The sequence below is a fragment of the Homarus americanus genome, unplaced genomic scaffold (genome assembly GCF_018991925.1).
Source record: "Homarus americanus isolate GMGI-L3 unplaced genomic scaffold, GMGI_Hamer_2.0 scaffold50165, whole genome shotgun sequence".
Lineage (NCBI taxonomy): Eukaryota > Metazoa > Arthropoda > Malacostraca > Decapoda > Nephropidae > Homarus > Homarus americanus.
The window spans coordinates 704,881-849,059 of NW_024748747.1; the positions used below are offsets into that span (position 1 = coordinate 704,881).

Below are 144,179 nucleotides of genomic sequence, written 5' to 3' on the forward strand. Positions count from 1 at the left end.
GTTCTTGTTCTCTAGTTGTGTTGTTCTCTAGTTCTTGTTCTCTGGTTCTTATTCTCTAGTTGTGTTGTTCTATAGTTGTGGTTTTCTCTAGTTCTTGTTCTCTAGTTATGGTGCTTTCTAGTTTTTATCTCTAGTTGTGTTGCTTTCTAGCTGTTGTGTTCTCTAGTTGTGGTGTTCTCTAGTTCTTGTTCTCTAGTTGTTGTCTCTAGTTCTTGTTCGCTAGTTGTGTTGTTCTCTAGTTGTTGTGTTCTCTAGTTCTTGTTCTCTAGTTCCTATTCTCTAGTTGTTGTGTTCTCTAGCTCTTGCTCTCTAGTTTCTGTGTTCTCTAGTTCTTGTTCTCTAGGTGTGGTGTTCTCTAGTTGTGGTGTTCTATAGTTGTGGTGTTCTATAGTTGTGGTGTTCTCTAGTTGTGGTGTTCTATGGTTGTGGTGTTCTATAGTTGTGGTGTTCTCTAGTTGTGGTGTTCTATAGTTGTGGTGTTCTCTAGGTGTGGTGTTCTCTAGTTGTGGTGTTCTCTAATTGTGGTGTTCTCTAGTTGTGGTGTTCTCTAGTTGTAGTGTTCTATAGTTGTGGTGTTCCATAGTTGTGGTGTTCTCTAGTTGTAGTGTTCTATAGTTGTGGTGTTCTCTAGTTCTTGTTCTCCAGTTCTTGTTCTTTGTTATATTTCCATTTTTCCCAAAGAGAGTGATGAGGTGTTCTTGTCTGTTGTTGTTGTGTTTGTGTTGTTGTCTTGTGTTTGTGTTGTTGTCTTGTGTTTGTGTTGTTGTCTTGTGTTTGTGTTGTTGTCTTGTGTTTGTGTTGTTGTCTTGTGTTTGTGTTGTCTGCCGTCACCCAGGTAAGTTTTTCAGTACAGCTCAGCAGACTGAAACAGACAGTGCTTGTATCCTCTCTCTTGGGATTTTCTTGTTCCATTCTGCTTTAATTGAATCTTCTATTTTCCTTGATTATCCATTTTTTGTCTGTTTCTCGTTCTCTTGTCCAGCCACAGGGAGGGTTTTTCCTTTTTCTTCTCCTCCTCTTCCTCCTCCTCCTCCTCCTCCTCCTCTTGCTCCTCTTCCTCTTCCCCCTCCTCCTTCTCCTCCTTTGCTTTCTCTTGTTACTCCTCCTCCTTACTTAATCTTTCCCAGTCACTGTTTCCCCCCTCTCTCTTTCTCTCTCTCTCTCTCTCTCTCTCTCTCTCTCTCTCTCTCTCTCTCTCTCTCTCTCTCTCTCCACCCTTCGCTCCTCCTCCTCTTCCTCTCAATTACTACATATTCCTCTGTAGCTCTTTTCCTACGTGCTCTCTTCCCTTCCCTTGCCCCTTCCCGTCCCCACCTCTCCTCCTCCTCCTCCCCCCTCCCCTCCCCTCCTTCTCCTCCTCCTACTGACACCCTAATTCCTTCCCCTCTTCATTCCTTGTTACCTCCACCACCCATACCCCTGTCTGCCTCCCCCACGCCTCACCTCCTCCTTCCCTCCTCCTTTCTCTTCCTCACCCTCCCTCCTTACCCTTCCTCACCCTCCCTCCCTCCTTCATTCCCTACCCTTCCTCATCTCCTCCCCTTCCCCTCCCTCCCAGACTTCCCTTCGGCTCCAAATACCAACCTGCCCCTTTTCCAGCACTAACGCTCCCCCTCCCCCACTCCAACCTCCCCCAACCTCCTCCCCCCCTCCCACTCCAGTCCCTTGCGGTCCTTCCGATGTTCCCTCCCTCTCCCACATTACCTCCCCCTGCTCTTCCTTCTCCTCCCTCTCACCCCCCACCCCCTCCCTCCCCCTTTAGGGTCGTCTGGCCACCTGTCAACCCTTTAACTCAGGTGTGTTGATTAGTTGAAGTTCTTAAGGTAATTTATGTTGGTGTTTTATGGTGTGTGGGGGGAGGAGGGGAAATGGAGAAAGGAGGAGAGCCACTGGTGGGGGGGTGGTGGGGGGAAGGGGGTGTGGGAAGAGGAGGGGGGGGATAAGTGAGGGAGATTGAGAGGGAAAGAGAGAAGAAGTGGGAACAAGAAGAGCGGGAAACAGGGGAGGGGAGAGTTGGAAGAGAGGGAAGGATAGAGAGGTAATAATAATAATGGGAAGAGAGGAGGAGGAAGAAGAGGAATGAGATGAAGAAAAGGAGATAGAGAGATTAGGAAAAGGAGGTATAAAAGGTTGATTATTTGCTCTTTGTAATTGATTATTTTTTGTTATTATTAATGACACACTCAATAAGCAACATGGTTGGTAATTAATGGTACAGATTGGTGATATAAAGTAGATAGTGAGTAATTGATAGTGAGTAGTTGATAGTGAGTAGTTGATAGTGAGTAGTTGATAGTGAGTACTATTACCACTGCCACTGTTATTACCTCCACCACCAACAACACTACGATTACACCACTAGCACTACCATAACCACCATTACCACAACCACACCGCCACCATCACACCGGAACCATCCCCGCCGGGCCTGGTCGCGCCTGGTGGACGAGGAACACCACGTTTAGTCTCCGTCTGGCCATCGTTCTGTCAGCACGCGCACACGAGTCCTCCACCCCGCTCACACACGCACGCACGTCCAGGCGCACACACACCCACGCACGCACGCACGCTAACCCCCCCGGCCCGCGTAGCGCACCACGGAGAGAGCAGGAGCTCACTCACACGCCCGCGGGACTTGCTCACGATAACCTGGAGTCCTTCGCTACCGGGGTCCTGCATCACCACCTTAAAGAGTCCTACGAAGGCTTTGGTCTTGGTGATCAAAAGTGTTAAGCAGCCACGTCCTAACCTTGAGTCCTTAGCTCGTGGTGTCTTTCGCGCGCTCGTGGTGTCCTTCGTACGTCAGCTGATAGTAAGCAGGGATACCAGGCTCCTTCAAGACTTGTAGTAGAAGGTCCACCTCAACACGTGGTCGTCCTTCAGAACTGTGTGTGGAGTCGTGAAGTGAATTCTTACGGTGTATGACAGTGTGTGATGAAACGGTAAACAGACGTTGAAATTATCCCCTCTTCAGAAAACAAAAGAGGATCCTTAACTATTGGACACGTGAGAGTTTTATATCACATTTCACTTGAACCTAAAGGAAAACATAGTTGACTATTTCCACTACTTGTTGCTTTATACCTGAAAGACACCATTTAATTTTCCTTTATCAAACAAGAGCAAGATTATATACAGTAAATATAAACAAAAGATCAACTGACTACTAACTTTCTGGTGATAAAAAAAAATCGAATAAGGAAAATCACGAGAAAAAAAAACCCGCCCCAAGTTTGTTGACAGTGAGACAACAACACGAAGATTAACCCTCAAGTGAACTTGTCCTGCCCCCCTCTCTCTTTTTCCCCTCACCACCACCCCTCTCCCCTCACCACCACCTCTCTCTCTCTCTCCCTCTCCTCAACACCAACACCACCCCTCTCTATCTCCCTCTTTCCCCTCACCACTACCATTCTCTCTCCCTTCGCTCTCCGTATCAAGAATGATTATTTCTACCCCTTAAGTAAAATATAATCGCGTGAGGGAAGATTATTATTGCCACTTAGAGGGAGATCTCCATCCCAAAGAAGACTATTCCTACAGCGAGGGAGATTATTTCTGTCCTGTCGTGAAATTGGAGGGAGGAAGATTAAAGGGAGGAGGATCCGACATGTCTCCAGCGAGAGGCTTGGTCTCCGCCTACCTGGCTCTCATTATTCTACTCACCTGCCCTAACTCAGGTAAGCGGATTTTAAACATTTTTGTGAGGCGAATTTTACTGTGCTGATGATAGGAAGAGTAGCGATGGTTGGTAGTTGTGGTAGTAGTAGTAGTTGTGGTAGTAGTAGTAGTAGTAGTTGTAGTAGTAATATTGGTAACAACATTAATAGTGGTTGTTATAAGAGTAGTATCAGTTGTAGGTGTTGTTATTGGAGGGTTATTGGCCAAGAAACTTATTGTTATTGTGTTAGTAGTTGTAGTTAGTGTACTAGTAGTTGTAGTTAATGAGGTAATAGTCTAATAGTCATGTCTGTGTTAGTAGTAGTAGTAGTAATAGAAGTGATAAAGGAACTCTTGTATCAGTAATCACAACAACAACAATAGTAATAACAACAATAACCACAACATCAACATCCACACAATAAACTCACATCGATTATATTAACAACAACAACAACAATAAACCTTCCAACATCATCAATAAAAAAAAATTAAATCAGTCCCCCCCAAAAAATAATAATATCTGTACAAAAAAAAATCGCGAAAAAAACTAAACTAGACAATAAGTGACAGAAAGATCAAGTATAAGTGATGAGGTCTGAGTCATGGCCGAGACGAAGGCGATCTGAAAAACATGGTATCATATATAAGCTATTAGATCCTGTGTGACAGCATCATTAGCCAGCGGATGTCACGATCCCTCTGACAATTTGACACACTAGAATTAAGCTCATGAGCGGTCAGGAAGAGATGGTGGAGGAAGAGGAACAGGAGTAGTCAGAGGAGGAGGAGGAGGAGGAGGAACGGGGGTAGGCAGAAGAGGAGGAGGAGGAATAGACAAAGTGGGCTAGAAGGGAGGAGGAGGAGGAGAAAGAACAGGGGAAGGAAGAGGAAGAAGAAAAAGAACAGGGGAAGAACGAAGAGGAGGAGGAGAAAGAACAGAGGAAGGAAGGGGAAGATAAGGAGAGGAACAGGGGGAAGTAGGGGAGTACCAAGGAGCAGAAGAAGGAGGAAAAGGGACAGGAAGAGGAGGATGATGAGGAGAAACAAGGGCAGGAAGAGGAGGGGGAGAAGCAGGGAGTGATAGACGAGGAGAAACAGAGGCAGGAAAAGGAGGAGAAGGAGGGATGAAGAGAGATAGAATAGTACTTATGGGGCGAAAGAAGAACAAGAGTAGGGGAAAATAAAGTAAAATATAGAACAGACAGAAAGAATAAGAAAGAAAGAGAAAGAAAGAAGAAAGAGAACGAAGGAAGACGAAAGAAGAAGGAAGGTCACCAGGCAGGGAGGGATAGGTAGCTGAAGGAGGAGCGGGGCAGAAGGGAAGAGGGAAGGGGTGGGGGAGGTGGAGAGAGGAAGGGATAGACAGGAGGAGGAGGAGGACTGGACGACAGGGGAGGGAGTGTTAGGCAAGGGGGAACTGGCAACCCGCTCCTCACCCCCCCCCTCCCCGACCGTCTAGTTAGATATAAACACGAGAAGAGTCACAGTAAACTGGTTCTTGTGGTCCTCCTCAGTAAAGGTGATAGTTCCCCCTCATGACGGGTGTCCTTCAGTCAGCAATTATGTCATGGCAGCTCCGCCAGACTTCATGACAAAGGTATGACGCTCCCAGGGGCTACGTGGCCAGGAAGGGGACGTGGTTGAGGGAGGAGACGTGGTTGAGGGAGGGGACGTGGTTAAGGGAGGGGGCATGGCCAGGAGGGAGGGGGGGGGACGTGGTTAAGGAAAGACAGTGTATTTCAGGGACGGAACGTGGTTAAGGGAGGAGATATAGTTAAGGGAGATGGCGTGGTTAAGGAGACAGACGAAGGAAAGGAGCTTAAGGCAGCGGACGTTGTTAAAGAAGTGAACTTGAAACCTTAAGACACCGACCAGGGCGCCGTGGTCATCCTTCTCAGGTGATTAACAGGTTCACGACAAAAGAGCTCAACTACCAGGGCCTACGGAGGAGCTTAGTGGGTAGGGGAGCTCAGTGAGTAGGGGAGCTTAGTGGGTAGGTGAGCTCAGTTGATAGAGGCTCTCAAAACAAAACAAAATCATTATCGAAGTATGTAAGAGAAAGCCTTCACCAAGCAGTGGTTAGATACAGGCTGATGATAATGATGACAATGACGATGATAATGACGACATTGGTGATGATGACGATAACGATGATAATGACGACATTGGTGATGATGACGATAACGATGATGATGACGATGACGATGATAATGACGACATTGGTGCTGATGACGATGATGATGACGATGATGATGACGATGGCAAAATAAATCACGAACTGAACAATGGAGAGACTATATCTGTAATTTGAAACCTTTGCACAACTTCATGTGAAAATAATATCCGACAGGAGGTAACACAATACAATTACTCTTGTTATCTTCACCTCACTTCTACTGAGAATGAGATTGGGGTCATTTTTAGTGAGTGAATTCCCGTTTTTTTTTTCTTCATCCATCTGCGTCGTGTTACTTTAGATGGGCCGTAATTTTATTTTTTATCCAGTTGTTTTGAAGTTTACATCTTAGTATGGATATTATTGTGCTCTGATTGGCTCGTTCTCTGATGAGCCATGGAGATGAAGAGTCCCATTGGTCAAAATAGTGATAGTGATAGTGATGATGATGATGATGATGATGATGTATGTGTGTGTGTATGTATGCATGTATGTATGTGGGTGTGTGGGTGTGTGTGTGCGTGTGTGTGTGTATGTGTGTGTGCGCGTGCGTGAGGACCGCCATCCAGTGTTCAATATATACACTCGGTTGTCCTGGGAGACAAGCAGGATGCCAGCAGCGGCCCTCCGTACTACGGTGACCAAGATACTCTCTCTCTCTCTCTCTCTCTCTCTCTCTCTCTCTCTCTCTCTCTCTCTCTCTCTCTCTCTCTCTCCGACACACACACACACACACACACACGCTAACAGATTACGTGATTCTATTTAGGGCGAGCAAAAAAAAAAATAATCACAATAAAGGCACGCCCGTAGTGGTGCAACACTGGCCTAGTGACGCACGCCATAGGAGCTTTGAACCTATAGTCGGGCGGAACTCCACAAGAAAACACCAATCCTATAAGAGCGTGCACGTGTACATGTGTGCGTTTATGTTATGTGTGTATGAGTGGTCTGTCTCGTGTACATAATTAAGGGGAGATGTGCATTTGTTTATATAGTAGGGAGTGTATACGGGGGGGAGGGCAGTTAGGCCTCTTATGGCACCTATGGATTTCTCCCCCATCCCCACCCCTTGTGTGTTGTGTTCTGATTATATACGAGGGGGAAAAGAGGGTGAGAGGGAGGGTAGGGAGCGGTGGTGAGAGGGTAAGAGAGGGTAGGAGTGGTGATGAGAGAGACGAAGAGCCTGAATTAGATAAAAGAAATGGAGAGAGACCAAGAGAGAGATAAGGAGACAAAGAGAGCAAAAGAGAGTTAGAGATACAGCCGATACCTTCCCTCAGGTGTCACGACTAATGACTGTATGTTATCAGCTCCTGAGTGGACAGTCTCTCTCCCCCCTCTCTCACCAGGACTGAAGACGTCTTTGGTTTAGTGACTCGTTTGACCAACCACCGTCATTAGGTCACTGACGTCATCGATTAGGTTGCGGTAACGTCATAAATTGTTGTGTCTGTCTGTCTGTCTGTGGATATGTGGAATAGGCTACCGAGTGCTATAGTAGGATCGGGACGCTAGGGAGCTCAAGAGAAGTTGATAGGACATGGAAGTGCTGGGATGGGTGAAAGGTCTGCCTCATGCAGCGGCCTCCTGCAGTATCACTTTCTTATGTTCTATGTTCTTATGTTCTTTATGTCTATGTATAATATGTCACCACCAACCACTCACCCGCCCAACTTTGAATGAAATAAGCCCTGGGGGAGGGGGTGGAGAGTGAGGTGGGGGGAGGGGGTGGAGAGTGAAGTGGGGAGGAGAAACACCTGACCTACGCTTAGGTTGTAGTGTGAGTCGTGTCGCCAGCGTTCAAGGTTTTGTTTCCCTAAAGCAATCTTCTGACTGGCTCTTCCCAAAAGCCAACCAATCACAGGAGTACTTACAAAGACTGAACCAATGAGATCGCTCGTATTTTTATGTTATATTTTATTTTTTGTGAATTGGGAAAAGTATTAATGAGTCAGATACATTTTTAGTTTTTAATTCGTTTTTAAGTTAAGTTTATGTATCAACATAAGTAAAACACATTGATTGTAAATCGGATTATCAGGTGCGATTTACAAGTGATTCGCTTGTCAGTTTCCCATGAGGAATTTTTAAGTCAGTTTTACCCAAAAGATTTCTGAGTCAGATTAACACGTGTGATTTCTAAGTCAGATTTTCACATGCAATTTAAAGGCCTGAGTCATAATCCGGCCACACAGAACAATGCAATGCTTGTTTTTCTATGTTTTTTTACGTCAATCATATCATAAAACCAGCATACTTTGACGAATCAAAAAACGCACGGAGAACTCATGAAGGCGTCAACCAATGAGGGCGCAAGTAACAAAGACGCTCGGGTAAATAACGTGGGAAACACAGTAACAAAGATTTCACTAATGGGCTCGTTGATTGGCCATTGACATTGTGGGAGAGCCAATCAGAGGGCTGTGATTAACCAAGCAGACAGCTGACGTCGGGATTGGGACGGTGGACTAATGTTGGTTTCGTTAGAGGAGGAGGGAAAGGAAGGGAAGGGAAGAGGGCGAGGGAGAGAAAATGTGAGAGGATAGATGAAATGATGAGACAGAAAGAGAAGCTACGAGAAAAGAAAAACAAAATGAAATTTAGATAAAACGAGAGAGAAAGAGCGAAAGACAGAAATAAATAGAGAAAGCGAGGGATAGAGACAATAACAGTGAGAGTAAAGTAGAAAGAGCGAAAGACATAGAAAAAGATAATGGGAGAGAAAGGGCGAAAGTGAGAAACACACAGACAATGAGAAAGTGAGATAGAGAAAAGATGCTCCATCGCTGCTGGTGTACCCCAAGTGATTTTCTAGGTCCTACGGTGATTTAATTACATGTTATTCACATTTCAATGCTTAACTACAAACAACAATGCCCGAATGTATGAACTTATGTAGGAATGAATAAATAAATGAGTAAAAGAATAAATAAAATGTATGAATGAATGACTGTATTAAGAAATGTTTAATGAATATGTGGGAATACAAAAATGATTGGGTGACGTTAATAAATGAATGAATGGTATAGCAAGTGAATAAACTGAGAGAGAGAAGTGGAAAAAGATGGGAAGGAAAAGGAAAGGGAAGGAAAGAGAACGAGGGTGTAGGAGGAGTGGAGGTGGTGGGGGGGCTAGAGGTAAGGAGGAGTGAGAGGGAGGTAGAGGTAAAGATGAGCGAGGGGAGACAGAGGTAAGGTGACATTAAGTAGTGATGACCAGAGTAACTCGCGTCACGCTCTATATGTTACGGTAACGTGACGCTCTGACCACCATCACTGTTGCCACTACTACTACCCACCACTACTACTAGCACCACTACTACTACTAGCACCACTACTACTAGCACCACCACCACCATCATTTTATTACCTTCATATTAAATATCCTAATACATAAGTAGCTGTCCTAGCTGTGTTGAGTTAGTTGAGCCGCAGATCTATGCGGCATTCAGTGACTGTAGCCTCATAGTCAATATCTGCAACTGTTGTCGGCTTTGGGGCCGATGCTCTCGTTCCCCTGAGGCAGAGCAAAGCCGACCAAGGAGAGAAGGACAGTCGACATCTCATCCAGGCTGTAACATAACTTCTGGGCTGCTGCTTCTGTTCGGATATCACCCCGCAAGTCTGGCGTAGAAGCATCTTTCACTTGGTCCCATCCCACCAGAGGTTGTGAACACTAGTGGAGTGAAGCTGCCTTGATCAACGTTCTGAATTCTCCACCACTACCATCACCACCAATACTACCAATACCACCACCAGTACGACTACCACTACTACGACTACCACTACTACGACTACCACTACTAAGACTACCACTACTACGACTACTACTACTATTTTTTATGGCCTCCATCCAACCCCTTATAACACACCTTCGCCACCATTTTATTACCTTAAAATTAAATATCCTAATACATACCACTACTACTACTACCATTTCTATCACTACCACCACCTCTACTACTATTACCAGTATCTACCATTACCACCACTACTGTCCTCCCGAATACCACAATTCCACAACTATACAGTACTACCATATACTACCCATATATACCCCCACCCACCCCCCACCACCACCACCCTCACCCCACCACCCCTCACCCCCACACCCCTCACCCCACCACCCCTCCACCCCACCACCCCTCCCACCCCACCACCCCTCACCCCCCCACCACCATCCCCCCCACTTGCTCCCCACCCCTTAACTCACTTCTCCTTATACCCCATCACACCTCCTCCCTCCCATCACACCTCCCTCCTCTCCTCCCATCCTACCTCTTCACTCCCCATCACCACCAGCCTCCCCCATCACCCCACTCCTTCACTCCTCCATCACCACCAGCCCCTCCCCCATCACCACCAGCCCCTCCCCCATCACACTACCTCTTCACTCCCCATCACCACCAGCCCCCTCCCCATCACCCCACTCCTTCACTCCCCCATCACCCCCACTCCTTCACTCCCCCATCACCACCAGCCCCTCCCCATCACCCCCCTCCTTCCTCCCCCATCACCACCAGCCCCCCCCCATCACCCCACTCCTTCACTCCCCCATCACCCCCACTCCTTCACTCCCCCATCACCACCAGCCCCCTCCCTCGCCTTCATTAAACCCCACACCTTCATGACCCGGAAAAGAAGGGTCGTTAGTGTCACTCGGTCAGTGAAGCGGTCACGAGAACCACAAAATACCATCTATCTATCTATCTATCTATCTATCTATCTATCTATCTATCTATCTAAATGAAACCAAACATCAAATTTCATTACGTTATAAAATACATCATTACCATAACATCGTATAAGAACACCTGCCACCAGTCGTGTACCTAACAATATATTCTCATTGTGTTTCTCTCTTAATTTGTGGACAAGTTTACTGTGTGTGTGGGTGAGTGAGAGACATGGCAGGGGAGGGCAGGGCAGGGCAGGGGAGGGCAGGGCAGGGCAGGGCAGGGCAGGGCACGGCAGGGCAGGGCAGGCAGCTATAAACCCCAGCAGAAGTCAGCGGCCACAGGCGATCGTGAGGCCAGAGACTAGGGCATTGGAACCGTTAAAGGCGATTCTTACAAGAGGGTTCGAACTCTATTGTGGTCCTGGGAGGGGGGTGATCCTCATTTTACTGGTTATGCCCCATGGGTTTTGTCACTTATTGTTTGGTGGTGATATATGTGGGCTGTAGTGATATGTGTGTATGTGTGTGTGTAAGGAGGCACACTCATACATGCATATATTAACTGCTTACACACACACACACACATACTGATCCACGACGGCTCCAGACTGTCACCCACAACCCCTCACACCAATACTCCCCTCCACACTACACTCCTCCTTGCTCCACCTTCCCACACTCCTAACCCACTCCTACGCCGACTGACTTCAAACTCCAAACACTCCATGGAGTTTCTTGGCTCTAGAGTTGGAGTTTGGTTCCTAAAAGCGGGGTTGGCGGAGTGAGTCGGAACTGGTGGGTTGAGTTCCGGTGTGTTGCGGGTAGCTTTAGGGAGGGTGTGTGCGGATACCGTGTGGATAGGGTGTGTGCGGATAGTGCGGATATTGAGACAATGAGAGTGTGTACGGATAGCGCGAGTGCTGTTATATGCGGATAACTACCCCTCTTCACACACACACACACACACAGGTTTAGGAGACGCATTTTTACCAAGAGTTTCAGTGCCGTAGATACATTGGTGAAACTTGATACGTGTAACTAGATCTTTAAAGCCAATAGGGTGATAACGGTGAAACTTAACATATGGATCAAAGTCAAGTTCAAGGTCACAGAAGGTCAAAAAACGGCATCGGAATAAACAAATCAAAATAGACTCAATTGTTGTAGATGGAGATGTAGTGTTGATGCTTCCAGCTGTCCATAAACACTTTACCAGAGAATAAAACGCCTTAACAATCCTGAAGAGTGTTGAGTGTTGTGTAGTTCCTGCCGCCACCGCTACCCCCCGCCGCCTTCAATGTCAACTTGCATTACATTACCCATAGCCGACATCCACCACCCACTGACATCCACCAACCACCGACATCCACCGACATCCACCACCCACCACCGCCGCCATCCACCACCTACCACCGCCGCCATCCACCACCTACCACCCACCACCAACCTCCATCATCCACCCCCCTCCGACCACCACCACCGCAGCTACTCAGCGGGCGGAACAGATAGTGAGCGAGCAGCGTACGGCAAGATATATACACATAACTGTCTGCCTGTGTGCCTGCAACACTACACTGAACACCCAGTCTGTGTATCCTGTCAATGTATCTTACAGTGGAAGCTGGCGAAATGATTCATGGCCACATAACTGCGTCACTGTTTACATACTTAGCTTAATGACTGTTTAAATACGTAATTGTATGACTGTCTATAGACATAATTGAAAGACTTTAAATTCATAACTTTGTGACTGTTGACTGGCTACGTTGCACTCAACACCTAGTATGTGTATCATGGCAGAGTGTTTCATAAAGGAAATCCGGATCTAGCAGTGTGGAACTGTCTAAAAATCCGGATCCAGCGTCGCGAACGAGTTAGCCCTGTAAACAAAAGCACGCGGGAAGGTAACAAGAAGAGCTGTGTTGGCCAGGGAAGAATAGAAACTTTCTTTGTCGGTCTGTGAAGGTTGGAAGACACCGGAAATGTAGCTCAGAGGAAGAGCAAACTTGAGGTTATTTGTAAGACCAGTTTTTGTGTTGGTGGGGGGCGGGAAAGGGGGGGAGAGGAGATAATTTTTGTAAACGTCATTTGTGATTTTTCGTAAATTTGGTTCTAATTTTCCAAGACTCTCTCTCTCTCTCTCTCTCTCTCTCTCTCTCTCTCTCTCTTTGTTACTGATTCGTCTCCTGGCTGACATTGTGAAGACTTACCCTCTATTCACTTTGGCTCGGAAAAAAATAATTATGTTTAGGGGTATTCAAAAAATATGCTTAGGAATACTTAATTACCCATAAACTGTGTTAGGGACATTCTTTGTTGCCCGTAAAGTGTGTTAGGGACATTCTTTGTGGCCCGTTAAGTGAGTTAGGGACATTCGTTGTGGCCCAAAAAGTGTGTTATGGACATTCTTTGTGGCCCGTTAAGTGAGTTAGGGACATTCTTTGTGGCCCGTAAAGCGTGTTAGTGACATTCTTTGTGGCCCGTAAAGTGTGTTAAGGGATACGTGGTGGTCCGAAACGTGTACTGGGTAGAGCTAATGGCGCGAAACGTGTGCCGGAGAGAGGTAGCTAGTGGGCCGAGACGAGGAGACCCGACACGCAACAAAAGCAACTGAACGGTTCGTGGGCGAGGGTGGTGAGGTGTGAGGTGTGGAGTGTCAGGTGTGGGGGTGAGTGGTGAGGTGTGGAGTGTCAGGTGTGAGGTGTGGAGTGTCAGGTGTGGGCGTGGGTGGTGTCAGGTGTGGGCGTGGGTGGTGTCAGGTGTGGGCGTGGGTGGTGAGTTTTAGGGTAAAGAACAAGCCTTACGTGCTCTGTAGATCCACTTTCCTCCTCCTCTTCCACCGTGACTCCCTTTCCCTCCCTACTTTCCTCTCATCATTCCCTTTAAATACCATCTCTCTCCCGTACCTCCTCCCCTTTTGCCTTCCCCTCAATACCAGTGCCTCCTCCTACCTTCCCTTTCCCTTTCCCCGAGCATATCCCCTTCATCCCCCCTTCCCCTTTCTCCTCCTGATTAACTGCCACCACAAGACACATACTCTCTCCATCTACCCCTTACTGCCCCCTACTGCCCCCCTACTTTAACTTTCCTCCTCCTCACGACACACACACACCGACATTACAGAGACAAGTGTTCAGTTTAGGTGGTGAAGACGAGCCAAGTCCCTGCCATTACGCCGCCCGCAGTGATGTACACAAACACCTCTTGCCTGTCTGTGTGTCAGTCTGTCTTGTTGTTTGTCTGTCTCTCCTTGAGTCTGTTTATCTGTCTGTCTGTCTGTGTTTCTCCAGTGTGTCTGTTTATTCGTCATGTTTTCAAGGTCTGTGTGGGTGTTGAGGTTGTTCTTGCGTGTTTCCTCGAGTTTTATTGTGTGTTTCTTTATTATTATTGTTATTATTATTATTATTTTGTCCTGAGTGTAAATGAATGTTCTCCCACACACACACACACACACACACACACACACACACACACACTGACGCAGAGGTGGGTGAGTCAGGTAACACATGACCGACACAGTGCCAGTGTCACACCTGACACACCCACCCGGTGGTTAGGAGGCGTGACACCCCGCACCTCACCCTGCAATTTTGACACGATTACCCCTCCAACCTCACTCCCTCATTCCTCCATCAAGTTTCTCTCACTCCCTCATCCTTCCATCATACCTCCCTCACTCTCCAACTTCACTCCCTTACCTCTCCAATCTCATTCCCTCACCCCTCCATCACCCCTCCGCCATGCCTTCCTCACTCCTCCATCATACCTCCCTCACCTCTACACATACCGCCCTCACGCTTCCAGCCTTCCACCCACTACACACACAACTCTACCCTCCCCATCCACCCACCACCAACCTACCTCCTCCTCCTCTATCCCATTCATCCACCCACTATCCCATTTTATCCACCCGCTACCTCCACCCTCACACCACCTCCACCCTGTTGACGGACGTTGGGCCATGTAGGCTGGATATCTGGGCCATCGACCGAAGATTTCCTCACTTTAAATTATAAGTCCCAAAGACAACCTACAGGTTAGGTTACGTTAGGTTAGGTTACGTTACGTTACGTTGGGCTACGTTAGGTTAGGTTACGTTACGTTGGGCTACGTTAGGTTAGGTTACGTTACGTTGGGCTACGTTAGGTTAGGTTAGGTTTGTATGTCTCATGATTTTTATATTACTTTGACCCATGGCCCAAACGTCCGGGTGTCGTGGCCCATGGCTCAAACGTCCTACATTCCCTTCACCCACCTCCACCCCTCACACCACACTGACTCGCACCATCTACTGTACAACTACCACCAACACATCCAACCATATCTCCACCACTCTCAACCAGCGCCATTTTGAATATGTTCCAAGAATATGCTCGTAGTCACCGTAACTTCGATTTACTGGAGCATATTCTTAAGCTGGAGCGTATATCAAGGTATATTTGTGTCGATTGTGTGTGTATAACCTCGACAGTGTAGTTTTTGTATGATACTGAGGTATATTAAGGCATATATGATAGTATGCTGGAAAGGTATGTTATGGGTGTGTCATTGTAGTGACTGACGCCTTTGTTGCTCGTTATACTGAGTGAATATATTTTATGTTAATTAGCAAAGACTGGTGAAAATCTCTCTCTCTCTCTCTTACACACACCTTCACATCTACACCATTACACCCTGCCCCCACACCACCACGCCCACACACTGTCCTCCACCACCATCACGCCCATACACCCTTCCCCACACACCCCTCTTCCCCACACCACCACCACGCCCACACACCCTCGTCCCCCACACCACCACCACGCCCACACAACCTCTTCCCCACACACCCTCTTCCCCCACCACCACCACGCCCACACACCCTCGTCCCCCACACCACCACCACGCCCACAACCTCGTCCCCCACACACCCCTTCCCCCACACCACCACCACGCCCACACACCGTCCCCCCACCACCACCACGCCCACACACCCTCGTCCCCACACCACCCACCACGCCCACACACCCCGTCCCCCACACCACCACCACGCCCACACACCCCGTCCCCCACACCACCACCACGCCCACACACCCCGTCCCCACACACCCTCTTCTCCCCACACCACCACCACGCCCACACACCCTCGTCCCCACACCACCACCACGCCCACACACCCCTCGTCCCCACACCACCACCACGCCCACACACCCTCGTCCCCCACACCACCACCACGCCCACACACCCTCGTCCCCCACACACCCTCCCTCCCCACACCACCACCACGCCCACACACCTCGTCCCCACACCACCACCATGCCCACACTACAGGAGTCGCCCACTTAGAAGTGGAAGCACAGTGTTTACCTGACCTTACACCGTGATCGAGAGAGAGAGAGAGAGAGACACACACACACACACACACACACACACACACACACACACACACACACAGCATAGACAGATCTGACCTGACAAAGAAATACCTCAGGTTATGCTCTTCTTCCTTAATGCTTTGGTGGAAAAACACGAAATGCAATGGAGTAGTTTGCCTGTGCTTTGTGGTACGGTAAAAACACAGACTGATATTCCCGTTTGGCAACACTCTGTCGATGTGTTGTCATGTATAATGATGTTGAGAGGATTTTTTTTTTTTTTTAAGATTGTGTCCATTGTGTGTAAATGTATGTCTGTGTGTATGGGTGTCTACATAGAGATATACATAGATTAATACATATTATACTACATAGAGATATACTGTACATAGATTAATACATATTATACTGTACATACAATCATATTTTTAAATGTTGTAGTTATACATTTATCTACCACATTAGGTTTTATCATAGTTTTCTGTCACCTCTCACACCTCTCACATGCCTCTCACATGCCTCTCACATCTCTCATGCTTCTCCCACATCTCTCACACACCTCCCATACACACCTCTCACACATCTGTTACCTGGGCGTACACTGAACACACCTCGGCGTCTCTTGCACCATACCTGTGACCTTTTTGTCTAATGACCCCGTGAGTTGTAAACATGTCCGTTTTTTGTCTGTCTGTCTGTCTGTGTTTGTCCTCTCTCTCTCTCTCTCTCTCTCTCTCTCTCCACCCTCATGTCCCCACAGGAAGAACAGCCGGATGTAAGGTGGGCAGGAACACAGTCCGGCCACTACCTCTACACACCCCACACACACACTACGGAGAGAGAGAGAGAGAGAGAGAGAGGAGAGATAAGAGCCACCTTCCTACATCTACACTTCTCCAATTCTCACACACCCTTTTCCTTTACTTCTCTCCCAACCTCTCCTCCCATCCCATTCTAACCCCGTCACTCCCCAACCATCATCCCCCGACTCCCTACCACCACCACCACCACCACCTGAGCTCCCTACCTCCCCATCTTCTCCCCATAACTCCCATAGTTCACAACCCTGGGGGAGTGAGGTTCCAGTGTGGTGTTCAGATACGCTGTGTGTGTGTGTGTGTGTGTGTGTGTGTGTGTGTGTGTGTGTGTGTGTGTGTGTGTGTGTGTGTACAAGGCCTCGTGGATGGCGGTGTTTTGTTCTGTTTTATACTGTTTTTTTTATTGCTTTAGCTCTTCTGTTGTTCGTGTGGTTTTTTTTGTCTGTGAGGGAGGAGGGGAGAGAGGACAGGAGGTGGAGGAAGGAAGGATAAAAGAGAAGATTAGACAGGAAAGAAATTATATGATTAGAATCGCGATCTTTAGTTCCCTCCCCCCCAGGGTAACTAAGGTCCTTACTCCCTCCATCCCTCCCTCCCTTCCCCACAGGGTAACTAGCGTCCTCACTACCCCCCACAGTAACTAAGGTCTTCACTCCTCCATCCCTCCTCCCTCCAACCAGGGTAACCAAGGTCCCACTCCCTCCATCCCTCCCCTCCCTCCCCCCAGGGTAACTAAGGTCCTTACTCCTCCCTCCTCCCTCCCTCCCTTCCCCACAGGGTAACTAGCGTCCTCACTACCCCCAACAGTAATCAGGTCCTTACTCCCTCCATCCTCCCTCCATCCCCCCAGGGCAACTAAGGTCCTTACTCCTCCATCCCTCCCTCCCTCCCCAGGGTAACTGTCCCACTCCTCCATCCTCCCCTCCCTCCCAACCAGGTCCCACCCTCCATCCCTCCCCTCCCCCTCCCCCAGGGTAACTAAGGTCCTACTCCTCCATCCTCCCTCCCTCCCCCTACAGCAACTAAGGTCCTTACTCCTCCATCTCTCCCTCCCTCCCCCCAGGAACCAAGGTCCCACTCCCTCCATCCCCTCCCTCCTCCACCCCAGGCACCAAGGTCCTACCTCCATCCCTCCCTCCCTCCCCCCCCAGGGCAACTAAGGTCCATTCTCCCTCCCTCCCCCTCCCTCCCTTCCCCACAGGGTAACTAGCGTCCTCACTACCCCCAACAGTAACTAAGGTCCTACTCCCTCCATCCCTCCCTCCCCCCCCAGGGTAACCAAGGTCCTACTCACTCCATCCCTCCCTCCCTCCCCAGGGCACCAGGTCCTCCCTCCATCCCTCCCTCCCTCCCCCCACAGTAACCAAGGTCCCATCTCCCTCCTCCCCCCTCCTCCCCCCAGGTAACTAAGGTCCCACTCCTCCATCCTCCTCCCTCCCCCCCCACAGTACAGTCCTACTCCCTCCATCTCCCTCCCTCCCCCCAGGGTAACTAAGGCACTCCCTCCATCCCTCCCCCTCCCTCCCCCAGGCAAACTAAGGTCTCACCCTCCCTCCCTCCCTCCCCTTCCCACAGGGTAACTACGTTCTCACTCACCCCCACAGTAATCCAGGTCCCACCTCCCTCCCTCCCTCCCTCCCCCCCCCCAGGGTAATCCAAGGTCCTCCATCCTCCCCTCCCTCCCCCACAGCAACTAAGGTTCACTCCCTCCATCCCTCCCTCCCTCCCCCAGGGTAATTAAGGTCCTCCCTCCCTTCCCCCAGGGTAACTAGCGTCCTCACTACCCCCCACAGTAACTAAGGTCTTCACTCCCCCTCCCTCTGTTAACAATGGAAAGCTTACTTCATAAAAATTATTAAACGCAAATTCTTTCACTGTTCCATAATGGTTTAATTTTCACTTACGATAAATATTTTTCTCGTTGTCTGTAACGTTTCACCTTTAGTGGAACCTAGAGAGAAATGGAGACGCCAGGTGAATAATTATAGCGTGTCCTTCTATAAAGTTTCGCTACAGGTCAGAAAATAATATTATTTAGGAAGTTTTGGATGTCCTTTATTAGCAGTCAGATTTAGGTTAGGTTAGGTAGGTTAGGTTAGGTTGGGTTAGTTAGGTAAGTTAGGTTTATACTGACTTCTCTTGTTAGTGCTTAATACACACACACACACACACACACACACACACACACACACACAGGATATACTAAGCAGTGGGAACACCATTTATGCTATTTCAATGTATTTTTTTTTTCTTCGGGATAAATTGTCAATGTATTGTTGTCATCTACCTGGGAGGGAAATTAACTCCAGGTGGGTCATTTTGGGTGCGGAAGATGGTGTCGTCCCCAGGTCCAGTTTTCTCACAGTACGGCAGATTGGTTCTTGATAGTCGTGGAGGGAGGGGAGATAAGGAGGGGGCAGTTCTGATGGGTTATGATGAGTTCTGTTGATAAATGGATGGGGGGCAGTTCTGATGGGATATGATGAGTTCTGTTGATAAATGGATGGGGAGGAGGCAGTTCTGATGGGATATGATGAGTTCTGTTGATAAAATGATGGAAAGTTTATGAGGATGGGGAGTTTATGAGGATGGGAAGTGTATGAGGATGGGAAGGGTATGAGGATGGGGAGTTTATGAGGATGGGGAAGGTAGTTGTCGTTGTATGAGATAGGTTTGTCGTTTTAAAGGATGAAGGTTAAGGTTGAGAGGGATTGTGGTTGTTAGGATGTTGAGGAAGCTGTGAGGATGGAGAAGTGTGTTGAGGACTGTGGTTGTAGGAAGCTGTGGTTGTAGGAAGTTCTTGATGAGGAAAGCTGTGGATGTAGGAAAGCTGTGGTTGTAGGAAGTGTGGTTGTAGGAAGCTGTGGTTGTAGGAAGATGTGGTTGAGGATGGAATTGTTGAGGATGTGAGTTGTAGGATGCTGTTGTAGGAAGCTTTGATGTAGGATGCTTTGTTGTAGGAAGCTTGTTGTAGGATGCTCCTGCGTGTGGAAGCTTATGGCATGGAAGTTTGTTGTAGGATGCTTTGTTGTAGGAAGCTGTGGTTGTAGGATGCTGTGGTTGTAGGAAGCTGTGGTTGTAGGATGCTCTTGTTGTAGGAAGCTCTTGATGTAGGATACTCTTGTTGTAGGAGCTCTTGTTGTAGGATCTCTGCTGAGGAAGCTGTGGCTGTAGGAAGCTCTTGTTGTAGGATGCCTTGTTGTAGGAAGCTGTGGTTGTAGGATGCTCTTGTTGTAGGATGCTCTTGTTGTAGGAAGCTCTTGTTGTAGGACGCCCTGCTGTAGGAAGCTGTGGTTGTAGGAAGCTCTTGTTGTAGGATGCTGTGGTTGTAGGAAGCTGTGGTTGTAGGACGCTGTGGTTGTAGGAAGCTGTGGTTGTGGGACGCTCTTGTTGTAGGGACGCTGTGGTTGTAGGATGCTGTGGTTGTTGGAAGCTGTTGTAGGAAGCTGTGGTTGTAGGAAGCTGTGGTTGTAGGAAGCTGTGGTTGTAGGAAGCTGTGGTTGTAGGACGCTGTGGTTGTAGGACGCTGTGGTTGTAGGGACGCTGGGTTGTGGAGAAGCTGTGGTGACGCTGTGTGGTTGTGGGACGCTGTGGTTGCAGGACGCTGTGGTTGTAGGACGCTGTGGTTGTAGGACGCTGTGGTTGTAGGACGCTGTGGTTGTAGGACGCTGTGGTTGGGGACGCTGTGGTTGTACGCTGTGGTTGTAGGAAGCTGTGGTTGTGGGAAGCTGTGGTTGCAGGAAGCTGTGGTTGTAGGACGCTGTGGTTGTAGGAAGCTGTGCTGTGTTGTAGGGACGCTGTGGTTGTAGGAAGCTGTGGTTGCTGTGGTTGTAGGAAGGTGGTTGTAGGACGCTGTGGTTGTAGGAAGCTGTGGTTGTAGGAAGCTGTGGTTGGTGGGAAGCTGTGGTTGTAGGAAGCTGTGATTGTAGGACGCTGTGGTTGTAGGAAGTGTGGTTGTAGGGAAGCTGTGGTTGTAGGAAGCTGTGGTTGTAGGGACGCTGCTGTGGTTGTAGGACGCTGTGGTTGTAGGAAGCTGTGGTTGTAGGAAGCTGTGGTTGTAGGAAGCATGTATACGTGATATAATAAACACACGTACTGTTTGTTTATTTACGCTTATGACTCAACACAGATCGCGATACCTTGTCTGTGTATTACTGTATATGATGGTGAAAATTGACTCTGCACACACACACATACACACACACACACACACACACACACACACACACGTAAACAATACAATCCAACGTTATGATGAAACTGCCACAGAGGAAATTGCGGATTGATAATTTTCTCAAAGATGAGAAATTCCTGATATATGAAAGTTTTTGGTGGTTGTGAGGTAAACTCTCTCAACTTCATGTAATATATATATATATATTCTTTTCATATAGCGCGTGAACAATGTTACCAGGTAAAACGGAGAGAGACCTGTGGTGATAATTACTACCAACAAGTGCTGCTGGTGTGGGTAATGCTTACTCCCCCCCTAGCTCCCCACCCAGTAACCGTGTGTGTATGTTTTTCTGTTAGTGGTTTGAATGTACTGTGTGTGTGTGTGTGTGTGTGTGTGTGTAATAATAATAATAATAATAATAAACGGTTTATTGAAAAAGCTCTGCAGTCCGAAGGCTGAAAATATACATTGGACATACAGTAAATGACTTATTACATACATTGGTGGTTTAACAAAAGCCTTCATTAGAGAAAGGTGAAGGAACATACAGTGAACATACAGATTAATGTTTACACACGTGTGTGGGTGTGTGTGTGTTTTGTGTGTGTGTGTGTGTGTGTGTGTGTGTGTATCAACGTTCTTAAAACATTAAAAAAAGAAACCACACGAAACTGAATGCCCTTAACACACACACACACACACACACACACACACACTTTAAAATTGCTTAACAGTCTTCAACGTGTCAACTATTTTTCTTTTTTAGGGGTGAAATTCTCGCCTTTAGTCCCCAGAAATTGTCGGGGTGAGAGCAAGGGCCAAGGGTGGGAGGGGGGGTGAGAAGGAAGGCCAAGTGAGGGAGGGAGGGGGGATAAATACCTCCGGACTCCCTTTCCCTCTCTGTTGTTATTCTAGGTGTTCGTCATGGCGGGTTTTATTTTTATTTCTTATCTATTCATTACTCTTTCCAACTACCTTTATATCTATCACCCACTTCTCTTTACCTGTCTGTCGGTCTGTCGGTCTGTGTGTCTGTCGGTCTGTCGGTCTGTCGGTCTGTGTGTCTGTCGGTCTGTCGGTCTTGCTCCTGTTTGTACCATATATTATTATTATTATTATTATTATTATTATTATCTCCAGCACAGAATTTCTCTCCTTCCCATCAGTCATATAGCCCAAGACCTCTCAACAAGGCAGTTAGAGGTCACGTGCGGGGGCAGCTGACCTCACACAAGCTCTCAGGTCAAATAGACACAGTTGCCATTTCGCGCTGATTAAGGAGATACTAAAATTCCCTATCGTAAAAGATGGCTTTCATATTACCATAAACAGGTATGATACTGGGGCTAATTACCTGTACTTGGAGCCATAATTATAAACATAGTATTGTGTTTGAATATATATTATGTTGTATAGTCAGAAACTTATTATATTTTGTAGTTTATGATTATTATTTATTTTATGGTAGTTGGCAACTGCCCTACAGCTGGTGGAGGAAAGTGGTTTTGGCGGCATTATTGAAATAAAGGATCCAGTCCGGCAGCTGTCGTGGTGGCCATTGAGGGTTGAAGCCTATTGTCTAAATGACTTATTGGAGAGATCCATCAGAATTTGCCTCTCTGGAACCCTTGTTGCTGGTGTATCTGTGTTAAGACTTAGTTTGAAAAGCATTAATATAACAAAAACTGAGGCACATAATTTAATGTATATTTGTGTGCACAGAAAGTAAAGGAGTGGAAATATTCGCTGTAATTCATAGTCATTCATTATTCCGCCTTTAAGTTTAGCTTTGACTCAAGAATGAAATGGCGCGATTTCTTATTTGTCCGACGAGCCCCGTGAGTGATTTGTTTACAAAGGGATAAAAGGCTAGGCGGGGGGCTTGGAAAAACGATCCACACCTCTTTGGTGGTCGCTGTGGGGCGTCGGGCACCCCTAAGACGGAGGGTTGAGTCGGCAGCGGGGGATCCAAGTTGTTCTTCCCGATGCGATTTTGTTTGGTCAGGCATATGTGATTTTTAGTTTATTACGTGTTTGTATTTGCATTTCATAATATTAAAGATCATTTTTTCTCATTGAATTTTGTTTTCTATTCTTGCTTTAAAGATTTATAGTAAGGAATTTAATGTAATAATATTTGTGGTAAAGGATGTGAGAAGACTGTAAAATATAAAGTTTTAGATTATAAAAGATATTATTAAGGAGAAAGTGGCGTCAAAGCAAAAGAAAACGAAATAACGATTCTCTCTCTCTCTCTCTCTCTCTCTCTCTCTCTCTCTCTCTCTCTCTCTCTCTCTCTCTCTCTCAGCATCGCAGAAATTTTTTTAAAATTTATTTAAGAGGAATGAAACAACATATAACCGCTTTAATTAATTCCCACAAGTAAATCTGCACGACCTGTTTGTCATCAGGCCTTGAGAAGAATTCCTGAGTCCCTAACTCCCAGACCGCCTTGTATAATAATCCCAGCGTGATGTCATGTAATCCCAGCGTGGCGTCACTCCCCGGGATGTTGGGAGGAGGGTAAACAGAGGGAAGGGTTAGAGGGGAAGAAGAAAAGATAACTGGAAAGAATGGTGATGTATATTGAGAAGAGGGACGAAGGAGAATTAGATGAATAAGACGTGGGGGAATATTCTAAGGATGATGAAAATTAGGAGGAATTTAATAAGGAAGAGGGAGACATGGATAAATTTAATATGGCATGCGAAACAAAGGGAACAGAGAGATGAAAATGAAACAGAAGGAATATGGAACAAAATGATAAATGGTTACGAACTTTTGAATAGGGCCTAAACAGAATGAATGAAAATGACAAGACGAAGAAAAACAAGAGAAATGCAGGACAAAATTAGCGTGTGTGTGTGTGTGTGTGTGTGTGTGTAGGGAAGGTTGGATGGTGTACATATGGTTACCTCTCATCTACGTGTGCTATACATATCCTTATACACATATACATACATGTGTAGTCATATACATACTGTACATACACAGACACGCCTACACTTACAAACCTTCATCCATCACCTCACAGCCAGCCAGCCAGCCAGCCCTCCCCACACACCACCACTCACCCCCTTTCAACACACACTCACTTCACACCGCCAACACCACCACCATACACCTCACCCATTTCACCACACATTTCACTCCTTCACCACATAACTACCCACCACATCCCCATCCAGACCACCACACACCCCCCTCCCCTCCACTACACACCCCCCTCCCCTCCACCCCACCTCACCATACCGCCTCCACCACAAACACACAATAGAAAGATACTTCATTTCCGCATTACTCCGGGAAAGTGTGCTTAAGAGCCCCACCACATGATCGACTGGTGCTCAATTGGCGAGGTCTGAGCCATTGTGTTATTGTGTGGGTCTGAAACACTGGCCGCTGGCGCTACTGAAGGAGGTGGTGACGAGGTGGTGAGAGAAAGCTAGTGTCGGAGGGAGGAACTATTTGTAGGAGGCCTTGTCGTTGAGATCATGATAAGTGTGATACTGGTGATGAGAGTCTCTCTCTCTCACCCTCCTCCTCCTCCTCCTCCTCCTCCTCCTCCTCCTCCTCCTCCTCCTCCTCCTCCTTCCTTCTCACACTCCCTCCTCCCTCCCTGCTCTTCCCACCTTTTCCAGCTGTACAAACTCTGTCTTTAAGAGCTTACGGGAAGACTGGTGGCTGGGTGGTGGCCCTTCTGTTGTCTGCCGTCCACCCGCCTCCCTGTCAATATTATTGTTACCTTGTTGACTCCTGCCCGTCTGTTTGTCTGCTGAGAGAGAGAGAGAGAGAGAGAGAGAGAGAGAGAGGCTGTAAATGGGGTAAAGCATATCCTAGTACAACTTTATGTGTGAATATACTGTATATATAAATGCTTACGTGTGTGTGTGTGTGTGTGTGTGTGTGTGTGTGTGTGTGTGTGTGTGTGTGTGTCCATCCATTCCCATTTTATATTTAAATCATTTCAACACCACACATCCCAAACACACTACCGCGACCTGGTTCACCTAGGAATCTTTTATCTAACCTGACCTGACTTGACCTAACCTTCATGCCTGACCTCCCCTGCTGCTGTTAGAGATCACGTGGTTAAAGGAAGAGTCACCTACTTTTAACTTCCAGGGACTACCAAACTGATCAACTCGAAACAGTGAAACATGATATACCTTGGCTCAGCTGGCTTCATCTGACCTGACCTGTTTTCCTAACCTCAGAGATCACCTGGCTTGAAGGGAAGGTCAACTGGCTTCACTGAAATCATTGAACCGATTATTTTGAAACTTTTGAAAATGTGCTCTCTCAACAACCAGGTGAGGCTCACAGAGGGTTCACCCCGGCCTCAGGTTCCATTATGGTCCCATTGTTAACAACCAGGTGAGGCTCACAGAGGGTTCACCCCGGCCTCAGGTTCCATTATGGTCCCATTGTTAGCTAGACCTCGGGAAGACTGTGGGAGCCTCACTCACTGTCGCCTCCACTAAACGGGAACTTTACTTTTAAGTTTTATTTATTTACGTTTTTATTGTTTTAATTTTATTTTTTATTTATTTATATTATTTTTTTTACGTATTTTATATTGATTTTATTTATACATTTAGTTATAGTTTTTTATTGTTTTTATTCTAGTGTTAATAATTCATTGTACCTTTTTACGATATCAGTTTGTATTTTATTTTAATTGTGAATTTAATTGACGTTTCATTTTTCATCTTTTTTATTTTAAATTTATGATATTTTATTTTTATTTTTTTTATTTCAATTATGATTTAATGTTTAATATCAGTTGTGATAATTTTTCAGATTTTTATGTGAATGTGATATTAGTTTTGACCTTCATGTGTGTGTGTGTGTGTGTGTGTGTGTGTGTGTAGGGGTAGGTTGAACAGCGTAGTAGCAGACGGTCAGCGAAGCCCCACTATCCTCATCCTGGGTTAGGGAGGGAGTGAAGGGAGAGAGTGAGGGATAGAGTGAGTAAATGATAGTGGGGATGGAATAGGTGAAATAATCTGGGGTGCCTAATCTTCAGGTGATCCTTTATTATTCTGCTAATCCTGTTTTAATCCTGACAATGGCCAGCTCGTAAACAAAGGTTGACCCAGGCAGGATATTACGAGTAATTTATTGACCTACAGAAGGTAGTTTCCCCAGGTACTGTACACTGAGGTCAACACAGGTGAGAAGTTGGTCATATTTCACCATTTCAAGATGTTTTTCGTTTTTATGTCATATAGAGATTAAAAGGCACTTATGTGTGTGTGTGTGTGTGTGTGTGTGTTGGAAGGTGGAGGAAGGGGAGGAGGAGGAGGAGAGGGTTGAGGGGAAGTACCTGGAGGAGCAGCGAGAGTGAATTGGCATTTAAGGTATTAGTAACACCTGGTTTGCAAGACATGCCGAGTTCTCGTGTTCAGCCTCTCTACTGAACACCTGATCCACCTTCAAACTTTTCCTTACACCTAATAGTTCTCAAGCAGATGTTCTTTGTACTGTTTTATAGGCGCTGATAGATAAGGATAAGACACGGGAGGTGATAAGATAACGTTTGGATTATTGTCTTGAGAGTTTGAGTTAAAGAGGTCGGGAAGGACAAACAGGTGAGAAGCGTCGCGAGCCTCCTTGATGAGATGAGGTGCCAGTTGGGGAATTGTCATCGTATTTTATTTTTCATCCTTAGCGGCAACTTTCAGGTGTTTACGAAAAATTCTCCACCAACTTTCTTTTGCGAGGTGATTTGAGGTTTAATTTCAAGGTGGGAATTGTGTTAAGAGTTAATAAAGGTTTTAATACAGCGACAGGTGGTGGTGGCAACCCTCACACCTGGCTACCCGTAATTACGACGGTGCACGTGCGCATACGCATAATTCCCGCCAATTCTATACTTACCGCTTTTTCTAAATACAGAGAAAGTACTAAAACTATATAAAGTAAATATATCTGATATATAATAAAGACGCATGGATGTTAATCGTCTATAAGGCTGCAACAGGACGATAATTGTCATAATGTAATATAGAGAGTAAAATAATTATACAACTTTATGGAATTATATATACGGACACTATGGTAAGGTTTGTGATTATAGTCTCAGTGTTGGGAGTTAAAACATTGCTATAATAAGTTTTGAGAGGTTGCTTGTATAGAAACTCAAAAACAGGAAGTACAACAACATTAATGCAGGTAATTGTAAACATTCAGCTAAAAAAACACACAGGCATTTACAAACATTAAACTGTAAAAAAAAATATGCAGACATTTACAAACATTCAACTCTGTAAAAATAAAACATACAAACAGACATTAAACTGTAAAAAACATACATAGACATTTACAAACATTCAACACTAAAAATTAAAAAAAAAACATTCTCACTACTCGCCTCATTACCGTCAATCTTTATACTGTACGTCACGTCATCACACCTTAATGAGTGTAATAATAGCTTCAGTGACAGAGATGATAACACGTCCTTATAATGAATGAAATTATCTACAGGGAAAGCGAAAAACCTTATATAATGAATGAAATTTTCACCACGTACAGCTGGAAACGTGATATAATGAATGTAATTGTCTCCAGGTATAATGAAAACGTTATATTATGAATGAAATTACCTCCAGGTATAGTGAAAACGTTATATTATGAATGAAATTATCACCAGGTAGAGAAACGTACATATATTTAGTCTCTTATGAATTACAAACTATTTCACGTAAAAAGTAAACATTGGATCTAAAATTATTATCCCCGGGGGCTAATGTTAACGCGTGTGCTGTCAGGGTTAATGTTATAGTGAATGTTTTTAATGACAGCCATAAGACATAGACGGGAAGGGAAGAATAATGGACATTTGGTAAGATTTGGGTGAGTTCCTACATGTCTTGTGTGGCTGACTGACGCAAGTTGATAGTCATTTATTTTTCTTGTCTCGTGAGTCATAACTTACGAATATCTTTTATATGTCTTAATTTAATGTTTTCTATATCTGATTGATTAGTATATTTCTTCTTCTATTTTTTTCTCGTAAGTTATATATCAAAATTATATATCTAAGGTGCGTCTGGCAGCTCCATAGACGTCGTAATTGAGTCATTAATCCACTGACTCACTGAGAGAGTATTTCCACCCTCCGCCACAATATGTTATACTGTTTTTAAGATATAAAGAGAAACTCGCTGTTCCTCTATAATCTTCCCCAAACCAGAGTTATAATGTAGTGGTATAATCCGGTAGTTTAGGTAATTATTGTACTCTGGTCCCGTTTGTGAGTGCTGCTTTTTGGGGGGAGTTTTTTTTGTAAGTTTGTTTGTATGTTTGTGTGTTTGTATGGGATTGAGAGGCTGGTGTTTGTTTTATTTTGTATTATATATATTAATAGACATATATGAACATGCAGTGCCCCCTAAACACACACACACACACACACACCAGCTGTTCCCAATCAAGAGGCACATTTAAGAGGATCTGGGCGAGGCAGGTGGTGGCGGCAACGGGTGGTCACTGGTTCCCTCCATCCCCCCTCCCTCCCCCCCACCATCCCCCCCCACCTCTCCCTTTCCCCGGATGTCCCACGTGTCCAGTTGAAGCCTTTGAGGACTTGGGGGATGGGAGAGGAGGAGGGGGGATGGGGGAGGGGGTTAAGGAAGAGAGAGGGAGGGAGTGAGTTAGAGAGAGGGGCAGTGAGGGAGGGAAGGTCAAGGGAGAGGTGGAAGGAGGAGGGATAAGGGGTCAAGGGAGATGGGATGGGAGGGAGGGTAAGTCAAAGGAGAGCTGGAGGGAGGATCAAGGGAGGGAGTAGGTTACGTGAGAGGAAAAGGGAGGAAAGTACGAGAGAGAGGTGGTTGAAGGGAGTATATAGAAGAGGTGGATGAAGGGAGTACATGGAAGAGGTGGATGAAGGGAGTACATGGGAAAGGTGGATGAAGGGAGTATATGGGAGAGGAAAAGGAAGAAGTAGAAGAGAGAGAAGAACAAGGGAGGAGACGGATACCGAGTGTTTAGAGAACTACTTGGGTAAATAGATGGATAAAAGAGAAACAGAGAAGAAGAAGAAGATAAAGGAGGCGGATAGGAAGGAAGGATGATAGCTAAGGACAAAATTAAAGTGAGAATAGAGAAATAATAAAAATGGATTACTATCAATGTTGGGTTGAAATCACCATCACCGCCTCTCTTATCTTTCCATGTATCTCTCATATTACTGTATATCAGTATACCAAACCACTTACTGACGGTAAAATTTCCAAATCACTTGTGTAAGCCTTTAATAAACATCTAAATATATTCCTTATTCACCTGGAACAGAATTTTGTACTTTAATGTCCAAGTTACTTATGTAATCATGTAATACGCAAGCATGTGACGTGAAAATTACTGACCCTTCCATCACGACGAAACTAATTCGATGAAGCCATTACCGTGAGAACCAAATCGAACACGTTGTTTACTTATGACCGCCGCCGACCTAACCTAACCTAACCTAACCACAAACTAGATTTTTTTTTTGTCACAACAGTTGTTTTTACCTGATGATATAAGATTTATTTACCAGTTTCTAAGAATTATTCTCCACCTGGAATATAATTTAAGGTGAGGAAGACATAACTGTTAGGGGTAATTATAGTGTAGGGGAAGTTAATGATGGCTCAGGAGACGTTAGGAAGTTGACGTATGGTGTGTGTGTGTGTGTGTGTGTGTGCGCGTGTGTGTGTGTGTGTAGGAATTAAAAACGTACTATACATTTCTAACTGTTTACCCATCTGTCTATCTATCTACTGAGGTAGGGAGGTGCGGTAGTATGGGTGCTGAAGTAGGGAAGTGCATTAATGTGAGGATGAGGTAGGGAGGTGCGGCAGGGTGAGGTTGAAATGGGGAGGTGTGGTAATGTGAACTTGACGTAGGGAGGTGCGGCAGGATGGGGTTGTGGTAGTGGGGTGCGGTAATGTGAGGTTGGGTTGCTGCGTTATGCTATATATATGAGGGATGTAACAGGTGTGGCCGCTGGTAATGTCACCTCCACCTGGCCTCTATCCACTTGATCGGTCCTTACAGCCAGTCCATATCCACCTGGCCTCTATCCACTTGGTCGGTCTTTATAGCCAGTCCACATCCACATGGTTGGTCCACTGCCATGTTCAACAGGCTGGTGGCGTGGTCTTATAGTTGGTGGTGGAGCGTGCCGTTATGTGACTCTCTCTCTCTCTCAAAACCACTAGTATTGCCCTATGTCCGTCATATGTAATTATAATCCCTAATTAACGTGACTGAGAGTTAATTATGCTCATTAATTTTAGTTCTGGATGTGTATATTTCATTCACCAAACTAATTTCCGGTTTGGAATGGCGTTGATGAATACGGTTTGTGTTGCAGTGTGTGTTAAATACGGGTTATGAAGCAGTGTGTTAAATATGATTTTTGATGCAATGTGTTGAATACGGGTTGTGATGCCGTGTCGGGTATGTCGTAAATACGGGTTGTGATGGAATCTGTTTTATTACGGTCTGTGATATAGTGTATGTGTTGGATGAATGCGGGTTGTTTTGCAGTGTGTCGTAAATACGGTTTATGGTGCAGTGTTTAGCCTACCAGAGCTCCCCACGCCAACAGTACAGCTAGACTGGAGGGGTCAGTACCTCGACGGTGTAACATGAGGACTGAAAGAGCTGTGGTGTTCATACTGAGTAAACACATTTACTAAGACGTCCCCCAAAGAGCTGCTATGTTGTAGAGGTCACAAAGGTTGAAGGTCAAAGGAGTAATTCGTAAAATAAAATCCGTCAACAAGAATATGGTGACACATTACTCAAGTGGAAATTTAGTTCAATTATCTGAGTATTTTTTTTTTTACACGTGTACATTTCTCTTATATGATATCCTTTGAGATACAGGACCTTACTGTAGAAGATCTAGAAATATAATGTAGGAGATTTGAGACACATAGAATGAAGGAACATCCTGTAGAAGATACTAGGAACTTCCTGTCGCAAGTCGGTGGACGCGGAAGTGACGGACGGAGGGGAACGTCCCAGCGGACATGGGGCCTCTTCTCCTCTGTCGTTCCCACACATTTCCACTGTTCCCACTGCCTTTATGCGCATTGGAATTGACGTTGAAACGGAGGTCTGGTCTGTGGTGGTTATGAGAGGGGTGAGGAGGGCTGGGGGTGGCTAGGGGATGGGAGAGGGAGGGTGGGAGAGGGGTGGTAAGAGGAGGTAGGACAGGTACTAGTAGGAGGAGATGGGACCTGGGGGTAGGGAGGCGTAATGAGATAGGGAGGTTATGGGGGGAGTATTAGGAGGGAAAGAGCAGAGGAGGAGGTAAGGCAGGCAGGGAGAATGGGTGTGAGTGTGTGTTTGTGTGTGGATGACAGAGGCATAGTATATATATTTTGCTGAAAACGTGTTATCTCTCTCTCTCTCTCTCTCTCTCTCTCTCTCTTGCTTCACACACCCTTCACCCTCACTCAGACCCACAACCGGTTCACTCAACAGACTGTCGACAGAGGTACTGTACTTTTGATCTTGTCGTCCACCCTAGATGTGTATATGTTGGCTTGTGTGTGTGTGTGTATGTGTGTGTGTGTGTGTGTGTGCGCTAACAAGTTAATTCAAGTGATATTCGTGGATGATATGACAACAAGACTCCCGTGTGACAGGCGTCGGAAAGAAGGTTCCTCTATAATATGACAGTCGAGCGCCCGTGATTGGCTGTTGCGGTCTCCTCATGACTGTGCAGTTCGCCAGTCGATCTATACAGTTCGTCCATTTACCTGTGATTGACTCAGAGACACAAGAGATGTCCTCAGCCATTGTCATTGTCTCGGCCATCTGAGCAGCCATAATCGTTGCCTCATCCATCCTAGCAGCTTTCGGTCATATCCTTAGCCATCCTAACAATATATACTCGATGTCTCAGCATATACCACCCACAGTAACAACCCTCACCTCAACACCCACAGCATTTTTTTTAACCCAACATTCCCAGCGGCCACAATATGAGACTAACTGCAACAAAACTCGTATTCACAGCGAGTTAATCTGCAATCTCACCAGTAGACTCAGGGTAATTTTCTGCTGGTAGAGTTCCTAAGGATGGGAAGTTGGGGCCCCCAATGATCCGCGTCTCCCATTGTTATGAATGTTTGTTGATGTTATGGTTGTAATTTTCTTGTTGTGGTTTGTTTTTGTTATTGATATTAAGGATGGTGAGGTATGTAGTGTTTTGTTTGTTTGTTTGTTTGTTTGTTTGTTAAGTTAGAGGTTTATTTAGTTTGGATTGATGGAATGATACTTGGAGATTTTTATAACCCTTCGTCAATGTCCTTTTCTTATTCATTGGCTAAACAGTTTTCAGTGAATTAAAGACAAAATCACTTCCAGAATCGTAAATTATTCTTAGCTGATAATTTACCGCAAAACACAACAATTATTTACAAAATCAACTCTTGGAATCTACACCCTTTCTTACTCGTCAACTTCCAGCAAAACACATTAATGATTTACAAAAAAAAAACACTTATAAAACATAAAACTCATTATATTAACATCTACAAGTAACATTTAAACACAATAGAGAACAACACACAGTATATCGTTGACGACAATAAAACACTGACCAAAAACAAGACAAAAACACGAGGTTAGTTTTATCCATCTCTTCGCTTCCCTCGTTACCCTCACCAGACTCTGAGGTTATAAGGACCTTTATCCACCTTCCTCCACAACCCACCAGTTAAAACCTCTAATAATGGGTGTCATAGAGTTCATTTTGGGTTTGTTGAGAGCCACCACATCCGGGTAACTCATGCTCGACTGGTGATGCTGAGAACGCTACTGAAACAAAGTGAATTCGGAGGTCTTGTTGTGGTTGACTGTGTGTGTGTGTGTGTGTGTGTGTGTGTGTGTGTGTGTGTGTGTGCGGGTGTGTGTGTGTGTTCGTTAAGTAAGACACGTCTACTGCAAACCTGTATAGTTCTGCTCGCTACATACGCTCCCCTTCCGTATCCTATCCTACCCCCAAGGCGACGTAAATGTGTGGTGTGTCATCGTTAAGTATAGTGTAAATTACGTATGTGCGTGTGGGTGTAGTTATGTAGCCAATAAGTAGACCTTAAGTACTTTAGTCTGTAGTTTGTTAAGGAGCTGTAGTACATTATTTATTTTGTTAAGTAGGAATAACATATAACACTCCCTCTCATTACTAGGATGGAGTGTTTGCTACTTCAACCTCGAGTACCAGGGAGTATACGCCACCCAGAGTATCATCAGTGGAGGCTCAGATATCCACTACTTGGAGGTGGCGATCGAGGCTGACTCCATCCCTATCTGGGGGAACTGCCACCGGCGCCTTGGTAACAACGTCATCCTCTACGACACGTGAGTACCAGTGTTCGAGGTTTATTCTTTTGGCTTTGAGGTTAAGAGTTTTGACTGATTTAGGGATTGGAGGAGGTTTTGAGATTTACTTTTTGAAGGTTCAAGTTTAAGTTTAAAGGATTCGGGGTTCATTTTGTGGGCTTCATATTAATTTTAGAGGTTCGAGGTTCATTTTAGAGGTTCAGGATTCATTTTAGATGTTCAAGATTTACTTTAGAGGCTCAAGGTTCATTTTAGGTGATCTAAATGTTCAATTTTAGCAGATCGAGGTTCCTTTTCTAGTGATCCTGGAACTGTAGGACAGGTTTGAGGCTCAGTTTAGGATCTTTGGGGGAGATTCATGGTTTATTTAAGGGTTCAGGGTTCTAAATTAAAGACTACGTATTGAAAATCTATACCAAATATTTAATCCTGTATTCAAAATCTCTATTTAAGTGTATCTACCTATTCCTAAAAACGACCTACCTCTACTTAAAAAAACCACCTATCTCTACCTAAAAGCCATACCTACCTAAAACTATCTGCTTCTACCTAAAAGATATATACTTATCTGTCTCTCCCTCTATCTAACCCCAGGACGGGAGGAACCGACTGTGTACGTTGCTTCCACCTGGAGTTCCGTTCGCGACACATCCTGGAGGTGCACAACGAAGGGCTGGGCAAGTGCTACACGAACGAGGAGGCTGCCTTACAGACCTGCCCTACTCTCGACGATATCCGCAACAGGCAAACTCGCGAAATCATGTTGTACAGTGAGTAACAGACTAGTGATTTGTGATAACTTGTCGAGGAGTATTTGATGTTTTGAGGTGTCGTGGTGGATGTTTGAGTTATTAAGTTGTCATTGGGGTAGAGTTAGCATGTTTGAGATTTCAGATACGAATGGACGATTGACCTGTTCGGGTTTCAGAGATCTTCACAGACATACGGTAAGAGTGTTGGGGATATACATAGGGATTGTAAAGCCTATTTTTAAGTTTCGTATAATTATAATTAAAGCTACTTAGGGTTCACGGGTGTATTTTAAAACATCTTTGAAGATTCATAGTAAGCTCACACAGATCTAATAGGGTTCACAGACTTCACAGAGTTCTAAAACGAATCACAGACACACCACAAAGTTCTAAGAGGTTCACAGATAAGCCATTAAAGGTCTTTGAACCTCGTAGACTTAGTAAAAAGGTATATTAACTCCACAAACTTACCACAGAGGTCATTAAGCCTTTAGGTCATACGGTGTTGTGACGGTGAGACTCGTGGTGGATGTGAAGGAATCCTCAGCTAAGTGACCCTTGGTGTAAACTATTTATATATAATTCCACACAAAGAGAAAAAAAAAAAAACAGTAAATATTTCAGATAATTGATTCTCTGTGTTTATTATTTGTATTTATTGTCTCTATTCCTCTCTCTTACACTTTGGTATGGGTTGAGTCAAAGGGTACAGAACCTTATGAAAGAGGGGGGGGGAGGGATGATAGGTAAGTAGTGTGTTGCAATATAAGTGTAGAAAGCGACAGGAATGGGCTGAATCATCCAGATAGATAAACACACACACACACACACACACACACACACACACACACACACACACACACTCACACACACACACACACACACACACACACACACACACACACACACACACACACACACACACACACACACCCTTCGGCAGTATACAAAATGGAGTGTTAAATACCAAGACTTATCTGTGTAGGAAGAAATACTTAACAATATCTTAATAAAGACTATTGGAGTAGAACCACAGGGAGAATATCCACACTAGAGAGACCAGCCCTGACTAGATATCGCCCAATGTCTCCTTTTTTTTCCCTCTTAGAGACTGTCTCAATCTTAAAGAGACTCCAGTTATATATCTCTGTCTCTCTTCTTTCTTACTCCCTCGCATAGATCTTTTTACCTAAGAAATTGCAATTATCTCACTCTCTCTCTCTCTCTCTCTCTCTCACTTAACTTTTTATCTCTATCTCTCACCTTGTAGAGACGGCGACGAACGAGGGCCAGCCACTTGACCCCGTGTACTGCCCTGTTGACGGCCGCTACCACATCACCTACAACATCAACGACGGGCTGGAGAGTGCGACCGAATGCCCTGAGCCCTCCTCCACCCTGGCTAACTGTCCTCGAGGCAACACCTTCACCATGAACTTCCACAGATGCAAATTCGGCGATTTTTGTGAGTGTTTGAAGATCTTAAGTGTATTCCTGTATTATTTTTCGTGTTGTTTGAGTTTCCCCTCTACTTTTAATCACGCTGTTTTCTGTTGAAGTTGGTTATTGGTAAACAAAATTAGTTTTTTTTCTAATTATCTCAGAATTTTTGCCTGTTTACGTGTTTATAATTCATTTGTCTGTTGCTTTACAGTTTTTTGTGATTTTCTGTCTGAATAATCGTAGTTTTTTATTATTTGTATGTGATTTTATTCTGTTTGTTGTTTATATATGAGTGAGTCGACTTTAAATCACTGGTAGACGAGTCGACTTGGAATCACTGCTACACGAGTCAATTCACGACCATAAACATCGCGGTTATCACACAAGATCACAAGATGTCAACCAAAGACTCGCACAGTATAAACAAAGACCTCGTAGTTATAACAAGACTCAAGACTCACACGTTATCTTAAAATGACAAAGATATTAAGAACTTGCTACAGGAGATATAAACAAAAGACTACAAGAGATATTAACAAAAGACTACAAGATATATAAACAAAAGACTACAAGAGATATTAACAAAAGACTATACAAAAAATATCAACAATAGACAACAAGATATAAACAAAAGACTACAAGATAATAAACAAAAGACTACAAGAGATATAAACAAAGACTACAAGATATATAAACAAAGACTACAAGATATATAAAACAAAAGACTACAAGAGATATAAACAAAAGACTACAAGAGATATAAACAAAGACTAAGAGATATAAACAAAAGACTACAAGATATAAACAAAAGACTACAGGAGATATTAACAAAAGACGACAAGATATAAAAAAAAAGACTACAGGAGATATAAACAAAAGACTACAAGATATATAAACAAAAGACTACAAGAGATATTAACAAAAGACTACAAGAGATATAAACAAAGACTACAAGATATATAAACAAAGACTACAAGATATATAAACAAAAGACTACAAGATATATAAACAAAAGACTACAAGAGATATAAACAAGAGAATACAAGATATATAAACAAGAGAATACAAGAGATATTAACAAAGACTACAAGAGATATAAACAAAAGACTACAAGAGATATAAACAAAAGACTACAAGAGATATAAACAAAAGACTACAAGATATATAAACAAAAGACTACAAGATATATAAACAAAAGACTACAAGATATATAAACAAAAGACTACAAGATATATAAACAAAAGACTACAAGAGATATAAAAAAAAGACTACAAGATATATAAACAAAAGACTACAAGAGATATAAACAAAAGACTACAAGAGATATAAACAAAAGACTACAAGATATATTAACAAAAGACTACAAGATATTAACAAAAGACTACAAGAGATATTAACAAAAGACTACAAGAGATATAAACAAAGACTACAAGATATATAAACAAAGACTACAAGATACATAAACAAAAGAATACAAGATATATAAACAAAGACTACAAGAGATATAAACAAGAGACTACAAGAGATATAAACAAGAGACTACAAGAGATATAAACAAAAGACTACAGGAGATATAAAAAAAAAAGGAGATATAAACAAAAGACTACAAGAGATATAAACAAGAGAATACAAGATATATAAACAAGAGAATACAAAGATATTAAGAACTTGCTACAGGAGATATAAACAAAAGACTACAAGAGATATAAGCAAAAGACTACAAGAGATATTAACAAAAGACTACAAGAGATATTAACAAAAGACTACAAGAGATATAAACAAAAGACTACAAGAGATATAAACAAAAGACTACAAGAGATATAAACAAAAGACTACAAGAGATATAAACAAAAGACTACAAGATATATAAACAAAAGACTACAAGAGATATAAACAAAAGACTACAAGATATATAAACAAAAGACTACAAGAGATATAAACAAAAGACTACAAGAGATATAAACAAAAGACTACAAGAGATATTAACAAAAGACTACAAGAGATATAAACAAAAGACTACAAGAGATATAAACAAAAGACTACAAGAGATATTAACAAAAGACTACAAGAGATATTAACAAAAGACTACAAGATATATAAACAAAAGACTACAAGAGATATAAACAAAAGACTAAACAAAAGAAGAGATATAAACAAAAGACTACAAGAGATATTAACAAAAGACTACAAGAGATATAAACAAAAGACTACAAGAGATATAAACAAAAGACTACAAGAGATATAAACAAAAGACTACAAGAGATATAAACAAAAGACTACAAGATATATAAACAAAAGACTACAAGAGATATAAACAAAAGACTACAAGATATATAAACAAAAGACTACAAGAGATATAAACAAAAGACTACAAGAGATATAAACAAAAGACTACAAGAGATATTAACAAAAGACTACAAGAGATATAAACAAAAGACTACAAGAGATATAAACAAAAGACTACAAGAGATATTAAGACTACAAGACTACAAGATATATAAACAAAGAGAATACAAAGATATTAACAAAAGACTATAAGATATAAACAAAAAGAACAGGAGATATTAAAAAGACTATACAAAAAATATCAACAATAGACAACAAAAGCCCTTCTAGTAACCCTCAATTGTCTTGTCCTTCACCGCCCCACGTAATGGCTGACCCAGAACAACGTGGGTTTCACCTCTTCCGCCAACTATTTCGTAAACTTTCGTTGTAATTATCCATCTCCGTCCTGATGTGTAAGTGTGACGTCATATTTAGAGTGATGTGTGTTAGATAGCTTGAGTATGACGTCATAACACTTTGGAATGGTATATGTTAAATGATTTGAGTGTGACGTCAGCCTTGAGTGTGACGTCAGCCTTGAGTGTGACGTCAGCCTTGAGTGTAAAGAAAAAAAAAGTTAGGTTTATAGCGAGGAAAAAGTATAAAGAAATTTACTTTTTTTCACAATTACTGGGAAAAATAATGTGCATGTTTTTTTTCAGAATGTGGTGACTAACACTGATTATTTCTTGTTCATTCTAACTTTTGTGAATAATAAAGATAATTTTTTATTTTTTTCACAATTCTGGGTAAAATTTTAGATTTTAGTAGAATTCTGTGTTAAATTATTCGATTTTTTTCTAAAGAATTTTGTACCATATACGTATTTAGATTTTATTTCACATTATTATTATTATTATTATTATTATTATTATTATTATTATTATTATTATTATTATTGTTACTATCATTATTATTATTACACTACCACTACTACTACTACTACTACTACTACTACTACTACTACTATATTATTGCTATTGTTGTTATTATAATTATTTTTATTCTAACACTCTGCCATACACCCGTACACACACACCGTTATACACATCAAGTCATCGAGTGAATGGTGGTCCTCGAGTGCCTGGCTCGACCTCGCAGTTACTGTTATTGCTCGAGAACATTGTTTTTACCTGGTGGCAAAATACCTGTCATCACTCTACCTTGACACAATCAGCTGACGCCATGACGCGAGTGTGACGGTGCCTTGACGGTGAACTGTGGATCGTAGTGTGACGGTGGTTGACGGCAGTGTGACGGTGGTTGACAGCAGTGTGGCGGTGGTTGATGGCAGTGTGACGGTGGTTGACAGCAGTGTGGCGGTGGTTGATGGCAAATGCACCATAATTAAGCTAACAGTTATCTCCACAGCTAACAGCCAGGCTTTTGACAGCTAAGAAGCTGTCCTGCCCTTGTGCCAACTCACAGCTAAACTCCATCCTAACATCTCAGCTAAACCCATAGTTAAAAAGAGACATACTAAAGCCCCTATTGTAATCTTCTCAACTAAGTTTCACAGCTAACTTCTCATTCTGTTCTCCGGCAGCTAAGAGCTATGAGTGCCTGGGTGACTGGGAGGGCACTGACGGGCAGAGATACCTGGCACTACATGACCCTTCGGCACTGTCCGCGGCTGGCACTGACCCTCCGCCTCCTCGCTTCCGCTGTGCTGTGAGTATTGCCTTATTGACCAGTTCACTCTGAGGGAATAAGGTTCAGAAATAATGAGAAAACTCGAACATTTATTTTTTTCCTGTGTATGTCTGATCTGTTGTCTCTATGTCTTTGCTAAGGTCTTTGTCTGGTCTACAATATACGCCCATAAGACAGCAGATAGTGCTCAAGGGCCGATCCGGAGGGGGTGTCCTTGGGGTCCGGTCCCTCCCTTTTCACCAGAAAATTCCAATACTTTTCCTTTAATGCAGTATTGTACTCAGGCGTTTTTGTATAGTAAAAAGTATTTACTATTGACCTCAGAATATCTCCTAATATACATGGCTTCAAAATGGCCTCAAAATGTCCTGGATCCGCCCCTGGCTGCTAACCCACACCCCCCGCCATAAACACGATCTTTAGCCAGCTATTTATGGGATTTTAATTCATGAATTTAAAGTCATCACTTCAAGAACGAAGAATAGACAAAGCTAACCCACTCTCTCTTCCTTGCTCTCGTAAGGGCGAAATTCACCTCTTACTTAAGGGGATTTTGATACATAAATCAATACTGGCTGTGGTGTGCTTCATGCTTGGGTGATCATTGCATATGTTCCCTCGTCGCTGCTGCCCACAGCTATTTAAACTAAAAAGCATTTCCTGTTTTCTTCCCCTTGGCGTGTTCGATTCCCTGCTGTGCATTCATCCATCTGCCAAAGTAGATAACGAATTGAACAAATATTTAAGTTATTGTTCCTTAGATTACATTTAGAACGGTAATTATAGTTTCTGTTGGGTGAAACGGTTGAGGCTTGAGGGTTATTAAGCGTTGAGAAATATTCGAATAAGTTTAAATCGGAGTGCAAGTCGGTGCCGGAAGGGTTGGGAGGCGGGGTTCACACGGGAGTCACAGCCTGAGGCCTCAGCGCGTGATGCTGTGTGGGCCGCCAGCAAGAAGCCACGCTCAAGGGCTATTTCCGGTCCTTTTTTCCGGTTCTGCTTATACACCTTTAGGTAGGAACTCCAACGACGGTGAAGGTGGTGGAGGAGACATGTGGAATTTTTGTGGTAGGGAGAGCTATTTACACGTCGAGGGGGTGCCAGGCTGTAATTGGGTGAATAATTGTTTTCTGGTTTTTTTCATCATATTTTTTTCAATGAACGTGATTTTATTTGGTGTTGGACGTTGGTTAAATCCTTTGAAGACGATGGTTTAGGTTTAGCTTTCAAGACGCTGGTTTAACCCTTCTAAGACGATAGTTTAACGAACCCTTTTAAGATGGGAACATAACCTTTTGTAGACCACGGTTTAATCCTAGTAGACTATGATTTAACCCTTTGACGAGTGTGGTTTAACCCTTTAGACGAGATGGTATAACCTTTGAAAAGACGAATTAACCCTTTGCAGACGATGGTTTAACCTCTGTAAAAGATAACATAACCCTTTAAGGATTACAGCTTAAACTGTCGTCTTCAAAGGGTTAAAAGACCTTAAGAGAACCGGTTTAATGTATTACCAACTTAAGGATATGAACAGGTATGTGTGGCCATATTTACCTGCTGTGTTAACCCTTTCTTGTCGCTTCCTACACCTGTCTCACTTCGTTATATCTACATGTTATTTCTTTCCTTCTTTGAGATTTCTATACTTCTCAGTGTACACCCAAACAAAAGTGTGAGAGGAGGAAAAATATGATAGATAGAGATGAACTGAAAGGTAGATAGATTGTGTATGAGATTGGTAAAAAATATATAAATGGATGATAGAAATTGCAGAGATTTTTCACTTAAAATTCTCTGTCTGAAAACGCATATGGAAAAATATAAGAAAAACTTATTTATGCTCTTCAATATTGAGTAATTTCCGACGATGCTTAAATAACAAGAATATAAATTCTTTCTTAAGAATGCTTACAAGAACTGAATCTTTCTTCAAACACGAATCCCACGTGTAAACATGCAGGCATTTAAACCTATCACAGGAATCTTAAAGCCAAAAGAACTACGGTTAAAATATCCCATGTTAAAAGTTAAAACTCATACGTGGATTATTTGAAGACATATTGCTAATTACACAAGTGGGTAATCCCCTTTTCTTAGTTTTTATTAAGGTTTGGCTGTCGTAACTCACTACTGGCCAGTCAAGAGTACTACCTGCATCCTCATTGGGTAGCTTAAGTTTAATTGATCCGTCCACCATGGAGACAACCTGGCCTGTGATTGGCCCAAGCCTGAAACGTGGGTCATGTAGGCCACGCCAACAAAAGGCTGCCCACCAATTATTTTTAAATTGCTAGCTTATCAGATATCCTTAATACAAAAGCAATATTAATAGCAATAATAACGACGATAATAACTAGGAAGATTTTTTTTAATGAGTGATAGATACCTACAGACTTCAGGAGGTCGTGTTCTTCGCCATGGCACGCGAGCTGTAGTAAGTTCCCGCCAAAACACGACATTTCTAGTGCTTTTCTTCACCCAAATTCCTCAATTTTACAGTTTTCTTAAAAATGCTGAGGTTATAACGTTACCTCTAAATATAAGTTTTTTTATGTTCTTCCCCCCAAGAGTACAGTACAAGACTTCACAACTCATTTCCGCTCAGATACAGGAGTTGGTGTTAACGCATCGCTTTTAGTTGTTACTTGCCGAAATTAAGTATAAGTTATAGTAAACTTGTTCTCATAAATTCTAGAATTCTTAAACATTTCCACAAAACTCAAGAATCTTGTTCTCTATCTGCTAAAATACACGCCTCTTTAATACTTTTCACCAGAATATGATTATAATACTCTTTCCTCCAACATACAATTTATCATATACTTAATTCAACAAAGTGAGAGTTTTAATACTTTTTCGCATAATTAGATGAGTTGCGAGAGTTTTTACCTCGTTGGCAGCCGTGTGAAGTAGCTCCGTCTCGCTGCAGATAATCTAACAAACACTTCAGTATAATTGTTTGGGTAATACAGAGGTAAACCACTGCTACAGCCCGGAGAACTCCAGACCTGTGACGTCACGGCCGACACACCACATCCGGTCACTCTCTGCACCTTGAAACGTGTCCGATCCGCTGCCCGACATAACCAAATAACTCACTTTTAATCTCAATCAATTTGATTTCTCATCACAACAACCAAGATCCGTTTTAGTAAGAATGATTATCGTATATATAAAAAAATGTATATACAGTATCTCGTAATAGTATATGAATTAATTAAAAGTCCAGATTATCAAGTCAAAATCTCAGGCATTCGGATGAAACTTGGAACAGGTCACACACCTCTTACGACTACGTGTTTTGTCAGCTCGATCGCCCTCAAGTGTCCGTCTTATTATTTTTACGATATTTTGTTCTTGTTTTCCCGGTTGAGATTTATCGAGCAACACCGTGTCTTAAACATTAGTGGAGGTATATATTCACTGTCAGAAATTTATGACAAAAAAATTTTGAAAGAAGAGCTTAAGGTTATCATTAGTGAAGATATATCCCTTCCTGCCCAAGAGCTACGTGTTGGCGGGCTAACTCTTAAAAAAAAAATCTTGTTTCTCTTCTCTTACTCTCTGGATCCTCCTCATTCTCCTTCGTTTTTCTATTTGTTTTTATCGTTGTTTTCCTCACTTCTTCCTGTTTTATCGTCGTCATCAATCTCTAATAAAGAATATATATATATATATATATATATATATATATATATATATATATATATATATATATATATATATATATATATATATACGCACAACTAATATTTTTAGGTCGATATATTAATAAAAAAAAAAAAATATATATATATAATTACCAACGAAATATTATCTTGTCTGTCAACTCCCATCCACGTACCATGATGCATCAACCCTAACGTGTTACCCCCAAGTTGATAATAAATAGTTGGCGTCACGTGAGGGAAGAAGACACACACACACACACACACACAAGAACCACCTGCCGTAGAACCAGCCCTTAGTAGAGTAATGGGCGTCACTTTTAATCGGCTGTGTCGTCATCAGCAGCAACTGTGGCGATGTTAACCGCGTCAGGCTAAAACTTAACAGCCTCCTCCCTCCCTACCTCACCTCCTACCCCTACCCTCCCTACCTCACCTCCTACCCCCTCCCCGTACTCCCCTACACCCCCTCCCCTCCTCTCACAGGGTCTGAGGAAATGATGAAGGAAAAACAAGGATTTTGTCTTCATTCATTACATTCGTTCATTCATTTATTAATTCAGTTATTTTTAACCATATGAACAATGACTATATTGTGTGTGTGTGTGTGTGTGTGTGTATCAAGGATGTTATATTAAAAATTTCGTTAACACCAATAAATAATTAATTGTAATGTCATTACAAAATCATTAACTTCAAATCCATTAACTTTAATTATAAATGACATCTTTTCGTGGAAGATAATTAATAAAGCTTGACGCAACAACAACAGAAAAACGTTTAATAATTTAATAAGAAATTAACGTTAGCCAAAGCACCAAAATTCACTCACAAATTTTAAAGACTGTTAACATTGACTTTCCATGACCCCAGTCCTCTCTCTTGTCTTATTCCACCTTCAACACAACACCAGGTAGCTGTAGCAGTCACTTGTGTTCTTGGGTATCTGTCTGACTGTCTGTCTAGTTGTCTCGTTGACTTCCCCAAATCCTACAAACTGGTAATAGCTGCGTCATGGCAACACTGTAAAACAAATGACGGTCGATATTTGTTTACATTTTGTCGGACCTCGGCAGTAATGGTGAGAACCTGAGTTGGTGGTGTACACGACTCTCGCTGTGTTTATAACTGAGCATAAAAATTCGTTTTGGTATTGGCAACAGTGACTTTTTTTTCTGCTTCGGTGAATTTTTAACTCCAAGACACTGCTGTAAATACCTCATGTTTCTATGTATGTAAAGGAGAGAGAGACATTCATCTTACGTCAGATTTGTTTAATGTTCTGAACACTTGACAAATACGTGACTGTATCTCTGTTCAACCACGAGATGAAGATTGTACCTTAGGAAAGTGAAAGTGCAGCAGTGGATACAGTTTACAGAAGACCAGGCGATTTGGCACAGAAGGAGGCACTGCTCTCGACCGCCTACACTCCCCAATTGTAAGGTCAGGTACCCCTTCAACAGCTGGGGTGTACTGTACTTCAGGTGCCCGGGAAACGGACCAGCGACCTTAGGACAAGAGACAATTCACCCAACTACCGCATCCTCCCTTAACCTTACCAAAATACAAACGATGGTAGAATACACCCCAACTTATCGACAACACTTGTTATGGTAGAATGCGCTTTAATTTAACTTAAACACTTTATCAATATAGCCATAACTTTAATTTAACTTATACATTTAATATGGATGACTACACCTTTAACACAAGTAAATATTATCCATAACCTATAAGTATCTAACATGGTAGAACGCACCCTTAACACAATCCCATAAATTTGCAGAACGCACCCTTAACACAAGCCCCTAATTTAGCAGAAGGCACCCTCAACATAAGCCCCTAATTCAGCAGAACGCACCCTTAACCAAACCAAAACATCCAGCAGGGCGGAAAAGAATTAACGCCCTTAACCTCACCGTACACATCGAGGCCGAGTGGCAAAAAGCCCTGTAAACATTATAATTACGTACCGTGGAGCGTCGCTAATGCCCTTCTGTAGACTTTTCTCGTCCGGGAATGTCTTCACGCCGGGGTTCCAAATTTCTACGCTGCCTCGGTGTTTCTCTCGTCTTCGCTACCTCCGAGTCGTTTCTTTTTCTTATCGTTTTTTTTATATTTATTTTTTAAGCTGTCGTTTCTCCGCAGCAGCCGCCATCTCTTAGCGTTCGTTGACCCACCTGTCGTCCATTTTTTTAGAAGGAGGGGGGGGTGGGATTTTAACTTTGTATTATTTGCAATTTTGCTTTCGCAGGAGCACGTTCCCGAGGTTTTTTTTTTTTGCGAATGATCTTGTCTTGAAGAGGAAACCTGGTGGGTGTTTGACCTCAGTGATGGCGGGATGTGTTTCTGGGTAAAAGATCATTGGTTTTATTGTATTATTGTTCCGTCATGGGTGAAGGAGATTCAGTGCCAGTCACTCCGAGTTCAAAGTTTTATGTAAAGGCGTTAAAGTCCCAGAATAGATTTGAAACTTTATTCATCGTGTTATACCCAACTCAACTAACCTCTCGTTCCTGCCAGCAAGATTTCCCACCAGAGGAAGATACAGTGTAAAGTGTAGGATAAAACCTTCCGTCTTTTCATATTAAAAACCGTCAATACAGAACCTAATTGAAGCTAAGGGAACCACAGTGTGTTCTCTGACAAACTACTTCCAAGGAAATAGTCAGACCAGTTGACACAGTTCAGGACGCCTCGGTAGACATTTGTTTTTACGATTAATCAGCCTAATTTCCTCCTCTCCTGATTTGACTGATGTGAGGTTTTCGCGCGCGAGGAATATTTTATTGAGTCAACCCAACGAATATTTTTTTTTTCGGCCACTCTTATCTGTTAGAAAAATTGTGATTGGTGGTCAGGTTTGTTCTCTACGGGGGTGCGGAGAGGACGGAGGTGGGGCCAGCAGTAGCCAGTTGTTATATACTATTATGTGTCTCTTGTAATACTTATTGTGTTATGTTTTCAGATGTACAAGGTGGAGGAAGACACGGGCCAAGTCTACCTGTCGCTCTCCTATGACTCAACCTGTATCAACAAGCTACACTCAGCCTGGGAGGGCTACGAGACTCTGGTCCTCACGCCCACCCCGCCCAAAGCGCCCGTCTCTGAGGTGTGTATAAGCTACTTACTCACTTAACGCATACCACATTGTTAGTTTATACGCCTCTAGCTTCACTGACGCTCGCTGTAATGTGCCTTTCAAAAAACAAACAACATACCCCCTTGTAACTAGATCTAAACCAGTTTCTCGTGACCTGACACAACTTGGGCCAAGATAGAGAGTTAATCTTTCTTGCTACTTAGTTTTCTCCAGCAACTCCAGGTCCCTTAGTAATGTTATTTCTAGTCTTGGTGCACAAGGACGCCGCGGTGAATATATCTGATTGTAATTTTCTTGTCTGGTTTCATCCTTTGTTCAAATATAATGTTGTTTATGTATGATGCAGAGAGATATGTGAGTAGCGGGTATACAGTACTCTCTCTCTCTCTCTCTCTCTCTCTCTCTCTCTCTCTCTCTCTCTCTCTCTCTCAACCCTCACGTTCCCTCACTTTTCCCCTCTATCCGTTCTACATACCTTACCCCACTCGAGCCCTCACTCACTCACTCTCACTCCCACTCTCACTTTCTCCCTCTCTTCTCAGGCCTCCAATGCCAAGTGCACGTTTCCGGAGTGGGCACAGGGCCAGTGGGAGAACCTACGTGTAGAAGATAACCAGGCCACCTACACCGACCTCAACACCTACAAGACCTTCAGGGTGTTCTGTCTCGACCAGAGTATGGCTGGCCTTGTCCCCGTCTACACCCAGTCCCAGTGGTGAGTGTTTTATGGTGTTGTGTTATGGTGGTGTTGTGGTGAGTGTTTTATGGTGTTGTGTTATGGTGGTGAGTGATTTATGGTGTTGTGTTATGGTGGTGAGTGTTTTATGGTGTTGTGTTATGGTGGTGTTGTGGTGAGTGTTTTATGGTGTTGTGTTATGTTGGTGTTATGGTGAGTGTTTTATGGTGTTGTGTTATGGTGGTGTTATGGTGAGTGTTTTATGGTGTTGTGTTGTGGTGGTGAGTGTTTTATGGTGTTGTGTTATGGTGGTGAGTGATTTAGCAGTGTGTGTTATGGTGGTATTTAAGTGGAGTGTTTTGTAATTGTTGTATGTTATGGTGGTATTATGGTGAGTGTTTTATAGTGTTATGTTATGAGTGTGCGTGTTTTAACAGTGTTAATGTTATGGTGATGTTGTGGTGAGTGTTTTATGGTGTTGTTATTGTAGTGGTGGTGTTTTATGAGTGTTGTGTTATGGTGGTAGGTACATGGTGTTGTGTTATGGTGGTGTTGTGAGTGTTTTATGATGTTGTGTTATGGTGGTGGTATAGGTAGGTGTTTGTAATTGTGTATGGTGGTAGAGTGTTTCTATGGTGCTGTTATTGGTAGTAGTGATTTATGGGTGTTGTGTTACCTGGTGTTAGGTGTTTATGATTGTTGTGTTATGTTGGTGTGGTAGGTATTTTATGGTGTGTTGTGTTATGGTGGTGAGTGTTTATGGTGTTTTGTTATGGTGGTGAGTGTTTTATGGTGTTGTGTTATGGTGGTGAATGATTTATGGTGTTGTGTTATGGTGGTGAGTGTTTTATGGTGTTGTGTTATGGTGGTGTTATGGTGAGTGTTTTATGGTGTTTGTGGTGTTATGGTAGGTGTCTTATGATGTTCGTGGTGCTGTGGTGAGCGTCTTCTGGTGTTCGTGGTGCTGTGGTGAGTGTCTTATGGTGCTGTGATGGAGTTTATGGTGCAAATACTGGTTGTTATAGTGGTGTAGTGGATTGTGCTGAAGTATTGGGGCGCTGGTGGTGATTAAAGTTCTCCCACCCTCCCTCCCTTTATAGAGACTAGTCTCCCTCCTTGATGACTAAGCTCCCTCCATCCATTCCTCCCTGGTGACTAAGCTCCCTTCCTCCTTGGTGACTAAGCTCCCCCCTCCCTCCCTCCCTTCCTCCCTGGTGACTAAGCTCCCTCCCTCCCTTCCTCCACTTCCTTCCTCTGGCGGATCGGAACTCCACCCCTTCTCTGCTCTCGCGCGCCCACCTGCCACCTTACTGACGTCACAGATCCACCACGCCTACACGCCACGCCCATATAACAAAAGACTTACGACTGCGTGCACCGAGGCATTGAGTTCCTCTACAGACCACCTGCGGGCGGGTCCTGCCGCTACGCCTCCATCGGTGTTCAGGATGTGCTCACAGGAACCTAAGCGACCTTGGGTGGGTTAAGGACGTCGTTGGATTGTGATTGTCTGTGTTGAGGAACGCGGGGATAGATGTAGGGAATTGGTGGAGAGATGGAGGGGTGTGTTGGAGAGGTGGAAGGATGTGTAGGAGTGTTTTAGAGGTTTGTATCATGTGTTGGAGAGGTAGAAGGATGTGTAGGAGTGTGTTGGAGGTTTGTATCATGTGTTGGAGAGGTAGAAGGATGTGTAGGAGTGTGTTGGAGGTTTGCAGCATGTGTTGGAGAGGTGGAAGGATGTGTAGGAGTGTGTTGGAGGTTTGCAGCATGTGTTGGAGAGGTAGAAGGAAATGTAGGAGTGTGTTGAAGGTGTGGTGTGGTGGAATGAATGTATTTGAATAAGATCTGTTTGTTGTCCCTTGAGAGCAACACCTGCCCCATCCCTCAGTCTGGGGTCGACACACCTTACAAGACGCAGTGTGAAATACAATCTGGTCATGGACACACGTACTGGGTGTCACTTTTTAAATGCTTACTTGACAATGAAATTTAAGTAGACTAGTTTACCTGGAATTTTTGACGATATAGATGAAACAGGATGGTCCTTGTGCACCTACAGTAATCAATGATATACTTTGTTCTTCTTAAAGTAAATGCACAGGGACTTTTCGATCACCCTATTACATTATTGATAACAGGAGACGTACTTGAGGTTTTTAGGATCTGTTTACCTCTTTATATTTAGGTTCTATTTGCAGATCGAATTTAGGGTTTAGTGAAAAGTATATATTATGTACTGGGAAGAATTACATATTTAAACGTATCTAAAATGAATATTAAATGTAAATATAATACTAACTAAATTGAAAAATAATGATTTGTTTTACAGCGCCTCATGACACTAAGTAATGAATGTATGACGCTTTTAAAATACCTGTGTTAGTTTCCATGACGGCTGGCGTGACGGGACGTATACATTACACGACAAGTCTCCATGACACTCGAGTATAAATGACATAACACGTCCCAGTGATACCAAGCATAAACGCCACAACCACAATACCTTCCAGTGACACCAAGTATAGACGCCACAACCAGTGACACCGAGTATAGACGTCACAGCCACAACATATGAAGGCTATCGAGTCGTTTATGAATCAGCCATGTTTTTTTCCGCCAGTTTAAATTGGGCTAATTAGACCAATGGAATGTGACGGGGTAATTTAGACGAGGAGGGGGGATTAGTTCACGCATTCTTGGAGGGGTGGAGGGGCTGGTGGAGTGGGGGGGGGTTAAGTCCTTCAGGTAGGGGTAATTAGAACTAAGTGGCAGGGTAGTTAAGAGTAGTTAGGGGAGTAGGGGGAAAGTGGTGGGGGAAGGTTGTTAGCTACCGAGTCAGGTCTAGCGGGTTACGCCCTTCCGGTGAGGAAGAGGATGAAGGAGAAGTGAGGAAGAGGAGGAAAGAAGATGAAAGGAGGAGAGGGAGAAGAGTAAGGAAGAAGGGATGGTAATGACTTGATGAAAGCAATTTGGGGAAGTGTGGTACTTCCTGTAATGAGGTATCCCTTAGGGAAGTACCCATAGGAATGTACCTCTGGTGATATACCCCGAGGAAAGTGCCCACCCCCTAAAAAAAGTACCTCTAGAGATGAACCACTGAAAAAGTATCCATATGAATTAGTTTACCCTTAGGGAAGTACCAACTACTGCCTGAGAGGTACTGTCGTGAGCGAGGGTGGAAGGGAGTGACTAACACAGGTAGCAGATAAGTCATCAAACCTTCTTATTGTTTTTATCACCTTTTTATCTTTATTCATTATCTTCTTGGTTCTGTTTCCTTCTCGTTCTTCGTTGTTTTCTTCCTCTTTCTTTGTGTTTGTTTATTTACCTTTCGCTGTTTTTTTTAAGTTTTGCTTATTTTCCTCCGTATCTCTTCTCTTCTCTTCTCCATCCTTTCCCATTTCTTTTCCTCCTCTTTGTTCCTTCCTATCTTCTCCTTTATCTTCCCCCTTCTCTTTTTCTTTATCCCTTTTCCCCCCTCCCCTCTTTCTTTCCCTTATCCCTCCTCTTCCTCCCATCCCCTACTCCTCCTGTCTCCCCTCTTCCTCCTCCTCCTCCTCCAACAGTTTCCTCCCTCACTCATTCTCCACCGCACCTCTCCTGCCACACTTGTTCCCTCCCTTCCCTCTTTTCACCCTCCTCCCTCCTTCCTTCGTTTCGTTCTTCCTTTCCTTCTTCTCTGCATTCACTAATCTCTACTTACCGTCTTCCGCTTCCCCTAATCTCCCCTGCTTCCCTTCCCCTTCTCATTACCCCCCACAATTACCCCCCCCACCTCCTCCCTCCTCCAAACCGTGGGACGCCTGTTAGTTCGGCCAAGTCGCGTGTCAGAGTTTAAATGCCCCGACGCGGTCTCAGAAGGTCTTTTAAAGCAACTGAGAAAGAGCCATGGCCATTTAAACAAGACGACCCCCCACCCCAGTTTGTAGGCCATTTACATCAAGAGATAAATAGTCGTTGTAAAAGCGTTTATGGATTATGTATGTTTATGTAAATTAAGTTACCGTAATGCTAATTTTATGTTTTTACTGAGGATTGCCAAGTCAGTGTGTTCGGACGTCTTTCGCTTACGACGGAAAATTTTACGGACTCTTTCAGAATCTAACCAAATAGTGTAACGATTTTTTTTTTTTTTTAAGTTTCAAAGTAGGTGAAAATAATAATATCCCAAATTATAAATAGTAAAATATATTAGATACTATTAAACACCGACAAAGTATTAATTTAGAGGTAATATTTTTGGTTTGTTTGGATTTGAACGCCTAAATGAATTATCTTATAACTGTAGATTACAACCCAAAATATATAATAATTTTTGTTTGCCAAGACAGAGTAGTGATATAAAAGTAAATTATTTAATATTTTTGAAACCTTACCATCTACGAATTCCTAAATTGGTGAACAAAACTTTTAATTAAATTTTTTTTGAGAATAATAACGTGAATAAATACTCAGTAATCTATTATAAAGGCAAATTACATTATTATTATTATTTTACTTGTGTTATTATCATCTTTATATTTACTTAAACTATTAGTATTAGTAGTAGTATTAAATTTTAAATATCGTAGAGATTTCGACGCAGACAAAGTAATCATCCAAATTACAAAAGTTTATGATTTTTTTCTTTGGAGTTACATTTGGAGATTTCAACGCCGTCAAGATAATTAGTGACCTTTGGAGAATTAAATTAATGACAAATGTAATCGAATATAACTACTTACCATCTGACCAAGATAATTGAACACGGCAAATGTAAACCAAAGTAATCGAAGACAAACGTTATGGAACCAAAAGTAATCGAACACCACAATTGTAACAGTACTGAACAGACTGAACCTTGGGTGGTCATCGGATGCGCGTATGACCAGAGGCGCTGGCTGGCTGTGGTATCAGTCACTCACTTCCGGTTGTGTAAGTACTGCCCGGAAGTGACATAATATTCATGTACTGTCTCACAAGGTGTATTTCCCATTGGTGTGTACTGGTTAGTCTGTGTGCGTGTACTGTCTGTATTGTTATGAGAGGAGTACTTTCCCATTGGTAAGTACTGTCTAGAAATTGTGTACTGACCCGCGACATTAACCTGACCTGTAACGAGGTACTGTCCGGATGTTGTGTACTCTCTCTCTCTCTCTCTCTCTCTCTCTCCCCTTCCCCTCAGTGATTGGAATGGAGAAAAAGAGAGAGAGGGGATGGGAAGAAAGAAGGGAGAGAGGGGGGGAGGGGGACAGGAGGGCGCCCGTACAGGTAGGAAGACAATTAAGGTAATGATAGGATGTGAGTGTGGGAGTCGTGGGACCCACACAACATCCGCACCCAAGACGCGCGAACCTCCCCAGTCTGCCACGTGCCTCCCTCACCCAACCACCGGCGAGGACGGTCCTTACGTCATTATTTTTGGCTTTAATGAGCCAATCAGTGACCAAAATGGCTTTCTACGTCATTACTTGTGGACTTAATTAGCCAATAAGTGGTCACCATAGTGCTTACGTCATCAACTGTGGTCAGGATATGTCATCATTTATTCAACTGGTTATGTTTGTCTTATTCACAAAACAGAGGCAACAATCGCCTTTATAGTGAGTTAATTAATCATTCTTTGGCTAGGAAGGTGTTACACGTCATCATTTAGGGATTTAATTAACAGATCAACTACCCTGATGCCCTTTTACGTCACCAATATGGATGTGTTTTCCTCCCGTGCAGCCATTCAGTGATCACGATACCCTCTTCCCCTTACGTCAATGAGTTTATTAGCCAATCACCGCCAAGTACAGCACCCAACGTCATTACTTGTAGTTTTAATTAGCCAATCAGTGGTTAGGACACCTTACTTTGTTACCGTTTATGGACGCAACTTCCTTCCACGTGGTTTTCTCAGTCAATTAGAGCCCATTTTGACTCCTTGCGTCAGCATTTATGGTCATCTTCTGCCTATTTTTCCCCCAATCAGCAGCCAATTACCTCTTTTTTTAACCAATGGAAAAACGCAATGACATTTTTTTTAAGTAATCAGTAGCTCGTGTCCTACGTCATCGATTATTAATTTGCTAGTTATTTATTTTAACCAATTGAAAAACGAGATTTTTTCAGCCAATCACTTGCCAGAAAATCCTATTACATCATCGTTTATGAAGCTGCTTACCATTTTTTTTAACCAGTCGGAAAATAATATTTCTCGATGATTACCTGGATTAGTTTAATTGAAAATGTGAGAGAGAAGAGGAGACGAGAAAGAGAATAGGAGAGATAAAGAATACAGAGAAAATTCGAGATATGGTTACAGATACAAATAAAAGAGAGCCGCTGGTCATCAATAATTCCCCCCCAGCCTTACACACCACCGCCCATACTGTCGCTTCCGTAACATCCCTCCCCTCCTGGACGCTGCGAAAAACACCACTCACTTCCCTTTACCATCGTTCAGCCGAGACGGGGAGGTCAAGTGGTGGCTGACAAGGACGAAACATTACGACGCGTCTTCAAGGAGTGAGGGACGAGGGAGTTACCGGAGGCAGGTGCGACTCAAAGCCCGGAACACACACACACACACAGTATATACTAAACACCTAGGGACAACTGCCACCTGGTCCGGCCCTCATTATACCTGTTATCTAGATAGGGTCTCTAGAAGTTGGTAAAGCCTCTAGAGTTAGATAGATTTTATTAAGGTGCAATACAATAATAATAATAATGATAATAATAATAATAATAATAATAATAATAATAATAATTCACCCTTTAACCCTGTAAGCAAAGACTCAAAATCCATATATGTCAATGAGAGTAAAAGCAGACATTATTTATCAACCTGTTGGGGGAAGATGGAATATACGGGTAGAGGAAAGATTAAAGGAATGAGGCAATAAAAGAAGAAGTAACAAATAATAAAAGTAATCAAGCTGAAATGAGGCGTAGTAGAGTAGCGAGGCAGGAGTAAGGAGTAAGTTAGTAGCCAGATAGGAGTAAAGGAGTAGCGACAACTCCAGGCAACACACTAACCCAGACCTAAACACTCGGTGACAACAACAGTTTCCGCTTCCTCCGCCACCCACCACTGCCAGGGTACGATGATGCTTGTAATGCTCCGATAACGAAACCGAGAATATAATGAATAGAGAAAGAAAACGATAGAGACATGAAGGGAAGGATAAACAAAGCAGATATATGATAATTAATGAATACAAGGTTGCGTTAATGACCGGAAGGGTGATAAGTATAGTGATTCGGTGGTGTTTACAAAGATGCAATCGTAATTACAAGGATGCAGTGAAGGCCGCATAGATAGGATGACGACTGCAAGGAATGTACAGTAAATAAATGTTCACAATATATAGAAAAGAATAACATAAGGAAACTTTTTAATTTAACTTTGGGTAATATTGACTTAAAGAACATATAAGAACATAAGAATGGGGGAAACTGCAGCGGGTCTATTGGCCTATACTGGGCAGTCCCCGCTACAGGACATCGCGGGCGTAAGTAGAAACAGAATTTAGCTGTAAACAAGACACACTCAATCACAGACTTAAAGTGTAAACCTCTAACCTGGTTGTTTACAAGAAAGAGAGAGAGAGAGAGAGAGAGAGAGAGAGAGAGAGAGAGAGAGAGAGAGAGAGGACATAACCATCACGAAAGCTTGTAGAAAATATGCATATCTTAATGACTACTACGAGTACAACAGGTGTCAGTGCCCCATAAAGGTCAAGGTCATAACACCAGGGGAGGGGGGGAAGAAGGGGTTAGTGAATGGTACAAATGTCAGTGCTCAGTTATGTGTTAATTAGTGACTGAGCGGCGTTAATAAGGGAGTAGCAGGTGTTAATTACTAGGGTAGATGTTAATGAGTGTGTGGGTGGTGATAATTATACACGAGTCGTCCACCTCTGGCTATTAGTACTAAATCATTGTGATTATTAGTTTTCTTGGCGATTTTTTTTTTATTTTTCGTATTTTTCTTCCCTTTCTCTGTTATCGTATTTTTTCTTCTAAGTCTTCTTCTTTATCTTCGTCTCCTTATTTGTTATATTTATCTTTGTTTCTTTTATTCGTCTTCCTTTATTACTTGGTTTATATTCGTCTATTTCTCCCCCCCCCCCTGGACGTGCACACCCCCCTTTGCCCCCCCACCCCCCAGGACGTGCACATCATCCCCACCACCCAGGACATTGCACATCATCCCTCCACCCCCAGGACGTGCACATCATCCCCCCACCCCCAGGACGTGCAAATCATCCCCACCCCCCAGGACGTGCACATCATCCTCCCACCCCCAGGACGTGCACATCATCCCCACTCCCCAGGACGTGCATCATCCTCCACCCCCAGGACATGCACATTATCCTCCACCCCCAGGACGTGCACATCATCCTCCACCCCCAGGTCGTGCACACATCATCCTCCTCCCCCCCAGGACGTGCACATCATCCTCCACCCCCAGGACGTGCACATCATCCTCCACCCCAGGACGTGCATCATCCTCCACCCAGGACGTGCACATCATCCTCACCCCCCAGGTCGTGCACATCATCCTCCACCCCCGAGGACGTGCATCATCCCTCCACCCCAGGACGTGCACATCATCCCCCACCCCCCGGACGATGTCATCCCCCACCCCCAGGACGTGCACATCATCCTCCACCCCCAGGACGTGCACATCATCCTCCACCACCCCCAGGACGTGCACATCATCCCCACCCCCAGGACGTGCATCATCCTCCACCCCCAGGACGTGCACATCCTCCTCCACCCCGAGACGTGCATCACATCCTCCCACCCCCAGGACGTGCACATCATCCCCCACACCCCCAGGACATTATCATCCTCACCCCCAGGTCGTGCACATCATCCTCCCTCCCCCCAGGACGTGCATCATCCTCCACCCCCCAGGACGTGCACATCATCACCTCCACCCAGGACGTGCACATCATCCTCCACCCCCCAGGTCGTGCCTGTCATCCTCCACCCAGGACGTGCACACATCATCCTCCACCCCCAGGACATGCACATCCTCCTCCCCAGGACGTGCACATCATCCTCCACCCCCCAGGACGTGCACACATTATCGGAAGGATCTAAATGCATTCATGACGATTCCAAGGCCATGAAGTGTTGAGGCGACGCAGTTCCTGTGAGACAGACAGACAGACAAAGAGACAGTGAAAGACAGACAGACTGGATAGACAGACAGATAGACAGATAGATAGATAGATAGGTAGATAGATAGATAGATAGATAGATAGATAGATAGATAGATAGAAGATCAAAAGTGAGATATGACAGACAGAGAGAGAGACTTCACCTCCATCTAGTTGTCCTTGGAAGAACTTCTGTCCTTCGTGTCCTCTCTGGCTTATTATTCTTAAGCTTTTGCTGTTCCTGTCTTTGTTTATTTCACACCTTCTTCTTCTTCTTCTTCTTCTTCTTCTTCTTCTTCTTCTTCTTTTCTTCTTCTTCTTCTTCTTCTTCTTCTTCTTCTTCTTCTTCTTCTTCTTCTTCTTCTTCTTTTTCTTCTTCTCTCTCTCTTCTTTCTCTCTCTCTCTCTCTCTCTCTCTCTCTCTCTCTCTCTCTCTCTCTCTCTCTCTCTCTCTCTCTCGTTCCTTTTCTGATTCCTTTGTCAATTTTCTTTTTTCCCTTTCGTTTCCTCCTCCTCCTCTTCTCTTCTCTTTCATCTCCCACTTTCTCTCCACCTGCCTCTCCAGCTAGTATTAAGAGAAGAAGAATAAGAGGAAGGAGGAGAAGAGGGGATAATGATGATGATGAGGAAACAGAGATGAGTAGGAGAGATGGGAAGGAGGAGAAAAGAGGGGGGAAGAGAGAGGGAAGAAGGAGGAAGAGGAGAGAGAAGGGAGGGAAGAGAGGGAAGGAGAAAGAGCAGAGGGAGAGAGGGGAAGAGGGAAGAGGGAGGGAGGAGAGAGGGTGCGGCAGAAAAGAAAGAGGGGAGAAGGAGGAAGAGGAGAGTGAGAGGGGAGAGGGGAGAAGAGGAGAGAGAGAGAGGGGAGAAGGAAGAGGACAGAGGGGAGAAGGGGGGAAGGAAGAAGAGGAGGAGAAGAAGAAAAAGGACCAGATATCTGTGGGTGGTCGTGATGCGTTCTCAAGGTCTTGTACCACCATTAACTCTTAGTCTTCCTCTTCACCACCTCACGTCTTCCTCTTCATCACCTCACGTCTTCCTCTTCACCACCTTACGTCTTCCTCTTCACCACCTCACGTCTTCCTCTTCATCACCTCACGTCTTCCTCTTCATCACCTCACGTCTTCCTCTTCACCACCTTACGTCTTCCTCTTCACCACCTCACGTCTTCCTCTTCATCCTCGTTTTCATAATTTACCACCTCGTCTTCTCTTCACCACCTCGTCTTCCTCTTCACCACCCCACGTCTTCCTCTTCACCACTCGTCTTCGTCTTCATCTCCACGTCTTCCTCCTTACCACCCCCACGTCTTCCTCTTGCCCACCTCCCGTCTTCCTCTTCACCACCTCTCCATCTTCCTCTTCACCACCTCACGTCTTCCTCTTCACCCCACCTCGTCTTCCTCTTCCACCACCTCCATCTTCCTCTTCACCACCCCACGTCTTCCTCTTCACCACCCCACGTCTTCCTCTTCACCACCCCACGTCTTCCTCTTCACCAACTTAAGTCCTGCGTTTCTCTTTGCTAACTTGAGCTATCTCCTCCTCTTCGTCAACCTGAACCTTCCCCCCCTCTTCGCCAACTCTACCCACCTTTCTTCTCTTTCGCCAACTCGCCAGTATTCTTGCTCGCCAACTGTATAATGCAGTAATTAACATCCTCCTCCGCCTCCTCATATAAGCATTAACTCTTGTTGACACTTATCTTTGAGCACTTGAGCGTTAACCTTGATATGTAAACAATGGCTCTTATTAGCTCGGCCTCTTGTTGATAATATTTCGCCTGTTTACATGTTGTTTTCATCTCCCTGTGTGTTGTTTAGTTTCATTTGTACTCTGTGTTTGTTTTGTAATGGAGTGTTGCTCTGATCAGATAAACAACGATTGTCTGGTTTCTGTGGTAAATAGCCTTCATGTTCTTTCTTTTTTAGTCAACTTAGTATTCAACACCTAATAATGAGACGTTCCAATAATGTATTACCTTATCTTGAGTTGCTCTTCCTCATGATCCTTATTTCTTCTTCTTCTTTTTCTTATTCTATTATTATTATGTCTTTAATTTTGTGTTTTTCTCAACTTCTCTCTCATTTATTCTACTCCTCTCTTGCGTTCGCCATTTCCTCCATCTACATATTTTCTTTTTTATATATTTCCTTTTTACGAGGTGTATTCCCGCACCCTCCACCCCCCCATGACCCGGTGATATATAAATACTCTGTAATTTTCTGCCACAGCGGCGACGAAGCCTTCACCTGTCTGGCCATGCAGGAAAGGAGTTCCAACGTTATGGAGTTCCAGATCAGTAAGTCTTTTTAAAATATTTGTTCTTGTAATTTTATGTTCCAACATTAAGAAGTACAGTACATTACTTAGTCAGAATGATTTTTTTTAATCTTAATGTTGTTCATCTTTTAAGTTTCATCTTTATGGAGTTCTAATTCTATAATTTTATTTGTATGTGTTTTGTTTTTTAAGTTACATTTAGAATATTGTTGGAACTGTTTTCGTGCCCTTAATTTCACGTTCACCGGATGTACTTCTTAAAGGTAATAATACGCTGTGAACCAATAACTTCTGTGTAATGACTTAATTTACTGGGAATTACTCATGTTTATTGATATATATCGATGGAAGAAAGGACAGTTCAATTTACAATATAACTTTCTTTTTCATAGATTGATTTACTATATGATGCTGTCAGTATTTTGTTTATTTCAGATATAATTTTATGGTGTATAACCCAATAGTTACCTCCATTACTACTACTACTACTACTACTACTACTAACAACCACCCTCCCTCACACAGGTCCGGACGTGAAGGAGACATATGAGATGGGTCTGTGTTCCTCCCCCGCCTCTCTCACCTGGGACTCTTGGGTCACACAAGGACGTGAGTTACTAATTAACACACGTACACCTGTTCACTTATCATACCTCGAGTTAACTCCGTTACCTGTCTACTAATCATACCCTCACGTTAACTCACCCGAATCTCCCTTTAGTAATTACCTGGCCAAATGTCATCTGGTAAGAGAGACAGATTCAATTATAACTTTATGACTGAACTTAACATGAATTTTACGAGGCTTATTCCCATCCCCAAGTACGTATTTCCTTTAATATTATCTCATTATTTAATATTCTTTCATTTGAGGTCATCGCTCTATTACTGTACGTGTAAATATTTACCTCTACTCTCTCCTGATGTCAACAGTTGCACATATCTCTTTACCTAGGCTGAAAAAAATGAGCTAGATTTCTATGATTGTTTCATTTTTGGGCCACGAGAAATATTCAGTGGGTTACGGCCACCTTTGACGTATTTTGCCTCAGATGTTACCTGGAGTGGAAAACCTCTTTCATTGTAATCATATCATTATGCTTTCTACTACTGATAAGATATAGATAATTCAATACCTTCATATCACAAGAAAAAATAGTAACTGGTTTCTCATCTCCAGTAGAATATAATTGATTTGATTCTGTTATTTCCACGACATTTTTAGTACTACTCTTCAAACCATGTTGGAAATTTTAAATAAAATTTCCAGGTACATGTGGAGGAACGCGTGTGATAAATCAAGCATTAAGAGGTTCGTAAAGAAATGTCACAAAATTCCTCTTGATCCAGTCTTTAGATTAAATCCAGAGCGAGATTATAATCACATCAGATTTGTTTTTATTCAATTTCAAATTTCAGAGGTATTACAAAAATATTATTATTCAGTTATTGATGTATATAAAGACGAATTGCCATTTCTAGAATTGTTCCATTAGAATTATGTTAATTTATATACTAAGTATCTAGTTGGAATTGTTGTACTTTGCATATATAATTTGGTTTGAAGTTGGCAGGCAGCCATTCACTAAAGGAACGACTGTCAGCGCAATATAAAGAACGCGTCCACCGGATCCACGCCTCAGTACCGAACGTGGAGGAATTACGTTGCTCGTGTCGCTTGGCTGACGATTTCACTTTTTGTCGACCTTTTAGATCAATCTTGTTCTGTGTGGTGTTATTTCAGCGCTGAGGGGATCTCCGTGCCTTTAAACAAGTGAATATACGAACGTGGATCAAATTAGTGCATGGTAATTAGCCATTCTGTTGTAGGAGTCGTTGTTTTCAGGTTTTTCTTCTGTCGCTTCTTTAATTTTATGGCAGTTGCATTTTTGTCGTGTCCTCTGTCATTGCACTTGCAATTTTCATGGTAATTTGCAACACCGGGCAGGAAGGTGGAGCTGCCGTGTTCTGAAGGCAGGCGGGGATTGAAATATATTGTGTGTGTGTGTGTGTGTGTGTGTGTGTGTGTGTGTGTGTGTGTGTGTGTGTGTGTGTGTGTGTGTGTGTGTGTGTGAAGTAGATGCTTTCTTTGACGTTTGTATTTCTTCCATATTCCTAAAAATCAGTATCCAATCAACTTAAATACCAACAAATATCTGGGTGTGTTGGGGAAGTATAAACTGTACATTTATCTCCCCGACACACCTCAAGTCAACTCACTCGCTTAAATCCAGTAATTCATAATTGAAATGATATTCTTAACATCTCGACTTAAGAGGAAAATTTAACCCTTTGAGAATCTGAACGCTGGGGTAAGACACTCAAGAGAAGGATGTTCAAAGATGCGTACAACAATTTACGACAATTTCTCATGACTGAAGATGAGAAAAGAATGATTTTTGATACGGTCTGTGGTCGAGAGAGGAAGGGAAGGTGAGTAAGGACGGGGGGAAGGAGTGGAGAGACGATCTGGGGTGGGAGGAAGGGGGAAGAGAAAGGATGGATTGACTGGGGTTAGGATGAGTGAAACAACAATTAAAATCCTTCCGAACTAGATATTCAAGAACTCAACTAACTGGCTCACTTAACTACAAAAAAAAATAAAAACAAACACCTTCCAAGATGGCCTCCAAATTATCCCGAGACTTTACCTTAATTACGAACACGTCTTCTCACGGAGGGTCTGCCGTAACTAAGTGGCGTCCATTCTCCATCACCAGTCCGGAGTAAAAATTGAACCTTACGAGCAATTGAGAATCTCACTGTAACTTTGTGACTGTCGGTGTGGAGTGAGACAGTCTGGTCGTGTTGTCTTGACTGTTAGGAGACTGTATGGTTGGTGGGTTATGAGACAGTCTACTCTAGCTCCCTCCCCCCCCATCCCCGACCCCAGATGATCACTCCCCACCCCCTTCCTCACACCCCAGACAGACTCCCCACCCCCTTCCTCACACCCCAAACAGTCTCCTCACACCCTAAACAGTCTCCCCACCCCTTCCTCACCCCAGACAGTCTCCTCACACCCTTCCTCACACCCCAGACAGTCTCCCCACCCCTTCCTCACACCCCATACAGTCTCCCACCCCCTTCCTCACACCCAGACAGTCTCCCCACCCCTTCCTCACACCCCAGACAGACTCCTCACACCCCAAACAGACTCTCCCACCCCTTCCTCACACCCCAGACAGACTCCCCACCCCCTTCCTCCACACCCCAGACAGTCTCCCCACCCCTTCCTCCACCCCAGACAGTCTCCCCACCCCTTCCTCACACACCCCAGACAGTCTCCACCCCTTCCTCACACCCCAGACAGTCTCCCCACCCCCTTCCTCACACCCAGACAGTCTCCCACCCCCTTCCTCACACCCCAGACAGTCTCCCCACCTTCTTCCCACCCCAAACAGTCTCCCTACCCCAAACAGTCTCCCCACCCCTTCCTCACACCCCAAACAGTCTCCCTACCCCAGATTGTCTCCCCTCCCCACTCCCCACACCCCAGACAGTCTCAGGGAGGACCAAGGAGCTTGATAACGTTCAGGCTTTCTAATTTTTACGACCAGAATCGTGTCCTTTTTGTCGTCTCCACGGACCATGGTGACGAAACCCTCTTCATTCCTTCCTTCCTACCTTCATCTTTTCCATCTTTACCCTCTTCCTTCCTTCCTTCCTTCCTTCCTTCCTTCCTTCCTTCCTTCCTTCCTTCCTTCCTTCCTTCCTTCCTTCCTTCCTTCCTTTCCTGCAAGTCGCACTGTGTCGGAAATGTAACCCCTGAACACGACCTCTAAGTGATGTTCATTTACGTATACTGTACTTCTGAAAGTAGTCAATACGGACCAACTTAAAACTAACCCTAAAACATTACTACCCGAAGAGCATTAAGTTTGGTTACCTTTTGTTTGGTTGAGTTAGGGTTAGGTATAGGTTCAGTATGGTTGATTTGTGTCGCCTGGAAATTAAAGGCTTCATCAATCATGATCGTATTTTTTCCCCAACAGAGCGCGTCTTGCCGACAGTCCATCCTCCTTCCTTCCGCTCCACCAATCTCCTCCAAAACTGGTCATATCATCCAACATTCTTGTCCTTTTCTCTCTCCTCTGCGTCTTGGCAAAAAATATAAAAATTCCTGTGCAAAGGCAAGAGAGAATTTATGCCTTAAAATTCCTCCGGTGACACGAATACAAGATTTTTCCATCGTTCGTTAAAACTCGACCGGAAATTCTAAGAAATAATACGAGGTGTTTCAAAAAGCGTTAATTTTTCATTCTGGGAGGAAAATTTGTGTGTGTGGTCAACAGTGGGCGGTAGGGGGCGGGTGTGAGTGTGCACGTCGCCAGCTGAAACATTATTGGAACGTGTTTACCCCGTTCTGTTCTCTCGTGTACTGTAATGTTTTCCAAGTTCGAGAGTAATGCATGACTAAACACTTATATAATCAGCAAAAACAAAGTAACAAAATGATTCCTTGGAGGTTGTACAGTAGTTCCGGTGGCCTGGAAGAAGAAAAGTATTCGCCTGCGGTCTTATTTTTTTTTCTTCACTTTTGAAGCTCATGAATCAGCGGGACTACCACGAGGTTAGCGTCGCCACCGCCGCTCCTCAACTGATGATTAGATGTGACTCACTCAGTCATCAGTTGGACGTGACACATGGAGGACGTGATTCTCCTTCATTACCCCTCCCTCTCTCCCACACCTCGGTCCTCACAGTTGCCTTGGCATCCGTCCAGAACCTGTTGATAATAACGATAAAAATGAACGTTGTTGTCTGGCAGATTGATGCATCCTGGCTAAATCTGTAGTAGTTATTATTGAGTCACTTCTAACAGGTCACCCCCTACCCCATGTCTCTCCCGTTATCAACACTGAGATAAAGTTTATTCTTAACATTTTTGTTGCCATTATTCCCTCGTTCTCATCATCATTGTGAACGATACAACGACGTACGTTTAATTTATTGCATTAAATACATCTGTGAGTCACTTAGCTCACGCTTTTTGGTCTTACTCTTTTCATCACGATGTTTGTGTCTTATCTACAGGTATATCATCGATCTATCTATCCATCTGTCTGTCTGTCTATCTGTATTTATGGATCCTTAAAAGTAGGGAGTAGTGTCTCACAGGTCAACACACCACTTGTCTCAACCCTGTCACCCCCCCTGTGGTATGGCCGGAACACAACACTACCGGTCGACCATCATCTCTGACCACCTGTTGCTGTCTCGTGTGTGTCCTAGCCTGGGGACACTCCCACGCTCTCTCTCTCTCTCTCTCTCTGGTGGTACAGTGGCAACACGCGTATATCTCACTATTGTGTTCTGGGTTCGAGTTTTGGCCCCGGACAGACGTGGGGAGGGTGTTAACCAGTGTCACCCTAGTAAACATGGCAGGCTTCCTCCTGTACTAACGCTGGATAATAAAGTCCATAACAAATTAACGAACACCCGACCAATCACTCGAAATGATAAATTACAAAAAAAGAAAAAAGAAATTGATCATTCTCTTTCCGTCATTACCATCACCACTACTATCACTATACCCACCCCACCACAAAGGGCACCTCTAACACCACCACCACCCCACCAATACCCCCACAACCGCCGCTACCCCCCCCCTCCCCAGAAAGGGCACCTCTACCACCACAACCACCACCACCAGACCGTTGATACACCTTGTGGCTGCAGCGGCAATTAAGGAGTACCTACCTGACCGACCCTTCCTGTCCGCCCCACAACACTTCCTCTGCAACCGGATTTTTTCCCGATGTGAACCAGCTCCAAATGACAGTAATTTACATTACATTAGTTTCCCCTGTTATTACAGTCCTCTTTCAGTAAGAGACGCAGTTTTCTTTAATGGTCACCAGTGCGGTTTTCTCTATTCTCACAGCCCCATTTTGCTCTCTCTTTCTCTCTCTCTCTCCTCATCCATATTTCATCCTCCATTCCTCCTTCCCACCTCCTGCTCCTCCCTATTCTCCACAGTCCTCCCCATACCCTCCCCACATCCTCCCCACACATCCCCTTCTCTCTCACCCCAGCGAATATTGAAACAACTCAAGAAAATAACGGCACACACACACACACACACACACACACACACACGCTTCCGGTGGTTCCTCGTATTACCTTAACAGACATCAAGATGATTCTTAGTTATTGGTGTGTTCCGCTTAATCCCTCGGTCTATGTTTTGTTAAATTATGAAGGAGGTGGGTTAGATCCCCTCCCCCATGGATGAGGGTTGTGGTGTGGCGTGGATGAGATCTTGTTTGTTATGGTATTAGCTAAGAGGAGGGTTTTAAGGCCTCCTCTTTGGTTTCTGTCTGGTCTGTCTGTCTGTCTGTCTCTCTCTCTCACTCACTCACTCAGTCTCACACATAAATTTAACCCACATCCTCACTCTCCTCCCTTCCTCAGGAGTCGACCGGTTCCGACAGTCTCCGTGCCCGGTAGCTGGTGAATATACGGGGGTGATCCCAGACGCCCCGATACTCTGCGCTAAGCTGTACTCAGACTGTAACAACCCGGAGATCATGTTCTACACCGTCTTCTCGTGTCACAACCGATCTGAGGTGATTGAAGGTGAGTCAGTGGATGGGAAGTTGTCTTGGATCATTTTCATCATATTTGTTACTTGTTGTGTGTGTGTGTGGGTTTTTTTTAGGTGTTTTAATCATCATTATGACAATCATTGTCATCAATATTATGACCAACATTACTATCATCATTATCACCATCATCGTCATCAGCATCATCATTATAACCATTAAATCGTCATCATCACTATTATTAATTTTTTTTCAGTTATTTGGATCATCATCATTTTCATTATTATTATTATTATTATTAGTATTATTAGTATTATTATTACTATCATCATCATCATCATCGGGTCATGTTGCCCAAATCACTATAAATTATTATAATTATAAACATAACTAATAACGGCGTATATAAACACTAACTATATAATATATACTAACCCACATGTCCCCTTCGCCGTGCCATAGAGCGGGAGTACAGATGCCTTGGTCAGTGGAGTGAGACAGGGGTGACCTACACGTACACAGAGCGGAGGGACCAGGCGGGCTACGAGTGTTTCGCCGGCGTGGTGGTGGACGACGGTGAGATCTACATCATGGAGGCCGGGGTGAACTGCAAGCGTGGCCTCCAGGCGCTCTCCTACGGCATGAAGCTGGTCAAACAAGGTCAGTAAGGCGACGAGAGAGGTCAAGGGTCAGGTGTGAGGACGTTGACGGTTTTAGCGTAACGCTACATTGTTCAATCACTGTAGGAGGGAGTAGGATGAGTCTAAAGGTCCTGACTGAACTTGTGGTACAAACCTTATACTACACTCAAGATTCTGGGGGTAAAGGTAATGACACTCATCTAAGTGTTAAGGTCAAAGGTTATATTGTAACATTTATCTTTGACTTAACTGTTTATTGAATTTATTTGTATTTGATAATTAATTAACACACACACACCATTGTCCCAACCATTGCAAAAATTGTCAATAACTTGTAATCAACCAGTGTATTCACTCCCAGTGAATCTTACCTTTTTGCACTGTCACTATGTTGAAATGCCCTGTAGTTTGAGCTTCTCCCCACCTAGTTATTATATATCATATTTGTATCACTTATGTTACTTTTATATTATTTGTAAATCAAGAGACACATTCCCCAATTATGTAACTATATTTTCTGCCTTCCGGCTGCCATGCTCTTTCAATAAACATTTAATTATTATTATTACTAATATTATTATTACACACACACACACACATATATATATATATATATATATATATATATATATATATATATATATATATATATATATATATATATATATATATATATATATATATATATATATATATATATATATATATATATATATATAACAAAGAGGAGAACCAGGGAAAACACAAACATCTTGACTAAGTTGGGTTTCTTTAATCACTAACGTTTCGGAAAAAATCATTTTCCATCATCAGAGCCTAGGAAACAAAAAGTTTTGAAAAAGTCAAGATGTTTGTGTTTTCCCTGGTTCTCCTCTTTGTTATATATATATATATATATATATATATATATATATATATATATATATATATATATATATATATATATATATATATATATATATATGTGTGTGTGTGTGTGTGTGTGTGTGTGTGTGTGTGTGAAAAAAGTATGTAACGCCTCATATACCATTTTACTGAAACCCATTGTCGGAGAAATAACTCACAGAAAAGCAGGAGTTGTGTGTTGTTCACCCGGGCCTTACGGTCCTCAGCTGCGGAGAAGCGGCGGGCACAGTCGAAAAATATAGAGCTCCAGTTTTTCTGGCCCTTCGGGGAAATGTATTTTCTGATGACATCTAATGATCTTTGTGACCTTTTGTGACTTATTAGGGCTTCTGATTAATGACTTCATGACCTGTGGTGACCTCTAATGATCTTTGATAACAACTTTTCACTCTGAATGACCTCGTGTCTCCTGTGTGCCTTACAGCGCCATGCCTGAACGACCCAGCCATGGCACCGCGTCCCAACCTGCCGTCACCCACACAGCCTCCCTGGTGGAACACCACACGCAACCCCTGGACCAAGAAGGCGTCCCCCGCTACACCTAAACCCGGCCAGAAGAACAACACCAAGGGAGGCGGGTCCAGTCCGCACGCCCATCTCTTTATAGTTGGCGTGGCGGTGGTGGCTGCTGCGAACCTACACCATCGGTGGGTGTAGGTGTAGAGGTAATAGGTGTACATAGGTGTACCGGAGGTAGTTCCTGCTGTGTGTCAAGGTCACGACCCTGGCCCGGCCTGCTGGTCACCGCGTTCATCCCAATCCAAGTTGCTTTCCATAAGGTTGAGGGTAAAATGTCTTCACGCATCGCCAGCTTTATTATATATATATATATATATATATATATATATATATATATATATATATATATATATATATATATATATATATATATATATATATATATATATATATATATATATATATATATATATATATACTCGAAATGCACCAAAAATTAATCTATTAGAGTACTGTCAGGTTTCTATATTTTGTATATACTGTATTATCCACAACACAATGAGGGACTTCACCCATACCTGAGTGACCCAACACTGATTCTTGATAAGCCATTGAATGGACCCATGGCCCGGGTATGGGTGCAGTGATCCCTTGTGTTTATGTTATTTTATTTTAATGTATTATGACTGAAGTTGTTATATTGACTTCATATTGTGAAGCTTCACTGATCTCTGGTTTCTTAAGCGGACAGATGATAATATTAGTAAGAGGCCACTCTAGTCTGGCAACGTTAGATGACGAGAAAAAAGGAAAGATATATTTATGAATCTATAGCACAATTATTTCCTCCTTCTCAGTTCACTGCTCAATCAAATAAATAGTTATAGAAGTTGATCATCCATTGTACCTCCTCTCTCTTCTGGCCCACCCACAACACTCATGCATATAACTCATACTTTTAACTAGTACAGTATTACATAAATATTTAGTATCCATTCGTGGGGAAGATCATCCTGGGAAAATATTGTTTGTTTATTGGTCCCGCATTCCCAGATAACGGACATGAGGTGAAATAAAAGCCTGTGAGGCAAAGACTTTTTGTTAATGTTCTACTGGATAAGAAGAGAAAACCTTTCTCCAACGGATTTGCTAATGAATTTATCCTTTATATTATTATGCCGAAACCTACCAGTATTTGATTTAGAGAAAAGAAAGTCTCTAATCTTTATATTACAGGGCCTTTCCTAACACTTAGGTAAGGAACTCCTCCATTCATAAGGTAGGGTCACTTAACAGACCCTTCTTGCTTTGTCAACATTTATTTTACATTAAGGAATGCATCAGTCTTTCTCAAGTAACTGGAACTTTACCGTTCACTATTAAGAATATCTCAGTCGTTCATTAGCAAGAATGTCTCAGTCGTTCACTGGTAAGTGGGTTCTTCCAGACTTTTACTGGAGAAAGGAATGTTACAAATCTTATATTAGCAGGAGAATTTTCTTTATTATTTGAAACGGAAAGGCAATTTCTACATCTCTCTGCTCCCCCAACACCACCACACTAAAGGGGTCCCCCACACCCTCCTCTCTGCTCCCCCAACACCTCCACAGTAAAGGGAGGTCCCCCACAATCTTCGGCTCACAAGGGGCCAGGAGAGAGAGCTCGTCAGGTGGCGTCGACCAAAGGTAAACAGTTTTATGTTATAGTCGATCAGCTTTATTAAGAGTGGGTCATTACGGTTGTGCTTTAGTCAAATAGGAAATTACGGCTTTAGTCAGAATGAAAAAAAAAACCTGGTTTGTCACAGTATTGTTTTATTTTTAAGTGATTTGGGAAAATATATTGTTAAACCAAGAGGAAATCTCATTATTAATTAAGTAAAAACAATGAAAATACTTCTCCACAGTATTAGTTCAGGGAAAATATATGTTGTATTATGGCATTAGTTCAAAGAAAAACTAGTGTCTCAGTCTAGTTCACGAGAAAACTAGTTATTGCCGTATTAATGAAAATAGATTATTACAGTAGTAATTAAGGAAAATCTATTGTATCGTTATGTTAATTAGAATATAAAAAAAATGTTTATCGGTATTTATTAAAAATATAGTATAGCATACTGTATCTTCAGTCAGAAAAAACTCACAGTACTGTACTGAGAAACATAAAAGAGGAATCTTGTAGGGTTACCACGGGGTAGAGAGAGCACGCGTCGGCATGACAACCTTGGTATTATGGCAATGGTGTACAGTAGAGTGGGGCGTCGGGCTGCCTCACTCCTCCCTAAGTAAATAAATGCATTTGGTGATGTGGAGGAGTGAGTGAGTGACCCCCTCGCTGGACAGAAGCCTGCGTGCACTTCTTCATGGAGGAGGAGGGAAAGAAAACGACACAACCTACATGCATACTTTGGGAAATTCACTTTAATGTGTTGGATTTCTAGGATGGAAAACAAGGCTTTACTTAATACATCCTTGACGTCTTTGTGGGCCATTCCTTGCTATGCTGTGTCATGCATAAGCATTAACAATATAGTTTCTTCAGTTGTATATGCGTACTGAGTATGTATATTTCAGGTCATGGGCATTTTGATGTTATTATGGTACGTCTGTGCCTTAAAATTGCCATTGCCTTGTTTGCTAGATTACATTATATCATAATTTATCAAGAAACACCAGAATTTTTTATGCACTCATGAAAATCTCCCGTAAGATTAACCAACCACGTTATCCAAAAACTGATTTGTGATAAATTTTCCTCACAATGCCTTCCCAAAGACGTTTTACTTTATTTGCTTTCCAAAGATACTGTATTAGTTACGTCGGTAACATTTTATAAGAAGTTCTCTTGAAGTGTCTGATTGTAACAATTTATCTTCTAGTATAAACTTGTTAGTAATATTTGGTGTTCAGTTGTTGCAACTATCATCGGAAATTTAAATGAAAATATGTATATTGTGAAATAATTTGCATTCCTCGCACCCTGACCTTTATCTTGTTGATCATGAATCATGTCTATTGTTACATTTTCCATTTGTTATTGTGCATTTATGAACGCGCAACTATGACGTCACAGCAGTGAGGTTGTTTGTTTTGGTTTGATAATGCGATACGGACGCTTCCAATTGTTTCATTTGTCTGATCACCATAGTGTTTGTTCTGCAGCTAAGTGGTGTAATAACCGTAGTGTTTGCAACTATCTGGGTTAATTTTATGTTTATGCGTAAGCATTCAGAGTAGTATTGACAGCTTGGAAGAGTAGAATATTGGTAGTTGCTAGAGTGAATCAAGCCGGTATTTCTGGGGGATTGAGCTTTAGGCCCATAAAATCTGAAAGAACATGGCCACGGATACGGATCACCGATTTTTTTTTTTAAGATCGAGGGTACAGGTACGGGGATTTTCTAGGTGATTTAACGCAAATGTAAGAAAAATAAAGTTTATTAAACCCTTTCAAAATATGAAGCAATCGTTGTTTGCTTGAATGTCCGAGTTAATGTCCCATACCAATAGTAGGACAGAATACAAAACAGTATAGACATCGGTACAGTACTAATTGACCAAACGGTTATACAAGAAACTTTCCGGAACCATCTTCAGATTTCCATCTCTTCATCCTCGACCTTAAAGCTTCCTAACTCCGTTCTTGTAGCCACTTTGTGTGTGAAAACGTGATTTCTACACGGATGTCAAGTGTTGTATAACACATATGGACGTGTAACTGAGCACTTCATCCAAAAGACACATTAGTCCTGGGTGCGTCCCTTGTAGCGGTGATTGGCTTTTTTGTTTTATAGGTTTTGACCGCAGCCAAACACTCCCTTTTGTCATGCTGTCACAGATCAGTAGTATCTGATTATTATCATAAATAACCATAACATGCTGGAGTTGCTAAAAAATGTGTCTATTTACAATTAATTTGTAAATTTTATGATTGGTACTTTTTTGCAATAACCAAGTCCACGTGGAAGATAAAAGGTGAATCTTATGTCTGGGTGAGGTGTATACGCCAGCTCATGTGAATTTAATTTTCTTAGAGTATTTTGCTATGTACAGTTTACCCATTTTCCATTTATTTCAGTGTTACAAGGTTATACTGATTATTTGCATTCCATTGTTTAGTCAGTACTGATAAAAGATGTGTTCGCTCGCAATAGATAATGGATGATGCAGTTGTATTGTTTTAGACTGATCATGTGAGACATGAATGAGATAAATTTATTTTCCATGTCAAGAGTGAAAATCCATTTCCATGTATGTAGACAGACACCCACAAAAGTCCTGTCTCCTATCCTCCTGAACCATGAACCCCGAGATTTCGGACTTGTAAGCCCAAGGCAGAAGACACTGATACATTATTCACTTTATAATGCTTCGGAATCACGAGTCTCCATCTCGGGGTTCGTGGTTCTTTAAGATGTATTAATATGTTCATTGTCCATTGTATGATACAAAGGTATACTCTTAGGCAGTAAGATGTAATGTTTATTTATAAATGGACGTGAGTTGAGATTTATTTATATGATTACTGTAAAGGATTCCAACAATTCTGACAAATGAAATCCCATAGGTGTTTCACCAAGAACATGTCTACGTCATGATGAACATAGCAAGCCCTCGTGTGTGTGTGTGTGTGTGTGTGTGTGTGTGTGTGTGTGTGTGTGTGTGTATACCTGTATATATAAATGATATGTATATATTTGTAAATAATCTTCATGATAAATGGTCAAGAACAATAAAGTGCTTTGCTTTTCAAATTGTGTTATTCTAATGTTTTATATTTTTTCTAAGATATACAATAGATATGCTAGAGACTGTCAGTTGATTCAAAATGCCCAAAGGAGGGTCACTAGACTGGTGCCTGCACTACTGCACCTCAGGTACCCGGAGGAATTAAAACGCCTGCAGTTGCCTAGCATATATCATAGGCAGGCAAATGGTGATTGAAATGAAGTGTATATACATCTCCGAGGTCATTAGACACTAGGGGTCATAGTTTAAGGTTGAAGATGCCACAAGTCCAGAAAATTGTGAGGGCAAACTTTTTCGGAGTGAGAATTGTAAACTCTTGGAACAATCTTCCATAGAGTGTTGTGACGGCACCAAGTGTGAGCTCTTTCAAGACTAGAATTGACCAACACCGGCGCAGGTACAGATACATTCTGCAGCCAGTACTTGCCAACAGTGCATAACAGAGACGACCACTGAAAGCAATATAAATCAACACATTGGTTGCAAATTTACACTTTTGTATTTTTATCTCTTAGCCTAACCGTTTCTCACCTTATTTTATCTTAAACTAAACCTGATGCTCTAGAAAATTAATCCCATGATATTTTCAGCTAATATTTATCTAATACACTACCTTCACCTATCTTTCATCATAACCCAGCCCTAACCTAAACTTCCTTAATTCGACCCAGGTTTTACCAGTTTGCTGTTCAATAAGCTGATGAACTGAACTTAATCCTAATGAAAACTCGTCACCACCCCTTTTTAATACAGTAGTTAATTTAAACTGGCCCTCATTTTAACCTTGTATAGCCCGAACCTGATCACAGCCACTCAGCAAAATACTGTGCAAACCAAAATTTAAGTTTTGTCTTGCCAGAACAAATTTTCAAGTCATTGTTTATGTTGCTCCAATTTTTCACTTGTTATAAAGCAGAATATTTTCACTAACACCCTATTTTTTTTTTTTTTCTAAATTTATCAACTTACCGTTCGGACAATTGGTCTATCCAGTGTTAGTACAGAAAGAAACCCGAGTCCGGGATACCTGTGATATTTGGTTAACACGTACCCTTCTCATGTGTGTCTGGTCCAAGCATATTAGTGAGATTTTTCTTTTTTTACGGGAATTAGCCCACCCAGGAACAGGTCACTGACCCACATCGGGGCCTGGGGTAATAATAATAATAATAATAATAATAATAATAATAATAATAATAATAATAATAAACCACATAGAAATACAAAATGAAAAAAAAATCAAAAGTGAGGAACAATATATGTATGTTGTGTTATCAATAGTAAGAGAAACAATTGAGACCCTGCAATTGTGTGCAAATGAGGCAGAAAGTCAGATCAGCAACCTGGGACTTGGTCACAATTTTCGTGATGCCATATGGCAGCAAGATCTACCATAGACAACACATTATGCTTCCAATATCTTCCCAGGCGGTAGTACCTCCCTGTTTGGTAACTGCCTAAGACCTACGTGTTGTATTTGTATTCTAGTTCCAGGTGTGTTCTTAATCGGTGGTTAATTATTTTTTTCTAAAATTTTATCCGGAGTTTCTAAAAGAGAGATTGGTCTGCAGTTTGCTACTGCTGTGGGGGGCTATTCCTGGTTTTGGTATCAGTCTGATATAAAATTGCTGTCTTAAAATTCTTTGGGTAGTGGCCTGAAGCTATGGATGCACTGAATATATTTCTTTGTAGGAATACCATGTTGTTTGGTAATTTACGATACAGGGAAAGATTACAGGAATATATAGAAAATGGATGGTAACTTTCACTACAGAAAACAAATCTCTCTCTAGGGGTGGCTAGCTCGTTTCACACATGTTTTACAGACGCCGTAGCATAATATGAATTGAGGTGTATAAGCATGTAGTGGATTTCTCCCCTACAAACGCAGTTTGTCACTGAGTAGCCGACCCCACCAATTCCCCAGTGTATGCCTCGTGATCTAGGTCAACCTGCGCCGCCATACATAATAGGGGCACCAGAACTGAACCGCATAATCGAGGTGTGGCCTGACTAGCGCAAGATATAGTTGCAATAAGACCTCTGCATTCTTGTTACTTACACTTCTAGATATAAAACTGGTTCACAAATAGGGTGGTGGACGAGTGGAACAAGCTTAGCAACTTTGTAGTAAGTGCGGGAACTCTGGAAAGTTTCAAAAGGAGGCTAGGTAGATTCATGGATGATAGAGAGTGGTAGTAACTCTCGACAGGAGCTGCCATGCACAGGCCAACCGGCCTATTGCAGACTCCTTATTTTCTTATGTTCTTATGTTCTTATACATCACGGAGCGGGAGTCAACTACTAAGCCACGCCTACCCCCCGCTATTTAAGACCTGACCTCATGGTGACCTGTCTCTCTTTCTACCCACACCAACCAGCCAGTAACACCTCCTCCTCCGCCGCTGCCTGGCGGCCCTCGCTCCTCCTCTCTCCCGCCGGCGAGCATGGCGCCCCACAAGCTGTCCTTCTCTGAGCGTCCTCACCAACCAGCTCTCTCTACATCACGCTTGTAACCATGCTGCCTTCCCAGCACCAAGCTGCATTGTACATCCAATACAACATGTATATAGAGAGCACATTGTGAGTTTCCTTTCTCCATTCCATCCTGAGTGTGAACCAAACATCCTGAACCCCACAAGCATCTCAAGGGGCACTACTCAGTCGAATGTCCTTACTTGGAGGTGACGAACGCTCGCCCCACAAGGGGTCACAGCTCAAGATTGAAGAAGCCGCAAGTCCAGAAAACTGTGAGTTTTAGTTTAGTTTTATCCTCTTCACCACTGATCGGCTCGTTAGCCGCTTGGGCGATCGGTCACGTCTCTGATTACTTTTTCGGAGTGAGAGTTGTGAACTCGTGGAACAATCTGCCAGAAAGTGTTGTGACGGCACCGAGTATGAGTTCTTTCAAGACCAGACTTGACCAACACTGGAGCAGGTTCAGGTACACTCAGGAGCCGGTGCATGCCCAGTACCTGCCAACAGTGTGTAACAGAGACGTGACCAATCGCCCAAGCGGCTAACGAGCCGATCAGAAGTGAAGAGGATAAAAGTAAAGTAAATATATTATCAGTGCAACTGTGCCCATGACACAGCTCCTCCTACCCCAATGATTCGTGTGCGGTAGCGTCGATAAAATATTTACAGTATTTACACAGAATGTTCAAATAACTGTTACTCTTTCTTACTGGTTTACAATACCAATCATAACAATAACACATCAAAATTTTCAGACCAAAAATCCTTACTAAAAATTATAAACCGGTTACATACACACGGAATAAAAGTCAGTCATAAAATAATTGATACATGCTGTACATATTCTCTAATTTACTTTTATCCTCTTCACCACTGATCGGCACAAATAAAAATAAAAATTGGGGGGGTTACATACATAAACATATATATTTTTGTTTTAGAATACATACATTGAAATTTGGCTTCTTACATCACGGCGATTGGTTCAAAGGCTTAGTAATTCAAGCTATCTTGTTTAGAGTGTTATCAATGAAAAATTTCCTTCTATTTCCAAATACGTAACTTCATTTGTACTCTCAAACACAATTGATATAATAATCGTGCCAAACCTGACACAATAATAGTACAGTCAATAAACATTAAAAGGTAAACCAGCTGATGTTATTGTTGGAATTTGTTGGTTGCTCATTTGTTTTTGTTATGGTCTTATCCGGATAGTCTTTCGCCTGTGTGAGTCTGACTCTTGCCAGACGTCATGTAGGCTGTCGGCCTGTACCTGGTTGGACGGTTGGTCACACCTCTGTTACACACTGTTTGGCATGTACTGTCTCCAGAATGTATCTGTACCTGTGCCAGTGTTGGTCTTAAATAAGCCCCCAGCACTCGTTTGCCGTCTTTACACTCGGGCAAATTATTCCAAGAGTTTACAACTTGTACTCCAAAAAAGTTAGCTATGACAATTTTCTGAACTTTTGCTTTTTCTTGAGACTGTGACCTCGGTAAATGGTGGATAAAAGCCTGCCTAAGTATTCATGGTTAATTTTATATTTTATATAATTTTGGTTGCTTTATTAATTTTTACTTTAAGGTGGTGGATATTTTGCCATGACCGGCGAAGTTCCTGCTAATACAAAAGACCTAACAGCCGCTTCCACCGTCTCAGTAAACTCGCCCACGGCAGGTGTTAAGTTATGCTAGGTTAGGTTAGAACTGTTAGGTTAGGGGTATTATTACAGTTTAAGCCACAACTCGGTTAGAGCAATTTTGTGTTTACCATTAGTTATATCTTTTCAATAGGAACTTTTTCTAATCCCACTTCCGTCACAAATAGATTAACCGAGAAAGTAATTTCATGTAAGAAATTAACGTAAATCTGCAGTCACCGCGTGTTGTCTGTTTACAACCGATCCGTTATGTTTGAGCGTACTCTCACATCTATTAAAAACGTAAAATTACATCATGATGCTTCAACAAAGTTGCTTCATTGGTACCAGATATCAAAATAGGTACCTTTTGTTCAATATATAGTCTCTCCTCGACTTACGACATATTTGACTTACGACAACCCTGACATATGACAGCCATGGTCGTATAAAATATTTTTCACATTACGTATTTTCGAGTCCTGACATTAGTGATTGCGCTGTGTACTGACAAATTTTTTTTTTTGTAATTCCCTTTAAAATGGTTGGCAAGCGTAAAAGTGAGAGTCTTCTTGGTGCTGAGAAGAAAGAGAGACCCCCATTTTAGAATTTATATGTATTATTTTCGACTTACGACCTGGCCGCTGGGACGGAACCCCGTCATAAGTCGAGGAGAGGCTGTAGCGGGGACGGTTGGGAAGTTAGGTTAGGTAAAGTTAGGTAGGTTTCTTTGGTTGGTTAGGTCAGGTTGTATGGGGGGGAGCGGTGAATACAGTAATCCAAAACAACTCATTTCCGACAAATGAATATCAAATTAGAATGAATCCCACCAAATACCATGGGAAAAACAAAACAAAATTGCTGAACAGTATTTGTGGCTGAAACTAAATTTACCAGAGGGTATTATTTCACTGGTTGCCACTAAATGAATCTCGAGCATTTTATATTTCACTTGTTGCCTCTAAACGAATCTTGCAAATTTTATAGTTACAATCAGTAGTTTCTTCAGTGGCATTTCTGTTGCAAATTATGTCTAAGCTAAATATTTAACATTTTATTATGCATAAAAATTTTCTTTTCACTTGTTATCACTAAATGAATCTCGCAAATTTTATATTTGCAATCAATAGTTTTGAAAATTCTAAGATATGTTTTTTCAATGGCATTTCTTTCGCAAATTATGTTTAAGCGAGATATTTAACATTTTGTTATGTATGTTTGTATGTGGCGTTACATACCCAAAACATCGAACGACTCTGGAGCTCCCCCAGTTAGGTTAAGTTAAGTTATGTTACGTTATGTTAGATTCAAAATGTTTTTCTGATGGTTTTTGATGTGTTTTGAACACTTATAACATTGATTTTTATAATAAATCTCTCGGTATTGAGATGGGGGGGGGGCACATCTCAGAAACTACAGTATTGATTTACACCAATAATGAAGGTCTAATTTGTTCATAACACGTCAAAAACTACCAGAAAAACATACGTACTTTCAACTTTGATTTCGTATTGTGGCAACAAGTGAACATTTACTTGTACCAAGGTTAGGTTAGGTTTACTTTTAACACATTTGCCATAACTACGACAGTATCCACTATAAAACACAGTGAAATCAGCGGTTGTGAAGTCATAAATAATTACCAAAGTTCCTACTACAGTAGGGTCGGGATATACAGTATAGTGAGATAGGATCCAACGATGTTCACTATATATTTAATCGCGATATTTAATTACATATAATCAATTGGGAAAATATGGTAGGTTCTGGAGGCCAAAAAAAGTGACTAAACTTGACTTAACGAGTTCATTTTCTTACTAACTAAAGCCCAATGAACACTAGACTTTGGAACAACAGGCTATTTCAATATCAATATCAAGGAACACCAGACTTGGCAGCTGACGCACCATCCTGGAAACACCAGACTTGGCAGCAAATGTCACACTGCCACCCTCACTTGACAATCCCACACCTACATAAACGAACACCAAAAATATTAGTTACAGTATTAAATCTTTTCCATTAAGCTTTCCATTATCTTCACTTCACTTTTCATATCAAAAGCAACCCATTTACACTCGCTTTAGAAATTGGAATCTACACCAGTCTCAGCTGCTGACACGCCATCCCGAGAACAACAGACCACACACTGCCACCCTCACTTTACAATCATAAACAAACAAACCAAAAATATTAGTTACAGTATTAAATCATTTCCATCATGCTTTCCATTACCTTCACTTCACTTTTCACGTCACTAGCAACCCATTTACTGTACACTCACCTTAGAAGCCGTAATCTGCAGCAGAGTCAGCTGCTTTCTCGTCACTCATTCCGAAAGACTGAGCGGGCGAGCGTGTATGCATGAGTGAGTAGCCACGTTGATGTCTCTGGTGAGCAAATAATGCATTTGTTTGCCATGGCGGCACATTTGAAATATTCCCTGCCCGATTTCCCTGCGAAAAAAAAATTATTGCTATACAGGTACAGTATATATAAAGTCGTGATATATCCCGACCCTACTGTAATGCTATTTTACCCGTGAGTGTGCTGATTGGTTAATCGTCCATTACCAGCGAACAATGTGAGACTATATTTGGCAGTGACTCGCAGCATTTGGCATTTATTTTGCTGTGGGTCGATCGGTGTGTACAGTAGCTGTAAACGTTCCTAACCATATTTCTATTGTGCATGGAAACTACTGATAAAAATAGAGGTAAAGATTCGTTTTAGATCAAACATGAATTTCATACCTCTTTTTATTTTGGGAGAAAGCCAAAAAAAATTTATATTCTAATACGTTTCCAGTGCAAATTTATACTTTTTGAGTGTTTTAACTGATAAGACCTCTCCAATTACCAACAATATTGGTTGTTCAAAGTGGGGAGATATGATAGAAGTATTTAAGTGGTTGAAAGGAATCAATAGAGGAGATATAAATAAAGTTCTTATAATATCCGAGCAGGATAGGGCTCGTAGCAACGGATTTAAGTTGGATAAGTTTAGGTTTAGGAGGGAGATAGGAAGGAACTGGTTCACAAATAGGGTGGTGGACGAGTGAAACAAGCTTAGCAATTTTGTAGTAAGTGCTGGAATGCGGGAAAGTTTTAAAAGGAGGCTAAATAGATTCATGGATGATAGAAAGTGGTAGTAACTCTCGACAGGAGCTGCCATGCACAGGCCAACTGGCCTATTGCAGACTCCTTATTTTCTTATGTTCTTATGTCTCTCTTTCTCTCTGTAAATGATAACGGACTCACTTCCTCGAGTTTTTATTACAAAAAAATCTCTTCCAGATAACCCTTTTACGTTTATTTTTTCCTTGGAGTGATTCTGTCTGAATCTTTTTTATTATTGTTTATGCTACGACTATTACTATTTCGACTACTGTACTTGTTAGAGTTAATGATGTCAAAGTTTCTTAAGTTTATGACACAGTTGAGCACATACAGTATGTACTGTACGTACAGTTGTGGACATAATCCCTATAGATACTTTTGTCAATATCTAGCAAAAATACTAGCAACTTTAAAACTACCCTTAAACATTCTTGGGTACACCCAGGGTGTCATCCACAAATAATCGAGGTCCGCGAATTGTCAGGGCATGCTGTATTTATTAATGTACAGTAGCTAAAACAATTCTCTGTGCAGGTGGGGGTCGATATGTTCCAAAATTTTATATGTGACTAGTGACAGCCCTCATATACCAAAATTTATCGTCCATGGTCTCATATTGTTTCCCACAAAGCATACACAGATAGTTGTTTTAGCTACTGTACAGTATTACAGGTATTACATATATATGTTATTATTATTATTACTATGTTTACAGTACCTTTAAAAAATATTTGTTTGCACAGTAATTATAAATAGATTATTTTATGGCAGCCAAGGCATTGCAAGGTATGGTGTCCTGCATTTTATATAAAATACTGTTCCTTGGTGAGTTAACATCATCCCTGTCTTTGTTTTACAGGTTTATGTGTCTGCCATCTTCAATATGGAAAGGATGGTAGATCACCTTGGCAGTACCATAAACACACCACAGCTCTTTGAGGATGATGACTCCCCAGAGTCCTTGGATGTTGGAAGTCTTTTAAGTGACAGTCATGGTCGCGGTAGTGAAACAGAAAGTTGCTTTAGTGGTTTTGATTCAGATGATGAAATATTATTGCAGAAATGTCAAAAGAAAAAACAAATTTGCAAGGGTAAGTGTGTAAACAAGATTACAGAACATGAAAGATTAGTTAGTATTGAGAAAAATTTTAGGCCTGTAACTTATGCTCACTTCATTTATTATGAAAGATATCCAGATGTGCTATATATAGATAGTATGAGACAAGGTAAAAACAGAAATGATTATGAGACTGAACAGAATCATAAAAAACTAGGTTCCAAAAATATTGCAAAGGTAATAATAACATATTGTACAAATAGAAATAGAATGTGCAGTTCTTTAAAAAGTCTGAATGGAGGAATGCAGGTTGTAGACAATGAGGGTCGTGGTTATTATCAAATACGCACAAATACGAGTACAGAAAATATGAAAACATCTTACAGAGACAGTCAGGTCTTGTGCCACAATATTAACCTTACACAAAAACATAAGCAGTGTAACGGAACTCATCCAGTTCTTCTTACTCATAGTGGACATTTTCCTACAACAAAAGTGCAGACAAATAATGATCATCTAACTTATAATTTTCCTGAAAATGAACTGAAGAAAGGGGGAATGACTGTGTACACTAACGTACCTCCTCAGTACGGAAATGTCCCCAAGAAAAACTTGTCTCCACAAAATAGAAATGCTCCCATGGAAGACCTATCTCCACAAAATAGAAATGCTTCACTGGAAGATATATCTCCACAAAATAGAAATGCTCCAATGGAAGACCTATCTCCACAAAATAGAAATGCTCCAACGGAAGACCTATTGCCACAAAATAGAAATGCTCCCATGGAAGACCTGTCTCCACAAAATATAAATGCTCCAATGGAAGACCTGTCTCTACAAAATATGAATGCCCTCATGGAAACTTTATCTCCCACACCTATAATTACAGATCCAGATGAACCAGCTCCCAGCTACTGTGCTTCAGAGCAAATTAGAGAGGTTCCTGCAACAGAGGATGATGTAATGAATGACTCCGGACATTTTATTAAGGATAAAGATAATATAATGGACCACACCAATAATACTTGTCCTAATACTGAAGACATAAACCATTCTCTTGTTACTCAAACATCAAATGATACCAAAAAAATTTATACAGTTTATAATAGTGTCAATATGATGGAAGAAATTGGTGCAATAAAAGAAAACAAAACTGATGACACTGAGTGTGAAGATGTTTGTACCATGAACCTACCAACCTCTAACAACAGCACTAATTGCAGTTTGGGTGTTAAAGAAACAAAAGAAAAACATTCAGACAGTATCAATGACATGAACAAAAAATATCTTACTGAAGAGTCAGTAAGTAATAGAAAAGCAAGAGAACCCTGCCATAACTCTCCAGAAAAATTGATTGATATCGTGAAAACTCTTTCTAATGTTTCCAGTAGCCAAACTGGCAATGAATTACCATTTTTAGAGAATCTTGTCAATCAAATATGGCATGAGCTGACTGTCCAAACACAAGCTACAGAGAATGCTGGTGACACTTCTAACATTAATTCAATTTTATCTGATTCCCCAGACAACAAAATCATATTAAGTGCTCAAAACCTTCACCAAGAAGTTTGTGAGATCATGACACAGGAATCTAATGAAATTATTGGTAACTCTGGCAACAGTAATACAGTTACATCAGACACCCAGAGGCCTCATATGACATCATCACCAAAAGATATTAATCAAGAATGTTATAAGAAGCCTAACTTAGGGCTTGAATCTGAGGAAGATGCAGGTGATATTGTCAGCTCTGTTTCTGATATGTATGACCTCCAGGGTAGAATGTCAGTGTCACCTTCAAATGGGCTTAAAGGAGAATATGAAGAGTTGACTTCAACACAAAACTCAATGGCTGGTACTGGTGATGCTGTCACTACTAATTCTGATCCACCTTATCCCCAAGGGAAAATGGAAATAACCCTCACGGACAGGTATTATATAGAAAATTGTGAAACAATGTCTTCAGTCCCAAAGTGTGTTGACAGTGTTGATAGTATCAACCCAAGTTGTAATCTGTCACACTCCCAAAGTACCAATGTAATATCATCGCCAAGAAAACTTGATCCAGGAAGTTCTGAGGCACTGATCTCAAGCAATAAGTTTGTCAAGGAAACTTGTCATGGCATCAGTAGTAGATACAACTTATCAAAGTCCCAGTATTGTGAAGTAGAATCAGCAACAATCCCTAATCAGGAATTTTATGAAGAGGTAAACTTTAAACAAAATTTTACAAGAACGTACAGTAAAGCAAACTCCAAAACCCTGGGAAAAAAATTTAAGTCATCTTCACAAAAACTTGATAAAGACACAGATAATAAGGCAGCCAGAAAGGAGAAATATAAGGAAGTATCATCAGCTGACGTTACCACTTTTCATAAAATAACTAAGGAGTCGAGGAGACCACTAAGTTTACCTGAAGAAACAAGCCAAGAAGATTTTAAAGGGAACTCGCCAAGAAACTCTTGTGAACAATTTCAGGGAAAAGATGTAGATGGGGATATAATCAAGAGAGCATGGCATTCTATATCTTCCCTACCATCAAATTATATAAGTGAATTTAGACCTTTTTCAGGGGCATGTAGCAGAAATAAAAGATATGACAAGAAATTGAGTTCAATGAATAATGTACAGGCAATTCCAAGTGATAGTGAAGTATTATCTATTGATCATAATTATTTTAGCCATGATAACACATTCCAGAATAGTAGTGCAGATAAGAGTAATATTGATAATGGTGTAGACAGTTTTACTACAAATAATTTTACACCGTGTCATAACGCACAAAAGCATTCTGAAAGTACTGATCACAGCAATGATAGCGATATCAGTAAATCTTTTATTAGATATAAGTGTCAAGAGAAACCATTTGAAGTCAGTAAAATGTTGGGAACAATAAGGTCTTCTGCAGTTGATAAGAATAACACCAAAATAGCCCAAGATTACCTTGGCTGTTGTACAGAAAGTTCACAATGTACGACATTTAATGACAAAGTTAATAGAAGCGGAACAGAGAGCATTTTGTACCCTTTTGATCGCACTACATTTTTTAACAGTATAGGATTAGTAGGGAAGAATGTACATAATAACAAGAGATGCTCTCCATCTTCTGTTGCACACAGGACAAGAAAAGTACGTGCAAGAAAAGAAAGAGAACATACCAGAAAGGAGGTGATGCTGGAGACACCAAAGTTTAATCCTACTCAAGATAAGATTAATACTAAGAGCTCAGTGTCAAAGGAAAACAGTATGACTGTTGTTAATGACTTTTCATATAAAAGTATAAAGATGAGTTGCTGTTATAAAGATGAAGAAGAGTGTCAACCCAATGTTAAGGAATTCACTAATCTTGGGCAGAAGAAGAAAAAATCAAGAAGTGGCCAGAGAAAATTGTTATTCAAGTCTCTTAAGGAAGGAAGAGATGAAGCATCTTTGGCTGTATGTGACAGTAGCAAAGATGGTAGTGTTGCTTGTTGTCATAGCAGGCAAGACTCTCTGGAATCTTGCCCTACAATATTTGTGGGAAGCGTGAATCTCAGTGTGTAATTGAAAAGCAAAATGAGGGTATGAAAAAATCTGGTGACTCTACCTGTTTTAAAAACACAACAGAAAAATCAGTTGTTGAAGATAAGACGAACACAACACTATATCAAGAAAACTATTCTTCCTGTCTGCGTAGCAACACTAGTATAAAACTCTTTATTTGTAATACATGTCGGAAGTCTTTCCAAAGTACAGACGAATTAAATTTTCATTGTACCACAGAATGTGCACACTCCCTGACCTGTGGCACGCATAACTGCTCACAATGCTCTCATCCTTCACATCAAAGTTCTTCAACCAGTGTTATAGAAACAAACATGAGAAACTCCAGCAGTAAGCATGTGACTAAATTTACAAATAATATATGTCATTCTCCTGGCATATCTTTATATAAGCAACCACTAAAGGTACAAGATTTTACCATTACACAGAAGATTAATACTTTCCCCAATCCTCCAGATATTGTTGTCACTCATCTACATGTTCATCAGAATTCTTTACAAGCCAAGGTACTCGGTAGAGCCTCTGTTGAAAAATTATTTCTTTGTGAGGAAGGTAAAGGAGAGGATCCAGAAGAGCCTTTCAGATATGTGGCATACAATGTACAGAATCCAGAGCAGCCAGTTAGATTTGTGGTAGATAATAGGGAGGATCCAGGGCAAGTTTTCAATTTTGGGTCAGATAATGGAGAGGATCCTGCACAGCCTTTTGGTTTTGGTTCAGATATTGGAGAGGATCCTGTACAGCCTTTTGGTTTTGGGTCAGATATTGAAGAGGATCCTGTACAGCCTTTTGGTTCTGGGTCAGATAATGGAGAGGATCAACAGGAACTATTCAGTTTTGGGTTGGACTCAGGGCAGCCATTCAGATCTCGTGCAGATTATATCAGAATAATATCCTCAGAAAAAATGGTGGAGAAGTTTTTGGACCCAAGCAAAAAAATTCATTGTGATTCCAGCAAAACTGAAGAGAAAATAAGTTTTGCTCCCCAGAAAGTTTTGAAACGCTTATCAGAAGAAAATGATTTTTTGGGATTTGAAGATGGAGTGCAAGACTATGAAGTGAATGAAAACTTTTTCCCATCCATTATTTTAAATAAAAAAAGTTGTATTGGATCTGCAAATGAAGAAAAAAAGTATTTATGCTTACAGAACATTGAGGAAGACAATTGTGAAAACACAACTACAATAGATCCAGAATATAAATGTATGGAGTCTCTGGTAGAAGGTCCCTCTTGTAATAAGTCTAACATCCCATTATTGATTCCCTCTGCAGAATTGGTACCTTCAGTAGACAATTCTACATTACCGGTATCTAGTGATCTTGAAGCTTGTGGAGATTTACAGACACTTAATGATGTGAGTTTTGCTCCTCCCAGGAAGAGCAAAGGAATTGTAAGAAGAAGAGCAAAGAGACTTTTGGATCAGAACACATCAAAACTACTATTAACTTCAGGTGTTAAAAAGAGAGTAAGTCATACTCAACAGCCTTCAGAAAACTTTCCAATTGGGCAAGTACAAGAAAATACTTCTCTGTATAAGAAATATCCAGATAAGGCTGTAACAAGACAGAGTGTTCAAGTAAATCAGTCAAGGAAATTAGACTCAGCGTTTGCAAATGGTTGCCAGCCAAGAGCTTCAAATACTGCTAAGCAATACAAAGAAGACATTGTGATAATAAAAAGTGGCAAAAGATTGTATTCCTGTAATATATGTCACAACTTGTGTAGTTCACCTGGTGACCTGGTCCGACACATGAAAATACACACTAAGGAAAGTCCTTTTAAGTGTCACCTTTGCCCACGAACTTACACACACAGAAGTTCCCTAACCAAACACTTGGATGTACATGAAGGAAAGAAGCCTTTTATTTGCTTAGTATGTAAAGCGGCTTTTTCCCAGAAAGTTCATTTAAAAACACACTTCTCAATTCATACAGGTGAGAAACCTTTTAGGTGTTCAGAATGTGGCAAAGCATTTTCTCGCCGTGATCATCTGAAAGGGCATAAATATACTCACACCTCAGAAAGACCATACAAGTGTGATATGTGTCCTCGTGATTTCAAATGCAATTCAAATTTGTTCAATCATAGGAGAATCCATCTTGAAGATCGACGATATCAGTGTGATTTCTGCAGTGCTTCTTTTATTGTGGCACACAGTTTAATGCTGCATATGAGGACCCATACTGGAGAAAAACCTGTTCATTGCCCAATATGCAATGTAGACTTTAGATTTGAAAGTAGTTTGAGAAAACATGCAACTTCAAAGCATCCTGGCTTTGAGGTCAGGGGCTCCGTTCTTGTTCGTGCAGTGCAGTAATGACCGGGAATATACAGTCCCCGAAAGTATCGTTAGCCTTTGAACATGAATAAGTATACTCTGTATATGTTTTCGAACAATACATACAGTAATACAGTGGGGTCTCCTTTTGCACAGGTATATCGTACTGGTACACGGTCACGCATCAGATATCCACACAAGCGATGCCCTTTATCGTGTTAAAATTGCTATACGTATCTGTATTGTATTGGACTCACCCGACCTTTACTTTAGAGCAACTTTGGGTAACCAGCTTAACCTTCCAAAAATGACAGTGTCACATAAATTGCCTCTAAATTATTAAATAGATATTTTAAGAAAAGCCAGGAAGTTAATTATGCGATATTTTTTATCATTTCCACCAAATAGTAGAGGTGTGGGAAGCTCTGGGAGATGATGGGAGTCCAAGGCCGGGGATGAAGGATAGTTGGACTCAAAGTTTTCAAAATCAACTGCAGACACTTAAACAAAGCAACTTCAACTTCATTACCAATCTCCAGAGCAGCAGGGTCATCGTTACCGGATTCTCATTCAATAGTTGAGGCGTAAAATAGGCCGTGATGAGAGCTTGGCAGCGGCCTTTAAACTCTTTGTAGCGTTGCCTGTAGGGTTCCATCAAACTCTCTAACTGTGCACCGAGTTCATGACTGTGTTACAAGCTGGGCTCAGCAGTAATTAAAGCATCCTAGAATTCTTCAACATTGCAAAGAATTTGCATCACCTGCTGCTGAGCCATGCATTCCTCGGTCTGTTCTGTTACCGCCACACCACAAGCACTGATTTAGTTTGTTGTTTTATTTTAAAGTCAAAGTATATACAGTACTGTATTGTATTTTGTTCTTTTATTTCATACTGTATGTTATATTATTTATGAAACATACAACATAGTAGGCTGATCTTATGAGAATATAATAATGAATAGATAAAAACACTGGTGAATGAGGCAACAGCCAAGTGCATACACTTGGTTACAAAGGGGAAAGGACAATCAATCCTTTTGGGGGTGGGTGACCATATCAACCCTCCCTCCTCCCAAAGAACCCTACCTCTACCACTCTCTACTCCACTTTCCATCTCCTATCTATACCCTCTATTTTTTTAAGTAAATAACAAGAATAAGGGATAGGCTATGAGAAATCATGAAAGAAAAATAGAAAGAATTAAGAGTAATTAAAGAATAAATATAAAAGAGAGATAACAAAGAAACATTATGTCTATGTGAAAAAAAGTAAATTTATCCTCATTCTCTCCTGCAATATCAGGTCATCCATTGTATGTAAACTTCTCTCATTTGCAGTGAAGATGGGGTGGAGGGAATAGTGGTCTCATATTACTGACCTGATGCACTGTCAGTTCACCCAATATTGAGGTGGGGAATTAGTGGGTCTCATGACTTGAAGATATCTTGAATAAAGACAAAAGTAATATACAGTACACTGTACCCTCGTTAATTCATATTTCAGCCTAATTCTTATGTTTTATTTTTTCTTAAAAAATTAATTACCAACTTGACCTCAAAATGAATCTGAAATAACCATGCAGTTCCAAAACATTAGGGTTGCCATATCTGAACATTCATAAAAGAGGACGCTCCGGAAGACATCCTGCCCCCGCCCCCCCGCCCGGAACACACTTTGGCGTTATGTTACCTTGAAGCAGCCGTGACTATTAATTTTGCATATATATACCAGTATTGATGTACAGTTGTACACCACTTAACGCGGTCAGTAAAACCCAGAGGGTACCGTGTTAAGTGAAAACCGCGTTAAGTGAACAACAGAACATATGGGATTAATTCCAATAGAAACCGGCCCGACCCCCAAACTCCACTTTTTGACGACACATAACTATGTTGTAGTAAAAATAACATCTTAAATTTATGATGGTACATGCACACAATTAATACTTTAGAGAAATAGAGAAATATAGTCGCCAAGTTAATGTCCATTCAAATAATGGACTCCACTCCCTCCCCCTCTTCTCACACTACACTGCTGGCTCTTCCCTCTCTGAGAAATTTTTGGGGGAAAACCACTAAATTTTAATAAATAATACCTCAAACTAAAGTTAGGATAATACAATTGACATTGCTGGATTCCTTGTAAGACCAGGAATATTTTGAATATAAATGTCATATATTTTGCACAAAAGATAACATATTTACTCAGAGTAAACATTTTATCTAAAATTTGTATGTCTAATGCAAAATATATGATGTTTATATTCAAAATGATCACCAAATTGTAAGAATTCCAGCAATGTAAATTATATTCTGGCCGGGTAATTTGTATGAATTTTATGAGCTAAAACAAATATCTTCAGTTTATAAAAAAAAATATATATGCTTCACGACACTATCTGTCACTCAAAGTACCCCACCTTGCCTCCCTCCCTCTTCCAACCATGCGGTCAGTCCCAACCCTCCCCCCACCCCCCACCAATCCTCCCTTCAAGAGAAAGGTTGGGTGAAAAAACTAAATTTTAACATTTTGTATTAAATAATACCTCAGATTAAAGTTAGGATAATATAATTGACATTGCTGGATTCCTTGTAAGACCAGGAATATTTTGAATATAAATGTCATATATTTTGCACAAAAGAGAACATATTTACTCAGAGTAAACATTTTATCTAAAATTTGTATGTCTAATGCAAAATCTATGATGTTTATATTCAAAATGATCATCAAATTATAAGAATTCCAGCAATGTAAATTATATTCTGACCGGGTAATTTGTATGAATTTTATGAGCTAAAACAAATATCTTCAGTTAATAAAAAAAAAAATATTCTTCACAGGGTAACAGATGGTCGGTCGGTCCCTCCCTCCCCCCCACCCCCCACCAACCGTCCCAAGGAGATGTGTGGGAAAACCAGAATATTTAACTTTTTAGTAATAAATAATACCTCAAACTAAAGTTAGGATAATATAATTGACATTGCTGGATTCCTTGTAAGACCAGGAATATTTTGAATACAAATGTCATATATTTTGCACAAAAAATAACATATTTACTCAGAGTAAACATTATATCTAAAATTTGTATGTCTAATGCAAAATCTATGATGTTTATATTCAAAATGATCATCATATTGTAAGAATTCCAGCAATGTAAATTATATTCTGGCCTGGTAATTTGTATGAATTTTATGAGCTAAAACAGGCAGTCAGGCAGGGTGGCGGGTGGTGGGGCAAATCTAAAAATAGCGTCTCCAGCCGGACACTCACCGCGTATACGTTAAGTGAAAGTTCAGCTCTGGCGAGGCACCGCGTAAAACGTAAACCCCGCTAAGTGAAACCGCGTTAGGCGGGGTAATACTGTACTGTATTGTATTGTTTTTTTAATGTAGGCTAATATACATAGTAAAGAAATCTTAAAAATAATAAAAAAAATTACCTTTGCTTAAGGCTGAATATCTTCATTCCCTTAGCTGCAGTCTAATAATAATAATATCAAACTGTTTATTAATAGAGTTGCAGCCGGTGGCTGTGTGTGTGACTTGATGTGCCCATGCACATCAAGATTATAGTTGAAAATTGCTAAAATGCCTTATATGCACTCAAGAAAAACAAATGCTACAGTGTAAAAAAAGCCATAAGAAAAAATGGTATACTTTCAACATTTCATTCATGGCTGTAATAGCACTAAGTACAAAAAAAAATTAATAATGCACGTGGCTGAAGAACACGGAAAAGCAGTACATGGCACTACATGCTAGCCCAAAAACTGCTAGCAGCTAAGTTGACAACACCGTACAGGCATACATGTGACTTATCAGCTGACTAAAACTGAATGAGATCTCTACGGTTTCCACCTCCCCTCTCTCTCTCTCGTCATTACAGTTTCATGTTTTTCCTTGGAGAAAATGATGGAAGCTGAAATTCCGGACTTTTGAAGAATGTTAAAAATTCCTTCCGGATGAAGATTTCGAGACCTAAATGGAGGACATGTCCGGGAAAATACAGACGTATGGCAACCCTACAAAATGTTGATTGTTATTTTAGTAATATATTATGAAATTGATTAAGACGAATGACTTATAGGAATCAAATATGCAGTATATTACGATATAAAACTACGTTGGTGATGGGTGGCAGAGGAAGAAGGGAGGACAACTCGCCACCTGCCATTCGGCAGCGTGCGATCTCTTTATAATGACAACATACAATCAGAATAATTCCCATATTATTTAGGTTCATTTGGTGCCAGGTTAATAAAACATCATAAAAAAATAGTTAATTTTTCCCAAATTCTGTAATCCAACACGCAATTCCAGATGAACTATTGTAGTAGGGTGTGTCATAGGAGGGAAGATCAGCTAAAACTAATGGCCCATCACTTTTTTGGTAGATTTTAGTGTATATAAACAGAAAATAATTTCAGTTTCAATATTTTGCAACCTTTTGCTAGGTAAATTTTAGCGTGAAATTTATCGAAAATCTAACGTACAGCTGCATTAGTGCATTACAATTAAATAGTGAACATTGCTTTCTGACTTCATTCTTTAACAACCCAACTAACAATATTTTTTTCTGTTTCAGATTCTGATGCATTTATAAGTTGATAATATTTGCAATGGCTGCTTGTGTCAGGACGAGGAACCAAAAATCCAGCCATCTCAGTCACTATCTTGGGTCTGGGAGAGAGCTCCTGAAGTCGGAGTTGCCTACATTGAGAGATGCTTTGAGATACGGTGTTTTAATCAGGCAAATCAGTGAAAAGAACCAAAGAACTTACACAAACAAAGACATTGCCAGTGATATGACCAAAGCTGTCTTGGCACAGTACATTCTGGCTAACGCTCAGTTCAAGCCTCCAGTCATAACAAGTCAGAAGAAGATTAGTGAGAGACTGCTAGCCAGTTGGGAAAAGGCAAGAGATATCTCTCTTGGGAGAGGAAAACTTGCAGTTAAGGACAGTTTTGCCAAGCAACTGGACCAGTTATTTGACATAATTACTTGCAAGTGCCCAATTGTTCTCTGTCCTGAGTTTGGATGCGATCGTGACTGTAAATCCGAGGCCCACATCTCCTGTATTTGCAAGCGTGAACTGAAGATTCCTGTGATCGAACTGGCATTTGTCAAAGCACAGAGAGAGAGAGACTGGCAGTATAGGGGCTCTCATGATTTCTAGCCAAGATATTCCGGAGTCCAAGAGACAGGAGGCTGCCACAGAGAGACAGAAGAGGAGAAGAGTTGCCGAGGAAAAGAGACTTGAGAAGGCCCAGGGTGAGGTAAAAAAGGCCGATGATTGGAGTCAAGCTGATTCAGAGTTTAATGACTTCCCCATGGCTGATCCGAGTGCTGACCAGGAGAATGGTGACTTTGTCCCTAACCCAGAAAATAATGATCCCAAACCTTCCAGGCATAAGATTCGAAATAGGAAAGATATCCCGAGCATAGCTCTGGCCAGCATGCGACACCACACTGGTCTCAGAGAAACTGCAGAGATAGCAACAGCTGCCTGGATTGACGGTGGTTTGATAACACCTGATGATGTTCACCTGGTGATAGATCATAACAAAGTAAGGAGAGCTCAGGAGAAACTTGTCAGTACCTAGAAGAGGAGTTTGATAAGGGGATAAGAGAAAATGGAATCAATTGTTTGTTCTTTGATGGGAGAAGGGATGACACTAAAGTGTTCATGAAAGTTGGAGATTCTGACAAGTTGTTCCCTGCCATGGTGAAGGAGGAACACTACTCCTGCTGCAGTGAACCAGGAGGGAAGTATTTGTGGCATTTCACTCCAGAGAAAGATGACATCAGGAAACCAGCTGAGATAGTGGCAGATAACATTGTGAACTGGCTCAGAGAGAGGAACGTAGACCAGACCCTGCAGGCCATTGGAGGGGACAGCACCAACACGAACACAGGGTGGCAAGGGGGGGGCATACAGTGGATAGAGCGGAAGATTGGGAGGAAGCTGGTCTGGATTGTTTGTGACCTCCACACCAACGAGTTGCCACTCAGACATCTGATCCAGGAGCTGGATGGCAAGACTCTTTCAAACAACAGATGGTCTGGTCCTCTTGGCAAGATGCTGGACTCTGCCACCGAGTTAGAAATAAATCCGAGCTTTGAAAAAATCACAGTTGGCCCTCCACTCGTTGAGCTTGCACATACTGTCATTGATGACCTGAGTACTGACCAGTACTATGGTTACATGATTTGCAGAGCCATCAAAACTGGGGTCATGCCTGATAGACTTGCTTACCTGCAGATAGGTCCAGTCTCACATTCTAGGTGGCTCACAACGGCTCTCAGGTTCTGCAGAATTTGGGTCGCTCATCATAAACTGAAAGGGAACCAGCTTCACAACCTGAGACTTATTGTCCAATTCATCGTGAGTGTCTACTTGCCAAATTGGTTCAACACCAAGGTCAAGTCATCGTTCTCCGAAGGTCCGAGGCATGTTCTCTTCCAGCTTGAGCTCCTGAGGAGTCAGCCAAGGAAGGTTGTTCAGATTGTGGAGCAGACTGTGAGGAGATCTTCCTGGTATGCTCATCCCGAGGCAGTTCTGCAGACAATGCTCTGCAGTAAGGATGAGGAGGAGAGAAGAGTGGCAGTCAAAAGATCTTGGATATGAGACTTATGAGAGGATCTGGGCATGACGAATCAGTTGGTGACGATTCCTTCAGGGTCAGGAAGACTCCTGAAGTCAATCTAGGTGCCAAGACCCTCACTGATCTCATAGATCTGGATAACATCCAGGCTGGCAGTGAGCCCCCTCTTACCTGCAGCCTCACCAATGTTCAAGTCAGAGCTTTCCTGGACAACCCCATGCATGTCCCTGCCTGGCCCTCGCACACCCAGAGTATAGAGCGAGGCCAGAAGTCACGTGTACAGCCAGGAGAGGAGGGAAGGCTACATCCGAGCTCAGGTGGTCAGCAGGGAGGTGATGAGTAGAAACAGAAGCAAGAAAGACATGTTCTCTATGGTGTGCAGCAACACCGGGTCGTAGTAGTAAAACCGGTTTTTGTATTTGATGATTTTGTTTTCTAAAGGAATATTAAATTTAATAAATGTGTCAAGATCATTCGTTTCAATATTCTGGATCATTTTCATCCTAATAAATTAACCTGATACATTTACTTTACTTTAAATAAGCTATTTAGTGGTGTTGGTAAAAGGGTGGGAATACTGAATTTTCATAAGATTTCAAGTTAAAATTTACCTAGCAAAAAATGAAAACTTTTCAAATCTGAAGATATCACATGATTCTGCACATAGAACTACATCATTAATACCATGGGCCGATTTTTCAAACTCAAAAAAAAAAAAATCGCCTCCGTATGACACACCCTACTATTGTAGTCTCTTGTTTACAGCACAGAGCAGTATCACCTGATCGTTCCTGCTCTCCTTAACAATGTTGCCAGCACTCGCCATCTCTCAAGCACCAGATTTTTCAGTAATTCAAGTGACCCAGAGCACCTTTTTTGTTAAATTACCCAAATAAGTAAAAGATCACTAAATTATCGCTATGTCACTTCCCATGGCTTTCCTCGTAAGCTGTAACTATGGTCGCATTTCAACTAATTGCGTAAGCGATAACGTGCACATGAGACCTGCATAAAATTAGACCCCACTGTGTAGCTTAATGGATTTCTTTTTATATTGAAATACAATATCTAGTATGGCATACAAGGATGACTTCCTCCCCCAATCCTACCGACCATCTCTAGCTGTTGCTGATATGGTAAGTAAGCATACCAACTTATGATGATGCACTGGGGATCATATTAAAGCATTTCGTGTAGCATTTCAAATTTTAGTGATGGAAAATGTGACAATACTTTTTGGGGGACTGTAGAGTACAGTATAGAGTTTCTTCAGTGTTGTTCATCTTGTCCTTATTTTGTGTAGAATTTATAATGACTGTACTGTACTTCCCTAATATATTTCCAGTATGTTAAACTACTGTACAAAGAAAATAGTGTATTGGATAACTCAGAATGAGTGTTCATTAGCTAAACTAAAATATAAGTGTGTAGTGTGTACTTTATTGATGTAAATAGAAAATTCCTGTGGTCTGTAAATAGCGACCTTAATGAACTTCCATGTTATGTGTTTAAATTTTCTATTTATGTGTATATTGTTTGCAAGAGGAGTGGTATTACTGGTTAAAAGAATATACGCCGACATGTTTACTATTCACATACTGTATATTGTAATACAGGTCCACACTCCCTTATCCGAAACCCTTGGGGCCAGATGTGTTATGGAATTCAGAATTTTTCGGATTTCAGAACGGTAGTACTGTACATATACTGTACCGTATATTATGGTAACACCCACCTTACCGGGGTCTGTGGCAGCACCCCATAAAGACTATAAAGAGTATTACAGGTTATTTGTACACTACAGTAAAGCCACAAATGGCAAAGAAAAAATGCAAGATGGATTGGGAACGCCAAAGTATACGTACCCACTCAAGGAAGCAGCGTCATTTATCTTATTAAGAATATGTACAAAAGATTCATTATTGTTTATTACTGAATATGTATTTGCTTGAATTAATCTTTATACATGCAAAATGAACAATAAAATTCATTAATACTACATTGAATATTAAAACACACAAGAGGAGACAAAACGCCATTGTTGTTGTCAGTGTTTACACCCATAATGTCAGTTATCCATCTGAAACTGAAGAAAATAAAACCCTGGTTGTTGTTGTAGTAAAATTAATGTAAAAAAAATGTGTTTTAATTAATGTTATTTATTGTACAGTAAAAGTAACCACTGAAGTTAAAGAAAAAAAAGTGACACATGCTGGGATGCCAACGTATACGTGAGCACTCGAGGAAACATAGCGTCATTTATCTTGAGAATATGTTAAAAAGATTCATTAATTTTATTACTGAATATTTATTTGATTGAATTAATGTTTATACCTGTAAAAGCAAAATGAACATTACAATTCATTAATAATACGTAGAATATTAAAACGCACAAGAGGAGATAAGACAGCATTGTTTTCGTAAGTGTTTATACCTGGGACGATGGTTCTACATATGAAACTGTGGCGACCTGTGGTGTAATGGTCAGCATCCTCGCCATCCAAGCGAGTGGACCTGAGTTCCATCCTCGGGCAGGGTGAAACCATGGGCAAGTTTCTTTATGCCGTTTGCCTCTGTTTATCCAGCAGTAATTGGGAACCTGGATGTTAATCGATTTGCGGATCGTATTCCAGGGGAATGGTTAGCCAGTGCAGTTGGTGAGTTGTCCGGTCTGCTCGGACTATTCCTTGACACTGGGTCATGCAACTCGTTAATTAAGGGTGTGGTTGTTGTCTTGGCGACAGCTTCTACACCTTAAATAAATTCCCGCCTAGGTGGCCCTTAGGCCGGCCATCCTCGTTACACGAGGGACAACCATTATTTATATGAAACTGAAGAAAATATGACCCTGGTTGTAGCTGTAGGAAAATTAATATATATGTTTTAAGTAATGTTATTTAATGTTAATAGATGGAACAATAGAAGTAGCTAACCACTAATGGTAAAGAAAAAAAGTGAGACGGATTGAGAAAGCCAACGTATGTAATTGCGTACTTGTGAAAACATTTCGTCATTTCTCTACATAAGAATATGAAAGCAACACTTATTACTGTTCATATATGTTTTAAATAATACTTAGAGTGTAAAGCAAAAATTCTACTCACCAATGGTGTTTAAGTCTAAAACATAAGGACAGCCAATAAATGTTGAGAGTTTTTACTCAGATGACAAAGTCATCGGGTTCAACTCTAGATGAAGCTGTAGCAATGTTTTTCATTAGTTTATGGTCATCACTGTCAGTGTAAAACTTCAACAACTTGTCTTTCTGTTTCTTTAAGTCATATACGGTGGTAGTTTCCACATCATATTCTATCGTAAGACGCCGCACAGGCACACCACAATTAAGCTTCTGTAATAACTCCGCTTTCTGTGCTATCGATAATGAGAGATGCTTCCTTTTCTTCCTTTCACTGTTACCCATAGGGGTATCTGAAGCTCTCTTTGACATTTTCACAGTGAAATTAAACAAAATTACACAAAATATCAGAGAGCAGCAGATGCAGGTGTGACTGGTAGCAGCACTGAGACAACTGATGCCTCACACCCGCCGCCCGGCGTGGGTCAAGCGCCGGTAGCGTCAGGTCATGTTCGGCATCATTCTGGGTATGTCATGCACACGAGTGATGCTCCACAAAAATACTTTTGGTTTTCGGGATTGCGGATAAGGGATTGTCAACCTTTAGTATATGCTGAACTGTCACTCAATCAATCAGAGTACCGTCCTCATATCTGAGGGTTGGCGACCACAGTCCTCCATTCTAAATGTTCTCGGGCTGTTTTTACCAATCCTCTGTCTTCCCCTGGCCCTTCTACCCTCAACTTTCCCCATTACTATTTCAGTTATTATTCCCTCATCCCTAATTATATGACGAAAATACTTTGTATCTTCTTTTTCTGTATGTATCAAGTATTTCTCTTGAAGTTTTTGTTAACATAAGTACAGTACAGTACTGTACTTCTTTATTTGTTTTCAGTGTAGTTTTCCTGAATTTGTCTCATTAACTGTGATGGTAGATGTAATAAATCAAAACAAGAATAGGGCAAGCAAATACAGCATTTCATAATCTAAAAGATCTTCAATTTGAGAAAAAAGCTGCTGAAAGGCCTGATAAGAACTGATGTATGGGACACAAACATGGACACTTTGAACAGACAGCAGAAAGAGGTTGGAGGCCTTTGAAATGTGGTGTCATAGGCAAATGCTCTTAGTATTTGCCTATGACACACAGTTTAATGCTGCATATGAGGACCCTTACAGGAGAAAAACCTGTCCACTCCCCAATATGCAATGTAGACTTTAGATTTGAAAGTAGTTTGAGAAAACATGCAACTTCAAAGCATCCTGGCTTTAAGGTCAGGGGCTACGTTCTTGTTCGTGCAGTGCAGTAATGACAGGGAATGTACAGTCCCCCCTGAAAAGTATCATTAGCCTTTCAACATGAAAAAGTATACTCTGTATACATTTTCAAACAATACATACATGACACCACATTTCAAAGGCCCCCAACCTCTTTCTTGTGTCTGCTGAAAGTGTCCATGTTTCTGTCCCTTACATCATTTCTTATCATATGAAACCTTTCAGCAGCTTTTTTCTCAAATTGAAAATCTTTTAGATTATGAAATGCTGTTTTTGCTTGCCCTTTTTGTTTTGATTTGTTACATCTACCATCACTTAAATTCAGGAAAAATTACATTGAAAAAAAAAAAATTCGCATATTGCGATATACAGTACAGGTTGTACCTCTCTAGTCCAGCGTTCTGTGGACCGGAAACTCCCGTGGTCTGCAACGATTTTAGTTTGTCCAATAGGTAGATAGGCAGCTCTTTTTTTTTTTTTTTTTTTTTACTTATCTGAATTATTATTATTATTACAGGAGTATTAAATTTTTGCCCCTCAGGCCCCAATGTGGGTCAGTGACCTATGCCCGGGTGGGCTAATCCCCATAAAAAAAAAACAACAAAGCCGCGGGAAATTAAGGTTTGTTTACATCCGGCAGTTCGGCTGCTCTCTCTCTCTCTCTCTCTCTCTCTCTCTCTCTCTCTCTGCTTGTCTATACAGAGTACAACATTTAACCCTTCAATATATATGAGCAGTAAATAAGTGTTGCTTTCATATTCTTATGTAGACTAATGACGATATGTTTTCACATGTGTGCACTTACATACACGCAGTCTCACTTTTTTTTACCATTAATGGTTAGCTACTTATATTGTTCCGTTTATTAACATTAAATAACATTTCAGGTACTTCAAACAACCATATTAATTTTTTTACATTAATTTTACTACAGCTAAAATCAGGGTCTTATTTTCTTCAGTTTTATATGTAGAACCAATCAGTCACTGGTTTCGTAAGCTTTAACATAAACAATGCCGGCAGCCGTCTCGTCTCCTCATTATTAATAAATTGTTTTGTTAATTTTGCACACACAAACATTAATTCAATAAAAACAAATTCAGAAACATTAATTAAAATATACCATATATGAACAGTAAATAAGTGTTGCTTTCATATTCTTATGTAAAGTAATGACGATATGTTTTCATGTGCACACTTACATACGCGATCTCTCTTTTTTCTTTACCATTATCGTCAGCTACTTCTATTGTTCCATTTATTAACATTAAATAACATTACTTAAAACAACCATATTAATTTTACTACAGCTACGACCAAGGTCTTATTTTCTTCGGTTTTATATGTAGAACCAGTCAGTCACTGGTTTTGTAATCAACGAAAACAATGCTGTGTCATTTCCGCGTGTGTTTTAATATTCTACGTATTATTAATGAATTGTATTGCTCATTTTGCGCACATAAACATTAATTCAATAAAAAAGACATTCAGTAATAAACAATAATGAATCTTTTGTACATAAGAGAAATGACGCTGTTTACACGATTATGCACATCGGCAGGCCGTTCAAACCCATCGAAATTCAAGTTTTCGCCGTCAAAATTTTTATTTATTTAATTTTTGTGTTCCAATAAAGTATGTTAAGAATTAAAAACTCACGAAATTTGAGAAGCTACTGTACTATATGACATTTAACCCTTCAATATGTCTTAAAAGAGACCATGATGAAGAGAACGTGGTGCTAGTGCTTCCAACCATAAGCACAAGTCACTATCTATCCAGGAAAGGGTGAATTTCCATGGTGCGGCAATTTCCATGGTCCAGCACCGGTCAGGTCCCGAAGTTGCCGGACTAGAGAGGTACAACCTGTAGTTCAATCAATAATAAGATTACCTGTATTTGTATTTTTTTTAATGTGATTTGTATCCAGCAATACTTATTTAATTGTCTACATACAGTATGTCTGAAACACTATTTTGCTAGTTCAAACTTTTCCCTCTTTGTGAAGACTAAAAATAATTCTTAGTGCTCATATTTTATTTTACTGGTATGTAATATCAGTCTGCATTTTATATCAGTATAAGTTATGGGGCTGCCTTTGAACACCTATATTAACGGGAGCTTTTATGTGTATATTAACTCATCTGTACATAAATACATACTGACTATTTTGTTTCAAGTTTTCTGTTTGATTTGTTCCCTTAGTTTAATAATAATTGCACAGTGGAAATACTGTAATATTTTATAATAAAACTGTACATTGTTTTATGCTTGTACTTTTTTCAATATTTTTTTCTAGCTGAGGTGGTACAGTATTGTACAGTGGTCCCTCGGTTAACGAACACAATTCAGTCCAGAAGGTCGTTCGTTAACCGAATCCATTGTTTCAATGGGATATTGGATAATTGGTTCCAGGTCACCGAAAAGTACATACAATACAAAGTAAAAAAAAATGCAGTAAATTATACTTACTTTGAGGTGTGTATGTAGAAGGTTCCTGGTTGATGATGATGATGGGAATTAGAAGTGAGGGTGGAGGAGAAGGGAGAAGAGAAGGAAGTGGGGATGGAGGAGAAATCACCTTTCAGGGGACCCATGGTTGATACAGTAATTTCACCAATAAAATTTTAAGTTCACTAGGTGTAATTCAAGATTATTTTCTTTAAATCAACACTGCACTGCGCTATATATTATCAATATGTTAACTAAAGTTCAGAATGACCAATAATTTCAGTGAAAAATGCAAAAATATTCAAGACACCCAACAAAATAGATGCGCACAACAAACTAATTCCCTGTACTGCATATATTATCAATATGTTAAATAAATGTTAAAATGACAAATAATTTTAATATAAAACATGCAAAAATATTAAAGAGCACAACTTTACTGATATTTACTCCATTGGAAACAAATGTAAACATAGAACAGATTACTGAATTGGCAGAATAACCCATCAGCTGATCAGCTGATGCTCACAACAAAATGTGATTTTCGTAAGGATTTCATTAACCAAATTTTTGTTCGTTAACCGAAATGAAGATTCTTATGGAAGGTAATTCGTTACCCGAACCGTTCGTTAACCAAGGGACCACTGTATTGGATCACTATCAAATAAAATAGGGTCAAACTCTAACATTGCATGGTAACTTCCCCAGTGGGGGACAAATACTTACATTTTCCACATCTTGGAAACTTCTAGTAAAAACAAGATCCAGCTTAGCCGGGTTTTCATAATCTATGTTAAGGGTTGGTTCAAGTACATGTTGATACAGAAGACAATCATTTATTGTGTCCATATATTTCCAGGTATCAACTACATGTTGCCCATCACTCAAGACTGTGTTATCTCCCAGCATATATCACTATAATTAAAATCCCCACAAAGTAACCTTTGAGATTTTTTATTATATAAATCACTTAACCTTAATGTCACATAACAAATCATTCTTTTCTCTTGTAAATGCCAGTGGTCTATAAATGGTACCAATTAACATATTCCGTCCTTGAAGGATCAATTCACACCACACTACTTCATACTTTTGATCATTTAGATACCGGTAACTAACATTGCTGTCTGTAGATACTCATTTATTGCTCACCAGAATAGCTACAATAATAGATACGAAAGAAGAAATGAAGTAAAGAAAAGAATATTGACTTAGAAAATATAAGCAAAGAAATATAAGATAGATACTTATAGAGAGAAAGATTCCAGAATATAGAATTATTAGTATATATACACAAGAAAAGATTAATATAGAAGATATACCTGTATATGAAACAATAATACAAGTATATAAATATAAGCATATACAAAGTATTGAAGAATAACAAGAGAATAAAAAGGATATAAAGAGGAAAACTTGCCCCCTTACAATGTACAGTACAGGAATGAGAATCTCAGGGTAGTTACAGTATTTCCTTTATCAATTATTATCTGCTACTGTAAAATGCATACTTTTTTTAATCTTGTGATTCCTTTTTATGAACAAAAGTATAGTACAGGGTAGCTGGAAGGAAAAACAATTATTTATTTTTATTACAATATTTTCCTGTGTACCTACAGTACTTATTAAAGCAATATAAGTGTTAAACTTCATTTTAGTTCATTGTCCCTTATTTCTGAGTAGTTTTTATGTGAAATGTTGCAAAGGTAGCTTATATACATATTCCTCTGCAAGCTTCATGGTAAAAATCTGAAAGAAGGCCCTTGGTATGTGTGCCACATATGAAATGAAAAATATACCTTTCAATGCACTCTAATTCACATACAAAATATCTTGGTATGGCTAAGACCAAGTATCCAAGAAGTACCCACGATTTCATTTCTGTGTGCCAACAGTAATCTACATAGGAACTTTGGTAATGGATAAATGATTTACAGCCAAAATGATCATAGTTAAATAATACCTAAGTCAATCTAAGTTCATCAAACCTAATAAAAAAAGGGTAAAAATTAACAGTGGTATAGCATTTTTTCTGAGAAAAAGAATTATGTTCATAGGTATTTTTATCTGAAGCATTCAGTAGTGATGTTTTTTGCTACAAAATTAATTATATGTATCTTACCCTACTAAAACCTAACCTTACCTAATCTTACCTTACCTTACTTATCCTAACCTAACCGAACTTAATCTTACCTTACCTAACCTAACCCAAGAAAGTCACAATGCACATGGTAAACAATTAAGTTCTCTAGAAAATTTTAAATGGCTTTTTTTTAAATACATTTGCAGAGAAAACAAACTTTTTTACATTCATTTCTCCAATATATCTATAAATCCGTTGGTGGTATATAAACTTAGCTTAGAATACCACTATTATGCATTTTAACCTTTGATTATCTCTGCGAATACATTTTAAAAAAGGAAAGGTTAGGTCAGGTAAGGTAAGGTAAGTTTAGGTTAAGTTAGGTAAGACATGTTAAGATTAGGTTAGGTTACATTTCAAAAAATTTGCGGCCAAAAAAAAAAGCATCGCTACTGATTGTATTAAATGAAGAACCTATGAAAAATTATCTTTTGTAGGAAAAAATACGATGCCACTGTTCTGGAATTTTACCACCAATGTGGGTGTGGTGTCGTTCAACAATTGTGGTATATACCTAGGGTAGACATGTTAGGTTAGGTTAGGAAATGTTAGCTTAGGGTAAGTTAGGTAAGGTTATGTTAGGTTAAGGTACATATCAATAATTTTGTGGCAAAAAAAAAAAACACCACTACTGATTGTATTAATCAAGAACCTATGAAAAAAAAATGTAAAAAAAATGTGATGCCACTGTTCTGCAGTTTACCACCTATATGGGTGTGGTGGGGTTAAAAAACTGTGATATATATACAAAATAATGCATAGAACCTAATAAAACCCCAAGTCTTGGGAAAGAAGCAGCTCAGCCCATATGGCAGGAAATGAGTAGGGTAGCAAAGTATAACAACCTGTGCATTATGGGGGATTTCAACTTAAGAAATATTGACTGGGACAGCATTGTAGGTGACTATGAATCTGAAGACTTCCTAGATGCAGTACAGGACAATTTTTTTAAACAACTAATTGCAGAACCTACTAGAGGTGACAATATATTTGACCTAGTATTAACAACTAAAGAAAATATTATCAGAGAGATCACAGTAGGGGAAGAACTAGGTAACAGTGATCACAGAGAAATCAGGTTCACCCTAAATTGGGAAACGAAAAACAATGACAATATGGTCAGAGTCCCAAACTTTCGGTTGGCGGATTATCAGGGGTTAAGAAGGTACCTAGGTGAGATCACCGGGGAACAGTCAGGTCAGTCCCCAGTAGGAAAGGGTGAGGTCACAGATTACACAACAATTGATCATGACTATAATATATTCACTAGTATACTACGTAAAGCACAAGAACAAAATATACCATACAGAAAAATTAGGTCAAATAAGAATAAGCCAAGGTGGATGACCAGAAAACTTAAACAAGACATAGGAATAAAGAGAGGAATTTATAAGAAATTAAAGGGAGGGGAGGAGCAGCTCAAAAATAGGTGTAATGAACTATCTAGGAATGTTAAGAAAAATGTAAGGAAAGCAAAGAGAGACTATGAAATCAGAATAGCAAGAGAATCCAAGACGAATCCCAAGGGATTTTTCCAGGTATATAGAACAAAGGTCAAGGACAAAGTTGGGCCTTTAAAGTCAGGGAGGGGGGGAAGTGATCAATGGCAGTGAAGAAATAAGCAAACCATTGAACAGCTACTTTTTATCAGTTTTCACAGAAGAAATTCACGAGGAAATTCCAGAGGTGGAACTGATATTTAGGGGAAAGGAAAAAGAGAAATTAAAGAATATCACTATCAGAAAAGAGGATAAATAAATTAAAGAAGACAAAATCCCCAGGACAGGATGAAATTTTCCCTCGAGTCCTGAAAGAGTGTAGGGAACAGATTAGCGGACCCCTCGTAAATTTATTTACAAAATCATTAGACACGGGAGTTGTGCCAGACTTAAGGAAACAGGCAAATGTAGTACCCATATTCAAAAAGGGAGACAGAGCATCAGCGTCAAATTACCGGCCGCTCAGTTTGACGTCAGTAGTGGGGAAATTTCTTGAATCAATTATAGCAAATAGCATCCGATCACATTTAGAGAAAAGCAAATTAATCTACGACTCTCAACATGGGTTTACAAAGGGAAAATCTAGTCTAACAAATCTGCTGAGGTTTTTTAGGAAAGTCTTCGAGGCAGTAGATAATGACGAAAATTACGATGTTATTTACTCAGACTTTAGCAAAGCATTTGACAGAGTACCGCATCAGAGGCTTCTGAGAAAAGTTAAGGCTCATGATATCGAGGAGAAAGTTTTAAATTGGATAAAATCATGGCTCACCGATAGAACGCAGAGGGCAGCGTAGATGGTGTTAAATCTGAGTGGGGCTGTGTAACCAGTGGGGTTTCCCAGGGGTCAGTACTAGGTAAACTCTTGTTCATAATCTACATAAACGATCTAGATACTGGGATCAGCAGTGACATAAGCAAGTTTGCGGATGACACAAAAATAGGGCGGCAGATAAATTCAGGGCAGGATGCAAATGCACTACAGGAGGATTTAAATATACTGCGGGGGTGGTCAGAAAAATGGCAATTGAAATTCAACACCAGCAAGTGCAGCGTACTTAATATTGGAAGAACAAATACTGTCAATGTATACAGTCTTTCAACATCAACCTAGAGAAGTCGACTTATGAAAGAGACTTAGGGGTACTTGTAAGCCCAGACCTACGGCCTAGAAAACAGCGCGTTAATGTTCGAAATAAGGCAAACAGAGTATTGGTTTAGTTTGTATATATTTGTTAAATTATTAAAGAAAAAGGGCGACTATTTAATGGCATATGTGAGATAGATAAACACTGGTTTGGAAACAGAGTAGTGGATGAATGGAACAAGTTACCAAATATCATCATTAACTCGAATACGCTGAATAGCTTCAAACATAGGTTGGATGCTTATATGAGCAATAGGGGTTGGGTGTAAACGGACTGCCCAGTATGGGCCAATAGGCCCGCTGCAGTTTCCTCCATTCTTATGTTCTTATGTTCAATGTTCGTAACCCGTTAGTGAATTTGGGCCAGCCGCCAGTGCTGCCAGGTCTACTTTGCCAAATTTCCCTAGCAGCGCCCTCAAAATTTCTCTTCTTAACATGAATTTTCCCTAGGTATCTATACCATTCGCATTAAAATATAGTCAATACTTTTTGTCAAGAATTTTGGATACATTCTAGTATATGAATGTCTAAACTTAAAATTAGCCATAATTAAGAGGAGATACCCGGTACTCACATTTCAATGTTTGGGGTCTTCGGTCTTGTACATTTCATGTCATCCTCAGTTTCTTTGCAATTTCTGAGTCAGCATACTTCCCACGTGCAGCATCCTTCCTCCACAGAACAACCTTCCCCCACACAGCATACTTCCCACACACAGCATCTTTCCTCCACACAATCATCGTTCCCACACACGGCATACTTCCTCCACACAGCATCCTTCCCACACACAGCATACTTCCCACACACAGCATCTTTCCTCCACACAATCATCGTTCCCACACACGGCATACTTCCTCCACACAGCATCCTTTCCACAAACAGCATCCTTCCCACACACAGCATCCTTCCTCCACACAGCATCCTTCCTCCACACAGCATCCTTCCTCCACACAGCATCCTTCCTCCACACAGCATCCTTTCCACAAACAGCATCCTTCCCACACACAGCATCCTTCCTCCACACAGCATCCTTCCTCTACACAGCATCCTTCCCACACACAGCATCCTTCCTCTACACAGCATCCTTCCTCCACACATCCTTTCCACAAACAGCATCCTTCCCACACAGCATCCCTCCACAGCATCCTTCCACAGCATCCTTCCCACAAACAGCATCCTTCCACATAGCATCCTTCTTCTACAGCATCCTTCCCACACACAGCATCCTTCCCCACACAGCATCCACAGCATCCTTCCTCCACACAGCACCCTTCCCACACACAGCATCCTTCCTCTACACAGCATCCTCCTTCCCACACATCCTTCCCCACACAGCATCCTTCCACACACAGCATCCTTCCCACACACAGCATCCTTCCCCACACAGCATCCTTCCCACACACAGCATCCTTCCCCCACACAGCATCCTTCCCCACACAGCATCCTTCCCCACACAGCATCCTACACAGCATCCTTCCCACACAGCATCAGCATCCTTCCCACAGCATCCACAGCACCCTTCCACACAGCATCCTCCCACACACAGCATCCTTCCACACACAGCAGCACACAGCATCCTTCCCACACATCCTTCCCACAGGTAGCATACATCCTTCATACTGTCCATACAGCATCTTTCCCCACACATCCTCCACACAGCATCCTACCCACACACAGCAACATTCCTCCACAGCATCCTTCCTTCACACAGCATCCTTCCCACACACAGCATCCTTCCCACAGGTAGCATACATCCTTCATACTGTCCATACAGCATCTTTCCTCACACAGCATACATCCTCCACACAGCATCCACCCACACACAGCAACATTCCTCCACACAGCATCCTTCCTTCACACAGCATCCTTCCCACACACAGCATCCTTCCCACAGGGTATACATCCTTCATACTGTCCATACAGCATCTTTCCCTCACACAGCATCCTCCACACAGCATCCTTCCTCCACACAGCATCCTCCACACAGATCCTTCCTCCACAGCATCCTACCCACGCACAGCATCCCTTCCATGCACAGCATCCTTCCTCCACACAGCATACTTCCTTCACACAGCATCCTACCAACACACAGCATCCTACCCACACACAGCATCCTTCCTCCACACAGCATCCTTCCCACACACAGCATACTCCCTTCACAGCATTCTACCCACACACAGCATTCTTCCCACACACAGCATACTTCCTTCACACAGTGTCCTACCCACACACAGCATCCTTCCCACACACAGCATACTTCCTTCACACAGCATTCTACCCACACACAGCATTCTTCTCACACATAGCATCTTTCCCACACACAGCATACTTCCTTCACACAGCATTCTACCCACACACAACATTCTTCCCACACACAGCATACTTCCTTCACACAGCATCCTACCCACACACAGCATCCTTCCCACAGACAGCATCCTTCCCACACACAGCATACTTCCCACACAGTTGGGTCAGCCTCCATAGCATTACGCAACTGAGATTTGGCGCGCGTTTATTATTGATTACAATAAATCTGAAACTGTTTTACTCCAAAATTCTGACCGGCTTCCGGAAACTGTGTAAGACTGTCTGGATCCTCCACTGCGAAATTTAGTTTTGTTCCTTTTTAGAGGGTGCTGCAAATACTTCATTGCCATTTTTCCCCTAGTTTTATATAATTTTTAATTTTTCTTCCCTTTTCCCTCTACGGGTCATTTTTCTCAAGAAATGGAAACTTTCCCTAGACCTGGCCTGACTGCCTGAATCACATAGGCAGTTAAATAGAATCCCATAAAGTTCTCCCCAAAACGTTTCTTTATATAAGTTAAAAACTAATTTGTTTGAAAATTTTTTCTTTAATAAAAGTAAAAGATTGCATTGTTTATGAATTTTACAATTGTACTATAGATTACAGATAAAGTGACAGAATGATGAGTGTGTGTGTGTGTGGTGGGGGAGGGGGGGGGGAATTCCCGGTACAATTTATCTGTTTATGGCAAAGTGTGGCAAGTCCCTAATAATGTCATGTGCCAGGCCTGTCACTAGGAGGAGGGATATCTGGTCAGGGAGGGAAGAGGTGTTGGTAACGGCTAGCTTAAGCTAGCCCACCAGGGAACAGGTCATCGACCCCCAACGGGGCCTTGGGGGGGTGGGGGGAGAGGGGTCCAAAAAATAGCAGTAAAAATTAATTAAAAATAGAAGAGAAAAAGATTTTAAGAATTTTCACCACAAAGATGTCGGAAACAGCTTTTGTTGTCAATAAAAAAACTGCCTTCTGTGATCAATTTACGAAACTTCAGTTTCACTATGAAACATAATTGCTATAATAATCGTGCTAAAACCTGCTACAAAGATAATAAGCCATAAGGTAGTAAATAAATTTTTAAAGCCTAAAAGGTAAACCCGCGAGATGAAATTGGTTGTTCAATTGTTTTTGTTGTGGTCGAGGTTAGCCTTTCGCTTGTGTGAGTCTGTTGCCGAGATTAAAGTGAGTGAGGATAACACACACTTCAACCACACAATACATTTACCATCGAGTTTCACTTACTTTGAGACATCACAACCATACACAGGTGAGTTAGAAATTTGTGGCGGTGTGAAGAAATTTATTGTAGGACTGTACTGACTGTGCCTGAAAATTTATAATTCAATGTTGCTCAACTTGAAGCCTATGATATACACACTTAGAATATTTTATTAATGTAGATGCATTATTGTAGGAAATTATGCATCATACTAAGTGAAATACGATGTTTAATGTTAATAATTGAACACTAAAGTTTAAATGCATAGTCCAAAGATGGAGGCTTTTTGTTCTTTAATTGTAATTATTTTAGTTTCGGTCATCCTGGTAATCTTGGGAATACAGTATACGTTTGGTTAGAAACAGTTCCTGGGTTCTTAGGTTAGGTTTAGGTAAGGCTGGTTAGGTATGGTTGCTTTAGTTAGGTTAGGTTAGGTTAGGTTAGGTTAGGTTAGGTTAGGTTAGGTTATCTAAATACAGGGATAACCGAAACTATAATTTAAGGCAGCGGATATTTTGTTGTGACGAGCTAAGTTCCTACTAATGCTATTTTACCACGAGTGTGCTCTGGTTGGCTAATCGTCCATGGCAAATATTATTCCATTGGCTGTCCTCAGGTTTTGATACAAAAATAGTTTTTGTTTGGTGTATTATGGAGTGTTTTACTCAAATCCGACCTTCATTTCTTGTGTGCAAATTAACTTTTTTTTTAAATAACAATTTCATTTGTAACAGAAAGCGCTAATTTGCACCAAAATGGCAGTCAGGTTTGAGTAAAACACACCATAAAACACCAAAAAAGGCAAACCTAGCCTAACCTAACCTAACCATTTTTTGGAGCTTACCTGCTACTGTGGGGGAAAGACAATCTCTTGGCAGACACCCTGTCCCGTGATGTATAAAAGTTTTCTCCTTTTGTTCGTAAACTTTTTAGATGAGGGGGATGTTACGAGTGTCCGCCATAAGTTTCTGTTGTGGGTATGAAATACGTTGGTTCGGATGGTGTGGTTGGCTTGAGCAGTTTCGCTCATTACTCGCCCACACTGACTGAGCCATCATTTTTGTATTAAATTTGTTTTATTACATTGTGTATTTATTATATTATGTTTGTATATAGGTGAGATAAGTAGAACTAATGTCAGTAAGGTAATTTAGATAAAGTTTACATTTTGGCCAATCGGGATATGATACGTTGGTATTTGGTGGTAGAGAGGTGACGTCGGTGGCCTGATGGTACACCTTAGTCAGTCTAGGCACAGCTGTCTTAAGTTGAGTATACCCTCTCTCTTGTGATTTGGTAGTTGGCATTTGACTATTGAGATTTGTTATTGCTTGATATTGATTTTGTGTAATAAGCCACTTCCAAACATCTTATCTTATTATTATTGCTATTTATTTTATTTTATGTACATATGTGGTGGTGGGAATAAGTTAATAAATGTTCATATTTTTATTGACTTGTTTAGGTTTTGACCTGTTAACTTGACCTTTGTTGGGAGAATTTGGGATTAATAACATTAATAAATATTGGTATATTTGAAAGACTTGAGTGATTTGCGTTTATGTAACGATCTACCCTATGGTTGTAACAGGTGTGAGGATTGTTTATCAGACTGGTTGCGTCGAGAGGGAGCATGGAGGCAGCCAGCTGTGGTGTATGTGTTGAACTTACCAGCAGAAATACAGGATTTGTGGCCATATTGTGGCATACTGTATGTGGCCAGTTGTCAATTCTCTTTGTGTGGGCTCACATACGTACGTACAAGTAGATATCTCACACTCAGGATTGAGGTAGGATAGAAACTCACAATGCATTTTCTGTATACATTGTATGTACAGTGCAGTGCTAAGGAATTGCCGTGTGGTGAGAAGTTTGCTCAGAGGTCCTGTTGGGTGAGGAGCTTGCTGAGGGAGCTGGTTGGTGAGGAGCTTGTTTATAGGTCTTGCTGGTTCAGCAGAGTAGGGTAGAATTCAATGGCGAGACTGAGAGCTTTTTACTCGGCCACCAGAAGCAAGACTGGGTGCAAGTGTCGCTGGTGTCGACCCCCCCCCCTTAGTCTAGACTTGTCAGAGAAACTTGGCGCGATTCTAGACGACTAGGCTTTGACTGAACTCCGTTGCTATGGAATGCGACTAAGCTTGTCAGTTGTAGGGGAGAGTATCTCTATGTTTGTCTTTGGTACCCCCAAAATGTTCTACACTACTGAGGGTATACACAAACACTTGTTATCTTAAAAATACAGTTGTACCCCACTTAACGCGGTCAATAGAACCCAGAGGGTCCCGTGTTAAGTGAAATCCGTGTTAAGTGAACAACAGAACATATGGGATTAATTCCAATAGAAACCAGCCCGACCCCCAAACTCCACTTTTTGAAGACACATAACTATGTTGTAGTAAAAATAACATCTTAATTTTATGATGGTACATGCACACAATTAATACTTAAGAGAAATAGAGAAATACAGTCGCCAAGTTAATGTCCATTCAAATAATGGACTCAACTCCCTCCCCCTCTTCTCACACTATACTGCTGGCTCTTCCCTCTCTGAGAAATTTTTGGGGGAAAACCACTAAATTTTAATAAATAATGCCTCAAACTAAAGTTAGGATAATACAATTGACATTGCTGGATTCCTTGTAAGACCAGGAATATTTTGAATATAAATGTCATATATTTTGCACAAAAGATAACATATTTACTAGAGAAAACATTTTATCTAAAATTTGTATGTCTAATGCAAAATATATGATGTTTATATTCAAAATGATCACCAAATTATAAGAATTCCAGCAATGTAAATTATATTCTGGCCGGGTAATTTGTATGAATTTTATGAGCTAAAACAAATATCTTCAGTTAATAAAAAAAAAATATTCTTCAGGACACTATCTGTCAATCAAAGTACCCCACCTTGCCTCCCCCCTCTTCCAACCGCGCGGTCAGTCCCAACCCTCCCCCCCACCCCCCACCAATCGTCCCTTCAAGAGAAGAGTGGGTGAAAAAAATAAATTTTAACATTTTGTATTAAATAATACCTCAGATTAAAGTTAGGATAATATAATTGACATTGCTGGATTCCTTGTAAGACCAGGAATATTTTGAATATAAATGTCATATATTTTGCACAAAAGATAACATATTTACTAGAGAAAACATTTTATCTAAAATTTGTATGTCTAATGCAAAATATTTGATGTTTATATTCAAAATGATCATCAAATTATAAGAATTCCAGCAATGTAAATTATATTCTGACCGGGTAATTTGTATGAATTTTATGAGCTAAAACAAATATCTTCCGTTAATAAAAAAAAAAAAAAATTCTTCACGGGGTAACAGATGGTCGATTGGTCCCTCCCTCCCCCCCCACCCCCCACCAACTGTCCCAAGGAGATGTGTGGGAAAACCACTAAATTTTAATAAATAATACCTCAAACTAAAGTTAGGATAATATAATTGACATTGCTGGATTCCTTGTAAGACCAGGAATATTTTGAATATAAATGTCATATATTTTGCACAAAAGATAACATATTTACTAGAGAAAACATTTTATCTAAAATTGGTATGTCTAATGCAAAATATATGATGTTTGTATTCAAAATGATCACCAAATTATAAGAATTCCAGCAATGTAAATTATATTCTGGCCGGGTAATTTGTATGAATTTTATGAGCTAAAACAGGCAGTCAGGCAGGGTGGCGGGTGGCGGGTGGGGCAAATCTAAAAATAGCGTCTTGAGCCGGACACTCACCACGTATATGTGGAAAAAAATCCGTGTTAAGTGAAAGTTCAGCTCTGGCGAGGCACCGCGTATATGATAAAACGCGTTAAGTGAAACCGCGTTAGGCGGGGTAATACTGTAGGTTCTTATTCTCGTACGGGAGATATACAGAGGCACCAATAAGACAGAGCACTTCCACACTTGAAGGACTGGTGGTCTCCACTCCATGTATCACTGCGCGCTGGCATATGCAGATGCCAGCATTCACAAGCTGAATACATAAAATGTAAATATGATAATTTATATACATAACATGGTGCATAATAAATGGAAATATTACATAGAATTAATACATGTTCTGTAATACTTTACTGTACATAATTAATAGGGTAATATAAAGATACACAGCTTAAGGTACTACTTCATGTCCATATTATACAGTATCCACTACAATATACACTGTTGATATACTGTAAACAGGCATACCTTATTTTTAGTTAAAATAAATTACTGCTCAAGTATCATCGTGTGTATTTACTTGCTGGGTGCCAAAATGATGCAAAAGACCGATAACTCCAACATGGAAGTTTTCATCACTGTTCTCTATTTCTTGTCTGGAAAATGTAAGTTTTCGTCACTGATGTCTATATTTAATGTTGTGGAAGGACTGGGGATGACCATGGCCAGGGAATGGGCTTGAGATGATCAGATGACAGATATAATTTAACGTGCTTCATAGCTGGATGGCGGAGTTCTTGATAATACTCTACAATCATAAAGACATTTACTTTTGGTAAATTTCTTTCATCTGCCTTGATGAACCCTGGAAGTAGTTGTCCAACCTTCTCGGCTGATCGGTTTTGTAAATTAATATTATTAGATAATTAATTGTGCTTTACTGTGCACACAGTACTGGTGTATTGAATATATAATTATTACTAAGCACATTAACTAATTCAATGGATATTAGCTGCCCCTACTAAAAATTTCATAGTATAAACATTCCAAACAGTATTGGTATTATTTTGGTCATCTGGGGGAACTCTAAGATTCTAACAATGGGATTAAGTACTTTAAACAATAAGACAAATTATCTCTATGGAATTTCTGTCGCAAAACATTTTTCTATTGCATAAGAAAATACAGATCATATGTTAGGTTAGGTTAGGTATGATAAGTTATACAGTGGTCCCTCGGTTAACGAGCACAATCTGTTCTAGAAGGTTGCTCGTTAACCGAAACCATTGTTTCAATGGGTTTTTGGGTAATTGGTTCCAGCTCACCGAAAATTGCCTAAATTCAACAAAAAAGGTAGAAAAGTACACTTACTTTGATATGTGTATGTAGAAGGCTCCTGGATGATGATGATGATGATGGGAATTAGAATGGGGGTGGAGGAGAAGGGAGAAGAGAAGGCATTGGGGTGGAAGAGAAGTCACTCATGGTGCCATTTCACCCATAAAATTTTAGTTCTCTTGGTGTAATTCAAGATTATTTTCTTTAAATCAACACTGCACTGCATTATATATTGTCAATATGTAAAATAAATTTCAAAATGACCAATAATTTGCTTGCAAACACAGGAAAAAAGCATTTAGTTGAAGAGTCTCAAGCAAGATGTTACCTCCACTGAAAAGACACAAAGACTGACACCTGTATGGTGTGTTGAGAGGCTGGATGGCGCACATAAAACTAGTTTCATTACTTTCAATTATGTTCAATAATTGTTAAAATGACTAAAAATTTTAATATTAAACTTTTAAAATTATTGAATAGCATAAACTTCTTGATATTTGCCAAAATGGTAAGGAATTTAAGCCTAGAACAGATTACTGTATTGGCGGACTAATACTACAGCTGGTGGACCGCCAAATGCAAGCGAAAACATGTTCAGGTCGGCTCGTAAGAAACTCGTTAATCGAGGGATTGCTCGTTAACCGAAGTTAAGAATCTTATGGAAGGTAACTCGTTAACCGAAATCTCGTTAACCGAGGCGCTCGTTAACCGAGGGACCACTGTATTATAAGTTATAAGGTTAGCTTAACATACACCATTAAAGGAGGGGTAGTAACACAAAACTAAAGATTTCCGATAGAAATGAAGGTCTAAATCGTTCATAATACATCGCAAACCATCAGAAAAAAAACCATAGTCTGCATGTCTAAGTACTGTATAGGGATGAACAAAACTTAACATTTACCCATTATAGCCTGTCTCGAATCTAAGCATCCAGATACTTATGGTAGTTAAAGTAAAATTTCACCAATTAATTAATTAATATAAATGATGATGTATCCCAGTGGTTCATTAGTAAATCATAAAAACAATAACAGCACGATGTTGTCGTGTTTACCTAGTACCTGTACCAAGAATTCTCAAAACAAAGTCCAGCCGATGTCATTACTTCTCAGTTGATTCGCATCTCCATCCGTACGTCGTCTGCAGGATAAGTGGTGACGTTATTGCAAGTGGCAGCCCTGTTTCTAGATAAATAAACTTATCTCAACTATTATAGCAGGACTTTAAACTTTTATTACAAATTATATAGTATACCGTATCACTACGAATGTGGCAGAGTGTATCTCTGGTGTTTACCCAGAACCGTCAACTCGTCCATTGTCTTGCGACACATATAGGTCCCTAACACCAAAGTCATTTACATCATAAACTGCACCACTTGTGTCAGCTACATTAGGAACAGGGTCAACACAAGTATTATGCTCATCTCTAAGTGACATACTTCTGGTAACAACACGGCAGAGAATAAACTAGGATACCGATCTTCAAGCAATTTAGTGTTATTGTCCACCGTAGGAGTCGTTGTCACTACAGGATCCAGGACATGATTTTTTTTTTTACGGGAATTACCCCACCTGGGCACGGGTCGAACAACCCACAGTGGGGCTTAGGGGGCGAAAAAATAAGAATAGAAAGAAATTAAAAATAGAAAAGATAAAGGTTATATTAATCTACACCACAAAGATGCCGGAAAACCAGCTTTTTAAAGTGAGACAGATTGTATGAATATGGAAAGAGAAAAAGGCAGAGCATTCCACAGTTTGGCTGTGTGAGGAAAGAAGGATGCACTATAACGGGTTATTCTAGTGTGACCGACATCCACAGAGAAACAGTGGGCACCGCGGGCAAGACGTGTGTTATGAACCCACGGCCTTGCTGGCGGTACACAGGATGCCAAATCCACTGAACATTGTCTGTTAAAGTACCTGTAAAAGAGAGAGAATAAAGCAACATTGTGACGAAGAGAAAAGGAAGAAAGATTGTCAACTAAAGGAGGAGAGTTAATAAGACGAAATGCCTTTGATTCCACCCTCTCTAACAGTTGGACAGAAGAGCCACCCCAGATATGAAAGCAGTACAGGTAACTCGTGTTTGATTTAAGCGTTTTGGGAATAACGTGATTGTTCAATTAATAACAAAAGCTAATTTACGCGCACCTATTTTTGAAATAACGCACTCAAGACAGTTTAAATTTGCTGTGTGTATTCGCCTGGTCGCCTGACAGTGGTGTCTCGTGTGATGCATGGTCCAGGAACAAATCCCATATTCCACGAAGTTGTAATTGGTTCTGCAATCAGTTTTCTCAGGAAAATCTCCCCACATACCTACAGGTGATACAAGCTTTGAAGCAAAGTTTGAAATATTTGATAATGAAATCAAGACAGTGGTTTTCTTCATAAAATAATTTCTCTGTGCAAAGGCATTTATAGAATATGTTGGCATTCATGCAGCTTTAAGATAACTTAAGAGATGTTGTTCTTTAATAATTTTTTTGAAAATTTTAAACTTTCCAGATTTGTCATTGTATAATACAGGCATCCCCTGGGTTATGGAAGGGTTAGGTTCCTGAAAATTCCGTAGCGTGAAACCATTTCCCCATTGATTTACAATTATAAAAGTGATAGATTCCGTACGAAAAATTTTTGAGTGCCAAAAAGTGACACAAACACATATACTATACAGGTATGTATGAAATTAGATGGTTTTAACCACATACGATGAGTTATTCATGATGTATCATGTTAATAAATGAACAAAACACTCAAATTTTATTTGCCAGAAACCATGTTGAGTGCTGAGTCAAGTGAGGTGAGGACAATGAGGTAGTGCAATTGAAATTATTGGTGGGTCACTGCTGATCCCTACCCCTCTCTGTGGATCATCATCATATTCTTCTGCTGCTGACTGTGGTCATGAGGCAAAGAACTTGTCCAATGTGGTCTGTTGTTAACGGCACAAAATTGGGGCTGCATTCATGATCTGAATAGTGTGTCTCAACGGTTTGCATCACATTTTGAAGTTGACTAAGCACTGTGGACAAAACCTTTGTTGTCAATTGACAGATGTAGATGGAACTTCTGTACAGGTATCCTCCTGTTCCTCACCAGCAGCTTTCTCCTGTTTCATTCACATAAGATCCTCATTGGGAACACCTTGGAAATCGTGGACACAGTCTGGCCAGATGTTCTTCCACACCAATCATTGTTGCATATTTGACCTCATCCCATGACTCAGCAATATTTTCTACAGCATTAATGATGTTAAACTTCTTCCATAAATTTTGGACTGATTGCTGATCCTCACCATCAATTGCAGCTATAACTTGTCTAAAAATCCTGTATAAATAGTATGCCTTAAAGCTGGCAATCTCACCTTGATTCAAGGAAATTGTGTTCTTGGGCAAGTATTCAACCCTGATATTAGTGGAAAGGTCATTAAGGCTAACAGGGTGGCTGGGGGCATTATCTAGCAGTAACAAGGCTTTTTTGGCAATATTTTTTTTGGTTACTGTACCTTTCTACTACAGGACAGAAACAGTTTGTAAACCAATCTTGGAACAGGCTACCAGTCATCCATGCTTTCCTATTGGAGTGCCATATCACTGGTAACCTAGATTTGGCATAGGCTTTGAAAGCCCCTGGGTTTTCTGAGTGGTACACAAGCACGCCCTTGACTAAAAAACATATGACCCTTCAGGCTTCTATGCCCTTAACTCATGAGACATAAAGGCAAGCATTAACGTAGCATGCTTCCCTGTTGGGCGCTGTAAACGCTTCTGTGCTTCACCTTACACAGGATGTAGGGGGGTGCCCAATAAAAAAGAAAAAAGAAAAAAGCATGGGCTTTAATTTAAAGTCTCCTTGCAGTTCTTAAAAACAGGAGCTGTTTTCTCCTCTGTTGAAATAAATGTCCTGACAGGCATGTGCTTCCAAAAGAGGCCTGTTTCATCAACATTGTATACTTGTTGTAGTGTGTATCCATCAGCCTAAATGATTGCCTTAATATTGCTGGATAATTACTTGCAGCCTCAGTATCAGCACTGGCATTTCTTGAAGTGCTCAAACCACCCTTTGCTGGTATTAAAGGGTTTTTCATCAGAACGAGCACCTTGTTTCTGGATTAAATCTGTATGCAGACTCTTACGGCCATATTATTAAACAACATCTACCCCTTCCGACGAAAAATCTTTTCGAAGGTATTGTTCCTTCAAGCGGTATTTTTAAATGATCGAACCTCTTCCACTTCGTGCTGGATGATTTTTTTAGGTCTGGTAATACTGTCTTCTTCGCTGATGCAGTATGGTCATCCTGTGTGTGTTTGTTTACCTTCATTGGCACCAAATTTAGTATTGTAGCAGCTCTCGTCATGGATATTTTTTCCTCAAAAGTCTCCCGGGATTTCTTAGTTTATTTGAGCGGGAAGGAGAAAATTTTGCAAAATAAAAGTACTTGTGGGAAGCTTGTTACATTAAAGAAACAAGCATGGTTGCGAATTGCAACATGTTTATATATATATATATATACAGTCAACCCAGGATGCTCACATTCCGCGGTGGGTGTACCGGTAGTTCTGCTATAACGCGATAATTGTGTTCTTGTAAAATATCGTGTTATAGAAAATCGCGTAATAGAAATAACAGGGCTTATGGAGAAAATAGGGTTAGGTGCAGATTACTCGAAATCAAAAAAATTTAGTAGTTAGCCTAACACAAAGGATACCACAGTCTAAATAAATGTTACATTCATATCTAATAATGAAATCATACAGTAAATGTAACACTACCTTGAAAAAATATGAATGTAACTTGATGGGGGAGAAGGGTGATTTTGAGGTTGATAACATCGAGCTTCTCTTCAAGTGTTATATCCTTTCTTTTACGATCATCACCGGGAATTCTATCACCAGAACGCTTCTTGGAGATATTCTTCTTTACCATATTCACAATTAATACCACAAAATTGGAGAAATAGTAAGCAAAAATCGCGTTATAGCAAACAAGCGTTCGCGTTATACAAATATCGTTCCTAATTCATAAATCGCGTTAGAGCAAATTCGCGTTATCAAAACACGCGTTATAGCAGAACTCACTGTATGTATAATAGTATTTGTTTCATTACGTAAACTTTGTAGAATTTTTGTTTTGTTTTTTGTACAGTTATGAAAGACTGTAAGAAGCAGTTGTGAAGTATAAGAAGAATTAGTAATTATATGTTGATGAAACAAGAAAGTATTGGAACATTTTTGTTTTGGTGACACACTCTCGGTAGCTTGGTTGAAGAGGATAGGAGGGTCAAGCTTGTGTGGTGCATATTTATCTACTATTATCTGGGCAACCATGGATAATTATGGTATTAACTAAAGTGTAATATGTTCATTATAGTCTAAAGAATATTGTAGTAGTGAGAGAGCATTGTATTTGGTGGATATAGCATTATTCTGAGTGAATTGATTTGTGGCTTTTTTGTATGTGCATGGATGGAGAGCACATATTCATTATATTATGTTGTATCGTTTTGATTGAACCAGTTTTAATGGGAACAGTGGTTTTAAAATAAATACCTGTCAGCTGTCAGGAGATTGTTAGCCAGAAATAAGGTAAGGGTCTGTGTTTAACATTTAATCTCTCTGTTAACAGAAGCTGTTATTTCAGAGTCTCCTCTGATATATTGGGCCTATGGGCTGACTGTACATCCTCTAGTGAGTCCTAGAAGAGGGTGTGAAGGTTGTAACAATATACAGTGTGTGTGTGCGTGTGCGTGCAAAACACATACAAATAAATAATAATGGCAAAATCCTCTCACAAATAATAAAAAACAAATGTATTAAAAATGTGAGTAACTCACATTTTTTCTACATTTGGTTGTTTTGTTTCTATTATTTGTGAGAGGATTTTCCCTTTATTATTTATTTGTATGTGTGTGTGTGTCTACACACACACACACACACACACATATATACAATACAGGTAAAAGACTTTATTGTCTCTAAAATGAATGGCTCCCTGTCCCAGTTGCAAAAATGCCATCAACTTTAAAACTACCCTTAGACATTCTTGGGTATATCCAGGAGGTCATCCGCAAATAATCGAGGTCTGTGAATTGTCAGGGCATGCTGTATTAATTAAAACATAGCTACAGTAATACTGTAGTACTGTATTTTATATAAAATACTGTTCCATGGTGAGTTAACTTCATCCCTGTCTTTGTTTTACAGGTTTATGTGTCTGCCATCTTCAATATGGAAAGGATGGTAGATCACCTTGGCAGTACCATAAACACACCACAGCTCTTTGAGGATGATGACTCCCCAGAGTCCTTGGATGTTGGAAGTCTTTTAAGTGACAGTCATGGTCGCGGTAGTGAAACAGAAAGTTGCTTTAGTGGTTTTGATTCACCCGATGAAATATTTTTACAGAAATGTCATGAAAGAAAAAAAAAAATTCAGGCCACACTTGTAAATAAAATTACAAAACATGGAAGATTAGTTAATGATGAGAAAAAAAATCGATCTGTAACTAATGCTCACTTCATTTTATGTGAAAAATCTCCAGATGTGGATCATAGAGACAACAGAAAAGGTTATATGACTAAACAGAATAAAAAAAAAAAAGGTATTGCAAAGATAATAATAACATATTGTTCAAATGAAAATAGAAAGTGCAATTCTTTTAAAAGTCTGAATGGAGGAATACAGGTTGTAGATAATGAGGGTCGTGGTTATTATCAAATACGCACAAATACGAGTACAGAAAATATGAAAACATCTTCCAGAGGCAGTCAGGTCTTGTGCCACAATATTAACCTTACACAAAAACATAATCAGTGTAAAGGAACTCATCCAGTTCTTCTTACTCATAGTGGACATTTTCCTACAACAAAAGTCCAGACAAATAATGATCATCTAACTTATAATTTTCCTGTAAATGAACTGAAGAAAGGGGGAATGACTGTGTACACTAACGTACCTCCTCAGTACGGAAATGTCCCCAAGAAAAACTTGTCTCCACAAAATAGAAATGCTCCCATGGAAGACCTATCTCCACAAAATAGAAATGCTCCCATGGAAGATATATCTCCACAAAATAGAAATGCTCCACTGGAAGATATATCTCCACAAAATAGAAATGCTCCCATGGAAGACCTATCTCCACAAAATAGAAATGCTCCCAGGGAAGACCTATCACCACAAAATAGAAATGCTCCCTTGGAAGACCTATCTCCACAAAATAGAAATGCTCCCAGGGAAGACCTATCGCCACAAAATAGAAATACTCCAATGGAAGACCTATCACCACAAAATAGAAATGCTCCAATGGAAAACCTGTGTCCACAAAATATGAATGCTCCCATGGAAGACCTATCTCCACAAAATAGAAATGCTCCCATGGAAGACCTATCTCCAGAAAATAGAAATGCTCCCATGGAAGACCTATCTCCACAAAATAGAAATGCTCCAATGGAAGATATATCTCCACAAAATAGAAATGCTCCAATGGAAGACCTATCACCACAAAATAGAAATGCTCCCATGGAAGACCTATCTCCACAAAATAGAAATGCTCCCATGGAAGACCTATCTCCACAAAATAGAAATGCTCCCATGGAAGATATATCTCCACAAAATAGAAATGCTCCCATGGAAGACCTATTTCCAGAAAATAGAAATGCTCCCTTGGAAGATCTATTTCCAGAAACTAGAAATGCTCCCTTGGAAGACCTATCTCCACAAAATAGAAATGCTCACTTGGAAGACCTAACTCCAGAAAATAGAAATGCTCCCTTGGAAGACCTATCTCCACAAAATAGAAATGCTCACTTGGAAGACCTAACTCCAGAAAATAGAAATGCTCCCATGGAAGACCTATCTCCACAAAATAGAAATGCTCACTTGGAAGACCTAACTCCAGAAAATATAAATGCTCCCATGGAAGACCTATCTCCAGAAAATAGAAATGCTCCCATGGAAGACCTATTTCCAGAAAATAGAAATGCTCCCATGGAAGACCTATCTCCACAAAATAGAAATGCTCACTTGGAAGACCTAACTCCAGAAAATAGAAATGCTCCCATGGAAGACCTATCTCCAGAAAATAGAAATGCTCCCATGGAAGACCTATTTCCAGAAAATAGAAATGCTCCCTTGGAAGACCTATTTCCAGAAAATAGAAATGCTCCCTTGGAAGACCTAACTCCACAAAATAGAAATGCTCCCATGGAAGACCTATCTCCACAAAATAAAAATGCTCCAATGGAAGACCTGTCTCTACAAAATATGAATGCCCTCATGGAAACTTTATCTCCCACACCTATAATTACAGATCCAGATGAACCAGCTCCCAGCTACTGTGCTTCAGAGCAAATTAGAGAGGTTCCTGCAACAGAAGATGATGTAATGAATGACTCCGGACATTTTATTAAGGATAAAGATAATATAATGGACCACACCAATAATACTTGTCCTAATACTGAAGACATAAACCATTCTCTTGTTACTCAAACATCAAATGATACCAAAAAAATGTATACAGTTTATAATAGTGTCAATATGATGGAAGAAATTGGTGCAATAAAAGAAAACAAAACTGATGACACTGAGTGTGAAGATGTTTGTACCATGAACCTACCAACCTCTAACAACAGCACTAATTGCAGTTTGGGTGTTAAAGAAACAAAAGAAAAACATTCAGACAGTATCAATGACATGAACAAAAAATATCTTACTGAAGAGTCAGTAAGTAATAGAAAAGCAAGAGAACCCTGCCATAACTCTCCAGAAAAATTGATTGATATCGTGAAAACTCTTTCTAATGTTTCCAGTAGCCAAACTGGCAATGAATTACCATTTTTAGAGAATCTTGTCAATCAAATATGGCATGAGCTGACTGTCCAAACACAAGCTACAGAGAATGCTGGTGACACTTCTAACATTAATTCAATTTTATCTGATTCCCCAGACAACAAAATAATATTAAGTGCTCAAAACCTTCACCAAGAAGTTTATGAGATCATGATACAGGAATCTAATGAAATTATTGGTAACTCTGGCAACAGTAATACAGTTACATCAGACACCCAGAGGCCTCATATGACATCATCATCAAAAGATATTAATCAAGAATGTTATAAGAAGCCTAACTTAGGGCTTGAATCTGAGGAAGATGCAGGTGATATTGTCAGCTCTGTTTCTGATATGTATGACCTCCAGGGTAGAATGTCAGTGTCACCTTCAAATGGGCTTAAAGGAGAATATGAAGAGTTGACTTCAACACAAAACTCAATGGCTGGTACTGGTGATGCTGTCACTACTAATTCTGATCCACCTTATCCCCAAGGGAAAATGGAAATAACCCTCATGGACAGGTATTATATAGAAAATTGTGAAACAATGTCTTCAGTCCCAAAGTGTGCTGACAGTGTTGATAGTATCAACCCAAGTTGTAATCTGTCACACTCCCAAAGTACCAATGTAATATCATCGCCAAGAAAACTTGATCCAGGAAGTTCTGAGGGACTGAACTCAAGCAATAAGTTTGTCAAGGAAACTTGTCATGGCACCAGTAGTAGATACAACTTATCAAAGTCTCAGTATCGTAAAGTAGAATCAGCAACAATCCCTAATGAGGAATTTTATGAAGAGGTAAACTTTAAACAAAATATTACAAGAACGTACAGTAAAGCAAACTCCAAAACCCTGGGAAAAAAATTTAAGTCATCTTCACAAAAACTTGATAAAGACACAGATAATAAGGCAGCCAGAAAGGAGAAATATAAGGAAGTATCATCAGCTGACATTACCACTTTTCATAAAATAACTAAGGAGTCGAGGAGACCACTAAGTTTACCTGAAGAAACAAGCCAAGAAAATTTTATAGGGAACTCACTAAGAAACTCTTGTGAACAATCTCAGGGAAAAGATGTAGATGGGGATATAATCAAGAGAGCATGGCATTCTATATCTTCCCTACCATCAAATTATATAAGTGAATTTAGACCTTTTTCGGGGGCATGTAGCAGAAATAAAAGATATGACAAGAAATTGAGTTCAATGAATAATGTACAGGCAATTCCAAATGATATTGAGGTATTATCTATTGATCATAAGTATTTTAGCCATGATAACACATTCCAGAATAGTAGTGCAGATAAGAGTAATATTGATAGTGGTGTAGACAGTTTTACTACAAATAATTTTACACCGTGTCATAACGCACAAAAGCATTCTGAAAGTACTGATCACAGCAATGATAGCGATATTATCAGTAAATCCTTTATTAGATATAAGTGTCAAGAGAAACCATTTGAAGTCAGTAAAATGTTGGGAACAATAAGGTCTTCTGCAGTTGATAAGAATAACACCAAAATAGCCCAAGATTACCTTGGCTGTTGTACAGAAAGTTCACAATGTACGACATTTAATGACAAAGTTAATAGAAGCGGAACAGAGAGCATTTTGTACCCTTTTGATCGCACTACATTTTTTAACAGTATAGGATTAGTAGGGAAGAATGTACATAATAACAAGAGATGCTCTCCATCTTCTGTTGCACACAGGACAAGAAAAGTACGTGCAAGAAAAGAAAGAGAACATACCAGAAAGGAGGTGATGCTGGAGACACCAAAGTTTAATCCTACTCAAGATAAGATTAATACTAAGAGCTCAGTGTCAAAGGAAAACAGTATGACTGTTGTTAATGACTTTTCATATAAAAGTATAAAGATGAGTTGCTGTTATAAAGATGAAGAGTGTCAACCCAATGTTAAGGAATTCACTAATCTTGGGCAGAAGAAGAAAAAATCAAGAAGTGGCCAGAGAAAATTGTTATTCAAGTCTCTTAAGGAAGGAAGAGATGAAGCATCTTTGGCTGTATGTGACAGTAGCAAAGATGGTAGTGTTGCTTGTTGTCATAGCAGGCAAGACTCTCTGGAATCTTGCCATAAAGATGATAATGGTAACCCGAACAATATTTGTGGGAAGCGTGAATCTCAGTGTGTAATTGAAAAGCAAAATGAGGGTTTGAAAAAATCTGGTGACTCTACCTGTTTTAAAAACACAACAGAAAAATCAGTTGTTGAAGATAAGACGAACACAACACTATGTCAAGAAAACTATTCTTCTTGTCTGCGTAGCAACACTAGTATAAAACACTTTATTTGTAATACATGTCGGAAGTCTTTCCAAAGTACAGACCAATTAAATTTTCATTGTACCACAGAATGTGCACACTCCCTGACATGTGGCACACATAACTGCTCACAATGCTCTCATCCTTCACATCAAAGTTCTTCAACCAGTGTTATAGAAACAAACATGAGAAACTCCAGCAGTAAGCATGTGACTAAATTTACAAATAATATATGTCATTCTCCTGGCATATCTTTATATAAGCAACCACTAAAGGTACAAGATTTTACCATTACACAGAAGATTAATACTTTCCCCAATCCTCCAGATATTGTTGTCACTCATCTACATGTTCATCAGAATTCTTTACAAGCCAAGGTACTCGGTAGAGCCTCTGTTGAAAAATTATGTCTTTGTGAGGAAGGTAAAGGAGAGGATCCAGAAGAGCCTTTCAGATATGTGGCATACAATGTACAGAATCCAGAGCAGCCAGTTAGATTTGTGGTAGATAATAGGGAGGATCCAGGGCAAGTTTTCAATTTTGGGTCAGATAATGGAGAGGATCCTGCACAGCCTTTTGGTTTTGGTTCAGGTATTGGAGAGGATCCTGCACAGCCTTTTGGTTTTGGTTCAGGTATTGGAGAGGATCCTGTACAGCCTTTTGGTTTTGGGTCAGATATTGAAGAGGATCCGGCACAGCCTTTTGGGTTTGGTTCAGATATTGGAGAGGATCCTGTACAGCCTTTTGGTTCTGTGTCAGATATTGAAGAGGATCCTGTACAGCCTTTTGGTTCTGGGTCAGATAATGGAGAGGATCAACAGGAACTATTCAGTTTTGGGTTGGACTCAGGGCAGCCATTCAGTTCTCGAGCAGATTATATCAGAACAATATCCTCAGAAAAAATGGTGGAGAAGTTTTTGGACCCAAGCAAAAAATTACTTTGTGATTCCAGCAAAACTGAAGAGAAAATAAGTTTTGCTCCCCAGAAAGTTTTGAAACACTTATCAGAAGAAAATGATTTTTTGGGATTTGAAGATGGAGTGCAAGACTATGAAGTGAATGAAAACTTTTTCCCATCCATTATTTTAAATAAAAAAAGTTGTATTAGATCTGCAAATGAAGAAAAAAACTATTTATGCTTACAGAACATTGAGGAAGACAATTGTGAAAACACAACTACAATAGATCCAGAACATAAATGTATGGAGTCTCTGGTAGAAGGTCCCTCTTGTAATAAGTCTAACATCCCATTATTGATTCCCTCTGCAGAATTGGTACTTTCAATGGACAATTCTACATTACCGGTATCTAGTGATCTTGATGCTAGTGGAGATTTACAGACACTTAATGATGTGAGTTTTGCTCCTCCCAGGAAGAGCAAAAGAATTGTAAGAAGAAGAGCAAAGAGACTTTTGGATCAGAACACATCAAAACTACTATTAACTTCAGGTGTTAAAAAGAAAGCTTCAGGGGTCACAGGAAGCCATGCTCAACAGCCTTTAGAAAACGCCCTAAATGGACAAGTACAAGAAAATACTTCTCAGAAAAAGAAATATCCAGGTAGGGCTGTAATAAGACAGAGTATTGAAGTAAATAAATCAAGAGAATTATACTTGGCAGTTACAGTTGATTGCCAGCCAAGTGCTTCCAATACTGCTAAGCAATATGAACACAGGAACCTTAAGTTCATAAGAAGTGTAGTATGTAGTATATGTAGCCAGTATTGTTATTCAACAGGTGACCTGGTCCAACACATGAAAACACATGCATTCTGTAGGCTGTTTAAGTGTCCCCTTTGTCCACTAATTTGCACAACTAAAGCTTTTCTAACCGAACACTTGGTTTTACATAATGGGAAGAAGCATTTTGTTTGCTTTATATGTAAAGCTGTTTTTTCCCACAAGTATGAATTGAAAGCACACACATCAATTTTTATGGGCGAGAAACCTTTCAGGTGTTCAGAGTGTGGCAAAATGTTTTCTCTTTGCTGTCAGCTTGGAGAACATAAGTTTACTCATACCTCAGAAAGACCTTTTAAGTGCGATTTGTTTCCTGGTGATTTCAAATCGTACGCAAATTTGCTCAATAATAGGAGAATTCACCTTGAAGATCAATGATACCAGTGTGATTACTGCAGTGCTTTCTTTTTGCCACACAATTTTGCATTGCATATGAGAACCCAAACAAGAGAAAAATCTGTTCACTCCCCAATTTGTGATATAAACTTTAGATTTGAAAGTAGTTTGAGAAAACATGCAACTACAAAGCATCCTGGCTTTGAGTCCTGGGCTGCAGTTTTTGTGTACTTCCCTGATATATTTCCAGTAGGTAAAACTACAAAGAAAATAGTGTATTGGATTCCGGGTAACTCAGAATGAGTGTTCATTAGTTAAACTAAAATATAAGTGTGTAGTGTGTACTTTATTGATGTAAATAGAAAATTCCTGTGGTCTGTAAATAGTGATCGTAATGAACTTCCATGTTATGTGTTTAAATTTTATATTTTTGTGTATATTGTTTGCAAGAAGAGTGGTATTACTGGTTAAAAGAATATACGCTGACATGTTTACTATTCACATACTGTACTATATATTGTTATAGTAAATGCTGTACTGTAATGAGACTTAAATTCAGGAAAAATTGCATTGGAAAAAAATGAACTTAGCATATTGCAATAAACAGGAGTTCAATCAATAATAAGATTACCTTTATTTGTACAAGTTTTTCTCGTGTGATATGTATGCAGCATTTCTTATTTAATTGTCTACATACAGTATATCTCAAACACTATTTCGCTAGTCCAAACTTTTCCCTCTTGTTAAGATTAAAAATAATTCTTAGTGCTCATATTTTATTGTACAGGTATGTAATATCGGTCAGCATTTTATATTAGTTATGAGGCAGCCTTTGAGCACATATTAGCAGCTAAAGATAATCTTGTGTAGCTTTTATATGTATTGATATTAACCGACCACATATGGGGCCGACGGATAATCCAAAAGGTCGGTTAATAGTACATGAAGTCTTTGGAAATAAAACATACATTTTCAAAGTTCCTTTCCCTAACCTACCTCATTAAGTCCCTCTATTAATTTTTTTTCATTTGCCATTCATAATTCAATAAAATTTGCTTTAAAACATTAACCACTTTAGCAAATAAATATGAACCAGCACAGAAACCGTGATTAAAAAATGGAAAAGTCAAAGAACATATGTCATCACAAAAATTGTGACCAAGTCCCAGGTTGCTGATCTGACTTTCTCCTACATTTACACACAATTGCAGGGTCTCAATTGTTTCTCTTACTATTGACAACACAACATACATACATTATCTACCCCCAGGCCCCGATGTGGGTCAGTGACCTGTGCCCGGGTGGGCTAATCCCCGTAAAAAGAGATTGAGCTTGCCAGGAAGACGTGAAATAGAGACGCTGTTAACACAAGTTTTACAAACTCAGCACGGCTGTGAACAAGGAACTATTCACAGAGATACATTAGATTTTGGAGATCATACAGGTTGACAGAATAGTTCAGGAGATTAATGACTTTCTTAAGTAGATAACTGACACTAACTAAACTACTAACATCAGACTCTCTGATGTTTGGGGATGAAAATAATCTAACTTCAGTAGCAATTGGAAATTCATGGCTATCCCCAGGGACACAATCATGGGATGCCATTCGTACTGGCAGACTCGACACTCACTCGCGTAACAAGTGTTACCGTATTTTTAAGCTTGGAAGATGCTGCATCGTGGAAGACGCACCCTAATTTTGGAAATGAAATTCTAATTTTTTTTTTTACGGGTATTAGCCCACCTGGGCACAGGTCACTGACCCACATTGGGGCCTAGGGGGCAAAAATGTAATAATAATAATAATAATAATAATAATAATAATAATAATAATAAATACAAAAATGAAAAAAAAAATCAAAAGTGAGAAACAATATATGTATGTTGTGTTGTCAAAGCAAGAGAAACAATTGAGACCCTGCAATTGTGTGTAAATGAGGCAGAAAGTCAGATCAGCAACCTGGGACTTGGTCACAATTTTCGTGATGCCATACAGCAGCAGGGTCTACCAATATCTTCCCAGGCAGTAGTACCCTGTTCCAACCTACTACCGACACCAGTGAAACCGTTGCTTGATAATTATACAGCCCTTTTGGCATAAGTACACACACTTCTTTGAATATCGTCACTTAGAACTGCTTATCGGTCGTCATTTTCATCAATTTAAAAATAAATCTGTATAAGAAGGTGAAGTCTTTAATACAGCACTCATTTTATACACTTGGTCACCTCATCTTAGGGGCTGTAGTGTTTACATTCTTTCTCTTGTTTTTGTCGGTATGACAACGACGGGAAATATTTTCCAACAGTAGAAGGTAAGCAAATGTAAACATGTATATCAACGTCTATATAAAACAAAAAATCTTTATTTAAAAACAAATTAAAAGTAAATAAACAACTCGGTTTTTTGCAAAACCAGTGACAGATTGGTTCTACATAATTATAAAACTGAAGAAAATAAGTCCTCCATTGTAGCTGTATTAAAATTAATGTAGAAAAATTAATATGGTTGTTTTAAGTAATGTTATTTAATGTTAATAAATGGAACAATGGAAGTAGCTAACAATTAAGGGTAAAAAAAAGTGAGATCACGTATGTAAGTGAGCACATGTATAAACATATCATCATTACTCTACATAAGAATATGAAAGCAACACTTATTTACTGTTCATATATATTTAAATTAATGTTTCTGAATTTAAAAAAAAATTCTACCAACCAGTGGTAATAAAGTTGAAAGCATAAGGACAGCCAATGTTGTAGTGTGTGTGTTTTTACTTGGATGACAAAGTTGTATTTAAATTTGGAAGATTTTAATTTTGTGGGGTTTTTACAGTCTAAATTGGTATCCAAATATGAGAGCCTACTGTAAATAGGTGTCCAAGTATGAGAGCCTACATATAAAGAAACAAACATTCCTGCAAAGGGGACCAGCAGACAACCTTTAGCAATTCCTCAATAGATGGCGCTGCCGCACCACTGCCATTAGTAAGCAAACCACACAATAGCAAGGGTTTATTTTTTTTTGCAATATATCAACAATATTAGTTAAATCAATAGTTTTATAGTACTGTATAGAGAATACTTGTAATTGTTAAGTACTGTAATGAGGTAACAGTCATTGTAAGGGGCTGATTTCAAAAACCTCTGCTCCAACTCATCGACTAGTGTCCTGTAATCAGACATCGGATCATATGAAGATCTTCCCCCCCAAAGTATCCAACTGAAGATCCTCCCCCCCAGGCTAGATCATATGAAGATCTTCCCCCCCAAAGTATCCAACTGAAGATCCTCCCCCCCAGGCTAGATCATATGAAGATCCTTAGATCCCTCCCCCAAGTACTTTAGGTTTGGTTAGGTTAGGTTAGGTTAGGTTAGGTTTGGTTTGGTTTGGTTTGGTTTGGTCAGGTTAGGTTAGGTTAGGTTAGGTTAGGTTAGGTTAGGTTAGGTTTGGTTTGGTTAGGTTAGGTTAGGTTAGGTTAGGTTAGGGGGGGGGTGGATCTTCAGATGAGCGCGACTGGGCTTGATCATATGAAGATCCTCCCCCCCAGGCTAGATCATATGAAGATCCTCCCCCCCAAGTAGGTTTGGGGGGGAGGATCTTCATATGATCCCAGACATCTCTAAGTTAACTCAAAACAATGGCGTTCTCTCTCACATTCACATTCACTTTATAGAGAAGTTGGTTTCAGGAAGTCAGAGAAAATGGACGGCACCTAAGCTTGGGAGCAATGAGAAAACGGACGCGTCAGATGGGAGACTCAACATGTTTTGTGGGCTATTGAGCGTAATATGAATCGTCTGATTTTACGTTAACTGACGTGTACGACCGTGGTCATTACACCATATGGCAGCAGGGTCTACCATTAGACAACACATTATGCTTCCAATATCTTCCCAGACAGTAATACCTCCCTGTTTAATAGCTGCCTGCCCGTACGTAACCCGGGGTCCCCCTGATATTTACTTATGTAGTATATAATAATACCTTTTGCACCAAATGTTTACCACAGACTCACTATACTGTACAGTATATGAAAAGTTAACCTAAACTTTGTGGATGACAACCACCACAACGATTACAATAATAACGACACCATATGGACATTGCCGCTTAATGTCGGTTCTCCAGACAGGTGAGTTATATATGAGAATATAGACAGAAAATTAAAATAATTAATAACTAATATTAAAGAGATTCCAACTTAATCCTATGTGAGTTTTTTATTTACCCATATATTTATTTTTTCTTTATTTACCTTAATTGTATTTATGTGTTCAGTTAAAATTTTAACTATTCATCTGGATACCAGATATTGAAAATACAGTTGGGTCTTCATTTACTCTGTCAAGTGAACCCCCGGAGTAATGTGTAAAACGAGAAACGCGTAAATGAAATAACAGAACATATGGGATTAATTGAAATAGAGACTGGGCCGACTCCCAAACTCCACTTTTTCCGACACAATACCTACGTTGTAGTAAAAATAACAAATTAATTTTATGATGGTATGCACATACAATTAATATTTAAGAGAAATACAGTCGCCAGGTTAATGTCCATTCAAATAACGGACTTAACTCCCGCCCCCCCCCCCTCTTCCCACGCTCGCTGGCTCCTCCCTTTCTGAGAAATGTTTGGGTGAAATTATTAGGCTTACATTTTTAGTAATAAATAATACCTCAAACTAAAGTTAGGATAATATAATTGACATTGCCGGATTCTTTGCAAGACCAGGAATATTTTGAATATAAACGTCATATATTTTGCACAAAAGATAAAATTTTGGCTCTCTAATCAAAATTCTTACATTAGATCTAAAATTTGTATGTCTAATGCAAATTCCACGATGTTTATATTTAAAATAATCACAATCTTATAAGAATTCCAGCAATGTAAATTATATTCTGGCTGGGTAATTTGTATGAATTTTATGAGCTAAAACAAATATCTTCAGTAAATAAACAAATTATACTTCACCCAGACACTAGCCACCAATCAAAATACCCCACCTCCACTCCCCCCCTCTCCCCACCCCGCTGATTCCCTCCCTTCTCCCCACCTTCCCTCCTTACCAGAGAAATGTTTGGGTGAAAACATTAGGCTTACATTTTTAGTAATAATTAATACCTCAGACAATGGGTCACAGCTCAAGATTGAAGAAGCCGCAAGTCCAGAAAACCGTGAGGGCAAACTTTTTCGGAGTGAGGGTTGTAAACTCTTGGAACAATCTACCAGAGAGTGTTGTGACGGCACCGAGTGTGAGCTCTTTCAAGAGAAGACTTGACCAACACTGGAGCGGGTTCAGGTACATTCAGGAGCCGGTGCATGCCCAGTATTTGCCAACAGTGCGTGACAGAGACGTGACCGATCGCCCGGGCGGCTAACGAGCCGACCTTTTGGTGAAGAATATAAAGGAAAAGAGACGTGACCGATCGCCCAAGAGGCTAACAAGCCGATCAGTGGCGAAGAGGATAAAAGTAAAAGTAAAGTAAAGTTAGGATAATATAATTGACATTACTGGATTCCTTGCAAGACCAGGTATATTTTGAATATAAACGTCATATATTTTGCACAAAAGATAAAATTTTGGCTCTTTCTAATGAAAATTCGGATCATATGAAAGATTGTGGGGTATGAAATTGTTTGGTGTTCACACTCAGGATGGAATGGAGAAAGGAAACTCACAATGTGCTCTCTATATACATGTTGTATTGGATGTACAATGCAGCTTGGTGCTGGGAAGGCAGCATGGTTACAAGCGTGATGTAGAGAGAGCTGGTTGGTGAGGACGCTCAGAGAAGGACAGCTTGTGGGTCGCCATGCTCGCCAGCGGGAGAGAGGACCGCCAGGCAGGCGGAGGTGTTGCTGGCTGGTTGGTGTAGGTAGAAAGAGAGACAGATCACCACGAGGTCAGGTCTTAAATAGCGGGGGTAGGCGTGGCTTAGCAGTTGACCCCCGCTCCGTGGTGTATGGCGGCGCTGGTTGACCTAGACCACGAGGCATACACTGGGGAATTGGTGGGGTCGGCTAGGCAGCGACAAACAGCGTTTGTAGGGGAGAATTCCACTACAATACTCCCCCTTCCCTCCAGGCTGTGTAGGAGACTTGTTGTCTGCAGGGTTGCATAGCACATGTGAGGCAGAACGGGCGGTGCGTGCCTCATGTGAGACAACGGCGATGGCGTGGATGAGCCGGTCGCTGGGGACAACTGTCTAGATACACAATATCTGTGGGAGTAGAGAGGGAGAATAAGGGTGTGTGGAGGCGATGAATTTTGTGCTTCCCTCACGGCAGGTACAGAGTCGCCAGATGCGCCTGCTGGGGTGTGTGGGCCTGGTTCAGGAGCAGGGGCTGTGTCAGCAGCAGCGGATGAGGGCTCGTGACAGCAGCTGGGTCCACGACAGCAGCAGGGTGCAGGACATTAGCAGGGAGTACCTGGGGGAGAAAAGAGGGGTGTGTGTGTCCGCACTCAGGAACAGAGGCCGCATCAAGGGCGGCAGGGGTTACTGCTGGGCCGGGGTCGGCGTCTGAGGCAGGACGGGTGTGCTGGGGTCGGTAGGACGTGGTGCTTGGGGCAGGAAGAGGAGCTGGTGTCTGCTTAGAGTAGCAGAGCTGCTCTAGGTTGTCTAACCTGCGGTGTAGAAACAGTAGTTGTAGAGCCGATGAGAGCTGCTTCTGGGTGGATAAGCCAGTCTTCCATGTTGCTTGAAGACTGGGAGCGTGATCAGTTTCTCCTCCATCCTGTGTGAGTGGTCACTCCGGGAGTCACCAATTGTGGGGTATGAAATTGTTTGGTGTTCACACTCAGGATGGAATGGAGAAAGGAAACTCACAATGTGCTCTCTATATACATGTTGTATTGGATGTACAATGCAGCTTGGTGCTGGGAAGGCAGCATGGTTACAAGCGTGATGTAGAGAGAGCTGGTTGGTGAGGACGCTCAGAGAAGGACAGCTTGTGGGTCGCCATGCTCGCCAGCGGGAGAGAGGACCGCCAGGCAGGCGGAGGAGCGAGGACCGCCAGGCAGGCGGAGGTGTTGCTGGCTGGTTGGTGTAGGTAGAAAGAGAGACAGATCACCACGAGGTCAGGTCTTAAATAGCGGGGGTAGGCGTGGCTTAGCAGTTGACCCCCGCTCCGTGGTGTATGGCGGCGCTGGTTGACCTAGACCACGAGGCATACACTGGGGAATTGGTGGGGTCGGCTAGGCAGCGACAAACAGCGTTTGTAGGGGAGAATTCCACTACAAGATCCTCCCCCCCAAACCTACTTGGGGGGGGAGGATCTTCATATGATCTAGCCTGGGGGGGAGGATCTTCAGTTGGATACTTTGGGGGGGAAGATCTTCATATGATCCCGCAAAATTAGGTAATATTTCCCCCAAAATTCGAAAATCTACTTCCCCGAAAAGTCGATAATCTACTTTCCCGTAAAGTAGAAAAGCTATCTACTTTTCGGGAAAGTAGATAACCAACTTTCCCGGAAAGTAGATATTTCCCATTTTTTATGATACAAATTTCCCGTTTTCTATGATAATCTACTTCGCAAAATTAGGTAATATTTCCCCCAAAATTCGAAAATCTACTTCCCCGAAAAGTCGATTAGTTTATTTTTCGGTGATCAACTTTCCTAGAAAGTAGAGATTTCATTTTTATGATACAAATTTCCCAGTTTTATGATAATCTACTAAAATTAGTAATATTTCAAAATTCGAAAAATCTACTTCCTCAAAAGTCATGATAATCTACTTTCCCGAAAGATAAAACTAACTTTCCTGAAAGTGATATTTCCCATTTCTTATGATACAAATTTCCTGCTTTCTAAGAAGATAATCTACTAAAAATTAGTAAATATTTCAAAATTTAGAAAACATTTCCTAAAAAGTCGATAATCTACTTTCCCGAAAGAAATTATTCACTTTTCAAAAGTAGATAACCAACTTCCCAGAAAGTAGATATTTCCGTTTTTATGATACAAATTTTGTTTATGATAATCTACTACAAATTAGGCAATATTCTTATTTCGGAAAATTCACTTTAAATGATAATTCACTTCCGCAAGTAAAGATTTTTCGAAAGTGGATAACCAACTTTCCCGGAATGTAGATATTTCCATTTTTTATGATACCTCTGCTTCTATGATAATCTACTTGCAAAATTAGGCAATATTTCAAAATTCGAAAAATTCACTTCCCCAAGTCGATAATCTACTTTTCCCGAAAGTAAAATTATCAGAAAGTAGATAACCACCTCTCGGAAAGTGATATTTCATTTTTATGATACAAATTTCCAGTTTTATGATAATCTACTTCGCAAAAATTAGTAATATTTCAAAAATTCGAAAATCTACTCGAAAAGTCGATAATCTATTTCCCGAAAGTAGAAAATCTATCTATTTTTCCGGAAACAGATAAACTAACAACCGGAAAGTAGAGTATTTCATTTTTATGATACAAATTTCTGCTTTCTATGATACCTCACTTCGCAAAATTAGTAATATTTCAAAATTCGAAAAATCTACTCCCCGAAAGTTTCAGATAAATTCGCCTTTCCCAAAAGCAGAAATCTATCTACTTTTTCGGGAAAGTAGATAAATCAACTTTCCCGGAAAAGTAGATATTTCTGTTTTATGATACAAATTTCCTGCTTTTATGATAATTCAAAATAGTAATAAGCTTCCCCAAAAATTGAATTTACTTCGAAAAAGTCGATAATCTACCGAAAAGTAGAATTTATCTACCTTTTTCCAAAAGCAGAGCAATCAACTTCCTTTAAAAGCAGATATTTCCCATTTTTATGATACAAATTTCCCAGTTTCTATGTATAATCTACTTCGCAAAATTAGGTAATATTTCCAAAAATTCGAAAAATCTATTTCAAAAAGTCGATAATCTACTTCTTTCCAAAAGTAGAAAATCTATCTATACTTTTCGAAAGTAGAGTAACCAACTTTCCCGGAAAGTAGATATTTCGTTTTATGATACAAATTTCCCGTTTTCTATGATAATCTACTTCAAAATTAGTAATATTTCCAAAATTCGAAAATTACTCCTAAAAAGTTTGATAATCTACTTTTCCTGAAAAATAGGGGTTCTATCTATTTTTCGAAAGTAGATAATCAACTTTCCGGAAAGTAGCAGATATTTCCCATTTTATGATACAAATTTCCTGCTTTATGATAAATTTACTTCTGCAAAATTAGGTAATATTTCTGTGGCTCGAAAAATCTACTTCGAAGTCGATAATCTACTTTCCCGGTAAAAGTAGAATGAGTTTTTCGAAAGAAGCAACCAACTTTCCCGGAAAGTAGATATTTCGTTTTATGATACAAATTTCTGCTTATGATAATCTACGCAAAGTTAGGTAATATTTCATTCGAAAATCTACTTCCCTGAAAAGTCGATAATCTACTTTCCCGAAAGAACGATTCATTTTTTCGAAAGTAGATAACCAACTTTCTCGAGTAGATATTTCCGTTTTTAGTGATACAAATTTCCCGTTTTTGCGATAATTCATTTCGCAAAATTAGGTAATATTTCAAATGAAAATTCCATTCCTCGAAAAGTCGATAATCTACTTTCCGAAAGTAGAAAATCTATCTACTTCGAAAAGTAGATAACCAACTTTCCCGGAAAGTAGATATTTCCTGTTTTCTATGATAATCTACTACAAAAATTAGGTAATATTTCCCAAAATTGAAAATTCATTTCTGAAATGATAATTCACTTCCCGATAAGTAGAAATTATGTCTACTTTTCGGTGATAACCAACTTTAAGGAAAAAGTAGATATTTCCCATTTTTTATGATACAAATTTCCGTTTATGATAATCTACTTCGCAATTAGGTAATATTTGTACTGAAAAAAATCTACTTCCTCGAAAAAGTCGATAATCTACTTTCTGAAAAGTAGAAAATCTATCTACTTTTCGAGTAGATAACCAACTTTCCCGGAAAGTAGATATTTCCCATTTTTTATGATACAAATTTCCTGTTTCTATGGATAATCTACTTCGCAAAATTAGGTAATATTTCTGTAATTCGAAATCTACTGTGCGGATAATCTATTTTCCTGAAAGTAGGTACCCATTCACTTTTCGGGAAAGTAGATAACCAACTTTTCCCGGAAAGTACAACTTTCGGAAAGTAGATATTTCCCATTTTTATGATACAAATTTCCCGTTTTCTATGATAATCTACTTCGCAAAATTAGGTAATATTTCCCCAAAATTCGAAAATCTACTTCGAAAAGTCGATAATCTACTTTCCCGAAAAGTAGAAAATCTGTACTCTTTTCGGGAAAGTAGATAACCAACTTTCCGGAAAGTAGATATTTCCCATTTTTATGATACAAATTTCCCGTTTTCTTGCCAATCTACTTCGCAAAATTAGGTAATATTTCCCCAAAATTCGAAAATCTACTTCCCCGAAAAATCGATAATCTACTTTCGAAAAGTAGAAAATCTATCTACTTTCGGGAAGTAGATAACTCAATTTCGGAAAGTAGATATTTCCCATTTTTATGATACAAATTTCCGTTTTCTATGATAATCTACTTCGCAAAATGGATCATATGAAGATCCTCCCCCAAACCTACTTGGGGAGGATCTTCATATGTTAACCTGAGGGAGGATCTTCATATGATCAAGCCCAGTCGCTCATCTGAGTCCACCCCTAACAACACAACCAGGCCTGGCCTGGCAAGCCTGGCCTAGCCAGGCCTGGCCTGGCCTGGCCTGAGCCAGAGCCTAGCCTGGCAGGCCTGGCCTGGCAGGCCTGGCCTGGCCACAACTGGCAGGCCAGGCCAGGCCTGGCCTGGCCAGGCCTGGCCTGGCCTGGCCTGGCCAGGCCTGGCCTGGCCAGGCCTGGCCCAGGCCTGGCCTGGCCTGGCTGGCCTGGCCTGGCCCAGGCCTGGCCTGGCCTGGCCTGGCCTGGCCAGGCCTGGCCTGGCCTCAGCCAGGCCTGGCCGGGCCTGGCCTGGCCTGGCCAGGCCTGGCCTGGCCTGGCCTGGCCAGGCCTGCCCCCAGGCCTGGCTGGAGGGGGATCTTCATATGGTCTAGCCTGGGGGGATAGGATCTTCAGTTGGATACTTTGGGGGGGAAGATCTTCATATGATCCGAAAATTCTTACATTAGATCTAAAATTTGTATGTCTAATGCAAATTCCACGATGTTTATATTTAAGATAATCACACTCTTATAAGAACTCGAGCAATGTAAATTATATTCTGGCCTGGTAATTTGTATGAATATTATGAGCTAAAACAAATATCTTCAGTAAATAAACAAATTATACTTCACCCGTGTAAATGACCAAATTTACCGCGTAATTAAAGCATTTCATTCTGGCAAGGCACCGCGTAAATGACCAAATGCGTAAACAAAAACCGCATAAATCCAGATTCAACTGTATGTATTATACGGCCAAATAGTCTACCTGGTGTACCTCAAGGCAAAGTTTTAATAGATGAGGAAAATAATATCCCAAAATTCATTCACAATTTTAATACGGACGGAATCTCAGTGTTTAATAAGAAATGCACAGAGTTTATATTATTAGCTGACACTAGCGACATCATGATTGTACCGTATGATATTGTGCTACAAGGGCACAACTTTTACCAATAACATACTCAACTCTTTACACTACCTGTATATACTGTATATCACACAGGAAAAGGAAAATAATGGAGCACCTTAGCATTCATCTTTATTCAAGACATCTTCAGAGGCTCCATTGTTTCCCCTTTCCTGTGTGATTTTATCGAGACTTATCTTGTCCACGTTTCCAATGTGGATATATATACATATATATATATATATTATATATATATATATATATACATATATATATATATATATATATATATATATATATATATATATATATATATATATATATATATATATATATATATATATATATATATATATATATATATATATATATATATATATATACATATATATATATATATATATATATATACATATATATATATATATATATATATATATATATATATATATATATATATTGATAAATCACACTGGGAAAAGGCTAAGGTGCTCCGTTGTTTCCCTTTTCCCGTGTGATTTTATCAAATTTATCTTATCCACATTTTCATTGTGGATCTACATGAAATATATATATATATATATATATATATATATATATATATATAATAATATATGTATGTAAATATATATATATGTATGTATGTATATATATATATATATATATATATATATATAAATATATATATATATATATATATATATATATATATATATATATATATATATATATATATATTATATATATATATATATATATATATATATATATATATACTGTATATATATATAAATATATATATTATATATATATATATATATATATATATAAATATATATTATATATATATATATATATATATATATATATATATATATATATATATATATATATATATATATATATCAGTATATATATATATATATATATATATATATATATATATATATATATATATATATATATATATAAATATATATATATATATATATAATCACTGATTCAGCATTAAAAAGCAAAAGTAAATGACTTTTGTCAAAAGGGGAATTTTTTCTTGTTGCATATGGTAATTTTTTTCTTTCATTTAAGACGTCATTTGCCATTAAAAGATGTCCAAATTATTATATATGCTGTACTTAATGTATGGTAGATACACTTTTGTACCTAACTATTATGTATTATGATTATCTTCATGATCGTCTATGGCCTGTTTGAGTTTCAAAAAAAAATTTGTACATACACTTGTACATAGACGTTATTGGTATGTTGCAATTACCCCTATTTAGTGTAATATAATTACAGTGTGTATAATTATTATTAACTTGGTAAGTCATACTTTTTATGAAGTTAATCTTCCAAACCTAAGTTTATCTTAACTTCTACAGTACACTTTGAAAGGCATGATGGAATTCCATGTAAAATGTAAATATAAATACAGTGATACTTACAGTACTTATAAAATGGTTAACAATACATGAAATGTAAATTTTACTAATCAGCAAAGTTTTACTCACTGTCTAAAATACTGTATAACAAAATCATCTCTAAATCAGGATCTGTTTAGCTTTCTTAGAACAAGAAAAATGTTTCCATAAAGTGGCATTCTATGGAACAAGTTAAACCTAAGGACATTCTAATTTCAATCCATCTAATACTCTGTTAAATCGCAAGATTTAGTCACTGGTAGTCAAAATTGTAATGATCCAAGTGGGAGTCAATTTATATCCTGATTATTCATAACATAAATGGTCTGCAGTAAGGTTGTCATATGAATGGAATCTCTAATATGTTATTTCCCTGTGAAGCTCGCCTTTAAGGGAGTGGTCATAATAGCAGAGATTCTAGGTCTTCATTTTTCCTTTTATCTTACTCTCTTTATCTTATCCCATTTTCCACTCATTATACTATAGTATTTCCATGCTAAGCTGGCCCATAAGCCCCGCCCCTCGTCTATAGCTACAAATAGCTGATTGGTCCCCTGAGAGCTTTATCTCTCCCCGGAGTGTGAGTATTTACATCGACCTTTTTGTAATAAATATTTAGCACTCTGAAGTGCTAATGCCTTGAAATAATTTGCATTTTGATAATCCATATATTTAACATTACAGTTCTTATTTTAGATAATAACAGGTCTGCTTACTAATTGTGAACACATTTAGTTTGAATTTTCTATGAACCAATCAGCTATTAGTTTAGAAGAGGGGTGGGGCCTACGGGCCAGATTAGTGTGGTAAGGGTAGTAATGCTCATTTTCCCTTGGATGATGTAGGCTGTCTCTCTGTACCCAGAACACCGGTTACATCATCTCCTACACCCCCTTCTTCAACCATCTTCTGATATCCATCTCATCTGATATAGAAAAAGTGCACCATGTAACTAAAAGGAATTAATTTCATGGGATATGTCCCAGACTTTATAAACTTTGTATCAAACATCTTCTGGTGAATTAGAATAGCAGCATTAATCACAAACAAATATAAGAATTTCATTATTTATTTGTGGGATTTGAAACCTGAATTTATCACAGTGAGTTGTACAGTAATACGTAAAATAAAATTATTATAGTACAGTATTTGTAGCTTTGACTAACAATGATACAATTAATAATAAGGTCATTAAAAGTCCTTCCAACACCAAAGCGGCTGAATCACTTCTTGATAAAGTAGCAATAATCATAATCGTACTGACTTAATAATTTAAATAAAAATAGTGTCAGCTTGAATGTAGCAATGTGAAAGCCTTCAAGCTAATATAGTTTTCAAAAGTGAATTGGTAATATTTGTAACTACGTATACAGGTATTATAGTATTACAATTTCATCTTAATAAGGTCAACCAATCTGAGAGGAGGGGGACTATTTTGGGGGGAAATAGGCTAAATAAAGGCTATTTTCTATTAACCTATGGAAGAGGCAGGGTTTGAAATTAGTCTCACATCATTAATAGTACTCCCATATGCAATGAATCATCATCAGCAGCAGCAGCTTTTTATGGTCATTTTCCACACTTGTGTGGGTTAGCTGGGATTGCCTGATGGCAGCTGTTGGGTAAAGCCCCGTCTACACGGTCGAGCAGTGCCCGGCGGGCTTTGCCCGTTTACCGGGCAAACTCTGTGTGTTGTTGTACACACGGGTGGTTGGTTGCAGTCATAGTCGGGCTCCGGTAGCTAGTAGGTGGTCGGCAGTGGCGGGTGCGGTACGATCACCATAGTGTGTCGCAGGAATAATCGCCGGACATTTAAAGCGAAGAGCATAGCGTTGTGTACCATGATAATTGCTGCTATGTGCAAAAAGAAGAACCAAATGCAGAAAAGGGAATGGTGCAAAGAGTGGTTAGGTCGAAGATGGACACGAGCAAGACTTCACCAATTACATGAGAATGGACCCCAACACCTTTTACAAACTTCTAGCAAAAGTGGAACCATATACTGCATAAAAAAACAGGATACCAATATGAGGGAGAGTATATCTGCAGAGGCTCGTCTAGAGGCAATGCTCATATATCTTTCAACTGGGTGCACCTACGCGTCACTTCAGTATAGAACGAGGATATCAAAACAAAGTTTGTCTCGCATAATCCCTGAAACTTGTAAAGCCATGTATGAAGTACTCAAGGAAGATTACTTGCAGGTGAGATTTGTAGTACATGAAAATTCATTGAATAATGTTAGAATTATGATATGCATAGACAGGAAGCTATGGGACTAGAGTGAGGAGAGCGGCAGGAACGAAGAACACACACGAATGCCCTCATTACATAATACATAAACAATCTCCCATTTATTGTCATATGCCAATAATGTACATTGCATAAGCTTATTTGGTTATACACTGGACATCTGGACCGAGCGGGGAACATATATGTATCACATTTGCAGTACTTAACTCAGGTTTTACGAAGTGCTAGCATACGTTATGTCAGTATCTCTGTTCATACCTCACCAACATGAGGATCCTGACCCCCGAGGTCAGCGGTGGCGTAGTGATTAGCTCTTTTTGACAGTCACGTGAGGTTACAATAATAACACGTGTCTTGTATTGCAGGCTTGTGTAATGTTGAATATTAATGACAATATATAAGGATGTCGGTTTTCCGGTTTTATCGTTTGTCTGGCAGAGTCGTCGCTCCATATCTGGCAGCAGGCGGACCATGATTCGCTCAACGACGGGCACGGGCAATCCGCTGGTTTGCCCGTCAATTTTGCCTGATAATGGGCATTTAGCGCGTGCCCGCCGGGCACTGCTCGATCGTGTGGACGGGCCTTTAAACCAGAACAGGATGTCCCCTCCCCTCATTGCTCTCCACCGCAAACCCAAGATGCCAACCTAGAAAATGCAGCAGCGACTAGGGGATGGGCATAGCTCTAGTAACCCATGCCATCATACTCTACCTTTAAGCTATTATACTACAGTTTTCTGCTGCTAAGCTACAACTTTTGCCAGAAATGTACAACAATTAAGCTTTTGCTAAAATACCATAGTTACCCATTTCAATAAACTGATATTCTTACCAGTGTTATTACTACTTCAAGCAAGAGCACTATATAACTAAAACAATTACCTTACCACAGCTTTACACCTGTTACCTGTACAGTGCTAGCAAATATATCTCAACACTTCACTGCTACTGTACACATCAACAATTCCTCCCCTTCAACTTGAAGTTTTATACCATTAGTGACACTTGGTGCACCTATTCAACCTTATATGGTCTCAGATAGAACAATGGAATAGATATGTTGTTAGAAAAATTATTATTAATAACATTGTCATAGCATTAAATTCTTAAGAAAACAACATTACATTCACTCCAACTCTATTATCCAATGACAGTGAGGCAAGTAGATATTCATTGCCCAAAAATTTAATGAAGCTTTTTTTACTATTCTGACTGAGTAAGAAGAAAAATAAATACTGTAATCAGTTCCCTTTAATATGAATGAATGAATGACCAATACTATAGTTACACTTAATGGTGACAAATGAATTAGTGGTTATTTACATAAACTGAGAGGCGAACAAGTATTGGCTCAGTCTTAAATAAAAGAATGGGTGGAGATGACCAATGCCTATAATGTTTTGAGAAAAATTTACTTAAGGCCATCTGTCAGGTTCCAGAGAGGACAATGTACCGTAATATAAATATATAGATAAAAACACAGTACACTGGTAATGTAGCTCTCAGCATAACAGATCCTGTGACTGTGAATCAACAAATAAATGTAAAACTGAAGATGATCAAACAAAACAAGAGTCTGGCACAAATTATTAATTTTCCCAAACAGAAAAATTTGAATTACGTGAATATACAATACAGTAACACAAATCTAGTGTCATCTACTTATGGCCATTAACCCTCTGAGTGCTATGAAAAACTTTAAGGATTTTATTCTGGTTAAAATCAGCTAATTTTATTCAACTAAGGGTAAATTTTTGCAACCAGAGGATTAAGGATATTGACATGAAGATCACACAATCTCAAAGTTTTTGACAAGTATGAAATAATTTATCATCTAAATTACTGACATGTATACTTTAAATAATCTAAATACTTCAGAATACACTTTTGCTTTGTGCGTTGGTTTCTGAAAAAATACAATTATCATCTTTGATTCTACAATATCTCTGATGAACAAGTAATTTCACAATGTAGAGTAAGTAAACAGAAGTAGTACATCATTGCCTCCATATTATCTATAAGTAACTTCATTATGCTTTCACCTGAAACATATTTTATTCAGGTATATCTTAGGGTTTCCCGGTCTTAGAAAAATGCAAATATACGTACAATATTTCCAAGTATAATATAGTTTTATCCTAGATTCCTAGTTTTGTTGCATTTCCTCGGCTAGAACAATCTTGATAAATTTGTGTAACAAAATATGTTGCAACACTGCTTAATGTAGCATGATTGAATAAAATGTCCTTTAAAATTAATTCAGGAAGCAATAAATCAGTGGTTCTCAAGCTTTTGGAGCTGCAATCTCCTATAATCAGCCTTGAATCCATGGTGCCCCCCAATCTCATTAGGGCCTAAAAACACAGTTTTCAAGTTCCAGCTAGTACATCATCTTTATTGCCTTTCCAGATCCAAATAAGTAAACAGATTTGAGTTGACAGGGGTTGAAGTTGACGAAGGTCAAGTTGACGGGTTGGATTGACCGACCACCGTATATATCTGTAGCTATTCTGGAAGTGCTTAAAATAAATTGGGAACCACCAAGCTATGGTAACATTGTCCCAGCTTAGTCAAACAGAACTGTAGCTCTGATACACATTCAAACACCAGCATTGTTTTTGCATCTAAATTTCCATATTTTATGTTAGTTTTTCTATTAATTCTTTACCTCTGAAAATGTTATATTATCCTAGTGGGGGACCCCTGGAATAGCATGACATCTCTGGCAATAACACATGAATTTAAGACTGAGATTATTGAATCGCAAGTTTACGCTGCCATGCCAATTTTTTAATTATGAATTTATTTCAGTGGGAAAATATATTCTTCGTCAGAAATTGAAACGTCCACCAAGTTAAGAACCACTGTATAAGATAATTTCTCTGGCCGAGTGCAAAAGGAGCCAAAGTCCAAAAATGCCAATTTTGACTTTAACCCATGAAACAATACCTTAAATGAAGTACTTTTTAGTGCAAGGAGAGAAAATCTCTATCTTCAATGGTTTTGTGAGCAGGCAAGGTGTTTTGGGCCAGTGTTATACCAAGCTTTACTTTTGGGAGGAACAAGAAGAGTACAATCTTAACAACAAAGGAAGGGCTAAGCAGGGTTAACTGGTTCACAAAGGATATCCTTCCTTATATCTCAGAAGGCAACCAACTCTTCTACAAAGCCTTAAAGAGGGACAAGTTGGGGAATGATGATGATCATGAAGATGAATCACAGGAGATGGAAATCTAAGATGTCTAGTAGCTAATGGAAGCTTGTTAGTATTGAAATATCACAGGT

At 40.3% G+C, this 144,179-nt stretch overlaps 4 protein-coding genes across 4 annotated transcripts in view; 3 read left to right on the forward strand and 1 right to left on the reverse strand.

Moving 5' to 3' along the window:
- Nucleotides 1-2,480: 2,480 nt before the first annotated feature.
- Nucleotides 2,481-67,172, forward strand: LOC121880402. The gene is made up of 12 exons (XM_042387592.1): nt 2,481-3,680; nt 33,069-33,240; nt 33,817-33,992; nt 35,245-35,439; nt 39,292-39,416; nt 46,041-46,184; nt 46,718-46,890; nt 58,221-58,288; nt 58,795-58,878; nt 64,687-64,851; nt 65,280-65,477; nt 66,789-67,172. Exons 1-12 carry the CDS (start codon nt 3,611-3,613, stop codon nt 67,019-67,021), a joined length of 1,803 nt encoding a protein of 600 aa, XP_042243526.1. The 5' UTR covers nt 2,481-3,610; the 3' UTR covers nt 67,022-67,172.
- A 16,209-nt stretch (nt 67,173-83,381) lies between these two features.
- On the forward strand, nt 83,382-85,745 carry LOC121880413 (zinc finger protein 112-like). The gene has a single exon (XM_042387605.1). It carries the CDS (start codon nt 83,432-83,434, stop codon nt 85,727-85,729), a length of 2,298 nt encoding a protein of 765 aa, XP_042243539.1. The 5' UTR covers nt 83,382-83,431; the 3' UTR covers nt 85,730-85,745.
- A 21,387-nt stretch (nt 85,746-107,132) lies between these two features.
- LOC121880414 lies at nt 107,133-126,616 on the forward strand. Its single transcript, XM_042387606.1, has 2 exons — nt 107,133-107,463; nt 118,656-126,616. Exon 2 carries the CDS (start codon nt 118,680-118,682, stop codon nt 125,679-125,681), a length of 7,002 nt encoding a protein of 2,333 aa, XP_042243540.1. The 5' UTR covers nt 107,133-107,463; nt 118,656-118,679; the 3' UTR covers nt 125,682-126,616.
- A 14,381-nt stretch (nt 126,617-140,997) lies between these two features.
- LOC121880397 (cyclic nucleotide-gated cation channel alpha-3-like) overlaps nt 140,998-144,179 on the reverse strand; it is a 53,285-nt gene continuing 50,103 nt past the window's right edge. Inside the window, exon 14 of the mRNA XM_042387585.1 lies at nt 140,998-144,179. This exon is cut by the window's right edge and continues 4,138 nt beyond it. The gene's annotated coding sequence lies outside the window, so the exon portion shown is untranslated.

What these genes read in the sequence shown, in the direction of transcription:
- LOC121880402 (XM_042387592.1), top strand. Translation starts at nt 3,611, where the DNA reads ATGTCTCCAGCGAGAGGCTTGGTCTCCGCCTACCTGGCTCTCATTATT. An exon ending in CTCTTGGGTCACACAAGGAC is followed by an intron (nt 58,879 to 64,686) that starts GTGAGTTACTAA and finishes TCCCTTCCTCAG; the next exon opens with GAGTCGACCGGTTCCGACAG. An exon ending in CCGATCTGAGGTGATTGAAG is followed by an intron (nt 64,852 to 65,279) that starts GTGAGTCAGTGG and finishes GCCGTGCCATAG; the next exon opens with AGCGGGAGTACAGATGCCTT.
- LOC121880414 (XM_042387606.1), top strand. Translation starts at nt 118,680, where the DNA reads ATGGAAAGGATGGTAGATCACCTTGGCAGTACCATAAACACACCACAG.
- LOC121880413 (XM_042387605.1), top strand. Translation starts at nt 83,432, where the DNA reads ATGAAAAAATCTGGTGACTCTACCTGTTTTAAAAACACAACAGAAAAA.